The sequence below is a fragment of the Sebastes umbrosus genome, chromosome 7 (assembly GCF_015220745.1).
Source record: "Sebastes umbrosus isolate fSebUmb1 chromosome 7, fSebUmb1.pri, whole genome shotgun sequence".
Taxonomy (NCBI): domain Eukaryota; kingdom Metazoa; phylum Chordata; class Actinopteri; order Perciformes; family Sebastidae; genus Sebastes; species Sebastes umbrosus.
The window spans coordinates 34,470,605-34,580,157 of record NC_051275.1 but is presented as its reverse complement, the minus strand read 5'-3'; the positions used below and the strand labels follow the sequence as shown (position 1 = coordinate 34,580,157).

The 109,553-nt window shown below is 41.6% G+C and overlaps 1 protein-coding gene and 1 long non-coding RNA gene across 2 annotated transcripts; both read left to right on the top strand.

Moving 5' to 3' along the window:
* The first annotated feature begins 17,962 nt into the window (after nucleotides 1-17,962).
* On the top strand, nucleotides 17,963-40,329 carry LOC119491425. The gene is made up of 3 exons (XR_005207607.1): nucleotides 17,963-18,205; nucleotides 19,602-19,777; nucleotides 40,000-40,329. It is a non-coding gene; the product is annotated as an uncharacterized LOC119491425 (long non-coding RNA).
* A 3,236-nt stretch (nucleotides 40,330-43,565) lies between these two features.
* si:ch211-137a8.4 (neurofilament heavy polypeptide) lies at nucleotides 43,566-98,110 on the top strand. The gene is made up of 4 exons (XM_037775460.1): nucleotides 43,566-43,877; nucleotides 84,754-86,358; nucleotides 88,751-89,314; nucleotides 96,980-98,110. Exons 2-4 carry the CDS (start codon nucleotides 84,957-84,959, stop codon nucleotides 97,000-97,002), a joined length of 1,989 nt encoding a protein of 662 aa, XP_037631388.1. The 5' UTR covers nucleotides 43,566-43,877; nucleotides 84,754-84,956; the 3' UTR covers nucleotides 97,003-98,110.
* Nucleotides 98,111-109,553: the final 11,443 nt, after the last annotated feature.

The following is a 109,553-nucleotide window of genomic DNA, read 5'->3' as shown; positions in this document are numbered from 1 at the left end:
ATATATATATAAAACAATCAGAAAGCGTCTAATTATAATTAGCGTCGTAGAAACGCAGCATTAGCACTGTAGAGAGGTGAAAACTTTTATGATTCTCATTGTATAAAAAGATTAAATGAAGCAGAAGCTAATAGTTCTGACATTAGTATTGTCGTCCTTAGAGTACACAGATTATATCTTTAAACCGCTATGTATGTAAACGATGCAGCTTTATATATGTAATACTTAGTTTGACTGCCATTCATGTCACAATTATGAAGTATTTTATACTTAATTATTAATAACTAACTGCCTTGTTACACCGTGATAGCACTTGTATTTATAATTCATTTATGTCTGTGTTTATGTTCGTATCTGTCCGTTACTGCCGGCCGTCTTCTCAACAACCAACAGTGTGTCTCAATGGGCTTTTCATCTTCAGGCAGCTTTTAGTTTCAGTTCATTTCTATAATAACCATCATTTATAAATAGTAAATTAAACTTAGTTAATAGTTATTTTACTGGTAACAATGAAATGAGAATTAATAATGTTTACTAATGTAATGATATAATTTATTTTAATAGTTGATTGTTGCAACATTTTATATACAAAATATATAATATATATTATATATATATAATATATTTTATATATATATATATATATATATATATATATACTTATATATATATATATACTTATATATATATATATAAAATGTTGCAACAATTTTGTGAATTGTTAATAATGTTACAAACAAACAAACAAACAAACTGTTAATGTTTACTAATTATTAGTAATGATATAATTTATGTCATTTTAGCAGTTGATTGTTGCAACATTTTATATACAATATATATAAGTATTTGTTAATGATTGAGATATTATTTTTAAACTTTAAAGAACTTGTTTGTAAAACATGTATAAACATTACATAGAGAGACATTTTAACATTTAATGTTAATTGTTAAGAATTTGGTTTGTTAAAGGTCTATAAGCATTATTTGGATGTCTATTATAACATTACAACTGAGGATTATAGTACATCGTTAAATAGTTAATAAATACTTTGTAAAACATCTATAAACATTATTTATATAGCTAATACTTTGTTAATAGTTAATAATTGGTTTCTGGTCCATCTATCTATGTAATTATTAACAAATACCTAATATAGTATATAAAATGTTATAATGTGTGAAACAAATTGTTAATAGTTTAATTATTGTCTCGTATCTATTCTATATCTCTTAGCTTTTATACAATATATAATCTAAAATAAATTAGATCATTACTAATAATTAGTAAACATTCATATCATAGTTTGTTAACAGTAAAATAAATATTAACTAAAGTTTAATTAACTGTAAATTCACTATTTATAAATGATGGCTATTATAAAGTGCTACATAATCAGCTTGCAGAGAAATGATCCGTCACAGTCGACATCCCGCCTGTCTTCATGTCGTCATAGTCGTGTTGTTGTTGTGCCGTGATGCATTTTAAAGGTCTGTGCCGCATTTCCAAAGAACAATAATTCCACCGCGACCAGAATAAAAGCATGTTGGATTATTTTCGGATAGTTTCACGTCTCAAAGACGCAGTTTTTACTACGTTTTTAGATCCAGAAGTTTGTCTTTGTGTTTCTTGATGTTGAATTGTGACTTATTTGTACTTTTTTGCTTTCCAGGTGACAGAAGGTTTATAATTTTACTGAAGAGTTTCAGTTAATCTGCATCATGTCACAGCTATTTGTGGATTTAGCTTTGCTTTAGACAACCGATGCTTCCTCACACTCTCTGTGGGTTTGACCTGCTCGTCTTTTCTTTGTTTGTTGTGTTGATTCAGTAGTTTGTTGTCTCAGGGGAAGACGTCCGTCCAGGTTCCCAGAAAAGTTCATTTCAGGAGGATCAAATTGTTGCTAAACCTGCACAATGATGATGATGATGACGATGAAGACGTGTGTTTTAAGCCTTTAAAAGGTTTGACAAAATCATTGAAAAGGGAACTTTGTAAGTCAACTGCCATCTAGAACATTTCACTTTGAGGTGATTGTTGTTTAATGTTTCTAAAATTGCGTCCAATCAAATGTTCCTGCTTTTGTACACGCATTGAAGATAACAAATAAAATGATCTGTATGAAACATTTGTGTTTTCATTTTGTCAGTTTTGCATTTGTGAATGCATTTAAGGGAGATTTTTATTTCTCTCATGCATAATAACTTTCTATTTTATTTCTTCTCCTTTGCAGAAATGTGTTTCAGTTTTCTGTTTTTCCTTTTTTAAAACATCCACGATTTTTCCCAAACCTTTAACCGACTGTAGTTGCCGTGCAGAGATACTGTAGAAATAAAAAAGAGAGGTACAAACGTTGGCGTTGAATGTTAAAATATGATGTCATCAACATTTTGCAGAACTGAACTCTTGTCTGGCGATCGGGTCGGACCCAGAAACAACCGCTGAAAGTGTAAAAGTTTACATTTTCAAGCTTCATCAAGACAGAACTTTAACAGTGACGTTCCTCTGTTTGACAGAACAAATGTGGTGGAATCGAAACTCTGAATGTAAATGTATATTTTTTGCTTCTATTTTGACTGCAGTGTTTTGAGGTACTTGTACTTTACTTGTGTATTACCATTTTCTGCTACTTGCTACTTCTTGCTACTTTTTATTACACTACATTTATCTCGCAGGTTTACAAAGTCAGATTATTAAACGAAATACAAACAACAAATAAATGATGTATTATTATTATTAGGGCTGGCAAACTTCACGCGATAATAACACAAATTTGTTTTAATGCCACTAATTTCTTTAACACATTAACGCAACTTTCCAAACCTTTAAAACTATAAGTGACAGAAAGACAGAAAGTCGTATTTTGACAGAATGAACCTTTAAAACAAACATGCATTTGAATAAAGCAGCATATTTGTCCACTCATGTTGACAAATCTCCCTTTAAGGTTCATTTTGAACAGATAAAAAAATGTGCAATTAATTTGTGTTTAATAATGATTAACTACGGACAGTTGTGATGAATCGCGATTAAACATTTTAATTGATTGACAGCCCTAATTATTATAGATTAAACTACCTATCAGTATATAAAGTCATTAAAATGAGCTCCACCTTTACCAGCTGCAACATTAAAGTGATGAACATATTAATGCATCAATTATTATAGATTTATCTGCATAATGAGTACTTTTACTTTTGGTACTTTCGGTATATTTTGATGCTGATACTTTTGTACTTTTACTCTGATTAAGATTTTGAATGCAGGACTTGTAACAGTATTTGTACACTGCGGTAATGCTACTTTTACTGCAGTAAAATATGTGAATACTTCTTGAGTCTGCAGGTTGAATCCACGGAAGATGTTTATGCAACGCTCAAGAAAAATTCTTCTAAACTGGAGCTGAAGTTTAGAGCGGATGGATCCACCATGTCACTTCCTGCAGGTAAGTGTTGTGTGTGTGTGTGTGCGTATGTGTGTGTGTGTGAGTACGTGAATGTGTGTGAGTGACGGCAGGTTTTGCATCCTGTCGTTTCAGCAGATTTGCGTGCAGGATCTCGTGCCATGCTCACGTGTCTGAAGAACGTCGAGTCACTGCGATCGGTGACACACTGCTAATACACTAAGCAGGGATTACCAGCGCTGGACAATGTGTGTGTGTGTGTGTGTGTGTGTGCACATTAACCGTGCACATTAATTGGGACGTCATTCTCATTGTCTGTCAGGAGGAGCTGTGGAGATCTTAGTGTTTGAGTGTGAGCATGTTCAAACCCATAATGTTGGTGGCAGTGCTCAGAAAACGCATGTTGTTGTTTCTATCTTTGCGAGGACATTTTTGTACAGTAGGGACGAGCGAGTCAGCTGCATACCTGGTTTTTATTAGTTTTTTGAATTTGTGGATTAAAAGCTTCAGTAAAACACTAAAACAGCAACAAACTCATATGTACATATATGAATATGATATCATAATGATAATGAGATCTTACTAGATAAGAAGCAGTCTCACTGTGAAAGTTAAAGATTCAATGTGATTCCATGTCAATGTTTGTCTCTCAGTAATCAACCCAATCTCACGGGAAGGCGTATAAATGCAACATTACAAGGACAATCTGCGTGTCATGAGGACGCATTTTAGCCTTTTCCTTTTCATTTGTACACCACGCGACAAAACTACCGTAACAGCCGCAGTTACATCATGGTTGGGCTTCTAATAAGTATGTTAACTGAGTAAATACATATGGAAACAACGTCTCAAACATCACTAACATAACTTCAAAATAATTCAACAACACTTTGGGACATGAACACCAGTCTCCTGATTGAAGGTGCTGTGTTTGTTGGACCATACGCAGTCTCTCTTTTTATTCTACTGTATGTCACTAACTCTGAGTGCAGCAGATTCATGCGTTTACATCACAGTCGGTGCAGGATACATGGCGTACAAATGACACATGGAAATCAAGAATGTCGTACTTATTGCATGCTGAACGCCTTGTGCATTATCGTGTCAGTTATATGCTTTTTCGTGCGAAAATTTGTACACCATGTATCCTATAACGACTGCAATGTAAACACAGCCACGTATAAATGCTACGCTAAGAGTTAGTGACGTAGAATAAAAAGAGAGAAAGACCACTGATGGTGGGCGGGTGGATGGGTCCAACAAACACAGGACTTTCAACAAGGAGGCTGGTGTCTTGTTTTGTAAGTTATGTTAGTGAAATTTGTGACGTGTTTTCCCGACTGATGCTACGTTGTTTCCGTAAGTATTTACTTACCGTAGCTTGCATACTTATTTTAAGCCCAATCATAATGTTTTTCCTTCTCTATGTACTATTATTTTATCCCAAACCAAAAGATAATGTGAAATTTGTCACCTGACGAATGTCACTTTTGTGATTTGTTTTCCGTTGTTTTTTCCGTACGTGTTTTACTTAGTTTACGTACTTATTTTAAGCCTAACCGTGACGTTTTCCCCTTACCCTAACTAACTGTTTTTCTTGCCTAAACTTAACTGTAGACATTTGCGTGTCGTACAATTGACACACGGAAAGGCTAAAATGCGTCCTCGTGACATGTACAATGTCCGTGTCATGTCGTGATAGTTATGCGCCTTTTGTGTGTTAGAATCTACTATATGTGAAGTGCAGCTCTTCTAAAGGTGTGTGTTGTGACAGTCATTCTCAATGACAGTAGTCAGTAGTCAACAGTAGTGTGTGTGTGTGTGTGTGTGTGTGTGTGTGTGTGTGTGTGTGTGTGTGTGACTGTATTTCCTCTGCATGCTCAGACAGTTTGCATCAGTGTGTTTCTGTAGCAGCAGCAGCAGCAGCGTGGTTTCTAGTGAAGGACTCTACTGATAATATTCTTTCATTTGTGTGACTGCAGTCGTTCTCTTACTTATACATGTGTGTGTGTGTGTGTGTGTGTGTGTGTGTGCGTGTGTGTGCGTGTGTGTGTGTGTGTGTGTGTGTGTGTGTGTGTGTGTGTGTGCGTGTGTGTGTGTGTGTGTGTGTGTGTGTGTGTGTGCGTGCGTGCGTGCATGTGCGTGTGCTCTGCTGGTGATCCAGTTAATGAAAGCGCTCCATCTGTTCGGAGTGTCTGCAGGCCTGCAGCTGGGATAAAGGCCACGATGATATCTGCTCATTAAAAAGAAGAAGAAGAAGATTTAAAACTTCCTTCTCAGGAATCATGAGAAGACGGAGAACAACTGTTTCATTGATTTTTAAATTCTAAATTTGAGCCACGGGCGTTAAACCAAACTGAACGATTCCAGTCAGTCGAAACCGCGACTGTAAATAAAACTTTTAGCTTTTAGTATGACTTTATATCTGCTCTTCTTCTTCTTCTTCTTCTTCTTCTTCTGTCTCGTTGTACGTTCTGCTTCGATATGCTGGATATGCTCCCATTATAAAAGTATGTATTGTTCAATAAGATGCTCCGTGTCTGGACGGACAAGGCGTGTTTTCAGTCTGTAGAAACCGGACAGTGGTGAGGAGGGGAGGGAGGATGAATGGACCAAATTGTTTCCCAAAAACCGAGAAAAAACGCCTAAAATTCAGTTAGCAAGCAAATAATCTCGTGTTAGCCGAGGAATCTGACGGTGGACTTTTAACCCCGCCGCTGAGAGACAGCGAGAGCCGACGGAGGACTGAAAGCTTTCAAATAATATCCTGGTAGCTCCAGATTCTGTGGTGTTATTTGTTTCAAGACTCAAGGATGGACCTGTAGAGATGAATCATCTCATTTTAAAGGGAGTCATTAGAGACAAGAGACAAACGATGACAGTAAAAACACTACCGGGGACACGAGCATTACCTTTCCTTCCACCAGTGTCTGGTGCACACCGAGGAATGACTCGATTCGACCTGTACTATCCCTATGCAATGTTTAAAACAGATCCGATATCAATATGTCCATTTCTTATAGCTGCTTCACAATAAAAGCCTCATGCTGGTTCAGCGTTGACCAATCAGTTTAGAACAAGATCTGCTTCGTGTCTTTGTTGTCTTCACATGATCTATTGTACAAATGGCACAAAGTTTTTGGACAGAAAAGTTGTGCAAATTACTCAGAAAGTGTAATGAGTTACTTTTTACTCATTACTCTGGCAATGGTCTTTCGGCACTAAATTCTTTAACGCATTAACACAACTTGTGATTTTTAGATTGTAGCGGTTTTAAAGCTAAAGTGGAGATACTGACATGATATGAAACTATAAAACCTGATGAATCCATCGGTACCAACCATGTTATACTAGCTAGTCATGAAGGAGGTTAAATAACGCTCCAAAGTTACGCTAAATGTTGTAGAGGAAAAACTGTTATGTCCATTTTCAAAGGGGTCCCTTGACCTCTGACCTCCAGATCAGTGAATGTGTGAGGGGTTTTTGTCCAAAATAATGTCCGAAAAATGTCCAATAAAAATTCTGAAAATAGTCCAAAGAAAAGTCCCAAAAATGTCTGAAAAAACTCAGACAAACGTCCAATAAAAAGACAGAAACATGTCCGAAAATTGTCCAAAAAGTTTTTTTTTCGGAAAATGTCCGAAAGAAAGGCAGAAGAAAAGTCCAATACTGGTATCATATGAAACTATAAAACCTGATGAATCCATCAGCACCAACCATGTCTGACTAGCTTGTCGTGAAGGAGGATAAATAACGCTCCAAACTTACACAAAATTTTTGCGAGGAAAAACTGTCATGTCCATTTTCAAAGGGGTCCCTTGACCTCTGACCTCCAGATGTGTGAATGTAAATGGATTCTATGGGTACCCAGTCTAGTAGTCTCCCCTTTACAGACATGCCCACTTTATGATAATCACATGCAGTTTTGGGCAAGTCATAGTCAAGTCAGCACACTGACACACTGACAGCTGTTGTTGCCTGTTGGGCTGGAACCAGAGACCAGAAAGAGAACGGATGGATGGAGGGAGGACAGATTCCAGTCACATTCCAGCTGTGGAGCTGCTGTGTTCAGGAATTTAAGATATTTCAGTACGTTTTTATGAAGAGAGCACACAGAACAGACTGTGTTGTTGTATAACGGGAGCATTGAACACAAAACCTCCCTTCAGTCCTGCAGCAGATAGACACGTATGTCCCGTCTTTATCTGCTGCCGTCTACAGTTCTTCAACATCCTGACCGTCTCTGATTAAACATCTGGGCTGAACAGAATCTGTAAAAACACGCTATACTATTCTTTGTAGCTTCGCCTGAATAATGTAAAGAAGAAAAATCAGCGGCAAACTGAATTATTGCATTGATTTAATTTAAATCCGGCAGCAGCAGCGAGCGTTACGCCGCCACGGTTAATCAGATTTAGAACGTACACAGAGGTTTTAGTGAGATTTAAAGAAAATTGACGTCAGATAGAAACATGCTGTTGATTTAATTAAGATGTAATAGAGTTAGTCTATTTACTGGTAAAAACATACAGAAACAGAAAAATGTATAGGGTTGTATAACGTTATGTGTGTGTGTGTGTTTACTGTGCGTGAGTGTGTGTGTGTGTGTGTGGCTCCAGGCTAGACACACACTCCCTGATCTCTAGAACTAATGAACCGTCCAAATTGTCGGCCGTATTCTCGAGGTGTCCTCAAAAACCCTCTTTTATTTTTTTTTACTTTTATCGTCCCAAACACATTCTCTGCATTTCAGTGTCCCAAATAATAACCACACACACACACACACACACACACACACACACACACACAGATCCTGTTTCAGTTCATTAAGCAGGACATCAACTTATGGAAAAGCAATGCCAGAATAAAACAATATTTCTGTGTTGTGATAGAAAGTCTCACTGAGAGCAGAAATGTAATTGTTTGTTCCTACATCGTCTCTTTAATATATATTTCCATTACAGGGAGGAGAAGTCCACTTTATTTCTGCAGGTCAAGACGACTTTATAGGTTTTAAACCATCATGTCCATACATAATATTATACACCATAACCCTCATTACCAATATCTGGGTTGGGTGCATCCAAACACAGCAGGCTGTTCTCATACAGCGTTCGTAATCCTACGAAAAGTAATGCACTGTAATTCATGTATATCCTATAATATCAATTCGTGTGTAGTCCACATAATCGTAAACCAGGAAATATAAAGAGCGACGAACGCTTCATAGGGAGGAGGTCGGGGTGGATGGGTGGAGGAGGTCGGGGTGGATGGGTGGGTCAAAAAACATCAGACTTTAGCTTTCGAGACCGCTATTGGTGCCCCGTGTGAAGCCAGAAGTCAACGTTGATTTATTTGTCACGTAACTTACGTACTTCAAGGGACTGTTTGTAAGAATCAGAAAGTGCATGTTAACAGCGACACCTGTGTCCGTTAAGTCAACTAAAGTCAGCGTCCTGTTGCTGGCGCTTGTGCTCGCTCTACATAGACATGAAGGAGCATCACTCAACACAGTGAGGAGACACACGTCAGCTAAAAGCACAATATCACTCTATATTTCAGCTGCTTGGCAGTAATGTTAGCTGACCAGACCAAGGTCTCTCCATGAATCAATGCTGATCCTAGTGTTGGCTTTTCCTGCCTCGGCCTCCCGACTGCGGCCGGAGGGAACGGGGGAGACACCGGAGATTTGGTCGGAGACGATAACGTTTCTCTCTGCGGAGCCCCGTCACTTCACAAGACACGGGAAACCTCTGTTGGTCTGGAGGAGCTGCAGCAGTTATTTCTGCACAAACGTCCACTGTACATTCACTAGATATTCTGAGAGCTACGAAGTCTTCTGCAGTGTGGAGTATGCACATCTAGAGGTGGAGCGAGCTGAGTGAAGGCAGGCAGAGGAGCAGAGTACAGCAGAGACTCCGGTCCTGGAGACCAAAGCTACGGTCTCCCCCGCGTCCTCCCACCGCGGCCAACACTGTTTAACAGACGGGCTTCACTAGATACAACCAAGAGGTTTTGGTGCTTCACTGTAGTTTGTGTTGGAGTCTGAGTCTGAACAGCGTAGACACACGCGAGCGCGCATGAGACACCGACCAGCAATGATTTATACGTGTAAGAAGTTACAAACAGTCCCTTTAAGTTACATCACTTCTGCAGTTATTTTAACCCAAACCGCGACCCTTTCCTAAACCTAACCGAGTAGTTTTGTTGCCTAAACTTCAGGAAGTTATTTACTGTGAAGACAGAAGTTTATTTTGAAAAGGCTGTATGCATGTAACGACTGGAAACGTACTCGTGTTGCTGGACATTCGTAGGAAAACGAACGATAAAGGAGGGATACATTTTTTGTGAGATATCATAGAACCGTTGTGTGAGGATACGTTGGTTGAAGACAGCCAAACACAGCATTAAATGTAAAGCGTTGGTACCAGTAAACAACGATGCAGTGATTCACAAGTCAAGAGATGCTTTGATGTCTATGTTACAACTTGGCTAAATTCAGTTGCAATGAGAATTTAGCTCATTGAAATGCTGTGGAAACCACATGCAGGACTCGGGATGTGAACCCCGGTACTTAAGGCCTTTTTCAGAATTTTTTTTCTGATAATTTTTCGACATTTTTTCAGACTTTTTATTGGACATTCTGACATTTTTTCGGACAAAAACCCTCACACGTTCACATATCTGGAGGTCAGAGGTCAAGAGTCACTTTTTTTTTTTACATTTTTGACTTTTTTTTAATATTATTTTTTAACAATTTTCCGATTTTTTTCAGACTTTTTTCATAGTTTTTTTTTTTTTTTACTTTTTTGGACAATTTTTTGACTTTTTTATATAATTTTTTAACAATTTTCAGATTTTTTCAAACTTTTTTCGTACGTTTTTTTAGACTTTTTTTGATAATTTTTTGACTTTTTTTTTTTTAACAATTTTCAGATTTTTTCGGAATTCTTTTTTTTTTTTTTTTTTACAATTTTCGGACATTTTTCAAATTTTTTGGGACTTTTTTTCTCCCAACACCTTCAGAAGTTTTCATGCTGGACGGCGGAAGTGTTTATACCTGATCTGAGCAGCTATAAACTCGAAGGCGGGGTAAAGACCTGCTGTCATAGAGAGGTGGGAGACAAAGTAATGCTTTAACTATGGAGATAAAGGTGAACATTTTCAGTCAGTCTCGTGTAACATAATCAAGGAAGCGACATCATTTCTCCACAAAGTAATGGGGAAAATAAGTACTATAGAGATTTCACATGGTTGGTTTGGCTGTCCTGATTATACAGCTGCTGTGAGGATGGGTGTGTTCGTGGCTCGGATTAAAGCAAGTTATACCAGACCCAGTGACAAAATGGCTCTAGCTGTTCTGTTTGTCTAGACATTTATTGACCTGCAAATCACCCAATCAATACTCACTGGTGGCTGATAGCTGCTGGTGCTTCAGCGCAGTCAGACACATGTTGAACATATCAGCTAATGTGACTCACTGCATCTCCCAAATCCTGAACCTCATCAACGACTATTCAAATGTGTTATTGTAGGTATAAAATGAGGCATCTACATTAGCAACACATAATCTCTCCCAATGTCTCTCCCAATACCCAAAGTTCGGTCAAATCTATGACGCCCTAGGTTCCCCTCTAACGTCAGTTTTGGGCGTGTCAGGGATGGCGTGTCAGTTTCCGCTCGTTACATGCATAGCGTCTTTTCAAAATAAACTTCCAACGTAGGTTTCCATTGTTTTTTAGGTTTACTTACGCAACACAACTTCTTGGTTAGGTTTAGGAAAAGATCAGCTGGTTTCAGGCTGGTCTCATGCACCGTCTGTAGCTATACCTATGAAAAGTAATGCATTATAATTTGTGTACATCCCATGACATCATTTCGCTTGTACACCACGTAGTCGTAAACCAGGAAGTATAAAGAGCGACAAACACCGGGTAGGGAGGAAGTCGGGGTGGATGGGTGGATGAAAAAATGCCGTTCAAGTTACGCCACTTCCGTAGTTATTTTAAAAGAAAAAACTTGTCTCAAAAATTTCCGAAAAAAGTCAAAACAAAGTCAATAAAATGTAAATGTCAAAATGTCAAACAAAAATTTAAAAAATGTGAAAAAAAGTTCGAAAAATGTCAAAGAAAATTGTCCCACACATTAAAAAGAAAAAATCTGAAAAATGTCCAAAAAATATTTTATATATTTTTTTTTTATTCCGAAAAATGTCAAAACAAAGTTTGAAAAATATCAAGAAAAAGTCAATAAAATGTAAAAACAAAAAAAGGAAAGTCTGAAAATTTTTCAAAAAACGTCCAAAAAATGTTTAAAAATGTTTTTTAAAAAAATTCTAAAATTGTAAAGATAGAAAGTTTGAAAAATGTTAAAAATGTCAATTTTCTTTTTACAAAATGTCAAAAAAAAGTTCAAGAAATAAAAAAAAATTGTCTGACACATTAAAAAAAAAAAAAAAAAGATCTGAAAAATGTCCAAAAAAGTATAAAAAAAACTGTCTGTCGATATCAGACACTAAAGGGCCACTGACCAAGTGTCGGTATTTGACGAGTTACAAGTGAGAACGGGTTCAATATGGACACAAAACCCACAAATGTTTCAGCTTCTCAGGAAGCGTGAAGAGGAACCCCATTAAGAAGTGTGAACTAATGTAAAAGGACATCAGACTGACCTCCGCGTGTCGCTGCGGGCGGAGAGAGCGGCACTAACATCAGCCAGCTTCAGCTCCCTCATAACACCAACACGGATCACTTCTCCTGGGAGCTTTAATGCCGATAAAAGAATCCACCAACTGGCTAATAACAGTCCTCAGGCAGGCAAAGAAAACAAACTAATTAACATGGTATTACCTGCACCATCTATAGGACGGGGTATGTGTGTGTGTGTGTGTGTGTGTGTGTGTGTGTGTGTGTGCGTATGTGTGTGTTGGAGCTCGCTCTCGGCAGCGTAGTGCAGGATAAAGTCGGGATGTTCCCCCGGCTAATGGCTTTGGATCGGAGCCTGCAGTGACAGGACTGACCGACCAACTGGCTGCTGTGTGAAGGAGTCTGATTCATTGCCAAGTCAACACACACACACACACACACACACACGCACACACACACACACACACACACACACACACACAGCTGAGACAGGAAGCTGAGAGTGGCAAAAATGTGTGTGTGTGTGTGTGTGTGTGTGTGTGTGTGACAGGACGCTGATGTTGTTTTGGAAATTAAAAGTGACGTGCTGCATCCGGTGCATAAAAAGAGGAAGTTGTTGGTGTTTTTGGTGCTTAATTATTTAAAATGATGCTCTGAAGGGATCAATACAAGAGTGGACTGACTGGAATATTTAACCAGCTGATGCTGGAAGCTTAAAGTGCTCCATAGAGCCATTTAAACAACCCGTTCTCACTCCCAACTAGTGCTCTATGGAGCCGTTTAAACAACCCGTTCTCACTCCCAATTCATCAAATACCGCCGATTGGGCAGCGCCCAGGAAACCGACGCACGGAGGCACACGCATGGATGAACCGGGGTTTCAACTAACTCCAATATTGAACATTGTTAAAAAAACATCCAAAAATATGTTTGAAAAAATTTTTGAACATTTTTTGAAAAAATGTTTAAATAATGTTTTAAATTTTTTTTTTTTAAATGTCCAAAAGCTTAAAAAAAGTCAAAAAAAGTTCAAAACAATGTCAAGAAAAAGTTTTAAAAAATGTCAAGAAAAAGTTTAAAAAATGTAAAAATAAAAGTCTGAAAAATGTAAAAAAAAAAATGTAAAAAAAAAAAAAAAAAAAAATTTCAAAACATGTAAAAATAAAAGTCAAAAGAAGTTCGAAAAATGTCAAAAAGATTGTCCAACAATTTTTTTAAAAGTCTGAAAAATGACAATAAAAATAATAAAAAAAAAAATAACAAAAAAAGTCTGAAAGATTTTCGAAAAATGTAAAAAAAAAAAATGTTTTAAAAATGTCAAATTAGTTTTTAATGTTTGAAAAAATGTTTAAAAAATGTTTAAATAATGTTTTAAATTTTTTTTGAAAAATGTCCAAAAGCTTAAAATAATGTCAAAAAAAGTTCAAAAAAATGTCAAGAAAAAATTAAACAAATGTAAAAATAAAAAAGTCTGAAAAATGTTTAAAAATGTTTAAAAATGTCAAAAAAAATGAAAACAAAAATTAATTATTTTTTTTAAAAAACATGTAAAAAAAAGTCAAAAGAAGTTCAAAAAATGTCAAAAAAAAATATAAAAAAAAATTCTAAAAAAGTCTGAAAGATTTTCGAAATATGTAAAAAAAAATGTTTAAAAAATGTCAAAGATTTTTTTATGTTTAAAAAAATGTTTAAAAAATGTTTAAAAAATGTTTAAATTTTTTTTTGAAAAATGTCCAAAAGCTTAAAATAATGTAAAAAAAAAAAAAGTTTAAAAAAATCTGAAAAATGTTCAAAACATGTAAAAAAAAAAAAAAAGCCAAAAGAAGTACGAAAAATGTCAAAACAAATTGTCCAACTAATTTTTTAAAAGTCTGAAAAATGACAAAAACAAATTATAAAAAAAAATTCACAAAAAAAGTCTGAAAGATTTTCCAAAAATGTAAAAAAAAAAAAAAAGGTTTAAAAAATGTCAATTTTTTTTTTTTTTTAAATGGTTAAAAAAATATCCCATGGCGTTATTTGATGGGCAGAGTATTTGACGTCGTAGTAGTAGCGTGGAAGTCCATCCAGGGCGGGAGGGAGGGTTGGTGAATGGGTCAAACTACAAGACTTTCAACCAGGAGACCGTGTGAAACTAAAGTAATGTTGACTTATGTTGTCACATCAGTCGTTAGTCACATGACTTGTTGGTATCGTCAGTCATTAGTCAGTGAAGTTAACGTCAACCACGACCGTTTCCTAACCCTAACTAAGTGGTTGTGCTGCCTAAACCTAACTTCCTGTGAAAAAAAGTTTATTTTGAAAGGACACTATACATGTAGCAAGCGTATCTAGACACACAAGAGCGGTACCCGTGCACCGGTTTCCGACTAACTAAGCGGCGGTATTTGACGATTTGGGAGTGAGAATGTGTTGGTTTAAAAACCCTTCATTCTGACCTTAAATTTCCCCATAAGTTTCTTACACTTTGGAGAAACACTTAATCATGGTGAATGTCAGTTCTACAACGTGTATATTCTGTATCTGTAGAGCTGCAACATCAACGTTAGAGTGAGAGAAAGTGTTTTTGAGAGGCAGAGACACAGAGAGACGACCTGACCTCCCCCAAGAGTTTGAACAGAGATTAAAAAAACACCAAAGACAGAGTGTGAGAATTAAAAGGTGAAGACAGGGAGATAGATGAGGAGGCAGTGGGGATCTCATCTCTCAGTGAGGACACATCCAGAGGTGGTAGAGGACACAACTCATGACATGACATGAATGACAATTTGACCCTCAACTGCATTTAAGAACCAACTAATCAGGTTTGTTTTGTTGTTTAAAGCTTTGGACTCGGGCCAAGTTCACTCTTATTCATTTATTTTAAATCCCTTCTCTCTCTGACTGTCGCAGTAGAGGTGTAAAGTGGACGTGTTCTGCATTTCAGCAACCCAGTCTCACAGGAAAGCGTATAAATACCACGACATTACACAGACTTTCCACGTGTCATGGGTCAGGTTTAGGCAAGAAAACCACTTAGTTTGGTTAAGGGAAAACGTCATGTTTGGGCTTAAAATAAGGTGACGGTCCGTCTCTGGAATCGCACCGCCACGCTACCAAAATGCATTGCACGGCTGCTTACATAGACAAAAAGAAATCTGAAAACTGTTTAAAAATAAATGAATACATTTCCGAGAAATATAAAAAAAGTTTGAAAAATATCAAGAAAAAGTCTATAAAATGTAAAAAAAAATAAATTAAAAAAAAAACTTTAAAAAAATGTTTAAAAAATGTTTAAAAAAAAGTTTGAAGAATGTCCAAAAGCTTAAAAAATGTTAAAAAAGTTAAAAAATGTAAAAATAAAAAATGTCTGAAAAATGTTCAAATCTTATCCTGTGTCTCTGCCCTGATTTGCATAAAGTAGCCTAGACCTCAACTTTATGCAGATGAGGAGCGGGCGACATGGCGGTCTGTCTCTGGAATTGCACCACCACGCTACCAGAATGCATTGCACGGCTGCCTGCATGGACAATGAATGGGAAGCGTGGAAAGGACGGAGGCTGTGGACACGTAAGACTTTTCTTGTAGCGGAGTATTTGTACTGAGCTGTACTGCTATTTTTTACTTGCACAAAATACATGAGTACTTCTTCCACCACTGGTTAAAATACTGTAACTCCATTACTAACATGAAGAGTCCCAGTTGGCCCAACACAACATCGATAATACAGTTACCAATGGATGGTCTCACAGTGACAGTAGGAAAAGACAGGAGGGTGTTAACATCACAGAGAGAGCTCCTCATTCAGCTCCCCGGGGTGAAGTGTCAGAGCTGCCTCAGAGCCTCAGTAGATTAGGACTGACCCGACTCTGCGCTCCCTCGGGTCCAATCACTCAGTCTGAAGGAAGTCTGCGCCGCCTCGGACCTCCCCGTGGAGACGAGGACAGACTGCTACGTCAGTGGAATTGAGACTCGTCCACCTCAGCGTGTCTTTAGTGTCCACTTCTCTTCCTGATGGTGTCCGGGTCCTCTGCCAGGCTGGTCTCGTACAGCGCTCGTAGAGATACCTGCCTCAGTGTGCCGGTATTGGACGCAGAGGGATAATGTACAGTGACCCGCCTCGCATCGGCGTCCTGCTGACCCTGTCGGGGTTCATTTCACAATAACGACCGGCTCACTGTACATTATCCCGGCTACGTGCTAAAGAAATCAATAATCTGACACAAAATATTGATTTAAAGGTGCTGTATGTAACATTAAGAACATCCTTGTTTATTAATGACACCTGTGGCCGTTTAGTGAACTGTAGTCAGCATCCTGACATCCCACCACATCGTCCATCAAGTAAGGGATAATGTACAGCGAGCCGGTCATTGTTGTGAAAGAAACCCAGACAGGGCGATACCGCACCCCGATGCAGAGTTGAAGGGGCAGCGGCCTTTTATACATAGCAACGGTCTGCTATACACAGCAACGGTCTGCGATACACAGCAACGGTCTGCTATACACAGCAACGGTCTGTTATACATAGCAACGGTCTACTCTAAAGAAATAACAGACCCTCGTCGGGTATTATACGCAACAGAGAAGGTTGAGGAAGGTCTCAGTTTTTAAGTTACGTTACAATCTGTTCACACATTGTCAATATAAAGTGATTAATACACGTAAAATGTTACATATGGTACCTTTAAATAATGATTTTAATGATATAAAAATGATGTGATTGCTTCCGTTAGTAAAAAAATAGTCCGTTAGACACGGCTGGAACTGCGTAGCAACAGTTGGAACTGAGTCCATAGCAACGTAACTCTAGTTTAAGATTAGTTTACTCGTTAGTCGCTATAATTCACATTAAACTGATAATTTCCATTGATGGTGAAGTGAGAGGAGGTGAATGGGACTTCTCTGGGATTATTAATGTTCACGTTTCTGTCCTCATTCATCTGTACGTGTCCTTCTTGTTGGACTAGATGCACAGTCGGACTGCAGCATCTGATTGAGTTTTTTTAAACGCCGCCATAGCCCGTACCGCATCCCGTTTAGTGTTTATTACTTCAGGTCTGTCCTCTTCAAGTTTGAAGATTCCTCCGTCGTCCAGCTCTCGCTTTTTTCTGCACCGTTTTCTTGTTCTCTCTTTCTTTCCTTCTTCTGCCGTTAGCCATGAATCTAACGTAAAACATGTTTAACCCCGATCACTCAGCATCTCAATACTCACAACTACTAATCCATCACTCTCTCTCTCTCTCTCTCTCTCTCTCTCTCTATGGTCTCCATGTCTCTTGTCCCAAGTGTCCACTCACCAATACACCAGTCAAACCGCAATGAGCTCACTCTACCGCCATTCCCCCTGGGGCATTATGGGTAAACTCACAACATTATGCTCTCTATTGACTGGTGGAGTGCACTCCAGGGACCATGGACACCGAGCAATTACACACACATACACACACACACACACACACACACACACACGCAAATGGCTGGTCACATGAAAACATGCTCACACAAGGGATCGTCTATCTTGAACACGCACACACAGTTTACACACTGTCGGCTTGTTGACGATGACGATGATGATGAGCTGCGGTCTGCAAGAGAGGAGTAGCTGGTTGCAGCCGGGAGAGGGGGGGGGGTTATCAGAAAGCCTGACGTTGAACAGCCTCGAAGTCGGCTTGACTCAACTTGTAAAGGCGGAGGTAACTGTGGAAGTGGATCCAGTAGAAACCCCACTGTTATTGTACAGAGATGGACATGATGGACTCCGTCTGTGGCTGTATCAATATATACTGTATATGTAAAAGGATGATACCATTTCCTGACTGACAGATCACTTCACTTTGACGTTATTGAGCGGCGGTATTTGATGAGTTGGGAGTTAGAATGTGTTGGGCCTAACAAAATGAGAACACATTAATCAAATTGTTCATATACCTCTTCCTGCATGAGGCCCGGTGGCTCGTATCATCATGAATCCCTCCTGATCTTCACTCGTTCACTCTGCCTGCTTTTAAATGTCACTGTCTTGTCGTTTCAGACCCGGCCACTCCCACCTGATTACACCTTTTCCCGCCAGTTTCAACACCTGACCTGCTCCTCCCATCAACTCACCTGCTGCTCATCCCCCTGATTACCCCCCTCAGAATGTGTAGACTACCAGCTCACTGTCTGGTTCCTCGCCAGGTAAAGTTCACCTTCTCTATTTGACCTTTTGCTTGTTACTCTCAGATGAAAGATTTTTGGACTGTCTTGAGTTATGCTTTTGTATTTTTTGTCTGTTCTGTGCCAGATATTTTTTATTGCAAAATGAATCGGTGCCTCTTTTCTGTTGCATTATCAACTTGATTTGAGCCTGGCACGCCTCCAGATGGCTCGGCATGTGGTGGAATTTGGTTTGGTTAACCGTCATATGTCTCGTCTTGTGTTGGTGTCTGTAAGTGTGGTGATATAAAGATAAGATACAGCTCATGCTTTGTTCGGTTCTGTTGGTGTGAGATGTGTTGTAGCTTGGTTTCCTCTTTGTGTTGTACAGCTTGGCATGACTTGGTTGGCCAGTGAGTATTTGTTTAGTCCAGGGGTCGGCAACATTTACTATCAAAAGAGACATTTTAGGCAAAAAAAATCCCCCAAAAAATCTGTCTGGAGCCGCAAAACATGTGATCACTGTGATGAAGGTAACACAGTTTATAGTCTAAGTATATAATATATAAGTCTAATGCAGTGAGGGCCAAAGAGACAATGTACTACGGAGTATTAGGGCCACATTGAGGGAAAACACATCTGAGATTTACAGAATAAATTCATAACTTTACGAGAAAAAAAGTCGGAATATGAGAATAAAGTCATAACTTTATGAGAAAAAAGAAAATAACACGTAAAATTACTACTTTATAATATTATGACTTTATTCTCTAAATCTCTGCTTTATTATTTTTCCTCAATGTGGCCCTAATACTCAATGTGGCCCTAATACTAAATGTAAACAAAAGAACAGTTATTCATTTCCATTTTTAAACTCCACATGGAGCCACTGGAGAGGAGCTGAAGAGACGCAGGTTGCTGACCTCTGGTTTAGAGGAACCTTTCGGTGTGCTACTTTTCATTTAGTGCTTATTTTGTGGCCATTTGGTAGCTGGAGTTTTGAAAAGGCAGATCATGTTGTCCTTTTCTTCTCCTGATGGTGACCATACAGCTGTTCTACATTCCTCACTTTCCTGCAAAAAACTGTGCAATTTATCCTGTTTTACACTTTTGGATATCCATCATAAGAGTTCAGAAACTGTCTGCAGCAAAGTGACTGTATAATATAATGTTCATCCAAATCCAGCGGCTGGTCTTCGCTGGTAGTTCCTCATCCTTCCATTTCTCCCCTGAACCCGAGCTCTGCTGGGTGGTTGGATTAGAGCTGTGGAGATGGATGGTGGTGGTTGGAGGTTCTGTCACTGGTCATGTGGGAGTGTTTCTACTGTAAAGAGGCCCTATGTTTAATGGACACTATGTGAGACACTAACTTTGATATGGCCTTATTGTATTGTCTAAGACTCTTAAGGTTTTTGTTTTGACTTTGTTTTGTTTTCAGACGTCATGGTGGAGCGTTGTGAAGAGAAGAGGTGTGACGCCCCCCCCCCCCCACTGTCTCGGAGGCAGACCTGGGAGGGTCGTCATTCACCTCCAGACTGTAACAGCTGGTCCATCCTACAGCTGACATCCTCCCTGCACCGTTGGCCTGTTTCATGGAAGACATCTTGGTTCCAGGTATCATGCATGCCCACTAAAGCTTTGTTTCTTCTTGTGCGAGGCACCGTGACACAACCCTCTCCAGATGGCGTGCGCACTACGAGCACGCACAAATGCGTTTATGCTCAACGTGCTGTTTGTAGCATTATTCTCCGAAATGCCAATGCCATTAGAAAGAATGCAGGTTTAAGACACTTCAGCACTGGATTCACTTCTCAGACCTCAGAGTTACCCACTTAACCAAAGTGTCCTTACTACCATGTAATGTCCTCATCTCAACAACATTTTGCATATCCTTTTTTTATATTTTGTCAATTAATGAAATATGCTCAGATTACTTTACTAAACTAAAAATAAACTTGCACCACAGCATCTCTAAACTGCCTCCACTATAAACCCAGAGTGTTGTGACAGGAGTACAAAGACACTCGCAGACACATGATGTCCATGCACAGATGCTGTGTGTAACACACTTGGAGCTGCCTCCCGTCAGATCACACGGCTCGGCTCAGAGAGACGAGCAGAGAAAGAGAAGCAGAGAGAGAAAGAGAGAGAGAGAGAGAGAGGGAGAGAAAAACAGTGTTTTTAGGCCAGTCTAGTTAAGACCTCACTGTCCCAGTTGAACAGAATATAGAGCTCACACTGTGAGATGAAAGCTGTGTGTGTGTGTGTGTGTGTGTGTGTGTGTGTGTGTGTGTGTGCGCGCGCGCGTGTGCGTGCGTGCGTGCATGTGTGTGTGCACGCGTGTGTGTGCGCGTGTGTGTGCGTGTGCGTGTGTGGTGTACACTCAGCAGTAGGTCTGTCTCTCTGGGACAGATCTCAGTAGGAGTTGGAGCGACAGTGTAGAATGAATCTGTGTTTTTTAGTCTTTCTGAGCGGCGTAAGCAGGAATGTGACCCGTCTCTACTGAACCTGTGTCTCCATTCAGCCTGAATTCAGACGGTCAGCAGCAGCATCTTCTGACTTGATGTGCATCTATTGGCAGCAGTGTTTTTGACTCGGGGCCTGGTCACACCAGCATTTTGTAGTATTTGCCGAGCTTTTGCATTCATGCACATACTTGCTAACCCTCTCGATTTCCATCGACCTCTCCCGGTTATCCCGTTATCTCAGCCTGTTTCTGGAACTGAACAGTGTGTATAATCCCTACTTGTTTCCACCCAGACGACTATAGAGCTACACCGACTGTCGTATCCCGGCGGAAGAGAGCAGTCTATGCTCGCAACACAGCGCAGTTTGAGCTCATGTTTAAGGCTGCGCTCGCCACAGCGTGCAGCGCCCAAAGTCTGGCTTTGCTCGATGCAGCGAAAAGCCATCGTGGCGCTACGCAAGCCACTGGAAATAACGGGTTTCAGAGCACAGTGGTGGCTGTGTCTGAAAGGACCTTCAGGGAGAGACGGAGAGAGAACAAAGAGAAAGAAATACTCCAGCAGAAGCATTTTTATTATTTCTTTACATATATTGTTTATATTGTAGCGTTATGTAAAAAATGTTCATGTTACACTCTTATTTCTATTTTATTACATTTGTTTCTGTTTATACCAGAGCAACTGTAACGCCCCCGACGATCAATACAATATTTCCTTTGTGATTCTGATTATGACGACTTTCAACCAGGCGACCGATGTTTTGTTTTGTAAGTTACATTTGTGACGTGTTTCCCGTACTTCAGCTACGTTGTTTCTGTACGTATTGTACTTAGTTTATGTACTTATTTTTAGCCTCTTAATTTTGACCTAAACGTGTTTGATTCAACAGATATTTCAGTTGTGAATGTTCCTGTTTGTCGGTCACAGCTGCAGCTTTTCATTCATAGCGATGGTGATTGTTTTATCTGACAGGATCCTGTATTATGAGAGTGTGTTCAGCCTGACTTGAATTAGCCGACCGTAGAGGAGATAAGTGAGTTAAGAGCCAGATGACGGTGATATTCAGGCCGTCTTAAACGAGTTAAAGAGAGGGAGAGAGCAGCCGTCCGCATTCAGGGAGATTTCAGCACATATCTGTTAAATGTTGAAGCTTGTTTGTTTGTGAGGAGCAAAGAGAGATCATGTCTCTGTATGCTGCATCTTAACTGTAGTGAGGGGATGTTCTGGAAGTCTCTCCTGTCACAAGGTCTCTGAAATCAGACCGTTTGCACAAAAACGTGTATAAATTCCACGATAATGCACAAGGCGTTTAGTGTGCAATAAGTTCGCCTTTCGTGATTTGTACGCCATGTATCCTGTACTGACTGTGATGTAAACGCAGCCGTGTATAAATGCTACAGTAAGAGATAGGGATGCACACATGTATCAGGTATCGGGTCCGATACTGTGCTCATGTACTCGTACATGAAGTAACGGCTCCGATACCACTTTACAGCAGCGTGAAGTTAACCTCTCGTCACCATCTTTCGGGTCCTATCACACGCGCTCACTCTCCACCTCCCCGACGGTGCCGGCCCTCACTTTCATTGCGCCACGGGGTTTTGCTTGCACCCTCTGACTCGTGCGTGCGTTAGACTCCTTGGTCCGTGTTTCAAGCCGGGTCGGGTGGGTTGCAGACATCGCCGCAAACCCCTGGCGCCTTTTAAGTGGGCCGAGCCCCGCCCACCTATGATGGGCAGGCCGGACGTTTAACTAAGAGACCGGTGTTTTGTTTTCTAAGTTACGTTATTGACGTTTGTCATATCGAAACGTTTGTGACGTGTTTTCTGTAATAATTTCCGTACATATTTTGCTTAGTTTACTTACTTATTTGAAGCCCAACCATGATGTTTTCCCTTACCCTAAATAAGTGGTTTTCTTGCCTAACGCGTTGTCCACACAGCGAACGTCTGGAGCGCGTAGCGGATGCCTGGCTGAACTGCTGCGTGATTCACGTATCGGGTGTTCACACCAGCTGCGTTTCTGCTGCTGCTGTCAGCCCTTTCTTTCTACATAGTTTGCCTTTCATGATGGCTATTCTATTTCATTATAAATGTCATTTATATTAATTTTAGACAAAAAAAAGGTCAAGAAACGTGTGGTATTTTGTAAATAATAGTAATAATCCACCATTAAAACCCAGGAAAACTGCGGACATTTGTGTGGCGTACAAATGACACGCGAAAACACTAAAATGCGTACACATGACAGGCGGAATGTCGTGGTATTTATACACCTTCTCGTGAGACCGGGTTGCTGAAAGTATGTTTAAATACAGAGAGAAGTTTGTATATCTCTTTTCATCACTCCATAACATCAACATTGACTCGGCTTCACACGGGACACGAACAGTCCAATCCAACCTCCAACCTCAGACTTTCTGGCGTGTCTAATAATGACGCAGGAGGGTTTACATTGGAGTTAGTTGACTGCCTGGTGCGTCTCATACAGACGCTAAAGGGTGCCTCGGTGCGACGGTATCAGACGCTGAGGGATTTGTGACCAAACATGAATGAGTTAGGGAGAGAGGACAGGTTGCCGAGCAGCCTTTGTTTCAGTATTATAGTCAGTGTCCTGGTGTGGCTTCTAAACCCGTCCCTGCTGTCTAACCGGTGGCAGTGTACCAGGCCATGTTTACTGCCATCAGATTAGCTCGCGGTAGCCTTTGGTCTGATGTGTACAGCCGACTGCTGGCGAGCTAACAGACTTATTCCTGTTTACACCATCCAGAACAACAACAACAGTCTTCTGCCAACTGGAGTCATCCGGGGTTAGTTGGCGTGCTTAAGGACACGTGGCGGTAGATGTAGAGAGGGATGAGGAAGTGGCGCTCGTTTAGTTTCCCTGTTGAGAAGTTCTCAGCAGGTGACCTTTGATCTTTAGTTCACAAAATCTAATTTAATCCCTCCATCCACCTTTCCATCAGTCACTGCTCCTTCTTCAGGTCCAAAACACCAGACTTTAACCCAGGAGGCCGCTGTTCATGTCCCGTGTGAAACCAGAAGTTAATTTAGTTCTCACGTAACTTCCGTATTTTAGTTATGCCACTTTGTAATTATTTTAAGCCAAACCACCATCTTTTCCTAAACCTAACTAAGTAGTTCTGTTTCCTAGACCTAACCAAGTTGTTAAGGCGGAAGTTTATTTTGAAAATACTGTATGCATGTAACGACGAATGTAACGAAATGAACACGTGTTGCTGGACATTCGTTGGAAAACGCATGAAAAATTAGTATTATTATAGCCATTGTATGAGGATACGTTGGTCAGGGACAGCGTGTCAGTTTCCGCTTGTTACATGCATACCATCTATTTTCAAATTTAACTTCCAACAAAGTCGGAATATTACGAGAATGAAGTCATAAATGTAGCAGCGTGCCGCCTGTGTGAAAATGAGGAATGACTTTTTTCTCGTAATATTATGATTTTTTTTCTCTTAAAGTTATGACTTTATTCTCGTAATTTTATTAAATTTTGCTCTTAAATTATGACTTTATTCTCGTAATAATAATACTTTTTCTCATAAAGTTATGACTTTATTTTCGTAATATTACAACTCATTTCCTTGTAAAGTTATGACTTTATTCTCATTAAATTATGACTTTTTTCTCGTAATATTCTGACTTTATTCTCCAAGTCTTAGATTTTTTTTCCCTCAATGTGGCCCTAATACTCTATTAATGGGGTCACTGACCGAGAGCGGGTTGAAGCTGTGATGGGAACAGTGGAAACGTATCTGTTCTGTCATCTCCATCCTCTACTTGCTAAACTCAGCCTCAGCTTTCTGGCCAGCTTAGCACAGCCAGAGCCATTTATAGCAGACGAGGCCCCCCCCCCCCCCAGAGCCACTGAGTTTACTACAGGTTAACAGACAAAGGCACTATAGTATTGGACACTTAAAAACACAAGCTCTTTAGTGACCTGAAGAGGTGAGGAGTGAAGGTGATCCAGGATCAGAGAGTTTACAAGTGCGGAGGATAAGTCAGGATAACACACAGAAACCCTGCCTTCAGATCTTACCTTCATTTCTATGGAAATCTACGAGGCAGAGACTTGAACCATTCTGCAGATAAAAAATTAATCACTTTGAAAAATGTATTAGACTTTTTTTTTGTCAAAGTTATGTGAACGACTACATGGTGACGTAGTTGTGAGGCTGGAATTACAATTTCAACTTCTTTATTGTCTTATGTGCTACAATTAAAGAGAAGCACGTCCTTGGCAATGAAAATGTTAAATCTCAAGCTCCCTCCGACAATGCTCATTAAATATGTATAAAAAGAGAATCGCACGAGTAAAAACAACGAAAATCTAGGACATAAAATAAAGCAAAGTTAATAGTGCATAGTGAGAAGTAATGAATATATATATATATAAACAGGTGGTAAAGAGAAGTAAAAGTATTTAAAAGTATACAAATGTATATATGTATACAGAGAAAGGTGTTATGGGTAATCATATGTGTCCTTTGGAAAAGAAAGCGGTTTGTAGAAAGTTCTGATGAAAGCCGTGACAGGTGGTAAAAAGAGGTCAAACAGGAACACTGGGTCACATCAGTTGACCTTCTTCCTGAAAGAGGTCAAAGGCGACGCAAAGTAGAGGGGTTAAGTTACTAGGAGAGGTTACGCTTAAACATGCATTATGGGTAATTTGCTCCAGGTAAGCTTGCTGTGTTGGATCACTGACAAAGACGATGTTAAATGGTTCAGGTTCTTAACAAACACTTAGCATGCCCCCCCTCCTCCCTTTACTCTCTCTGCCTTCAATCCACCTTTAGAGGAAAAATCCACCTTAAGATCTCATTGATCCTTTATCCTTTATTATATGGCCCCGACCACGGCTCTGAAATACCAGTACGTTAGAATCTATGGCCTCGACCATGGCTCTGAAATATCAGTAAGTTAGAATCTATGGCCCCGACCATGGCTCTTAAATATCAGTAAGTTAGAATCTATGGCCCCGACCACGGCTCTGAAATATCAGTAAGTTAGAAACAGTGGCCCCGACCATGGCTCTGACATATCAGTAAGTTAGAAACAATGGCCCCGACCATGGCTCTGAAATATCAGTAAGTTAGAATCTATGGCCCCGACCACGGCTCTGAAATATCAGTAAGTTAGAAACAATGGCCCCGACCATGGCTCTGAAATATCAGTAAGTTAGAATCTATGGCCCCGACCATGGCTCTTAAATATCAGTAAGTTAGAATCTATGGCCCCGACCACGGCTCTGAAATATCAGTAAGTTAGAATCTATGGCCCCGACCACGGCTCTGAAATATCAGTAAGTTAGAAACAATGGCCCCGACCATGGCTCTGAAATATCAGTAAGTTAGAATCTATGGCCCCGACCATGGCTCTGAAATATCAGTAAGTTAGAATCTATGGCAACGACCACGGCTCTGAAATATCAGTAAGTTAGAATCTATGGCCCCGACCACGACTCTGAAATATCAGTAAGTTAGAATCTATTGCCCCGACCACGACTCTGAAATATCAGTAAGTTAGAATCTATGGCCCCGACCACGACTCTGAAATATCAGTAAGTCAGAATCTATGGCCCCGACCACGACTCTGAAATATCAGTAAGTTAGAATCTACACACTCAAGTCTCAGGCCCAATTCAGGACCGCCAACATGGCCGCCAGAAGGTGTCCTCCACCTGCCCATCACCCACAAACCCCTCCACCCTCCTGGCGTGGGCGGGGCTCCGCCTAACGAGATCACCGCCAGCTAATCAGTAGGGAGGATTCCCATTGGCCGAGAGCCCAGGGGCAAGCCCGTGGCGGGAGGTCGGCATGACAACAACACTGATTGACACTGACAGGTCATTGCTACACATAATGGGATTATAGAGGGAGTGGAGGGGAGGGGCGAGGGAGGCTTTGTCAGAGCAGAGAGAGACAGAGAGAGACAGAGAGAGAGAGAGAGAGAGACAGAGAGAGAGAGAGAGAGAGAGACAGAGAGAGAGAGAGAGAGAGAGACAGAGAGAGAGAGAGATAGAGAGAGAGAGAGAGAGAGAATACTGTTGGTGTCACTGTGTGTTGGTTCCAGCCGCTCCGTGTCGTGGTCGTTGTCGTACAGTGTTAGCAACATGTAGGCTACATTCACAACGCTGCTAAATAGAGACCGTGATTGTTTCTCACCACATCCTGCACACTGGATGTTACATGCATACAGTCTTTTCAAAATAAACTTCCGTCTTCACAGGAAACAACTTGATTATGTTTAGGCAACAAAACTACTTTGGGAAAAGATGGTGGTTTGGGTTTAAATAACACTGGAAGGAAATTACGTGACAAATAAATCAACTTTGAGTTCTGGTTTCACACGGGTCTCCTGGGTAAAGGTCCTGTGGTTTTTGCGCGTCATGAGTACACATTTTAGCGTTTCCGCGTGTCATTTGTACACAGTTAGGTTCAGGCAACAAAACCACTTAGTTAGGGTAAGGGAAAACATAATGGTTGGGCTTAAAATTAGTACGTACACTAAGTAAAACACGTACAGAAACGACGACGGAAATTGTTTTTGTGCATTTTCCTAGGAATGTCCAGCAACACGTGAAGTACGTGTCAATTTCCGCTCCAGTCTTTTCAAAATACAACTACTTAGGTTTAAGAATTGATCGACCTGGTTACGTTTAGGCACCAAAACTACTCACCTCATTGGCACCATTCGCGCTGTCATTCGCGTCGTGTCATTGGCACCATTTGTGTGGCATCCTTCGCACCATTTGCGTGGCGTCATTCGCACCATTCGCGCCTTGTCATTGGCACCGTTTGCATGGCATTATTCACACCATTCGTGTTGCGTCATTCGCACCATTTGCGTTGCGTCATTCGCACCATTTGCATGGCATCATTCACACCATTCGCGTCGCGTCATTCGCACCATTTGCGTTGCGTCATTCGCACCATTTGCATTGCATCATTCGCACCATTTGTGTGGCTTCATTCGCGACGCGTAATAAGTGACGCGTAATCCGCACCATTTGCGTGGCATCATTCGCACCATTCGAGACGCATCATTCACACCACTTGCATCTATTCGCCACTTTGCATTGACTTTGTATGTAATCGCACTGCACGAAAAATGTCCTTCGCTCTCGGTGTGAACACACCCTTACTCTTATTCCTGGTCTCTTTCTAACATTAATATTTAATAAACTGAGTCCTCCCAGGTTCTCTGTGTGTGAAAAAGAGAGACCGGGATTGATAGCAAAAAGACAAGGATAAAGAAAAAGAAGTGAATGGTGGAGGGAAAGAAAAGGGGATTTTGGTGCAGAGAGGATGAATGATTGAGAGACTTAAAGGAGTAAATGTGAGAAGGAGGAAAGAGAGAAGAAGAAGAGGAAGACAGAGGAGGAAAGGAGGTAGCCTCAAACCTAATTACACAGATTAATGTGGCTCGGAGAGAGCAGTTACCCAAATGGACTAAAAAAGAGAGAGAAACTATTTCACTCCACGATGCTCAAAACTCTAAATGTTCATAGATGACTCTCTCTCACTCCTTCTCGTTATGTGTCAGCACAATACTGTATCCTCTCTCTCTCTCTCTCTCTCTCTTCCTCATCCATCTCCCTCTCTGTTATTACCTCTCTCTCTCTCTCTCTCTCTCTCTCTCTCTCTCTCTCTCTCTCTCCTCAATTCAGTTCAATTCACTGAGTTTTATTGAAATAAAGTACAGTCCAGTCTATAAAGTGGCTGAACAAAATAACACCTCATGGACAAAAAAGACTGGAACGGTCCTGAGTGGGCAGATTCCCAGAGCGACAAATTAGTGGAAAAATGAAAAAGAATCTGACAGCTATATGATGATGAAACTGTGATTTATACAGTTTATTATACAAATAATTGTCATTGCCTGGAATTGGAGAGACGATAAAATGCAATCCAGGAAAGTCCTGTTTGATGGATAGACTTTGAAACTATTTAACAACTCTTGAAAGACGTCACGGCTGCAGTCATTTTATCCTCCGTCTCCGTGATTGTGAGGTAAACAGCACATTGAGGATCCTTCAGTTTCTGCTGCTGCAATTTTCACCATTCTTTTAAATCTGCCTCTCGAAAGTGCAATACGAAATCACTGCAGTGCTGTTTAGAAATGAGATTTTCTGCGTTTTTATACAAGTTGACGGTAGCTGACTGATCCTCAACCAGAATAGAAGTGTGGGTGATGCAAATACATGATAGACCACTCTTTCTCTGAAGACATAAATTCCTAGTTCTGCATCAGTGCAGCTACAAAGCATCTGCATGTAGCTGCCGCATGAAAAGGCGTATAAATGCCACGACAATGTGCAAAGCGTTTAGTTTGCAATAAGAACAACTTTCTTTTGATTTCCGCATGTCATTTGTACGGCATGTATCCTGTACTGACTGCTATGTAAAATTAATTAAATAAATGCTACGGTAAGAGTTAGTGACGTAGTATAAAAAGCGAGAAAGACCACTTATGGAGGGAGGGAGGATCCAACAAATACAGGACTTTTAACTAGGAGACCGGTGTTCGAAGCCGTTGTTTTGTAAGTTACGTTACATGTTTTTTTATTGAAGTTTGAGACATGTTTACCGTAGTTGTGTTACGTTGTTTCCGTACATGTTTTACTTAGTTTACGTACTTATTTTAAGCCAAACCATGACGTTTTTCCTAAACCTAAGTAAGTGGTTTTCTTGCCTAACGCTTTGGAGCATGGGGCGGCTGCCTCGCTAAATTGCTGCGTGATTCACGTGTTGGGTTTCCACACCATCTACGTTTCTGTCAGCCCTTTCTTTCTACATAGAGTTTGCCTTTCATAATGGCCATTTCATTTCATTATCAATGCCATTTATATACATTTTAGACAAGAAAGGTTAAGAAACGTGTGGTAATTAGTAAATAATAGTAATAATCCACCATTAAAACCCTGTACTTTATTCATTCACGGAGCCCTGCAAGTCACTGCATGTTCTACAACATTGTCCTGCAAATATTTCAGAATAAAAGCCTTGTGTTAACAAATGAAGGAATTCTGTCCACAGAAAAAAAGAATGCTTGATGGCTTTTATTTTGAAATGAAAGCAGGAAGTGTTGACTTAAAAATAAATCTTTACTTTTTTTCATCTCCGTAACATATTCCAAAGATGTCTAGATATCCAAACTGTAGTGATGTTGCTGGTATGATGTCAATATACAGTCAATAGATCATTTTCATTGTCTGTTGTGCTGCTGTGAACCGCGCGGCGGTTGCCCCAGTGCTATCATGAATGAAAATCCAACGCTAAAAACAAAACCTACGCTGTAGGACTTTATAGCGAGACTGCGTTTAACTCCTTGTGTCAAGTATAAATCCAGCTTAAGTCTTTAAAAGTGTGTCAGACATATATAGAGTTTAATTAATAAAAACAGGTGTGATTAATGTAAATATGAGAAGAAATTAAAGTCTCAGTTTGTTGTCTCTGCTGCAGCTTCAACTTTTCATTGAGTTTCCCCGCTATTACCTCACCTCCCTTTGTTTGTGTGTGTGTGTGTGTGTGTGTGTGCGTGTGTGTGTGTGTGTGTGTGTGTGTGTGTGTGGAACTAAAGGCCGCCACAAAACAAAAGTATGACTCATCACACACACACACAGAGCCTTTAATTCATGTGAATGGGGGGTTGTGGGTGTGTTGGGGGGGACGCTGACATGCATCAGAGCTCAGCCACTGAAAGGAGACCTGCTCCTCCTCTAACTCCTCCTCTAACTCCTCCCACCCTCCTCTCCTTCCCCCTCATCCCTCGTTTTTCCTCCTCTTCCTCCCTCTCTTCCTTCTGCTTCTCCTCTCGCTTCCTTCTTTTATCCTCCTCCTGTTCCTTGTCCTTACCTGCACTGTCTTTATTTCTCCTCCTTCCTCTTCCTCCCCTCTTCTTCCTCTTCTCCTCCTCCCATTCCTGTCTTTATCTACTCCCATTTCTCCTTTCTTCCTCTTCTTCTTCCTCTCCTCCCACCTCCTCTGTTCTCCTCTCCCTTCTCCTCATCTTCCTCCTCTCTTTGTCCTCCTCCTCTGCCATCCGTCCACCACTTCTCTTCCTCCTCCAACTCCTTCCTCTTCCTCCCTTCTTCTTCCTCTTCTCGTCACTCCCCCTCCATTCCTGTCTTTTACAACTCCCCTTTCTCCCTTTTTCCTCTTCCCTTCCTCCTACTGTTCCTTGTTCTTACCTGCACTCCTCCATCTCCTTCCTCTTCCTCATTTCTTCTTCCTCTTCTCGTCACTGCTCCCGTTCCTGTCTTTACCTACTCATTTCATCCTCTTCTTCCTCCTCTTCTTCCTCCTCTCTTTGTCCACCTCCTCTGCAGCTCTCCTGCCATCCGTCCACCACTTCTCTTCCTCTCATACTTCCTCTTCCTCATCTCCTCCATCTCCTTCTTCTTCCTCCTCTCATCACTCCTCCTCCCATTCCTGTCTTTTTTTACTACTCCCTTTTCTCCTTTCTTCCTCTCATACTTCCTCTTCCTCCTCCATCTCCTTCCTCTCCCTCCCTTCTTCTTCCTTTTCTCATAACTCATCCTTCCATTCCTGTCTTTTCTACTCTCATTTCTCCTTTCTCCTCATCTTCCTCCTCTCTTTGTCCACCTCCTCTTCAGCTGTCCTGCCATCCGTCCTCTTCCTCTTCCTCCCTTCTTCTTCCTTCATCTCATCACTGCTCCTCCCACTCCTGTCTTTTCTACTCTCATTTCTCCCTTCTCCCTCGTCTTCCTCCTCTCCTCCCACCTCCTCTGTTCCCCTCTCCTCATCTTCCATCTTCCTCTCCTCCTCCTCTCATACTTCCTCCTCCATCTCCCTCCTCTTCTTCCCTTCTTATCTCTCTTCCTTCTTTTCAATTCTCTTCTTGTTCTCCTCCTCTCCTTTCCTAAATGCTCCTCTTCATCCTCCTCTTCCTCCTCCTCTTCCTCCTGCTCCGTCTCTCTACTTTTACTTGTCAAGTCAGTTTTATTTATCGTCCAATATCACAAATCACAAATGTTCCTCTGGAGGCTTTACGATCACCATACGACACCCTCCATCCCTCTCTTCCTCCTTCTCTCCTCCTCTTCTTTACCCGCTCCTCTACCTCATCTCCCTGTTTTTACTCCTCATCTACCTTTAGTTCACGCTTCACTTCCTTCCTCTTCATCTTGTCTTTCTCTCCTCCTTCTCCTCTTATCTTCCTCTAATGCTTCCTCCTCCACCTCCATCTCCTTCGTCTTGTTCCTTTCATCTCTCTTCCTTCCTGCCTCTAACTCCTCGTCCTCTTTCTCCTATTTCCTCTTCTTCCTCCACCCATCCCTCCTCCTCCTCCTCCTCTCCATCTCCCGCTCTCCTTCTTCCTGCCCTCCTTTCCCCTCTTTTCACACCTTCTGCTCCATCTCTTCCCCTCTAATGCACATAGTTTTCATGCTCTTTTATTTCCCTTCAAGCCTGACTTATTCTCTCTCTCTGTCTCACACACATTTTCACCTCCTTTTCTCTTCCTTCCATCCTTTCCTTCCTTCTCCTTTTCCCCTCGCTTCCTTCCCTTCCTCCTCCTCCTCCCCCTCCTCCTCCCATCTCTCTCCCTCTGTTATTCCATCAGTCAACATTGATTAGATATCGAAGTTAATCCCGGCTAAACTCCTCCGCTTATAGCCCGCTCGCTCTCAACCAATCACAGCGTCGCTTGCTGCCAACGGGGGCTCTAAACCACGTCCCGATTGGCCGACGGCCCGCTGCACGCAGCCGCACGGGCACGCCACACGTCTGCAAATAGGCGAGCGGGGATGGGTGAGCGGGAAATGAATTTGACAGCTAGCGCTGAGAGCCTGATACGACACACACATGCACACACACAGATGCACACTTCCCCCTAACCCTTGACATATACATAAGCTTACTCACGAGTACACACACACACTCACACATGCTTACTCACCCGTGTAGTTTAGCATGAAGAGGCACACAAAGGCTGTGTTTAGTGAATGTAATCTCACAGATTGAAGGGAAACGGTGAATTCAGAGTTGACCAGTTGAAGTCACGATCGTTGTAGTAAATGCACATAAAGTGATTTAAACATTTACTGTAAAGAACTGTAGATTGAATCACACAAATCCACATAAATCTAGCTTTAGATTTGAATGTGTTGTTAGACAGTCCGTTGGGATTTCTTCCTTTGAGCTTTTGTAAAAGGCGTTCACATCAGTGGTGCTAACGACGCTAGTCTTTTTTTCCCATCTTCCACTTCCTGTCTCTTGGACATAGTAGTCTAGTTTATATTAAAAGCAAAAACATTTTGAGAGAAATGTAGAATAAACCTGCTCAAATTCAACACATTCTCACTCCCAACGCTTGTTTAGTGTCCCTACGCTTCATACTATGACGCTCTAGGTACTGCATAGCGTCGGTTTTGGACGTGTCAGGGAGCAGGCTGTTCTCTTACACTGTTGGTAGCTATACCTACGAAAAGTAACGCACTATAATTCATGTATATCCATCCATCTGCAATGGATGGATATACATGAATTATAGTGCGTAATAATAATTCATGTATATCTCACAAAATCATTTTGTATGTAATCCACGTAATTGTGAACAAGGAAGTGTAAAGAGCGGCTAACGCCGTGGGAGGAGGTCGGGGTGGATGGATGGGCCAAAACGACCTTAACATGCTCAAAAAGTTGTTAAACTTGGCACACACAAAAATTTGATATTTTGAGTGTTGCAAAATGGCTCGCTAGCGCCCCCTAGAAAATTGGAAAAATGTAGCCCCTCGCTACGGTTTGACCTACATGTATGAAATTTGGCAGACAGATGTAACATGCGGAGACGCACAAAAAAGCCTCTTGGAGGTATGCCCAAAACTCAACAGGAAGTCAGCCATTTTGAATTTATTGTGCGATTTTCGCCCATTTTTAGCGTTTTATAGGCCATATATTTTAACAAATTCCTCCTACAGATTTAATCAGATCGACTTGACATTTGGTCAGGACCATCTTAAGACCTTGAGGATGAAAAGTTATTCAAATGGGGAGTTTTCACTGAACGACCTGACCGTGGCGTCGTGGCCATTTTGAGCCATTCGCCATGAAACAGCCGCCAGTACCCCCGACGCGCTGGATGGTGCGAGGGCTCGTTCATCGCTGCTTGCAGCTTTAATCATTTTTGCATTACACACACTCTAATGTTAAGTTTTGTTAATGGAAACATTACTACCCAAAACAGACAGTCCTGTACGGTTCAAAGACTTCTGCATATAATGTGATTTTTGTAATAATATGCTATTTGGAGTGATTTTCAGTATAATAAATGCTGAATGATAAGTGCACAATACGTTTTCTATAATTTAATCTTGTGATAAAATAGAATCTGAGAGTATTTGTTTGTATCTGGGATGCCCACTAACACACACACACACATGCTCACACACATCCACGCAGAGCTCATCAGGTGTTTGCACTAATGCGTGTTGATAGCATGAGTGGGAGGGAAGTGTGTGTGTGTGTGTGTGTGTGTGTGTGTCCTGGTCATTCACAGCTGCCCGCTCAGTGCAGAGCTAAGATAACAGAGATGACTTCACCGTCAAATCCCCCTCCAATCCCCTCCAATGTCCTGCTCCATTCACATAACATCATCCTCTCTTCTCCGTCTCCCTGACTCTCCCCCCGTCTTAATGTCACAGTATTTTCTCTCTTCTATTTTACAGAGAAATCTTATTTTATATTTAAACATATCAATGAACTGAATATTCAATCACTGCAAATAAAACATTATCAATAAGGAACAGAACGGCGTTTGTGTGAAACTGAATCCAATTTCACTGGTGTTTATTCACCTAATTAGCAAAAAGACATTTTTGTCACATGAGCGCTCAGAGAAATCAGGTCAAATTCTGATGAATGAGGTTTGTCTTTTCACAAGCTACTAGTGCATAGAGAGGCTAGCAGACACACCATTTGGTATCCCCATTGCAATTTTTTCCATTTTAAAGATCTCTAAAGGCCAATTCATACTTTCCACGATTGTCCCTAAATCCCATTCCTAAAACAAACCTTACGATTTAATATCCATAACACCATTTATTATCCCCAGTGCCATTTACCTGCCCTACAAATTGCAACACCATTTACTGAGCCTAGCACAATTTATGTTTCATACAAACACCATTTACAATCCCTACTGGCACAAGACATTTCCCATTTTGTATCCCTAAAAAAATCCTCAGAATTTACTATCCATAACAGCATTTTCTATCCCCTGTGCCATTGACCCACCCATTTATAATCCCTACTCACCCAACACATTAACCATCTGCAATACTAATTTCCCTATCAACTCACTATCCCAGACACCATTTGTTATCCCCAGCTCAATTTATCTACCCTACCAATTGAACACTGTTTACTTATCCCACCACTACAGTTCTATCAACACCATATAACACAATTTACAATCCCAACTAGCACAATACATTTCCCATTTTGTATCCCTAAAGAATTTCTAACAATTTACAATCCCTAACACCATTTACTATCCCCCGTGCCACTTGCCTGCCCTACCAATTGCAACACCATTTACTTTACTTTTCCCACCACCATAGTTCTATCTACACCATTTACTGCGCATAACGCAATTCACAAGTCCTAAAAACACTATTTACATTCCCTACTGGCACAAAACATTTCCCATTTTGTATCCCTAAAACAATCCTGACAATTCACTGTCTCTAACACCATTCACTCTCCCCGTGCCATTTACCTTCCTTACCAATTACAACACCATTTACTGAGCCTAATACAATTTATGAGTGCAACCAACACCATTTAGAATCCCTACTCAAACTATTTTCCATATTATCAACTCACTCTACCTAACACCATTTATTATCCCCAGTGCCATTAACCTGCCCAAAAGTCCGGCAAACACCATTTACAATCCCTACTTGCACAACACATTTTCCTATTTTGTATCCCTAAAACAATCCTACAATTTTACAAGTTCATTTAGCAAACGCTTTTTACAATCCATAACACCATTTACTATCCCCAGCACCATTTACCGGCCCTACCACTGCAACACCATTAACATATCCCGCCACCATAGTAATAGCACCATTTACTGAGCCTAACACAAATTATAGGTCCTACAAACACTATTTACAATCCCTACTGGCACAAGACATTTCCCATTTTGTATCCCTAAAACAAACCTAACAATTCACTGTCTCTAACACCATTCACTCTCCCCGTGCCATTTACCTGCCCTACCAATTGCAACACCATTTACTGAGCCTAACACAATTTATAAGTCTTACAAACACCATTTATAATCCCTACTGGGACAACACATTTCCCATTTTGTATCCCCAACAATTTACTGTCCCCAACACCATTTCTAGTACCATTTAACAAGCCTTTTTTTTTTTTTTTTACCATTTTCTGTCCCTAACTTCCATCTGTTTTTCTCTCTCTATGTATGTCTGCCTGTCTCTCTGGTGTATCCATCTCTTTTCCTCTGTCTGTCTGACATCCCCGTGACGGTTATTTATTACCCAGAAGCCCCTGCTTTAGCCAGGCATGCCAAGGCTGGTCGCCTTGTCCTCAGGCAAACTCTCTCTCTCTCTCTCTCTCTTTCATTACCCCGTCTCTCTCTCACTCTATCGATGCCTCTCTCCCTCTCTTTTTATGCTGCTGTCTGGCACTCTCTCCGTCTCATTGCTTCCTCTTTCTTGCCGTCTTGTCTGTTGTTTTTTCCCCGTCGCTCTCTCCATCCTCTGCTTGTTTTTTTCCCCGTTGCTCTCTCCATCCTCTGCTTGTTTTTCTTCCCCTCCGTCTGTGTTGTTGCTCTGCTGTCACCAGAGGCGGAGGACTCTCCAGACATCTCTCTGTCTGGTGACATCCAGACGACATTGGACTGTGTTTGTCCTCCGTGTGTTTGTGTCTTTATTACCGACAGACCGACAGACGTTGCACATGTCAGTTCACTGTGTGTTTTCATGCAGCTTCTATAACCAGCTGTAAGATAACGGATGTTTTTGAAGAGATGTAGTGATGGAGGAATAAAAGAATGGAGGCAGCGGTCGAGTGAGGTTGAGATCGGGAGGGAGGAGAGAGTTTATGAAAGGGGGGATGGTGGAAGTAAATGCGGAGGTGTAGATAGAGGGAGGAAGAATGAGAGAGGGACTTAAAGACGAAGCCATGTTTGTCAACTTTGCCCCGAAGCTTTGCCCGTTGCTCTGTATGTGCAAATTACAGCCACGTAATTAACCTTCAACAGCACACTCATTAGTCTGGTTTAAAACTACAAGGTCAGAAAAGGGATATTCTGGTTCCCACTGCAGGGTCCATGGCTGGGTCCAGTTTCCATTAAAAGGTCAGACGTAGGATATAGTCTAATAGTGACGGACGTAGCTGGAACTGTCAGTGAGGCTCAACCAGTTATATCACAGGAACAGCAGCAGCTCAACACACCAACAGTCACAACGACCTTGAACACAAGTTTAAGAACTGATGAACAAGACATCAGTGGTGTGGCGACACTTCTTAAAGCCCCGTTTGGACAGGTAATAGTCCAAACCCCAACTAGGCAACTTAAACTCAGGTATGAAACAAGTTGGAGGTGTGTGGTGTCGTTAACTCTGCTGAGAAATCTGTGCCAATATAGTCGGGAAAACACTACAACCCTTAACCACAGAGCTGGACGTCACGCCCCTTGACGTCAGGTCCCTTGACGTCAGGTCCCTTGACGTCACGTCCCTTAACAGGCAACAAAACCACTATAGTTTAGGAAAGAACTACAAAGTTGTGAACATGAACAAACAGCTGATGGTAACGTTACACAGATGGCGTTCTGCTGGATGAAAGCCTTGTGTTTGATCAACGTATCCTCATACAACGGTCTCGTATAATATCTTACGAAAAAGTTATTCCTCCTTTTTTCGTTCGTTTTCCTACAAATGTCCAGCAAAACGTGTCAATTTCCGCCCATGACATGCACACAGTCTTTTCAAAATAAAAGTCCATCTTCACAGTAAACAACTTCCTTAGGCATAGACAACAAAACTACTTAGTCAGGTTTAGGAAAAGATCGCAGTTTGAGTTTAAATAACACCGGAAGTGGCGTAACTTAGGTACAAATTAAAATTAAACCCACCCATCCACCTCGACCTCCTCCCTACGCGGCATTCGCTGCTCCTTATACTTAGTTCACAATTACGTGAATTATACACCACATTGATTTTATAGCATACACAGTGCATTACTTCACGAACAATGTATGAGACCAGCCTGGTTTCTTGCACTTATCCACCACACTTCCGGCGCACTTTCTCAGAGCGTTTACTGTTGCCGTGGATGAGTTTACATTGTAGTTAATGGAATGCCCGGTGCGTTTCATAGCAGGGCTTAATGGTGTCGCGTGTGGTGGTACCAAACATTGGGTATTTAACGCCCTGGGAATAAGAACGGGCTGTCATATGAGAAAATTACTTTCAATCAGGAGCCGCAAGTTTCTCTCCTTGATGACCTGTTGGAGGTTCAAACTACAGTAAACCTCTTCACTGTCAATGCTTCTTCTTTTACCAGAAATCTGCAATAACCTGCAATAATTAACACAAGTCCAACCGATCGTTGCAAGTATTTGCACCAGCTTTCAAGATTTTTCCACAACAAATGGTCCCATTAGAAGAATGTTTGCAAGTTTTCTTTTTCAGTTACTCTTCCAGCCAATAAAACAAGCCCAAACCTCAACAAACCAACTTCATTACAGATATATAAACACCTCGGGGACTGTCTTTCCCCTGAAGTCATTTTCTCACAGTTTACTGCCTGCCTGTTATCTGTCCCAACCACTTCCACCAGTATCAAATCTCACCAGACCAAAACCTCCCAGTTCACACAGATTGATTGCTCTGAATATTTTGTGGGGCTTTTGGTTACAAGCACTTTCTGTTCCTCAGTGTGTGAGTGTGTCGGTGCTCCTGGTCGCAGAGCCTCATTATAGGTGAGCATATGGAGTGATCTGCAGACGGTCGAGCGGTGATGTGGAGCAGAAAGGAGTCTGACTCAGCACTCCTGCCGCTGAATTACAGCTGCAGGTTTTTCCTTTTCTCTACTTCTTAATATGATGGAGACTCAGTAGGACGCACTAAAACTCGCCTGACTTGACTTCACATATCTCAGATGGTTTCATTGGCCAGATGACGATTTTATGTCGTCTTTAGAAACTGAACGGCCAGACAGGAAGTGTCCTCTGATCACCTGTTACTGAGGGTCACTGAGCGGCTCTAGAGGAGCCATTGGGGGTTTGGTGCTTTGCTCAGAGACACATCAACAGTTGATACTAGGATTCAGGCCAACAACCCTGCACCTACTTCTCTAAGTTGTGGGATGTCACCAACCCAAGAGCCTGCAAGCTGACTAATGACGAGACAGATCTGTATACCGGCACAGTCTCACGGCAGTTTGTGAAATAGTCACTAAATTGAATCTATTTGATTCATCTACATAAACATGAATTTCCCTTTTTTTTCGTGACGCTCAGCACGACTTTCAACAACGTATTTTTGGAAGAGGCGTAACTTAAGTACGGAAGTTAAGTGACAAATAAATCAACTTTGTGTTCTGGTTTCACACGGGACATGAACGTCCGTCTCCTGGTGAAAGTCTGGTGTTTTTATACCCACCCATCCACCCCGACCTCCTGCCCACACGGCGTTCGCCACTATTTATACTTCCTGGTTAACGATTACATACAAATTGATTTTGTGCTGACCATCACGAAAGAAAATGTGGAATCAATACATACAATTTTGTGACTATTGCACGAACTGCTGGGCGACTTCGCTGGCTTACAATAATTCCTGAAACATCCATGTTTGGAGATATCAGAGTGTTTAGGAGTTTAATATCAATAAATCATTACCTCTATAATGTCAAGACAATTACTGACACTGTCAGCCTCGACTCCGACACATCAAATCAGGTTATGCTTACTTTCACAAATGCAGAATATCCTAAATATGCTACACATTTTAGAGTGCAAACATTAAAATGTCCACCATGCTTTATTAAACCAAGAGAAAGAAGGAATGATTTTTAGATTAAACACAGTGTAAGTTAGTTATTTAGTCCGATAGGAGACTAGTTAGTTAATCACTTGGTCATTGAGACTCACTCTTCACTAAAACATCTCATTTAAAAAAGAAAATCTTTCCCGTGTAAAAACGGCGTGCGTTTCCTGGTCATTTTGGTAAAATAAGACGTACAGGATGTAAAGATATAAGGCAAGCGAATGTCTTTTCAACATGTCCTTTCTCCTCCTCTCCTTTCTACGCCTCTTATTTCCTCACCTCCTTTCCTTCCCTTAGAAGACCAGAGGAGGTTAAAGAGGAAACAGGAGAAGGAGGAGAAAGGAGGCTGCTGGCTGTCATGTCGGATCATCTTCAGATTCAGACACACTGATTGACACATCTCTGTCTTCCTCTCGCGTGTTCTCATTGCAATTCAAAGTGCTTCAAACAAGAGGAGGACGCTTCTACATCTCTCTCTCTCTCTCTCTCTCTCTCTCTCTCTCTTTATGACTACATCCACACAAAGACGGCTACTTTTTAAAGAAATCCCAGTTTATATATGAGAACGGTGTGTGTCCATACTTGTTTTCACATTGTTTGGTAAAGACAACATTAAAACACCTGAACAGGTAACAGTCTCTTCTTCTTTGCCCGCTTTCGGTCTGCAAACGACAAACATGTGCATCATCCAACATGTTGTTGAGCAATGGGGCAGAGAGTGCTCTCTGTTATCACTGTGCTCTTTAATACAGCCAAACTCGTGTTTTTAGGCCGGTTTTATAGTTCTGCGTTGACGTGAACCTCCCCAGAAATACACGTTGGTGCGACGCAGACCGCAACAACTGTGATTGGTCCACTTAGGAACATCGCATTTTGTATTTCCAGCCGCTCCTTCTTTTCTGTGAACGTGGACCAAACGACTCCTCTCTTTTCTGCGTTGCAGTAATTTCAGTAAAAGTAACTGTTGTTCAACATTTATCAGCTCCAACTCCAACATGATCCGCTCAGCTTCAGTCACTATTGTTTGAAGTGCACAAAGAGAAGAACACCGCTAACTAGCATTTTGGCGGTGTAATTGCAGAGCGATGCAGACACAACAAGTATAAATGCTCACAACGGCGTCTTACATAGGCGTCTTGCGTAGGCGTCTTGCGTAGGCTCTGCTTGGATCCTATACATACAACCATAAATCAGCCTTTACTTGTTCTCGTTTGCAAATGTTTTTGTTGTCAGAGTGATCTGATTGCGGCTCTTAAAAGCCACCTGAGATATCCACCAAAATCACTATTTTATTATCTCAAAATGTAATCTATTTGATTTTGTGTACATAGACATGAATCTCCCTTTTTTTTTCATGATGCTCAGCACGACTTTCAACGACATATTTTTTGTACGTTTTCCTACAAATGTTCTTTTTGTCTTTTCAAATTAAAACTACTTAGTTAGCTTTAGGAACAGATTGTGGTTTAGCTTAAAATAACTACAGAAGTGGCGTAACTTAAGTACGGAAGTTATGTGACAAATAAATCAAAGTTGATTTCTGGCCTCACACGGGGCACCAATAATCTCCTGCAGAAGTGGCGTAACTTAAGTACAAGTTACAAAAACTACTTATTTAGGTTATGTGACAAAATCAGCGTGAATACAGGTTAACAGCTGTGTGATCATTACATTTAAGATGAGGGATCAGGGTTAGAGGTGACGTATAAAGTTGTCTTCTTAACTGACCGTGACTGGGAACCCTCATATCATCGTTTTGCAAACACTCTGTTTTCTCCATCCTCCTCTAGAGACAAAAAGCAGGCGAACCCCTAGTGTCCAAGAAAATAGTTCTGGATCTGTGGCGGCGTCCAGAGATGATTCACGGCTATGTCCACCTGTAGCTCTTCCCTCTGTTCTGCTGTGTTGTGCATCAGGTTTATTGTGCCGGTGTCTGTGAAGCGTGAACTCACCTGTGAGTGTATATGGACACTGGGACGACCTCTAACCCTGCCCTGACAATCTGTCATCTGTCATGTTTTACAGATACCTGCTGGCGGGGGATTGTTAGGGCCAACTGGGAACACCTGAGTCCAGTGTTCCCAGTGTTCCCAGTCTATAAAGATAGTCTCCCTCTATCTGCCTCTCTGCTGCAGCTTTCTCCCTTATACCTACTGGCACCCGCTAGTTTAGTTTGGTCTGCTGTCTTAGTTTGTTTTCATGCCTTGTTTTGCATCTTACAGTACAACAGACATCCATCACTCATGCACCCTTACACCACTGACTATACTGACATCCACTCCACACATCTTAATAATCCTTAGTTGGTACCTTCATTTACTTCATTTGGTTATCTTTAGTTAAAACTTGATTATCGTGTGTCTCCTGTTTGTTGTGGTCTAAGAGCCGGGTCATAACAACACCTATATTCATCATCAGTGGACATAAATTTGATATTTAAAGATGCATTTCCCTTATATTGACTTTACGACATACTGCACAGCAACAATACTTCTTCCTGTTTGTGTAACGTTGGCTTATTCTGTCACGTCAGTCCCGTGAGTCACGAGACTCGCTCGTCTGTGAAGTTAACGTCAACCACGACCGTTTCCTGACCACTAACTAAATGGTTGTGTTGCCTAAATGGAAGTTTATTTTGAAAGGATACTATGCATGTAAGGAGCATTTATTGACCCACTGAGCAAAGACACGTACAAAAGACATATATTTAACGTCTCTGTTGACGTCCGAAGACGTCCACTGAGGAGCCAGAATGAAAGTTTTTGCAATGTCTTTTTTTAAACGTCTTTTTAATGTTCAACTATTGATGTCAACCTGAGTTGCACGTCCACAGACATCCTAAAGGGGTCCTAGTCAGATGTTCAAATATTGAACCCAACTTGCACTGCAGTCTACCATACGTACAAAAGTGACGTCAAATGTTTGCTGGGGACACACCGTCCCTGGTCCGTCCAAAAGTAACAAAAGAGGGGTACTCCGTGCGCTGGTTCCCGATGCCGAGGGGCGCTGACCAAGCAGCGCTATTTGACGAGTTGGGTGTGAGAACACGAATCGATGCGTTAAAATTCATAACTGCTATAAAAGACCCACTTATACGTCCTGCATCGCTGCTGAATATTGCTTCTGGATATCAGATACCAGGCGGAGTAAAACACCAAATTATGACATCACAACCGCTCTAAACACAGTGTCTCTTCTGGAGGACAGACCGCGTGGAGACGCTCCGCTGCTGAAACACTTTCCAGCGGACGCTTGAACAGCGCTGACGGTGCAACCGGAACACAACACAACTCCGCCAACGACCAGAGAACGTTTTTAAATCTCCTCTCCGTCTTCTTCCAGTTCACTCTGAATGGTTGATGTTTGAAAGAAGAAGGGAGGAGGGCCTCCTCACCCCCCCACTACTCCTCCTCCTCCCTATTCTCCCCTCCTCTTCTTGCTCTTGATGCTTTGCCCCCATTGTTCTCCTGCCGTCACACACACACACACACACACACACACACACACACACACACACACACACACACACTAGTACAAAACAATGCCTGAACCGTGAATGGAGCAGCCACCACAGGGAGAGTTGTAAACTGTTGGCGCCCAGACTACTGCTGACTCTCTCTCTCTCTCTCTCTTTCTCTCTCTTTCTCTCTGTCTCTCTCTGTATCTCTCTCTCTCTTTCTCTCTGTCTCTCTCTCTCTCTCTTTCTTTCTTTCTCTGTTTCTCTCTCTCTCTCTCTCTCTCTCTGTCTCTCTCTCTCTCTCTCTCTGTTCTGCTAAAATGAACCCCCAGAGAAGATAATTTCTCTGTAAACCCTCTTTAACTGGGGGATGAAATTGAGGGAGGGAGGGAGGGAGGGATGGAGGGGAGGGGCTGGTGGTCTCCATGGTTGCTAGGGGCAACCATAGGGGAGTGAGCGTCCGTCCGTGCGTGTGGACTACATATAGTGTGTGTGTGCGTGCGTGCATCCCGCCAAATCCATCCCTCACAATTGGCCGAGAGAGACACACACAGAGAGAGACAGAGAGAGAGAGAGAGGTAGAGAGACATAGAGGATGGCTGGTAGGATTATTTAGCTCCAGCAGCAGCAGCGTCTTTTCGCCTCCAACACAACAAGCTTATTACCTTTCTCTCTCTCCACGCGCTTGGAAACGGATTTACGCGCAAAGGAAAAGAAGGTTTGTTTGGTTCATTTTATTCTTATCTTATTCTTCTCCTCATCATCTCCCTGCATGCATTCATGCATTCATGCATTCATCTTCATCTTATTTATTCATCAGTCTCACCATTTCTTTTATTATAACATGTTTTATTCGGTGGTGGTTCGAGGCTACAGGTTTAATGGCGATTAGCTGGATGGATGGGGGGTGATAGTGGCGGTGGAGGGGGAACCGACTGGGGGGTTGGGGCTTGTTTTTGTCGGTTACTTGGTTATTTGGAGGGTCTCTGGTTGTGGTGATGAACAATGAACACAATGAACGGGGGGTGCTGTTTGGCGACGGTTTGGCGATGGTGGTGGTGTGTGTGCACAGAAAACTGCTGCTGCTGCTGCTCGGGAATATTTCCCATAAAAATATGAGACATTTTATGATTTTGTAGTTTGGCTCCGGATCAACCCCCAGCGCAGTCTGCTGTCTGCTGCTGCTGGAGCAACAAATAATATCGATTCTATATGTTATAATATTCATGTTGGGGCTCAAACTGTGTGATTATGTTTTATAATATTCCTGCAGATGCTCTATTTGTTGCTCTCGTGCACACACACGCACGGTCAAATGTCTGTGTGCATGTGACATATGTCATCTGTTCATGTGCGTGCGTGTCTCCAACATGTGTGTTTTTTCTTATCGCGTGCACTCTGGAGAATAAACATCCAAATGTGCGTAAAGTTGCGCCTTTATTATAATAATAAGAATATCAAAAACACGTTCTAGAATATCAGGGGCAATACATTCTAGAATATTAAAGAATGCGCGCGCAGAGAGAGAGACTTAGAAGTGGGCCGGGGGGGTGGTGTGTGTGTGTGTGTGTGTGTGTGTGTGTGTGTGTGTGTGTGTGTGTGTGGAGGAGGGGGGGGTTCTCAGCCATTTTTTCGATGAAGCGCGTGTGTAAAGAGAAAAAACGCACGCACATGGGCGACAGACAGACTGAAAATCACATCCTAATCACAGTGTGCATGTGTGTGTGCATGTGTGTGTGTGTGTGTGAGATGGAAACGAGGTCAGCATGCAGCGCGCACGAAGAAGCAGCGAAAACATCGTTAAAAGCATCATTTAAATATTAATATGAATATGATTATTATTATTATTATTATTATTATTATGTTGCTGCTGCAGTTTTTTATCTGTGAGCTGGTTGAAGGGAGGATGCAGCCTCCTTCTGTCCTCTCCTCTCCTCATCTCCTCTACTCTTCTCTCCTTTTCTCTCTTCTCTTCTCTCCTCTCCTCTTTTCTCCTCTCCTCTCCTCTTCTCTCCTCTCCTCTCCTCTTCCCTCCTCTCCTCTTCTCATCTCTTTTCTCCTCTCCTCTCCTCTCCTCTCCTCTCTCCTCTCCTCTCCTCTCCTCTCCTCTCCTCTCCTCTCTCCTCTCCTCTCCTCTCCTCTCCTCTCCTCTCCTCTCCTCTTATCTCCTCTCCTCTCCTCTCCACTCCTTTCCTCTCCTCTCCTCTCCTCTTATCTCCTCTCTCGTCTCCTCTCCTCTCCTTCACAATAGACAAGGGGGCTGCTTGTTGGGAATTTGGCGCTTCACTTGTTTTGCTCAATGAGGAATTCAGTGTGAGCCCCTCTCTCTCTCTCTCTCCCTCTCTCTCTCTCTCTCTCTCTCTCTCTCTCTCTCTCCCTCTCTCTCTCCCTCTCTCTCTCTCTGTTGTTGTTGTTGTTGTTGTTGTTGTTGATGATGTCCATGAACCCCTCCACTCCATTCGCTGCTCTTTTTATCACCCTCTCTTATTATTATTGCTCCCTCTCTCTCTCTCTCCATCCATTGACTGATCATTGTCTCTCTGTGCGCGCGGTGCCTTATTATCGTGTCTCTATTGTTCTCTGTGTAAAGTCTGACACGGTTTGAACCTTTAAACTCACAACCATGACATGTTTTATATAATATCTCTAGAGGTCCACTCACTCCTTTATTTCTGCTGCTATAATATTTAAATTATTATAATTATTATTATTGCTGTAAAATAATATTCTTTAGTAATATTTTTTTTAGTTTAATTTGTGTATTTTTGTGTGGAAGGAGAGAAGGAATAAAACATGTCGCCATATTAGAAGCTTTTTTTTTTTTGCCCCCCAAAATGGAGGGGGGGGGGAGAGGGGGGGGGGGGAGGAGGGGGGGCTCCGAGCAGCTCATTAGCAATGCAAATTAGGTGTGAGGGGGGGGGGCTCGGGCACCTGCTGTCTCCTCCTCTTCCTCCTCCTCCTCCTCCTCAGCCTCGGGAACGCGCCTCCCTCTCTCCTTCTCATTAGAATTACCCTCCTTGTCCGCGGCGTTCGGAGCTTTTGACGGATATAAAAAAATATATAAAAAGAAATTGAAGAAGAGCTCGAGCGCGTCTGTGTGTGTGTGTGTGTCTCGCGCTCTCAAGCAGCGGGTGCGTTTAGCATAACAAAGGGAGGAGGAGGAGAGGAGAGAGGAGAGGAGAGGAGGGGAGAGGAGAGGAGAGGAGAGGGGAGGAGAGGGGAGAGGAGAGGAGAGGAGAGGAGAGGGGAGAGGAGAGGAGAGGAGAGAGGAGAGGAGAGAGGAGAGGAGAGGAGAGGGGAGAGGAGAGGAGAGGAGAGGAGAGGGGAGAGGAGAGGAGAGGAGAGAGGAGAGGAGAGTTTTAAAGGGAGAAATGAAATAAATGGGAGGAGGAGATGATTTAAAGGATAAAGATGGAGGATAGTGAAGGAAAAGTTTTAGCATTAATAATCCACTCCATCATCTATTTAAATGTATTTGTAATCAGATATGATGTCATTTAAATGATTTATTAATCTAGGATTTCTAGTAAGTTTGGTCGTCTTTTGTCTTTTAGTGACGTTTGTGACGTGTCTTCAGGAGTTGTGTTACGTTGTTTACGTACTTATTTTATGCCCAGCCATGATGTTTTCCCCTTACCCTAACTAAGTGGTTTTGTGCCTAAACTTAAAGCTTCAGTATATTTTTAGCATCATTGGGCAAAAATCCCATAATAACCTTTCATCATATTGTAATTCAAGTGTCCTGAGAGATAACTAGACTTCTGCTCTTCCTCATGGCTCTGTTTTCAGGCTTTAGGACATCTAGCCCGTGACGGGAGACTTTGACCAATCACAGGTCATTTCAGAGAGAGAGCGTTCCTATTGGCTGTGCTCCGGTCATGTGACCAGAACTTGGTGTTCCTTCACCAGATTTCACAATGGTGACGGCGTCACAAACTTTCTCATTTTACAGCTAAACCGTGCTACAAGATGATTCTGAGAACATCTGAGGAGAGAAATAGACATTAACGTAACAGAATATTGATTCATATTTGATCAGCGCTGTCTGGTTTGACCGTTTGGTCGGAGTTCACAGTGATTGACAGCCGGCTCTCATAGACGGCAGATGGACAGCAGACCTCAGATCAGCTCTTACTGCTTGTTTTCCTCCAGTCTGTGAAATCTTGCAGATGCCGTTAGGAGCACTGGAGGACACCGGAGGACACAGAGACACATGATGTTTTTCAGGTTACCTGTCTCATGTTCTACTGTCACGATATAGCGACTTTTTTATAAAAATATTTTTTTTTAAATCATATTTGCTCCAATCTCGCCTACTTCAGCTTTAACTGTGGACGTTACCATAGTAACGGCACGCGGAAAAGCCTCAAGACCAGGTTTCATGTCAAAATCAAACATAATCCGGGAGAAACAACCCGGCGTATAAATAGCACGATGATGACGCATTTTAGGCTTTTCACTCGTCATTTATACGCCACGGGCTTAACGTTGTGAAACGGCTTTTTGCGTGTCATTTAACACCCCGTCATTAACGTGAAATGGGCTTAAAATAAGTACATAATCTAAGTAAAATATTACTGTAAACAACGTAACATAAGTACGGAAACCACGTCACTAAAAGACACGTGAGAAGGTTGAAATGCGTCCTCATGATACGCAGAACGTCCGTGTCATGTCGTGGTATTTATACGTCTTCCCAAGAGACCGGGGTTGTAAAATAACAGAAGGGTTAAAGGTCAAAAGGATGAAGAGGAGATGAGTAGAAGACAGGAAAGATGGAAGGACAGTGGACACGAGATACAGACAAGATGAATTAAGGAAAAAGGAAGAAGAAGAAGAAGAGAGTGATGTTAGAGCAGTGAAAGGCAGATGAGAGGAGGAGAGTATAAAGAGGGACATGACAGGAGAGGAATGAAGAGGAGAAAGGATGGATGATGAAGGAAAGTATACAAAGGAAAGGAAGGACAAAGACTGAGAATGGGAAGATGACAGGACAAATTAAAGGATAGCAGAGATGAGACGTGACAAGAGACAGAAAAGAAAGTAAGGAGAAGGAAATGGAAGAGGAGGAACGGAGGCAAAGTTGAAGACATTGAAGGGAAAAGAGGAGGTGAAGAGAGAGAAGAGACATTGATGGAGAGTAAAATAAGTATTATAGAGGAGAAGAAAGAGGACGGGACAACTTCAGGACGAGAGATTTAAGACAAGAGGTTGAGAAGACAGGAAATGAAAGGATTGAGGGGAGGAGGTGAAGGAGGACACATTTAAAAGGCAGATAAAAGGAAAGGAGGAGTAGAAGAAAAGAAAGGGGACAAAGATGTAAAATGGGAAGACGGTGGACACATGGAAGGAGAGGGAAGACATTTTAAGGAAGAGATGAATGAAAGGAGGAAAGATGGAGGACAGGAGGTGGAAAGGAGGAAAAAGATGGGACAAACTAGACATGGATCTGATAAGGTGATGGTGAGGAAGAGGAGGAAGAGGAGGAGGAGGAGGAAGGGCTGCATTCAGCCACGTGTCCACGCCAGCTAACCGCGAAAAAAACCCGCTGAGCAGATGGAAGGAAAATGGTTGTTTAGACGTGGAACATGGCGTCCGCTGTGGCGAGGGACAAGGACTAAATTGTTCAGTAATGTACAGAACATTTCCCTTCGCTCTGTTCACATCACATGCACATCATGAGGGGAGTTAAACTCCACATAAAACCAGCGTGCACAAACAATCCCCCTCTTTCCCATGAAGGGTTATCAGGATGTCAAACCTTCACAGTATACGGTCACCTTTTCTACAGACGTGTGGTCGATGAAGTTGCTCCTCTGGGTTTTCATGAAGGTTAATGTTTGATTTCATAAAAGTGTTTTATGGCCGTTAGCTGAGGTGATCTTTGTTTTATACAGGAAACGCTGCACACTGGTGTTTGTAGAATGATTTCATCGTTGTGTTGTAAAGGCAGACGCGTTGTTAAAGTCTGTAATCCATTACCTCATAACCGTGATGGACTACGCAGCTCAGATGGTTTTCATACTGTAGAGAAATGAAGAAACCCCATTGGCCAACGTAATCTCATGGGAAGACGTAGAAACAGTTATTTCCTCATTTTTCATACACACTCTCGTTACATGCATACAGTCTTTTCCAAATAAACTCACAGGAAACTACTTAGTTAGGTTTAGGAAAAGATGGTGGTGTTCAGTTAAAATAATTACAGAAGCGGCGTTACTTAAGTACAGAAGATCCCTTCAAATGGGGTCGTGTTTATCGTGTTCACGAGTCCATTTGAACGCCCCATTCTTGTGGTATTCACGACCTCATTAGTGGAAAGTGTCTGAAAATATCAGAGTTCACGAGTTGTGACGTGTTTGTTGACGTTGTCAGAAATGGCGGAGGCCTTGGAAGTTCATTTTTTGGTGCATAATAAGTTAATATATTGTAATTTTAGCCGTATATTGTTTTTCTTCATCATTTTTTAATATATCTGAGGAAAATGTTGACATTCCCAACGACCTTGTCTTTTTCCTCTGTCATTATACTTGCTAAATTGTTAGTCTCTGTGGCTTCTAGACGCCGAAAGGAACGTTAATATTGCCGTTGCTTAGTAGCGGTGTTCTCACGACTTAACCACTTGAACGCCGAGCATATTGTGTACTCGACTTCCCATGTTGTAAACACGAGACAAGAGATCACAGGTTTCATTTGAAGAGACCGATGAACAGCAACCTCATGGGCGAAAGTCCAGTATTTTCCGGACCCACCCATCCACCCCGACTTCCTTCCTACGTGGTATTTGTTGCTCTTTATATTTAGGGGTTCACATTTACGTGGATTAAATACAAACTTATTTTGTGAGATATATACTGTACTCATTACAGTGCATTACTTATCGTAGGTATAAATGGTCGCGGTAATGTTCCGGCAAAAAAACTACTTAGGGTTGGAAAAAACTTCACGGTTTGGATTAAAAGAAGTATGCTTGTAACGCAAGTTAAACTACGGACGTAACGTCATGTGATGTGTTAGTAAGAATAACTCAACTTTTGGTTTCACACGGGACACTTACACCGGTCTCCTTGGTGCAAGTCCTGTGTTTGTTTGACCCTCCCACCATATTACATAATAATAATAATAATAATAATAGCTTGGATTTATATAGCGCCTTTCATGAAACCCAAGGACGCTTAACAAAGACATAAATAAACACAACAAATGTAACAGAAGCTAGGGGCCATAGGCCTTGGTGAATTACATCACTTGCTCTTCCTCACTAGCTCTGAGCGTAGCATATGCACCCGGATGTGTTTACATTGCAGTCAGTACAGACTACATGGCGTGAAATGACCCACCAAAAGCAAGAACGGAGTTGTGATTGCACGCCAAATAACTTAAGAAACTGGCGTGTCATTCATATACCAGTTTTGTGACGCAAAGCAGTTTTTAACAACGTATTTTCCGTGTGTTTTCCTACGAATGTCCAGCAACACGTGACGCACGTGTCAATTTCTGCTCCAAAATAAAGCTAGTTAGGTTTACGGAAAGATCGACTTGGTTAGGTTTAGGCGACAAACTACTTAGTTAGCTTGAGGAAAAGATCGTGGTTTGGGGTTAAAATAACACCAGAAGTGCTGTAACTTAAGTACAGAAATTACGTGACAAATAAGTCAACGTTGACTTCTGGTTTCACACGGGACACGAACGCCGGTCTCCTGGTGAAAGTCGTGTGTTTTTTGACTCCTCCCTACGTGGTGTTTGCCGCTCTCTATACTTCCCGTTTCAGTTATGTGGATTACACACATTGATTTTCGTGCTGACCATCACGAATACAATAATGTAATGTTGATGTGATTTGTAATTAATGGACTAAAAAACATGCCCTCAGACAGATTAAGAAAACCTCATTCTAGCGCTCATTGAAACCACATCTGGACTGAAACATCTAAACCCCAGACGCTGTGTTTTTATGTCAGTGTCGCTGCATTAAATTGAAAATTCCCAAAGTATTGTACATCATTTTGCACACATTTTCCTGTAATTCAGACTCTCATAAATGTGATCTCAGGAAACCTGATAACTTGACTTAAAGCTAAAAAAAGACCTAGAAGTCTGAACAAAGCTGAATAGTGAAGGTTTTGAAGGGTTGAAAAAGGTTTGGACGAGCTTAGAATCTGGAAGAATGAAGCCCCGCTGAGCTCAGTGATGTAGTGGAGGGTGAACCAGAACTTGTCTTTGGTTGACTGAAAATCTCTTTGCAGTTTTTCTGAGCTTCAATCTTTCCTGTCTTCTGTCTCTCAGAATGCACTTGATTAGTGCTGACATCATTAGTTGATTAGTTTTGTCTGAATATTGGTAATCAATTGATTGTTTAAGCCGTTTAAAAAGCAAACACCCCTCTCGTTCCAGGTCCTCAAATTTGAGGATTTGCAGCTTGACTGTTGGTCACACAAAAAAAGTGATTTGAAGACGTCACCGGGAAACTGGTGGAATTTTTCTGATGTTTTTTAGATTAAATGATGACTTGCTTATTGTGGTGCTCGTTTACAGTCCAACATCTACACGTCTCCCGGCCAGAGAGCTAGGAAAGACAACGAGCTGACACGGTGCACAGCAGATATGAAGAGATTATTTGATCAGAATATATTATATGGGGAAAAAACCCCTCTGCTGTAAAGACTTAGGAGATAACACAGACACAAATTTCCCTTCTTTTTTTTTCGTGACGCTCAGCACGACTTTCAACAACGTATTTTTTGTGCATTTTCCTACGAATGTCCAGCAACACGTGATGCACGTGTCAATTTCTGCTTCAGTCTTTTTCAAAACAAAACTAGTTAGGCTTGGGAAAAGAGCAACTTGGTTAGGTTTAGGCAACAAAATTACTTAGTTAGGTTTAGGAAAAGATTGCGGTTTGGGTTCAAATAAGTAAGTACGGAAGTTACGTGACAAAAACTTTCCAATCTAAATTGTTTCATGAGATGAAAAATTCACTTTTTTCTGAGCTTGAATCTTTCCTGTCCTCTGTCTCTTTGGATGCTCTTGATTAGTGCTGACATCATTAGTTGACTAGTTTTGTCTGAATATTAGTAATCGATTAATTGTTTAAGCCGTTTATCAAACATCCTTCTGGTTCCAGGTCCTCAAATTTGAGGATCTGCAGCTTGACTGTTGGTCACACAAAACAAGTGATTAGAAGACGTCACCGGGAAACTGTGGTGGAATGTTTCTGATGTTTTTTAGACTAAATGATGAATCACTTATTGTGGTGGTTGCTCGCCTCGTACCGATCATTGGCTGGACGTTTACGGTCCAACATCTACGCGTCTCCCGGCCGGACAACGAGATGACACGGTGCACGGTTTAGATGTTGCACAGCAGATATGAAGAGATTATTTGATCAGAATATATAATATGGAGAGAAAAAAAAAAGCCTCTGCTGGAAAGATTTAGGAGATAACATCAAATCGGTATTAAGCTACACAGACAGATAGCGTTGGCCATGGATAAAATATTTAGCTGGCTTTCCAGATCAGCCTTTTCCCCCCCTCGCTCTACGTGTGTGTGTGTGTGTGTGTGTGTGTGTGTGTTTCCCCCCCTCAAAATCCTAACCGGCATGCCTGTTCGCTGAGGAAAACAGGGTCAGGCTGGAGAAAAAAAAAAGAGAAAGAGAGAGCGAGCACATGATGGGCAGATAAAGGCTTGTCTGTGTCTGAGGGAGAAGAGAGCGAGGAGGATGAGAGGAGGAGGAGGAGGAGGAGGAGGAGGAGGAGGAGGAGGAGGGCAGCGTGATGAAGGGGCCTCTCTGTTGAAGGAGGGAGTTGCGGCTCTATAGAAGACTCCCATGGTGGACAGAAACAAGGCATTTAGTCTGTGAGTCGGCCTCTGTAACGCCATAATAGGCTCTTATAATGATGCCACTATATGGACGGGGAGGGGGGAAACACAGAACGGCCCTTTAAAACCGGGGGGCTCGTTGGGAGGAATGCCTATAGTGTGATGGAGGAGGATGAGCTGTTGGTGTGATCGGTAGGAACAAGAGAATAGAGATCTGGGTGAGAGTTTAGGGCCCCGAGCGTCTGATGAGTTCTGTAATCCTGACCTGGTGTTAACGTGAAATATGCTGTCAAGCTTCTGTTGGCTTGTTGAGGTTTAACAATGTGTAAGCTTTGGATAAAAGGTGGATGGTCTGAGATTTCAACCCTGTCCTCTAGGGATGCACCGATACTGTGCTCATGTACTCGTACTCGCAAAACGGCTCCGATACAACGACACCGATACCACTTTACGGTGGTCCCACCTCAGCCGGCGCGCACCGGCCCTCACTTTCATTGCGCCACAGGGTTTTGCTTGCACCCTCTGACTCGCGCGTGCGTTAGACTCCTTGGTCCGTGTTTCAAGACGGGTTGGGTTGGTCGCAGACATCGCCGCAGTCCCCTGGCGCCTTTTACGTGGTCCGAGCCCCGATCTGGCGGCACGACGCGGTTTGTCGACCGCGGCGCACTGAGGACAGTTCGCCGCGGTCGACAGTCGCACCGGGAGCAGGGGGCCCGTCCCTCCCCGATGTGGAGAGAGGGCGCAGCGAGCACTTTGTCCACGGTGTGGCGAGGTCCGGGCGGGGAGCGCTGTAAAGCTGCGGCCGCGAGCCACCTTCACCCCGAGCCTTTCCAAGCCGACCTAAAGCCGGTCGCGGCGCACCGCCTCGTATGCGGGACTCCCCAGCCTGCCGTGTATCACTCACACCCTCCAGCTGGCTGTTAACGAGGGTCTTTTGGCACAGAGAAGTACTCGTATCGGTACTCGATATCGGCGAGTACCCAGATGTAAGTACCTCCACTCTCGGAAAAAATGTGGTATCGGTGCATCCTTACTGTCCTCCATAAATTATGTCCAACTAATTTTTCAACAGCAAATACGTTTTGAGGAAAATGTAATGACTTCTGGATTATATTTTTTATCAACATAGAGATAACGTTCAGTAACGTATCTGCCAAAACTTCATTGACAATGAATTTAATTTGTTTTCTGACTATATCCACTCTTAGCGACTAAAGCAGAAGTAAAGGTTGGTGGTTAAGATTCAGGAAAGATCATGGTTTTCATTGAATACTGAAAAGCCCTGATCTTTCCATAAGGGTCCGGTTATGCTGGATCAGAACTACTGCACATTTTGACATGTTGTCCAACCGAGTGAAAAGTCAGAATAGAGAGGGGAGAAGCGATATGGTTTAAAATATGGGGATAACAACGCATGTTTTCAGTCATAGTTAGGGCTGGACATCGGTACTTGATACCTTTTAAGGTACTGACCGATGAAATAACCCAATACCAAGTAATAGCACAGATTCTCCAGTCAATCGATCCTTTTTGTCCAAGGATTGAACATTCAAAGCTTCATCCAAAAAACTGAATAGAAGCTTTGAATGTAAAAAAGGGCATTTGGTTGAAATACAAGACAGCTTGTTTGTTTTTTGGAGCGAGCGGTGACTGATTTGAGTGAAGCGACCTGGAGAGGCTTTGAGCTAAGAGAGTAGAGGGAATGAACACCTCCGTGAGCGAATGGGCCACACACACAGCTTCCATTCACATGATAGGCATTGAATGAAGTACTCTACTGGTATCAGTATCATTTTAAGGGTATTGGTATTTGTAGTTGTAGTGGTTCATATGAAAAGTGACAGAAATAGTTGTGTGCAGAAAGTAAAAATAGAGAAGTTCAAACCCTGGTTTCTGAAGGTATTCCACCATCCAACAAGCAGTTGTGAAGCTTTGGTTATACTCATGCGAGGCACTGTGGCGCTATGAGCACAAAGGCGTTCATGCTCAACACGTTGTTTGTTGCAGTTTTCTCTGAAACGTCGGAGGGCGTACAAACAAACTAGGAGTTACAATTAACTGCAAACTCTTATCTCATATTCATGAACATACTTTATCACAGGATCGTTATTTGCTTTTATATCATTGTGGCAGTTCATGTCTAAAAAAGCAACCCATCTTTGCGCAGCGGGCGCCAAGTTACAAGAATTCAGAGTTGCACGACCAAACGCTGCGACAGCTTCTTACGGAGCTCACACTTTATTTAAAATACGTGATGATGTGTCATTCTTGGCTCGCACACCCTCGCGCCTGGGACACTACTGCGAGTATAAACCGGGCTTTATGGAGCATACTTGCAGCTTAAACCTGACCATACGTAGGACTCAGGATGTGAACCCATCCCTATAAGATCCCAAAACATTCCCACCAAACCTGTAATCCTGGAAGCAATTCCCTGAAAACATAACTGGTGAATCAAGTTGGTAGAATATAAACGTGAGTTCCGGGAGGACGAGTTGTCTCCTTGAGTTTATGTTGGTTTGTCTTTGGATGGCAGAAATGTGATTTAAATGTTGGGCCAGAAACTATTTGGTGGAATTAATTTGGCTTTAAGGAACAAGATGGTTGGAGGAATTCTGTCTACAGTTTGAATAATGTTTTTGGATCAAACTGGATTGTAATGAAAGAAAGAAAGAAAGAGCCCAGTTGGCATTAAGGTGGATTTTTTGGTAGCAGAAAACGGCGGAGGTTCAGTCAGCTTTGGGTCCGTGATACATTTCTGCTTCCAGTCGCCCACCGTTCCAGCCAGCCGGCCAATTTCAAACTGTAAATGCTGTGTTTTGTTTTTGGTTTTGGAGGTTTTCCTGCAGCTTTAGTCAGTCAGGACGGAGCTGGAATCTGGACGAACAATTCAGAATTACTTTTGCTTTAACATTGGGAAAATAATAAAGTTGAACATTCAGGAGAAAGATGTGTATCGTTGGAGTTTAGCCTAGAAAGTAATCAACAGCTTTAATCTGTTTAAATTGCTTTAAGTTAAGTTAAATGACATTAAGGTCAGTTGTGTTTGTAATGTGGACAAACAGTTGAAGAGATGTCATCAGGATCTATTAGAAAATGTTCTTTTCTTCAAGCCTAAAGTCGGTTTGGAAGCTTCTGAAAATCCACATCACCACAACGACTAATAATAAATCCTAGCTGTCAAAATGATTGAATCAACTAGTGAAGCAATTAGACAATAAACAGACTATTAATCTAAACCAGAGTCCCCGAGGTGCTCTGCGTCTACGGCAGGACGAATAAGACGTAATTTTCCAGGCAATGATGGGTTCGTTCTCTCCGGCTACGGCACAGATATCAGATCATCGTGGAGAAAAAGACGTAAAAAACTCTATTAAAGTGTCTCTAATGTTGGACCCTGAGATAAACTCCCTCTCTTCATAACCGATATACAGTATGTTCCTTCTGCAGTTTCTCCTTAGAAAAACAAACACCTGCATGAACATCTGATTGGAGAAAATCTTTCAATAATCTGATTTGAATCCTTCGGTTCAAGGTTACCTTAATAAGTAAACTGTATTTTTATTGCATCATTCATTCCTAACTGGAAGGGGAAGATGGTTAAACTAACAGGAAGTGACAGAGTCCAACGTTACAGTATCACCCAGTGGGGCCATAAATACAGTCTTTGTTCTTTTTACTGCCATCAACGCCGCTGCCTCTTCATCTAGCGTACATATATAGTTTATATATCTCTGGAAATAAAGCGGCGAGATGCTGATGTCATTATCATAACGCCTTAAACCTTTATAGGAGGAGCTTCTGTGTTGGCATGTTTGACATTGAAGGTTTGGCCTCCCTCTTCCTGCTCCAGTTGATGTTTCTGAAGTCTTTTTACTTGTTGTAAATCATCAGTATGATGTAGTAAGCTTCTGATTGGCTGCCTGTTGTCATTAGTGGAGCTAAGAGGTGAATACTCTGTGCATCAGTGTTAGCGACGCGATAATACCGCGTTAACACAAATTCGTTTTAACGCCACTAATACCTTTAACGTATTAACGCAACTTGCGATTTTTACAGTTGTAGAGGGCTCAGTTTTAAAGCTATAGTGAAGATTTAAAAGGTTTAAAATTAGCATGTAATCTGGCGACTCTGGAGAAACAAGCCGGTCGAACACGTCGTCTCTCAACTCCAACGCCAGTCTCACATCTTCTGTAGTTTCTGCAAATCACGGGACACGTTGAATGTTTCTTAACATTTCATAAATACGTGTCACATCAGCCTCGTTTTACGCTTGCAGAAACGTACAGTGACACAAGGTTAACGTTGTGAAACGATCGGTTAGGTTTTGGAAAACGGATCATGGTTTGAGTTCAAATTAGGGCTGTCAAAGTTAACGCAATAATAACGCGTTAACGCACATTTTATTTAACGCCACTGATTTCTTTAATGGATTCACGCAACTTACGATTTTTAGGTTTTAGCAGCTCAGTTTTAAAGCTAGAGTAAAAAGGTTTTTGTCCAAAATAATGTCCGAAAAATGTCCAATAAAAATTCTGAAAATAGTCCAAAAAAGTCCCCAAAATGTAAAAAAAGTCCCAAAAATTTAAAATAAAGTCAGACAAATGTCTGAAAATTGTCCAAGAAAAAGTCCAGAAAATGTCTGCAAGAAAAGCAGAAGAAAAGTCAGATCCTGGTATCATAAAAAACTAGAAAACCCGATGAATCCATCGGTACCAACCATGTCATACTAGCTGGTCATGAAAGAGGTTAAATAACGCTCCAAACATTGCTCGGTTTCAGAAAAGTTTCCGATTGGCTTTCTGTTGTCATTAGTGGAGCGAAGAGGTGAATATTCTGTGCAGGAGTTGCTCCAACTTTTGACAAGTTTAAGAGGAGACAGAAGTCTTTTTTTCATCTGCACAACATCATCTAGAGTCCAGGAGGTAAATTGGCGATATTTAAAATACATAGGCAATAATAACTTATTGTAGATATGTCCCTGTTGGCATTAACCCATTTGTGCCCAAAGACTATATTTAGTAGGATTGTTCTGATTGGTCAAAAATCTTGGTACGGACATACTTTGGGCGAGTATCTAACAGTACAAACTTTGACATTTTTAGATTGCATGAAAAATCACACTTTTATTAATGCTGCCAAACATCAGCATGTTACCACGATGACATTTAGCTCAAAGCACCACTATGACTAAATGTAGTCTCAAAGAGCCTTAGTCCTGTTATAAACAGAGCAACTAATCAACATATCGATCCACATAAACGTCTGCTAAATGTGCAGTTATGCCACGGATACGATCGGTGACACGACGGCTCGCCGTTGTTCCAGATGCACAGCAGTCAGAAACAGTGAGTGTCAGATGTGTGACTGTAAATAGAGCTGAAGGCGATGAAGTCTCAGCGCTCAACACAGTCTGAGATGAATAAACCTGAACCAGCCAAAATAAACTACACGCAGAGTAAACAGTGTCCTCGGCGGGGAAAACAAAAACCTATACAATAAAGGAGTTTATCTTTTGTTCCTTTATTTAGCCAGGAGAGTCCCGTTGAGATAGAACATCTCGTCGTCCAGGGAGTCCTGTAGAGCTCCGTGACCGTCGGTTCCTGTCAGGTGTTTTGGCGGAGCGTCACCTTTTTGTTTTATTTAAATCACAGATTGTGTCTTTAGCTCCGCTGGCTGGGCCGCAGGATGATGTAACTCTAAACTAACTGTCCTTCAGCCGCCAAACACCTGCCGACACGTCCTTGAGCAAAAACCCCCTAAACCTGCAGTCCTCCTGCTCGCTCTGCGGCTGACCTCCACCTCCGACCTCTGACCTCTGAGACCGGGAGGGGGGTCAAGAGAAAAGAGGATTTCCTCTGCAGGGAGCAATAAAGTTTCAAATTACATGGCACTTGATTTAAGCCTGTTAAATCCATCAGAGGGATCAGGAGAGGCTGCACGCAAAGCTCTCACACAGGTTTACATATGAAGAAGAATCTAGAGAGAGCAGCGGCTCGGAGCCGGACAACACATCAACCGCACACCTTCAGAGCATGAAGACACCGGCAGGATCAGCTTTCAACGCCGTCAGTCCGGCTCTAGCTGCAGTCAGAACCAGGGAATGATGCTTTAGTCAACAGGTTGGATGTCATCCTCCAAATGAAGACTGATAAACTGTGGGTGAAAAGCATCGGACCTTCACTAAGGAGACCGCCGTTCGCACCCCGTGTACGGTGACTTATTTGTCACTTTAAGTTACACCGCTTCCGTAGTTATTTCAACCCAAACTGCCATCTCGTCCTAAACCTGATCAGGTTGTTTCCTGTGAAGACGGAAGTTTATTTTGAAAAGAGTGCATGCATGTAACGAGCGTGGACATTCGTAGGAAAACGCTCGTAACATTTTGTAAGATATCATGTGAATCATTGTATGAGGATACGTTGTTAGGATAGTTAGCATCCATGAAGCTGCAGCCGGGGATGTAACCACGACATTCGGACAAATTTCGACTGAACTAGAAGTTTCTAGAAGTTACAAGAAGTTCAAAATGAACCTTAAAGGGAAATTTGTCAAGTATTTAATCCTCTTATCAACATGGGAGTGGGCAAATATGCTGCTTTATGCAAAATGTATGTATATATTTATTATTGTAAATCAATTAACAACACAAAACAATGACAGATATTGATCCAGAAACCCTCACAGGTACTGCATTTAGCATAAAACAATATGCTCACATCATAACATGGCAAACTGCAGCCCAACAGGCAACAACAGCTGTCAGTGTGTCAGTGTGCTGACTTGACTATGACTTGCCCCAAACTGCATGTGATCATCATAAAGTGGGCATGTCTGTAAAGGGGAGACTCGTGGGTACCCATAGAACCCATTTACATTCACACATCTGGAGGTCAGAGGTCAAGGGACCCCTTTGAAAATGGACATGACAGTTTTTCCTCGCCAAAATTTAGCGCAAGTTTGGAGCGTTATTTAACCTCCTTCATGACCAGCTAATATGACATGGTTGGTACCGATGGATTCATCAGGTTTTATAGTTTCATCTGATACCAGGGTCTGACTTTTCTTCTGCCTTTCTTGCGGACATTTTCTGGACTTTTTTTTTTGAGAATTTTCAGACATTTTTCTGACTTTTTTTGGGACATTTTTCGGACATTATTTTGGACAAAAACTCTCACACATTCACATATCTAGAGGTCAGAGGTCAAGGGAGTCCTTTGAAAATGGACATGACAGTTTTTCTTTGCCAAAAATTAGCGTAACTTTGGAGCGTTAGAGCGTTGGAGCATGGTTGGTACCGATGGATTCATCAGGTTTTTCTAGTTTCATATGATACCAGATCTTCACTCTAGCTTTTAAACCTAATAGCCTAATATATCCTGAAAATAAATAAGAGACTTTTTGGGCATGTTATGTTAAATAACATTGTGACTTTTATAAACTGCATGGCCAACATGTCTCTCTCTGAGCTGGATGCCTGCAGGATTATATGTCTAGTTGTATTTTATTTTAAGTTTGATGGATTATTTAGGTTTTCTAGTTTCATATGAAACCATATCGTCACTCCAGACCACAATAGATTCCTAAATCTTTGCTGTTTCCTGTGAAGACTGAAGTTTATTTTGAAATGACTGAATGCATTTAACGAGCAGGAAATTGAAATTGAAAGTGTGACACGTGTTGCTGATATCATACGAACCGTTGTACGAGGATACGTTGAGATACATTGACCTTTTAATATCTGCAGCACATTTCATGGCAATCCGTTTGTTAGATGTGGAGATATTTCAGTGTGGAGCAACGTGACGGACCGACAAGGCGACATTTCCATCCCCAGAGCGGCGCCGCTAGCATGTCTGAAAGTGTCATTAATGTAAATGTCATCTCGTCTTTTATGCGGTGAAATGTTATCAAAACTATCGGGAACCACCGCGGTAGATAAAACTGTTTCTCCCGTATGAGTGAATGTAGCTGTAACTTAAAGGGTCAAAAACATACTGAGTGGGCCTTTTAAAGAATGATTCATCAGTCTGTGTCCCCTTCGGCCTCCAGATCCACGATAGTTTTATGCATTATTATATATGCTTCTTCTTTAATAATCCTCCCAAAAAATTCAAAGCTGCGTCTTTCTTCCCCTCCCAGAGTAATCATGAACTCTCTGCACACAAATCTGGCTCAACATCTTTTTTTTTTTTTTTTAATTTCGTGGACGAACTGATTTGAAACTAAATGGACCCTAACAGCGTTGCACATGAAAGCCTTTTTAGAGCACCCCCCCCCCCCTCCCTCGCTTCTTCTGATGCAAAACTACGACAGCAGGGATAATTAGGGAATTGTATTTTTGAAAATATAGGTCTGAATGGTAATGAGGGCACACAAAACCTTCAATTCAGCTCAAACTGCTCGAGAGCTGCGAAGAAGAAGAAGAAGAGGAAGAAGAAGAAGAAGAAGAGGAAGAATGGCTTCAAGGCAGAAATATATATATATATATATATACAGAGAGAGAGAGAGAGAGAGAGATACTACTGTGGATTAAAAACAGATCACACACACACACACATTAAATCTCCACAGGGCCGTGACATCTGCAGGAATAACAGCAACTTATTTAACTACTAAAGGAAGATCACAGAGAACAACAATGTGTAGAGCTGCGACGAAGCACTTCCACTGATTAACCTCCTGATAGTGTTCACATACAAGGTCTTTAAATCTGCTGTTATGTTGCTCTCAATGCACAGACCAAGGCATTACGGCTAAAAAACAGCAACATCAAAGCTAAACAAAGGTAAACACAAACAGTTGACTACTATGACACAGAGGACAACAGATGATATTCACAGTCCATAAGCTGGCAGTCAGTTTTGAACATTTGTGCCTTAAAGGTGACTAAAGAAATGAACCAGTCGTCAAAATTGATTCTTATTTCTAACAAACCAACAACATGTTAGTCCGTCTGTCAACACTTTGGTAACACTTTATAATAAACCATCATTTATAAATGATAGATTGATAGTCAATTAAACTTAATTAAAGCTGAAGTAGGCAAGATTAGAGCAAATATGATTCAAAATTTTTTTATTTTTATAAAACGGTAGCTATATCGTGACAGTAGTTCAAAATGATGTTCCTCTGTGTCCTCCGGTGTCCTCCGGTGCGCCTAACGGTATCTGCAAGATTTCACAGACCGGAGGAAAACAAGCAGTAAGAGCTGATCTGAGGTCTGCTGTCCAGCTGCTGTCAATGAGAGCTGGCTGTCAATCACTGTGAACTCCGACCAAACGGTCAAACTAGGCAGCGCTGATCAAATATGAATCAATATTCTGTTACGTTAATGCCTATTTCTCTCCTCACATGTTTCAGAATCATCTTGTAGTGCACGGTTTAGCTGTAAAATGAAAAAGTTTGTGACGCCGCTGCCATTGTAGAAATCCGTTGAAGGAACGCCAAGCACCGGTCACATGACCGGAGCACAGCCAATAGGAACGCTCTCTCTCTGAAATGACCTGTGATTGGTTAAAGTCTCCCGTCACGGGCTAGATGTTCTAAAGCCTGAAAACAGAGCCATGAGGAGGAGCAGAAGTCTAGTTTTCTCTCAGAACACTTGAATTACAATATGCTGAAAGGTTATTATGGGATTTTTACCCGATGATGCCAAAACCATTCTGCCTACTGAAGCTTTAATGATACCAGATGATTTGTAAACCTTTAAGAAATTGTTTGTAAAACATTTATATCCAATCCAAATTTATTTATAAAGCACATTTAAAAACAATAAAAGTTGACCAAAGTGATGCACAATTAAACATAAAAAACACAATAAAACACAATTAAACACTCCGATTTAAAACCAACAGGACATTAAAATAATAAAAGCTTTAAGACCAAAAGGAAAGGAAAAAAGGATTAAAAAAAGGCAACTCTCATGCCGAGCCAAAAGCCGTTTTGAGGTTTGATTTAAAAACAGGCAGTGTGTGGGACAGCCCAACATGTGCGTCCTTGATAAAAGATTGGAGCTCGCCCATTTAACGATTTATATGGTAATAATAAAATCTTAAAATCAATCCTAAAACGCACTGAAGAGAAGCCAGGATAGGGGAGATGTGCTCACGTTTACGCGTACCGGTTGAAAGACGAGCTGCAGGCGAAGAGACAAAGAGGCTCGGCTAACACCAACGTAAAGTGCATCACAATAATCAAGACGTGTGGTGATGAAGGCATGCAGTACCTTTTCAAAAGGACTTAACTCTGGATAAAAGCTGCAGTTTGAAAAAGCTTGATTTCACAACTGAGTTTATCTCTAGATTCTTCACAGAAGGTTTAAGAAAAGGTTCCAGCGGGTGAAAAGGACCATGTTGGGGTCGTTGCTGCCTCCATTGGGTCCAAAAAGAATGACTTGTGTTTTGTTCTCATTGAGCTTGAGACAGTTTAAAGCCATCCAATTGTTGATGTCTTTGAGACAGTCTAGCAATGAGCCCAAAGAGTTCCATATGCATATATAAATGCATATAAATGCAGGAGCATGTGACACAGTGAGGCTCATTGATGTGTTTTTAATGGAGCTCTGTGGCGCAGAGGAAGAAATCAGTATACAGTTGATTTTAATTATCTCACAGGACAATAAGAGAAACTTAGATTATCACCAGACTTGTTCTTTAAGTCACTGAATATGTAAAATGAAGGGAAGTGGTTGAGTGACAAAGACATAATGGAGGGATAATCTCAGATAGCAACAGCGAGACCAGAACATCGTCCTATAGAGACTAGAGAGGGACAGATGAGTGATGTGTCGTCCTGCGAGCTGAATCCAGTTTAAATTGGCTGCTCTCCTAGCTCTGGATTAGACCTGGGCTTAATACCTTTACACTAAAAGGCCTGTCCATTCCCTCCGAGGGCAATCTGCTGCAGGAACACACCAGGCTTTAATCCACAGCAACAACAACAACAACAACAACAGTTTATCTGGCTGAAGCTCGCCTCCGGGGCAGATCGCAACCACGCCATGGCTCGCTCATCCGCGCTCCAGAGTCAGCAGTTTGGACGCCTCAGATCTGATTAAATCAGAAAATACAAAAACAAATGTGTGCAAAAAAGACGAGTGACCAGACGAATGGAGGCAGCTTCCAGTTCTGGCAGCTATCTTTGTTTGGGCCAAAGACGAAGCAGCTTGTGAAATGGTCTCAAGGTCTGTAAACAGCAGTAGGACAGAAGGGGACCGCCAATAAGATGAGTTAATTGACAGATTGAACAACCTTTTTGATAGCCGGTTTAATGGTTTACCAATATCTCCAGCTTCGTGTGAGGATTTTCTGTTTTTCTCTGTTTGTAAACTCAATATCTTTGGGTTTTGGATTGTTGGGCGGACAAAACCAGACATCTAAAGACGTCACCTTGGGCTCTGGGAACTCATAATGGACGTGTTTTTATGATATCCTGAATGATAGGGCTGCAACACACAATTGAGAGCCCAAGGAGACGTCCTCAAACGTCATGCTTTGTCCGACCAACAGTCCAAAACCCCAAAAAATATTCAGTTTGTAAAGATATAAAACAGAGAAAAGCAGCAAATCCTCATATTGTGGAAGCTGCAGTAAGATAATGTTTTGGCATTTTTGCTGGATAAATGACTTAAACGATTATCAAAATAATATATATGTTGTTCTGTTGAGCGCCTGTTGATCATTTCAGTACTAATATTAGAGACTGAATGATTAGTTGTTGTTGAGGATCACACATCTTCAACTAAAGCCTCCAACAATGCAGGTTCAACTCATGACGACATGTTTTCATTTCATCAAACCGTGATGAAAACGGGAAGTTAATCACAGTCAAACTTATATTTAATGGGAGCAACAGATGCAGATTTAAAGTTGACTTGGTCGGGTGTTTGTGCTAAATGCCAACGCCAGACTACAGGAAGTGATCAACCTCTTGGCTAGTCGTGTCTAGATGGTACTCGACAATTTGCGGAACTCTCGCGAGACGGTTGGGGTTAGGATAGGTCGTCGGGCAGCGAGTCTCACAAGAGTTTTTGCAAGTTTTTCGCAATTTGTGGGTTTCCATTTAGACACGATCCTCTCTGCTCAATCATTTCCAAGAAAAAAACCTTCTACAGTGAATGAAAGCACCTTTTTCTTTCTTTTTACCGGTGATCCATGAACCGGACGCAGTGACATTAACGTGTTTGATAGTTTTTCACCAAAAGTTTAGGGAAAAGAAAAATAAATCGGAACGTTAACTTAACGTTAATCCCTTGAATATAAAACCATTCATTGAAATTGGTTGAGAAATGTAGACGTCATAGTGCTTTTTATCCAGAAAAACGGCAGCGCCCCCGTTCACTTGTTTGTGTTTACAGGTCAGTCTTGCCCTGTCCAATATGGCGCCTACGTTGACGTACTATCCAGGAGTCAATGTGGCTCCTTTATTAGGTACACCTTGCTAGTACCGGGTGGTCTTCATCTGCTTCAAGGTTGGACGTGTTGTGCGTTCAGAGATGGTATTCTGCATACCTTGGTTGTAACGAGTGGTTATTTGAGTTACTGTTGCCTTTCTATCATCTCCAACCACTCTGCCCATTCTCCTCTGACCTCTGACATCAACAAGGCATTTCCGTCCACACAACTGCCGCTCACTGGATCTGTTCTCTTGTTCGGACCATTCTCTGTAAACCCTAGAGATGGTTGTGCGTGAAAATCCCAGTAGATCAGCAGTTTAATACTCAGACCAGCCCGTCTGGCACCAACAACCATGCCACGTTCAAAGTCACTTAAATCCCCTTTCTTCCCCATTCTGATGCTCGGTTTGACCTTCAGCAAGTCGTCTTCACTACGTCTAGATGACGTAATGCATTGAGTTGCTGCCATGTGATTGGCTGATTAGCTATTTGTGTTAACAAGCAATTGAACAGGTGTGCCTAATAAAGTGGCCGGTGAGTGTATATATTGGTGCCTTCGAATGGGGTCATGTTTACGGTGTTTATGAGATGGGAGGTCGTGTACACGATATGCTTAACGTTCAAGTAGTTAAGTTGTGAGAACAACGTCAATCAACGGCAATCTTAACGTTACTGTTGCGCGCCTAGAAGCCACAGAGGCTAACAATTTAGCAAACTAGCAACTGGGTGACATAATGCAGGAAATGTAAAGGTATAACGACATATACAATATCAACATTTTCTTCAGACATATTATAGAATTACCCAAGAAAAACAATATATGACGAAAATTACAATGTATTAACGTATTATGCACCAAAAAATTAACTTCCATGAGGTCCGCCATTTCTGACAACGTCAACAAACACGTCACAAGTCGTGACCTCGGAGCTTTCAGAAACTTATGAGGTCATAAATACCACAAGAGAGGGGGGGGGGGCATTCATATGGACTCTTCTCGTAAACATGACCCCATTTGAAGGCACTATATGTCTATGAGAGATACAGTTATCATGTTTGTGTGAATCTGGATGTGTTTGTCCAGAACAGTTTGCATTTGTTAAAGCATCTACAGCAGAGATGAGATGTTGCTGCTGCTGCTTTAAAGCAGAGAGGTGCAACAGTGCAGAACGTATTTCTGGAGATATCACTACACAGGCAGCTGCTGCATGCGAAACGTTCAATCCTCCAAATAAATGAAACCGTGCAGCCGGTGGAGAATCTCTGATGTTGAAATGTATGTCAGCGGGAGCTGCTGCAGGATCAGTTTGTCTGTCTGAGAACAGGATTTCTCTCTTAAAACCTTTTTGAACAGATCTCCATGAAATGTGGCAGCTGGAGCCTCGAGCCAAGGAACAATTGATTTGATTTTTTATAGTGATTTGGATCTGGGATTTAGTGTTGTGTAGCTCTCTGAAAGTAAAAGGAGGCTTTGGTTTAATTTTCTTCAGGGATGTTTTCAGCATCAATAGACTCCATTTATCCTAAATAGAGGAAATAAGTGTTACGGATGCAGCAGGATCTTTGCTCAGTGATAGCAGAGGCTGTTGAGTGATACCTCTGCTGCTCTTGAACCAAAATGAACCGACCACATGTTATATTCCTCCAATCTGGATTAAATCAACCACAGCAGCTGACTATAGTTTTATAAAACATTTTAGGCAACAAAAAAAAATAAATAATCTGTCTGGAGCCGCAAAACATCTGAGAATTGTGATGAAGGTAACACAGTTTATAGTCTAAGTATATAGTATATAAGTCTAATGCACTGAGGGACAAAGAGACAATGTACTACGGAGTATTAGGGCCACATTGAGGGAAAACACATCTGAGATTTACAGAATAAAGTCAGAATATTACGAGAATAAAGTCATAACTTTACGAGAAAAAAAAGTTATAATATTACAAGAATAAAGTCATAACTTTACGGGAAAAAAAGAAAATAACACGTACAATTACTACTCTATAATATTATGTCTTTATTCTCAAAATCTCAGATTTTTTTTTTTCCTCAATGTGGCCCTAATACTCCGTCGTACCGTCGTACCATAGACCTACAACAATGATAAATAAAAATGAAAATGAAAACAAAAAACAGTTATTCATTTCCATGTTTAATAATCCACAGGGAGCCGCTGGAGAGGAGCTGAAGAGCTGCAGGTTGCTGACCGCTGGTCTACTGCAGTAAAATATGATCACGTTGCAACAGAATGCACGTGATTATTAGCCACACGATGTGTATTATTTAAAGTTACAAGGTTTCATGGGTCGGACGATGCCAAAAATATTAGCGATACGGAGAAACCCACTGGATTTAAAAAGGAAAGAAACGTTTCCGAGTCTAAAAGACCTTCAGACCTTTCACAGGCTTCATTTTGATATTTGTAGAATATATTTTGTGATGTTGGATTTCCAAAAATACAACTACTCCTGCCGGCATCCAGCTACTGTAGATCAGAGAGATGTTGGCCATGCAGGTTATAAAACTCACAATGTCATTTTACATAACATGCCTCAAAAAGTCTGATTTCTTTTCTTCTGGTGATGATACTCTCAAAATCTACGAATCATCAAAACAGAATCGACAAAATCTAGTTGACGTAATATAATATATATATATATATATATTAGGGCTGTCAAAGTTAACACGATAATAATGCAATAATAACGTGACTTGTGATTAGGTTATAGCGGGCTCAGTTTTAAAGCTAGAGTAAAGATACTGGTATCATTTGACAAATGTCCGATAAAAAGTCATAAAAATGTCCGAAAATTGCGCAAAAATTTCCCCAAAAAAAGTCTGGAAAATATCCGCAAGAAAAGCAGAAGAAAAGTCAGATACTGGTCTCATATGAAACTAGAATACCTGATGAATCCATCGGTACCAACCATGTCTGACTAGCTGGTCATGAAGGAGGTTAAATAATGCTCTGAATTTACGCAAAGTTTTGGCGAGGAAAAACTGCCATGTCCATTTTCAAAGGGGTCCCTTGACCTCTGACCTCCAGATGTGTGAATGTAAATGGGTTCTATGGGTACCCACGAGTCTCCCCTTTACAGACATGCCCACTTTATGATAATCACATGCAGTTTGGGGCAAGTCATAGTCAAGTCAGCACACTGACAGCTGTTGTTGTCTGTTGGGCTGCAGTTTGCCATGTTATGATTGGAGCATATTGTTTTATGCTAAATGCAGTACCTGTGAGGGTTTCTGGACAATATCTGTCATTGTTTTGTGTTGTTAATTGATTTACAATAATAAATATATACATACATTTTGCATAAAGCAGCATATTTGCCCACTCCCATGTTGATAAGAGTATTAAATACTTGACTGATCTCCCTTTAAGGTTCATTTTGAGGATGTAATTAATCGCGATTAATCGATTGACAGCGCTAGTTATGACCTACGCTTCAGATCTGCTGTACAAATTGTTTCTACCTGTTCTGGAGGACGAGGTGAGCGGCCTGCAGTCGTTTCCTCCTCCCAATCTCTCCGCAGGAATTCTGTCTTTTGTCCGTCTTTGTAGTCTCGACACAATGGATGGTATAAATAGAGATAATGGCGCACGCTTCCCGACAGTCTCTACTGGAAGTCGTAGAATGAAGAAAGAGAGATTGAGATTGATTTTTTTAACACCTCCGCACACTCGGCCATTCACTGTGCGAAGTGACTGTTGGGCGACTTATTTGATTGTCTATTTCAGAAAGTTACAAACATGTTTTACATACAAGACCTCGGATGCTGTTGAGGTTTGAAATGAAGTGCTTGTCATCACAATTTTTTTCCAATACTGGAGTCTGCAACCAACAAATGTTTTAACTGTCTGAAAACCGACAACCACTTCAAGTAGTGATCGATCAGGTCAAAGCGGTGACTTTGTCATTCTGAGGCATTTTAAGATGGGGTTACATTTATGTACAAAAACATCGGTTATCAAGTTTTTAACTGAGTTTAAATGCATTTTGTGTTTTCGTCTTATTTTCTGTACAAATGAAGCACATTGAATGAACATTTCCCTCCATATTTAGTGCATCATTCTGATTAAACGCTGTAGTCCTGGGAAACATTTCCATCTCTCTGCAATGCGCGATCTTTCATCAGGTCACAGGAACGCTGTCGGCGTGCTGTGAACGACCCGATTAAAGCCCTTTAAAGCGCTTTATAAACCGCACAAAATGAAATGCGACTCGCTCTCGTCTCGGTCCGGACACGGTTTCCCCGCTCCGCTTATCCTTGCGTCTGCGAGGTCACAGGTTCATCTCCCTCACAGCAGCTACTACTGTGTCCTGGAGCGAGCGAGAGGCTGGATGTCTAGCAGCTCTTTATCACTGTAACTCTCCGACAGCTCCATGAAGTGTGAACGCTCTGACTGGACCAGAGCAGTTTCCCCTGCAGGCCTGATTTCGTTTAATGTGACTGATAGTTTTTTATTACAAAACTCTGCCATGTTCCTGGCTCCATATTTCACAAGTACAACTCCATACATCACCTGGAATGTCACCTTCAGTGGTCTTTTTCATACATTGAGGCTTTTTCAGCGTCATTATTACTACCATATGCAAAATCATTTTTAAAATTCATCCAGTGCCCTTTGCATATATAGTTTTTGTCTTTCGGACCAAAACTTTAATCGAAATGTTTCTGGGTTCACATTTTGTGATGTTGAATGAAAACATGAAGACGACCTCGACATTAAAACACTTCACGGAGATCAGTTGTAGACTCAGTTACATCAAAGATCATCTGAATGTTGTACATCAGGGTAAAAACCTAAAATATAGTTGATATCGCAACCCGGTCTCACAGGAAGGCGTATAAATAGTCCACCTGTCATTTGTACGCCACGCAACTAAACTACTGTAACGACCGCAGTTATGTTCAGGCAACAAAACCACTTAGTTAGTTTTAGGAAAAACGTCATAGTTGGGCTTAAAGTAAGTACATAAACTAAGTAAAATACATACGGAAACAACGTAACACAACTACAGAAAACACGTCACAAACGTCTCAAAAAGACAGACGTCATTAATGGTATTTATAAAACAAAATGCCAGTCGTGATCTCTGGTCTCCTGCTTAAAAGTCCGGTGTTTGTTGGACCCACCCGCCCACCATAAGTGTTTGTTTTCCCCTCACTTTTTATTCTACTTATCATTTATACATCACAGTCAGTACAGGATACACGGCGTACAAATGGAATACACGTAAATCAAGAAAGGCGTACTTATTGCACGCTCAACGCCTCGTGCGTTATCGTGGCATTCGTACACCTTTCCGTGCTGAACAGGCTGCATGTTGATAATTGATTAATTGATTATGCTCTGTGCTCTTGTGCATTTCAAATTCAAACTCATTGCATCATTTGATCCATCCAGTATTGCAGAGTTTGTGTCATATATACGTAAAGTTTGTATAATGATAACGCATTTAACTCAACAACACTTTCGGACTCAAACACAGGTCTCCTGGTTAAAAGTCCTGTGTTTGTTGGACCCACCCGCCTACCATCGGCAGTCTCTCTCACTTTTTATACTACGTCACTAACTGAGCGTAGCATATTTACGCAGATACATTTACATTGCAGTCAGGTACAGGATACGTGGCTTACAAATTACGGTGTCATTCCAGCCCATTTTGCGCAAAAAGGCGTATGAATAACGCACAAGGGATTCAGCGTGCAAGAAGTACGCCTTTCTTGATTTCTGCGTGTCATTTGTACGCCATGTATCCTGTACTGACTGCGATGTAAATGCATCCGTGTATAAATGCTACGCTCAGAGTTAGTGACGTAGAATAAAAAGAGAGAAAGACCACTGATGGTGGGAGGGTCCAACAAACACAGGACTTTTAACCAGGAGACCCGTTTTCAAGACCGTCGTTGAGTTCCGTTTGTGACGATTGTCACGTATTTTATAGTCATTTGTGACGTGTTTTCCAGAGTTGTTTCCGTACGTGTTTTACTTAGTTTACGTGCTTATTTTCAGCCCGACCATGACGTTTTCCCTTACCCTAACTAAATGGTTTTCTTGCCTGAACCTGAACTGCGGACGTTTGCGTGGCGTACAAATGACATGAAAAGGCTAAAATGTGTCCTCATGACATGCAGAATGTCCGAGTAATGTCGTGCTATTTATACGCCCTCCTGTGAGACGAGGTTGTTTCTTCTTCAGTTTGTAAAACATATATTTTACTTTCAATTTGCACAGCAGAGATATATCTTTAATCCTATTTTACTGTATTTCTTATTTCATTTATCTAGTTTAAAGCAGTAGTTGGTATGTACATGTATATAGAGGTTTGTAAATACGGTGTTTTTTTCGTACTTAGCTTCTGTAGTTTGTGTGAGTGATCTATGTAAATTGCTGCTGCAACACCTCAATTTCAATCAATCATTCATAAGCCATTTGGTGAGACCTGGCTGGATAGGTACTGCTCAGTACTTCAGTATATTGTGATTGCTTTGATTACTTCTTGTGACACAATTTAGCATTATGTGTGTGTGCTAACTGTGGAAGCTCCATGAGTCACTTTCACACTAACACTAACTGGGGATTGTCAGTTTGGACTGAAATGAGTGAAACTGTTTGTGAGCAGCAGTTTTGTTTTTTCCTGGAAATGTGACATGTGGTTGTTGTTGGTGTGTCAGACATTTTGATTCACATCCAGCAGTTCAATTCAAAACTTATTCAACAGTAGCTTGCAGTGAAAAGAAATGTTGCATAAGCTAAGGTGAGAAAAATAAGGACAAGTAGAAAACATCTATTACATCTGGTCTTCCTTTTGCATGATTGTGGCTCCAAAATGTGTCCTCTCTTCAACCAAAACTTCTTCTTAAGCATTTATTTGGAAACATACGGAGCCGAGCAGGCATCGCTGGGAAAAATAAAACTTTACAAACGTTGCCCTATGTTCGAATGTCGTGTGCTCGCTATACTTGTTTTGTTCATTTCATTCACATTCCCCGATACTGAGAGTTTACATGTGATGTGTTGTGATATATTTGACATTTTGTCGGCAAGAGAGAAGGGATGGGCCACCACAATTTTTTCAAGGGTATAACTTATTAAACTAAGCAACAACCTTCGGTGCATGAAATAGTCTAACTGTAGCTGTTGGTATAATGTCTGATTACTGCAGTGGAAATTGGGTTGTGTGGATTCTGTTTATTGATATTTTATATTTGCACTCTTTCCTACTCTGTAGGCTACTGAAACAGCTGCACAACAATTTCCCTCAGGAATCTTATTTCTTATCTTTAAAACACACACATTCTGCTTTTTAACGTCCTCAAACAGCCCTCGTCTCACCTTCACACGAGGTCATTTCCATATGCGGGCTCTGAAAGGGTCGCACATCTGCACCACAAAGGGTTAAACTGAGGAAACCGAAGCGGTGTGTTGTTTTGTGTGTGTGTGTGTGTGAGTGAATGCAGTTGGAGTTGAGGACATGTTGATAGCAGGAAGGTGTGAAGAGGAGGGCTATTATCACAGTGTGAAGAGGGAAACTGTGATTGGCCACTCTGCAGCTGCCTCCCCATTGACCCCCATTATAGTTGCATTAACTGGGGGATTAGATTGTCATCAGAGAGTGGGAACGCATGCAGCTGGAAATGCACCCAATAGACTCTGAAAGACCTCGCGTAATGACAAAGTTATCTGCTGCAGAAGCTGTTTGCCTCCAGGACTTTGAAACTTTCTAATAAAAACACAGTGAATCTGTGAAGACGAGTGGCTGACGAGATATTATTACCTGTTTAATGTCGTGAAATATTAAGATTGTAGAGGAACTATTGGTCCTGATTCTGAGATTTAAAGTATACAGATGTACGCTTGTATATGTAACTGCTTTGCACCACCTGCAGAAGCCCAGTCGCCAGGAAAAAACTGTTGGTATTGTACGTTTCTGCAAACCACGAATATGTTGAATGTGGACGTTTTTGCATTTAGTCAGAGCAAATGATATAGTACAACGAGCGACCGTTAGTGAAAGTTACGTGATATAATAGCGGCTGTTCGTGTCCCGTGTGAAACTAAAAGTAAACGTTGACTGTACTGGTTCTTAAGTGCAACTCAGTCGGCAGAAAATGTTTTGGCATTAGACGTTTCTGCAAACCACGGATACGTTGAATGCCGACGTTTCTGAACCAAAAATACGTTTCATATCAGCCTTGCATCACGCCTGCAGAGTGCACAATGCCACGTGGTTAACGTTGTGAAGCGGTTGGTTAGGTTTAGGCAACAAAACTGGTGGTTAAGGTTAGAAAAAAGATCATGGCTTGTGTTTGTAATAACTTATCAATGCAACGTAACAACGCAACGTAACAACGCAACAAAACCTCTATAGTTAGGTTTAAGAAAGAACTACATGGGCTTAAAACTACAATGTTTGTAAGGTGAAAATGAAACTGATTGTTGTGAACACGGGACATGAACAAATAGCTGATTGTAACGTGACACACGGGACACGAACAACGGGTTCCTGGATGAAAGCCCTGTGTTTGTTGGACCCATCCACCTCCCCTCCTTTCCGCTCTTTAAACTACATCACTTGCTCTGACTGAATGCAAAAACATCGCTATTCAACGTATCCCTGGTTTGCAGAAACATCCAATGGCAACATTTTTTCCTGGCGACTGGGCTGGTACGTAACGTTGCGTAAGAAAGTCCGCTATCAGGGCGGTTATTTATTTACGGTTGTAATGTTATTATCTGAGCACATTTTTTCAGTTTTGTTGCCTAAACCTAACCAACCGTTTCACAATGTTAACCACGTGGCGTTGTGCGTTTCTCCAAGCGTGATACGAGGCTGATAGGAAACATATTTTTGGTTCACAAACGTCCACATTCAAGGTATCTCATGGTTTGCGTAACATGCCAACATTTTTTTATGGCGACTAAGTTGCCTGCAGACAATTTCTTACTTAGGTAGGTGCTGTTATTGAAGTTTTGCATTTACGACGATGTGTGCCATATGTAAGCTAAAATATTGTAACCAAATGGTGTTGCATGGTCAGGATGGAAGCTCGGGGATTTGACACCAGAGACGTGTTGTCTTCCCAGAACGTTAACCACACTGAGAGCTGCCTAAACAAGGCTACAAAAAAATATTAATCAAGTCACTACAGGTGGATGTTGTTGGAAAACAAATGAAGTCTATTGTCAGTGGACATTTTGTGGCTTTGCAGATACATCCATTATAAATGTTTCCTCATTATGTTGATAAAAAAAAAACTCCTTAATGATTAAAATTTTCTCAAAATGTATTTGCGGTTGCAAATTAGTAGATAAACTTGAGTTGAAAATTGTGTCTCAATCCAGAAATAGAAATCAGTTTGTGGCTGTGATGGTGCAGTCACACATATAAATACAAAGAGGCAGAAAGTCTCTCATTCAGTCTGTATTGAATTTACATATTTAGCTCTGATTGGACAGTCGCAGTGCTTTTGCATCTGCCTCTTTGTGTAGCAGTCCTCCATAGAGAGTGACTTGTCCCTTTTTAATTGCATGTGTGAACACACCATCAATAAACATCAATGAAACAAGTTAATGTAACGCAGCAGCAGGTTGGAAGAGGGTTCATTATATTATTTGGGGTGGTATCTGGTTGAATCTTCACGTGACCTTGACAAACTACGTCACACTATTTCGTCTGTGTAAACCATTTTAAGATCCCAATGATCACTACAGCAACCACCAAGCTTATTTTATAAAGTAAGCATACAAGAAGAAAAAGTAGATTGGATAGATAGATTTGGTTCTGTAACCGTAAGACTAACTCTACATTTTTGTTGGTAAGCAGAGAGGCTGGTATTACGACGGTTCGAAGATTGAAAAACTGTAACAGTTTTATTTTGGCAGGTCATTTTGCTAAAGGTTTCCTAAAAATTACATTCACATACAACCAGCCCCCTTCTCACCAGATGGCACATGCATGAAAGTGTTTTGTAAGTTATTTTGCGTGCAATAACAACGCACTTGTTGCATTTTGGTGTGTCATTTGTATGCCATGTAGTCTGTGCTGACTGCAATGCAACCGCATTCATGTAAATATGCTACGCTCAGAGTTAGTGACGTAGAATAAAACGGGGAGGCGGAGGGGTCCAACAAACACAGGCCTTTCAACCATGAGACCGGTGTTCGTGTCCCAAAGTGTTGTTGAGTTATTTTGAAGTGATGTTTTTGACGTGTTTTCCGTACTTATGTTATGTTGTTTACGTACATATTTTACTTGGATTATGTACTTATTTTAATCCCAACCATGATGTTTTTCTAAACCTAACTAAGTGGTTTTAATGCCTAGACATAACCACGACCATTTCACGTTAACGCCGTGGTGTTAAATGACCTGTAAAAAGCCTAAAATCCGTTATCATGACACACGGAAATGTCGTTCTATTTATACGCCTTCCCATGAGATCGGGTTGGTTCTCCCGGATTACGTTTGTTTTTTCTAATCATAGTAAGTGGAAGTCAACGCATAGGGAGGAGGTCGGGTTGGACGGTTGGGTCCAAAAACACCGAACTTCCACCTATAGGAGACTGGCGAAACCAGAAGTCAATGTTGATTCATTTGTCACGTAACTTACAAACTTAAGTAACGCCACTTCCGGAGTTATTTCTAACCCAAAACACCATCTTTTCCTAAACCTAAGGAAGTTGTTTCCTGTGAAGACAGAAGTTTATTTTGAAAAGACTGTATGCATGTAACAAGTGGAAATTGACACGTGTTGCTGGACATTTGTTGGAAAATGAATGATAAAGGAGGAATAACTGTTTTGTAAGATATCATACGAACCGTTACGTTGGTTTGTTACGTGTAGTAAGAAAGATTTTTCAAGTGTAGAACCAAAGACAAATCTTTGGACAAATAAAATCTGGGTATCCCAGAGGACAGATTGTCTTTACTGCAGCAAAAGGTATTTTCCAGTTAACCAACCAACCTGATGTTTCACAGGTTTAACTAGGAAACTATAAATCCTCAACTGCTGCAGCTGTTGCTCTCCCAGCCTGTAGGCGCTGCAGGTAGGTGGATGATTTTCCCTGAAACCTGGTTTCAACCTGTTTAACATCAACGACACACCGTGTCCTTGCTTTTTTAAAATTTGACTTTATAATGAGGTTACGGGAACATTTGCACGGTCTATGCTCTCTGTTATAATCATTAAAAAAAGATGAATTTGGGACTGAAGACAGAAAGGTCATGAAAGGAAAGACTGATGGACAAAAAGAGTGATAAAGACTGACAGGAGGGAAAAGATCGAGAGAGAGAGAGAGAGATACAGAAACAGATAGAGGAGGAAGGTAAAGACAAAAAAGATGGCGAAAGACACCGATAGAGATAACGAAAAGAGAGAAAGAGTGAGCGATAGGGGGACAGAAAACGAGACAGAGAGAGGGAATGAATGAAAGACAAAAAGGCAAAGAGAAAAGAAAAAGTAAAAGAGAGATGGATGAGAAGGAGACAGAATAAAATGAGGCAGAGGTGGAGACAGACAGAGGTAAACGAGAGAGACAAGAGCAACAGCAAGACAAGCAAAAAAAAAAAGAGATGGAGACAGAAAGAGACAGACTGAAAGAAAGGAGGGAAAAACCAGACGGTGACACAGACAGACGGAGGTGAAGAATGAAAGTGAAACAGAGAGAGAGACGATTCGCAATCAGCCCATGTCTGCACCGCTCCTCCTCCTCCTCCTCTTCCTCCCATCCTGCACCCCCTCCTCCTCCTCTTCTTCTTCCTCCCATCCTGCACCCCTCCTCCTTCTCCTCTTCTTCCTCCCATCCCTCCCTCCATTTTGTCGTCCTCCTCTGTCTGATGCCGTTCCAACACCTCGGGGCTTCAGCCTCACATCCACCATCCGACACGCCAATGCTCCTCTCTGCTGCAGCGGCGGCGTAATCAGCCACCAAGACAAACCCCGAAATAATAGAGAAACAAAGACGACTCGTCTCGTGCGGCTTTAACGTGCCTCAAACCGCTGGATAGAATCCAGTAGAAACTCACATTTATTAATACTACATCGTCTGTTTAAAGCAGACGTGTTGGGGATCCTCAGCGTATCGCTGTTGGATTAATCCTTAAATCCTGTTTAATGACTGTAAACCAGTGAATCCACGGTGGAGACGATCAGTCGCCTCTTTGTCTGAGATACATTTTTTTTCTGAATTCAGACTACGTTTCCCATCAGCCCCGTTGCTTCTCGTGACAAATGTCCACTTGTAGGATCGTGGATTTGAAGGCGGGGTGTGTTCGATAGTTCATTCAACGTGTCGTCTTTATACGGCCACACTCAAAGGTGTTGTGAAAAGTCAGCCATCATTGAGAGAGACGAGCAAATAACGCCGTTTGGTCAGCGCCTCTCGGCATCGGAAACCGACGCACGGGGGCGCCCTGTAGCGACAGTAAGTGACGAACAACTTTCAACTAACTCCAATGTAAACCCATCTGCGGTGTTATTCGGAGCAATTAGTGTGGTATAATAGCGTGAGAGTCTGTTCAGGGCGGGAGGGACGGGAGGTTGATGGGTCAAACAAACACACTTTCAACCAGGAGGCCGCCGTTCGTGTCCCATGTGAAACTAAAAGTAACGTTGACTTATTTTGTCACCATTGCTAAGTGGTTGTGTTGCCTGAACCTAACTTCCTGTGAAGTTTATTTTGAAAGGACACTATGCATGTAACGAGCATTTATTGACACGCCGAACCTGGTCCGTCCAAAATTAACGCAAGAGGAGAACCCCGTGCGTCGGTTTCCGATGACGAGCGGCGGTATTTGACGAGTTGGGGGTGAGAATGTCCCACTGAGCAAAGACACGTCCAACAGACGTCAATTTAATGTCTCTGTTGACGTCCAAAAGACGTCCACTGAGGAGCCAGAATGAAAGTTTTCGCGACGTCTTTTTTTAAACATCTTTTCAACGTTCAACTATTGATGTCAATCTGAGTTGAACGTCTAAAAGGGGTCCTAGTCAGACGTCTAGATTTTGAACCCACCTTGCACTACAGTCCACCAGACGTGCAAAAGTGGGTCTGGACTGATGGAGGTTATACAGACATGATCTGAATGTCTTCCTGACGTCACATGTTTGCTGGGGTGTTGGGACGAGACTCAACAATCGTTCACTTAAGAGGAAGTCACAGAAATTGTCGAGCTGTCCCCACCCAATTCTGACCTCGGAGAGGTTCGAGTGGAGGGGGTTTCAGATTTTGTCCGGTGCCTTAACCAGCCCAGTTGCCAGGGGAAAAATGTTGGCTTTGTACGTTTTTGCAAACCGTCGGATACGTTGAATGTTGATGTTTTTAAATACAGTCGGAGCAGGTGACGTAGTATATCTAGCGACCGTTATTGAGAGTTGCGTCGTCAGCGAGACAGTCCACTAAGGGCTGGCGGAAGGGCGTTGAATGGGTCAAACAAACAGGACGTAAACTTTGACTTTACGCTAGATACGTAACGTTATGTAAGAAAGTCCACCAAGGGCGGTCGTTATTTATTTGCACTAACTACGTTGTTACGTTATTATTTGATCACAAACTATGATCTTTTTTTCCAACCTAGAACCCGAGAGCCTCCGGTACCGGGGGGGCAAACCGTGACGTAGTACGAAAACACCGCTATTTATAGAACACATATGGAAGTCTTCAGCTTTCACAGTCCGTAAACCAACTGTCCAAAACGTATTGCAAAGTATTTTTTGACAATAATTTCGTACAGAAATAAACTTTGTAAATATAAGAACAAGTTGTGATTAAAAGATCTGCGATAATTTACTCAAAAAGCAACGATATCATGCTCGATATCGTTGGAAACTCAACTCGGATCGCACACAGGTAACTGCGAAACAACAGTAAAACCTAAAATCTTACAGTCACACTGACATAAATCCATGTTCTTGTCAAAGTATTTCACCAAAGCATTTGGTATTTTGACCCAAAACGGCAGATTTTAGTTGCTTACATGTCTGCAGCGTTCATCAAACACCATAGAACAAGTATATGCATATAGACTTTATGGTTGAGGAGCTAGTCCCGATTCATTTTGGGTTGTTATTTTAGGTGTTTTTACCGAGGACAAGAGGTCAACCAAGTAGTTAACCTCCTGTCATTGTGTGTTTCTACAAGCTAAACGTATTTATGAAAAGTATTTTGTGGTTTGTAGAACGTAATGCCAACAGGTGCGTTCCCAGGAGGACTGTGATTGACTAGCTACAGAGTTGGCTTGTATGGGTTAAGAACTCGTCTTCATATTCATGGAGACAAGTATAGTTTGGAGCCCTCGCTCATTGCTCATTTTATCCCCTCAAGACTTGAAGTGATGACAGAAAAAGCACTTCAGACTCGGCACAGTACTGAAGTGTGTGACGCCTCAGTCTGAGTCGAGAAGATGGATATCTGGATTCAACCTCTGGCTCGGTTTTCTCCATCAGTTTGGTTCGTGCTATAAAGCCATATTCTAGAGATTTACCTCCACATGCGACCTGCTAGCTGAATGTAAAATACAGAATGTAAAGTCATTATATAGAGGCTCACAGTCTAATTTATATTCTTCATATTTAAAGATTCTGTGAATTACTTTTACTGCCAAAGAGCACCCTTAAATCTCACTATTCCAATGAGCTCACTTCTTTGGAATCAACTGTGAAATGTATTGAGTCTCATAACATAATTCAGCCTTCAATACAGTAGTTTATCGAGATTAACATGATCCACAGTCTTAATACTTATACCGTGGAGAAAAAAACCTGCAGAAATTAGAGCCAAAAGTTGAGAAACAAGAATAGCGATTGAACAATGTAAGGTAATATTTTAAAATTCTTCATCCTGCAGACACTTTGAATGAGAAAGAAAGAAACTACAGAAGGTCAAAGAGGCGAGGAGATATTACTGTTGCATTGGAAGTATTTTGACGAATCCAGCCACCAATAGCTGAATTATTGATCAGCAGAACATTAGATCAACAGCTTCATAATCTCTGACCAAATTCAGCTGCTAATGGGACTTTCCAAACAGCCGGAGCAAACGTGTCGCTGAATGAAGGAATGCTGTTCATCGTCTAACCCACGAGTCAGCAACCTTTACGATTAAAAGAGACATTAGTCAAAAAAATCTCCCTGGAGCCGCAAAACATTTGATCATTGTGATGAAGGTAATTCAGTTTATAGTCTAAGTATATAGTATATAAGTCTAATGCAGTGAGGGCCAAAGAGACAATGTACTACGGAGCACTAGGGCCACATTGAGGGAAAACACATCTGAGATTTACAGAATAAAGTCAAAATATTATGAGAATAAAGTCATAACTTAACGAGAAAAAAGACGTAATATTACGAGAATAAAGTCATAACTTAACGAGAACAAAAGTCATAATATTACGAGATTAAATTCATAACTTAACGAGAAAAAAAGTCGTAATATTACGAGAATAAAGTCATAACTTTACGAGAAAAAAAGTCGTAATATTACGAGAATAAAGTCATAACTTTACGAGAAAAAAAGTCGTAATATTACGAGAATAAAGTCATAACTTTACGAGAAAAAAAGTCGTAATATTACGAGAATAAAGTCATAACTTTACGAGAAAAAAAGTCGTAATATTACGAGAATAAAGTCATAACTTCATGAGAAATAAAAATGAAAATTTCCATTTCTAAAAATCCTCAGAGAGCCACTGGAGAAGGGCTGAAGAGCCGCAGGTTGCTGACCCCCGGTCTAACCGCAAACACAAACTGAAGAGCTGAAATGCCCGGCGTTGAGCAGCTCTGACGGCGCCCTCGTCCGTAACGGATGTGGGATATATTTCTCTCTGCTGACGTACCAATGAGCTCTGAGAGATAAATCATTCACTTCCAGGAATAGCTGAGCGTATATGTTGTTCTTGGTGTTGCCGTTAGTTTCTGCGTCGCTGTCTTTTTGAGCCTGCTGAATAACTTTGATTCTAATACTGCCTGATAGTACGAGTGTGTAGCTGTTTGTGTGTGTGCAGAGGTGTAGGTGTCTATGTCTATCTTTAGGCGATACTAGCAGGCGGAGTAATGAGCTGTGTACACCAGAGCTAACAGGCTAACAGCTCAGAGTAGTAAACAAGAGACAGGAGGAGGCCACTCACGCAACAGGATATAGTTGGAGAGCTCGTCAGGTCATGTTTACTTGCAGGATCCCTGCACCTGTAGCATTAGCGAGACTCCCTCCTTGAACAACGCAAAGGTGCATTTAAACCTGGAAATGAACTTGTAAAACGTGTGGAAACAATAAGAAACAGTAATCACATGCTCCATATAGTCTGTTTGCCATAAAGTTAACCTTTTAATCCCTGGAAGGTGTGGTTCACCTAGACAGACATAACCACAATAAATCAAATATAGCTCCACAACTAGCAGGTCTATCTGCATGATCTTGATCTCTATGGATAGGTAAGACCTCAGAGAATTCATCCCTAGTGTCAGTAACATTGTTACCGGGTTCTTCGGGTAAAAGAGGTTAATAAAACATGCTCTGTTTATAGTGGTGAGTCTGACGCTGCCTCAAGTCAACAAGTTGACCAATCAACCAGCCAGTTGACCCTTTGAACAGCATGAGAGAGCACAAGTCCATCATCCAGATAGTCCATTTTACCGCATGTTTAGACGCGTTGGTGTGGATGTGTTGTTTCAGGTGAGACCATGAAATATGGATTCAGGAAGGCTAATAGATGAACACATTCTCACCCCCAACTCGTCAAATATCCTAGCGCCGCTTGGTCAGTGCCCCTCGGCATCAGAGACCGACACACAGGGTTACCCTTCTAGCGTTACATTTGGACGGACCAGGGACGGCGTGTCAATATATGCTCGTTACATGCATACCGTCCTTTCAAAATGAACTTCCGTTTTCACAGGAAGTTAGGTTAATACTACATCACTGCTCCGACCGTCGAATAACGCCGCTGGTGGGTTTACATTGGAGTTAGTTGAAAGCCTGGTTTGTCACATATACGGTTGCCAAAGGGTACCTCCGTGCGTCGGTTTCCGATGCCGAGGGACACGTACCGGGAACGCGTGCTCGCATTTATTGGATTGGCCAATGCAGCACTGGATGATGTTTTATTTGTGGCAAAAGATGAGCTATATATTCAACATTTTTTCCTTCCTCTAACTGATTAAACTGTTAAAACTGAGTAAACTTTCCAGCCAGCCGGTCAGTGAATCAATCAGTAAATCTCCCAGTGTAGCCAGCGAGCCAATATGGCAGCCAGTCAGCCAGTAAGCCATCCAGTTGGTCAGTCAGTCCAGACAGTTGTGGCAACAACATGGTGAGATTATCTGGAGCATGTGATGTATGTGTTTACACCCCTCTTTCCCTCCCTCCATCTGTCTGACTGTGTTTTCCTCCCCTCCATCTCCCTGTGTGATTGTTTCTCCACCTGAGTGCCTCTCTGTCTGCGTCTCTTCAGTCTGACTCACTCGTTCACCTTCTCCTCTGAGACCGTGTTCACTAAACGTCTGGACTCTCTACGCTTTCACACAGCTGAGCAGCCGGTGCTCCACATCAGAGTGTGTGACTCACAGATTCATTGATCTGCTGATTCATTCATTCATTCATTAAATTCTCCTGAAAGGTGTTACAACCAAGCAGCAGAAAAACCCAGCAATGAATGATCCTACTAACAAGTATCGTGTGTGTATCAAATATAGCTTAAGTTACATGATTGGCTGGCCGAGTGTTGGAACAGTCCTTTATGCAACTGAGCTCGTCCAGCGCGATGCGTCCGGCGCGATGCGTCCGGCTCACGCAACGTGGACCAAGCTGTCAAACTAGGCGATCTAATTCTAAAATGAAACCAGATTCAGCAGTGGCACCATCGCCTATTTCTCTATTTAAAATGTTTTCAGAAGTAGATTTCGGTGGATTGTTTACACGGAATAACAGAAAGTTTACGAGCAGGCCGCCATGTCGTTTCCTGTTTGAGAACCAGGGACCAATAAGGTGCATTCAACGATCGGGTACGTCAGCGCTTGAACGCTGGACATGACATTCTATTCCTGAACCTAACTATGTAGTTTTATTTTGAAAAGACTGGAAGGGAAATGAACACGTGCATCACGTGTTGCTGGACAGTCGAAAGTCGTGCTGAGCATCACCAAAATAAATTGTGTCCGTGTACTTGAATCAAATAGATTATATTTTGTGACTGTTTCACGAAATGCTGTAAGACTGTGTTGTCCTTTCAGTAAAGTTAACGTCAACCTCGACCTTTTCCTAAATTTAGTAGTTTTGTTGCCTAAACCTAACTTCCTGTGTTTGTGAAGGTTCTCAGTCATCCAGGTCATGGTATCCGAGTAAGGATTAAATCAGCTGCAACTTGACTTGGTTTGGGTTCTTGAAGACGTTTCACTTCTCATCCAAGAAGCTCCTTCAGCTCTCACAGTCCTCTCGCAGAACTGAAGAAGCTTCTTGGATGAGAAGTGAGACTTCTTCAAGAACCCAAACCAAGTCCAGTTGCTGCTGATTTAACCCTTACTCGGCTAACTTCCTGTGAAAACGGAAGTTTATTTTGAAAGGACACCATGCATGTAACGAGTGCATATTGACACGCCGTCCCTGGTCACGAGGGGTACCCCGTGCGTCGTTCTCCGATGCCAAAGGGCGTTGACCAAGCGGCGGTATTTGAGGAGTTGGGAGTGAGAACGTGTTGGATGATGTGATGTGAAAGGTGCTAGTCTTTATTGGAAATATAGGATCCAATATTTTTTAGAGCTTGACCCATACTAGTAACTAAAGGTCAGGATATCTCAAGTTTGACTTTCGTTTTTAATTTTGTTCCTTGTAATTCAACTTTAAGGCTGTGCAATGCTAAATCTCTTTAGATAAGTTCTCAACATGCATCACCATGTCCCATCTGAGCTGGATGAGACTGTCAAACACAAAACCATTTTAAATATCTGGACAACTACCAGCTCTGGTTTTGAAACACCAGCTGATGAAAATCAAGCAGCCAACTCCTAACTGAATAAAAACACAGCTTTTAAGAACTCAGGCCTTTTTTATTGCTTCATCCATTTAATTTAAAAAGAGAAAGGAGGAGTGTGTGTGAGTGTGTGTGTGTGTGTGTGTGTGTGTGTGTGTGTGTCCCACATCAGATCACACGGGGTGTGAGTTTTGGAAGTGTGACTGATTAGGAAACATCATAATTGCATTGCATTTCCCGCTGAGATTCTCTATTTTGTTACACTTCATTCCCCATTCAATGCACAGTCTAGACCAGACTAATTGAGTGTCTATGGTGTTGATTCAGACTATTAACCATCTGCGCCTCTTCCTCTCTCTGCCCCTCTTCCCCACATCCTCTCCTCTTCTCTCTGCAGGAGTTTTGGAGGACAAGTAGGATGCTGAGTATCTTTCCTCCTCGCCACTGTTCTCCACCGTGCTCTCCATGACCTGAGAGCGCCACCACAGCGGGAGGAACGAAACACCAGAACGAGAGAGGAAGAGGAGGGCAGAAGGCCAGGGAAGGAAAAGGAAGGAACACACTTTTTCTTTTGTTGTTGTTTTGTTTTCCCTTTCCGAAATGGCGGCGACGGAGGCCAGCGCGGCGCCGGTGGTCCAGGAAGACGGGAAAACCCCCGAGAGCAAGCCGACGGAGGCTGAGCAGCCGGCTAAAAACGCCAACGCAAACTCAGAGACTGTCAACAGCGAAGTTGTCGATAAAGATGGCACCGCTGTCAACAACGAGGTTGTCGATAACAAAGAGACAGTGAATAACGACACAGCGGCGGCGACGGCGGCGGCAGGAGCCGAGGAGGGAGAAGCAGCAGCTAGCGGGGAGGCGGCACCTCCTCAGAGCTCGGAAAACACCTCCTCTGCCGAGCCCAAGACCTCGTTCCTGGACTCCTTCCTCAACAAGAGCGGCCTGGGGAAGGTGATGGCAGGAAGGAAGAAGAAAGAGCAGAGCACAGCCGCCGGAGGAGGAGGAGAGGAGAGCGCTGCCGAAGGAGGCGAGAAAGAGGGAGAGAAAGGAGGCGAGGAGGCCGCAGCAGCTGAGGGAGGAGCAGAGGGAGGTGCAGAAGGAGATGGAGCGATAGAGAAAGCTCCAGAAAACGTAGAGAAGGAGGAGGAGAAGAAAGCAGAGAAGGGCAAAGCGGCGGAGGCTAAATCCACAGTTCGAGATATGATCAGGAAGCCGGTGGCGAGGATCTTCTCCCATCGCAGCACCGAGAAGAAGGACGGCGCCGCCGCAGAACCCCAGAAACAAGTCAAGGTTCGATCCAAGTCCCTGGACCGGCTGGAAGACCCTGAAGCACTTAACACCACCGACTCCACCATAGAGGAGGGAGGAGCAGCAGCAGGAGCAGAGGGAGGAGCAGAGGGAGCTGCAGAGGGAGGCGCAGAGGGCGAACAGAAAGCGTCGTCCTCCTCAGCAACCACCAAGCACATGAAGCGCTGGCACTCCTTCAAGAAGCTCATGGCTCAGAAGGCGCACAAGAAGAGCGGAGGAGGAGGAGGAGTAGAGGAAGTCAAGGAGGATGGAGAAGGAGGAGAAGGAGGCGGAGACTCCTCCACGCTGGACTCCAAGGAGTCGGGGCAGAAGAGGTGGAAGCTGAAACGCTCCTGGACCTTCCAGGGTATGAAGAGGGACCCGTCCATGGTCGGCATCAGCGGCAAGGCTAAGGGCTCCGACAAAGACTCTGCTGACAACGACAAGCCAGAGGAGGCGGCGGCGGGAGGAGCTGAGGGAGGAGAGGAGGCTAAGGCGGAGGGAGGAGAAGAGGAGGCCAAGACGGAGGGAGGGGAGGAGAAGGAGAAGGCTGAGGGAGCGGAGGAGGAGAAGGCGGCGACGGCGGGAGGTGGGACGGTGACGCAACACGCCAACGAGATCTGGACCTCCTTCAAGAAGCGCGTCATCCCAAAGTCCAAACGCGCCAACACGGAGTGCGCCCCCAGCGGGGAGGAGGATGCAACTGCAGCTGCAGGTGAGCAGCAGCCAATATTATCCAATATTTCTAAAATGCACCAATCAGAGGAAGGTGTTAGAGAACTTTAACTTAACACCATTAATCATCTAATGGACCCATCCAGACTTATCATGTGACCCTTTAGAGAGGGCTCGACCCTATGTTGGGAACCATTGCTGTACAGGTTCTTTCAATCCGAGTAACAATCATTTTGAGTCTATGTGGATGTAGATGGAAGTTACCGCTTTTATTGTGGTAGTCTGAGTAACGTGACGTCATATCCGTTCCGTATCCGTCAACCAAAACAAACCGTACCGAGCCGAGATGAGGAAGTAGAAAACGTCAGAGGGTCGTCGTGGATACGACCTGCACCCTCACATGTTAAATCCAGCGTGGTAAACACTACACATCCAGTAAAGTATGGAAACACTTTGGGTTTCACACATTGACAGGAAAAGCAGAGCTAGATAGAGCAGAGCTAAAGCTGCATGCTAACTTCTAAAAAAGGCCAACATATGTCTAAAAAATGTCTGAAATATGTCTGAAAAAAGGCCGAAAAAATTCTAAAGTATGTCCGAAATATGGTCCAAAAATATCCTAAATAAATATCTAAATAAAAATCTGAAAAACGTCTGAAATATTTCCGAAAAAAAACTGGATTCATTTAGAGTTTTTCCAAAGTAAAAGTCCCTAGAAGTGTATTATTCAACTTGTTCCCTTCATGGTCTAGTGTTAAAATAGTGAATACAAATCACAATAGAGTGGTTTCTTTGGCACCACGGTTCAACATGGACTCCATTAAAACATTTAGACCCTGACATCATGTTCACACCGTCCCCGTCCGGGGAGGACAGACAGGAGGTAGTGGCTTGCTAACTCTGGAGGAGGTAATGTAATTGAACATTCTCCCCAAATAAAATATTCAACATCTGATGTGAAATTCAAATCCCACTGTGGCTTCAGTCAACAGCAAAGACTAAATATAGCTGTTTCTGCTCTGCTTCCGCTGCAGAAAGAAAAACATGGTACAAAAATACAGAATCAGGAGAATACCCAAATGTAGGAGGAGGTTTAAACAGAAATGTGAGTAGTTGCTTCAAAGTAGATTAAAAAACACAGTTTAGAGTTGTTGTATTGCAAATGGTTTTATTTTATTATTTTTCTCTTGAGTTGCTACATGGAGACCCAAATGGAGCTAAAAGTAGAGTAATAGTGAATATAATCCAATCAATCTTATTTCCATAGATGTATTTTGTATATGCAGTTCTCTTTGTTAACACCTTATTTTGAAAAGCGTACGTAGTCCCACGTGTCTACTTCCTCTAACTTCTCCAAGGAGGTCTCTAGCTCTCCCGTCAGCTCCGTTCTCTTAATCCATCCATGGTCAGCTCCATCGGGGCTGTTGGAATGCAGAGAACATAAATGTCAGTATCTGGGTGCTCTACAGTTGTAGCGTCGGCCCATTTGACCACGGAGACGAGAGCGACGGCCGGCTCGAATGCAACGTTACCGCGATACGATGACGTTTCCTGCTATCTGCTAACTTTTTCGGATATTTTGCAGACATTTTTCGGGCATTTTTCTGACGTTTTTTTCAGAAAATATTTCAGACATTTTTCAGACTTTGATTCAGACATATATTTCTGCCTTTTTCGGACTTTTGTTTGAACAAATTTCTGCCTTTTTTGGAAATTTTTGGGCCATATTTCGGACATACTTTGGCCTTTTTTAGAAGTTAGCATGCAGCTTTAGCTCTGCTCTGTCTAGCTCTGCTTTTCCTGTCAATGTGTGAAACCCAAAGTGTTTCCATCCTTTACTGGATGTGTAGTGTTTACCACGCTGGATTTAACATGTGAGGGTGCTGGTCGTTTCCACGACGACCCTCCAACGTTTGTTTTGGTTGACGGATACGGAACGGATATGACGTCACGTTACTCAGACTACCACAATAAAAGCGGTAACTTCCTTTTACCTCCACATAGACTCAGATGAAGCACATATATCGATTCTGACATAAAAAAAAAAACAATTTAAAAATCGTAAAAATAAAATTGTATTACATAAGTGAAGCGATTTCTTTTTCCCACCCATGATAAATATTGGACTTACATTCATCAGATGGCCACACATACCTGTGACAGATACACATAAGCCAATGATATGGTGGATGTATGTTTCATTATATGAAATTTTTTCGTCCCCTCTAGTGGCACAAAATTAATTAAGGCAGCTTTAAATATAGTTCTCTTAATCATTATTCTTGTGAAAACCATAAACTCACCTATTAGTGAATTTATTTAAATCCTTTGTGATTAATCATTCTGCAGGAGGAAGTTCTGTTTCTCTTAAACGGCAAAATGTCATCATTCATAAAGAAACTTTAACCCTGAACTCCTCTTCTTCGCTGCAGGTGAGGATGGAGCGGCAGAAGAAAGCAAAGACGGCAAGTCAGCCAAGGCCAAGCGCACACATTTTGGCCGTGCAGTTTCCCTGAAGAACTTCATCCTGCGAAAGGGCAAGTCCACCAGCGTGGACATGGGCGAGGGCGCCAAGGAGGAGGAGGAGGAGGAGGAGGAAGCCGCGGAGGCAGGAGAAGCAGTGGAGGAAGCAGCTGCTGACGGTGAAGTCGCCACAGCGACCGAGGAGTCCAATGACAAAGACGCAGCGGAGGCCGAGAAGACACCGGTGCCGGTGGCGGCAGCGGCCGAGAAGAAGACGCCGGTGGAGGAGGTGACCGGAGGGGAGGCGCCGAAGGAGGTGGAGAAGACGCCGGCCGAAGCTCCGGTGACCAACGGGGAGAACGGCTGCTCCAACGGCACGGGGGAGGAGAACGCCACACACAATCACCAGGAGGAGGAGGAGGAGGAGAAGAAGACGACGGGGGGCAGCCCCGTGAAGAAGAGCAAGGAGGCAGGGGGAGCGAAAGAGGAGGCCAACGCCAAGATCATCAACGCCACGGCGGCTGTGAACAGCGGTGAGTTAGAGCACGCCGACCGGGACTCTAATGAGCCACAAAACAGCTGCAGCAGCAAAGATGGAGATACTAACAACAGACAACAACAACAAGTACCAACAATAACCATAACCATAACTAACGATAGCAGTAAACAACCTGAGCTAGCGTTAGCCGTTAGCGAGGAGGAGGAAGAGGAGGGAAGGGAGGCAGAGTCTCCACAAAACGGAGGAGAGAGGGAGGAGGAGGAGGAGGAGGAAGATGAGGAGGAGGAGATGAGGAAGAGGGATCTCCGAGAGGCGGCGGTGGCCATCGTTCAGAACGTGATGTCAGCAGCAACCGACCAATTAGAGAGGGAGCTGTGCGTCGACAACGGTCTGAACGGGTGTTACGACGCCGACATTCCATACTAAGAAAACACACATTTATGCACACAGGTGAACACATGTATGAGGAAATGCACCGTTCATGTAAGTTAATACTTGCATGAAATACACTTTAAATGTGCCAAATGTAAAGTTACACATATCCGCATGCAAACACACGTTAAAGGAATAGTTCAACACATTTTGGGAAATACGCTTACTCACTTTTTTTTTTTTCCAAGAGATAGATGAGGAGATCGATATCAATTACTCAGGATGTGGGTAGCCTAGCTTAGCACAAAGACTGGAAGCACAGCCCAGTCGTCAGGAAAACATGTTGGCATTGGACGTTTCTGCAAACCACGGATACGTTGGCGATGTTTTTGCATTCGGTTCACGACATTTAGCGACATTTTTACCGTACAAACGTAGTACTTTTAAGCCCAACCATGGAGTTATTTCCTAAACCTACCTATAGGTGTTTCGTTACGGTTGTTACGTTACGTTGTTATAAGGGCTGTTAACGCAATAAGAAACCGTTAACGCAAATTCATTTTAACTCCACTACATTCTTTAACGCATTAATGCAACTTGCAATTTTTGGGTTGTATAGTAAAGATACTGACATCATATAAAACTAGAAAACCTAAAGAATCCATCGGTACCAACCATGTCATACTAGCTTGTTGCAAAAGAGGTTAAATTACGCTCACAACTTAAGCTAATAATAAGTATCAATCACTCAGGATCAATTTAACGTCTCTGTCGGTGTCCGAAGACGTCCACTGAGGAGCCAGAATGAAAGGTTTTGCGCGACTTCTGTAGACGTCTTTTAACGTTCAACTATTGATGTCAACCTGAAGTGCACGTCCACAGACGTCCAAAAAGTGGGTCTGGACTGATGATCTAAACGTCTTCCTGATGTCATGTTTGCTGGATAGCCTAGCTTAGCACAAAGACTTGATGCACAACCCAGTCGTCAGGAATTTTTTTTTGGTATTGGACGTTTCTGCAAACCACGGATACGTTGAATGGCGACGTTTTTGCATTCAGTCAGAGCGAGTGATGTAGTTTAAATAGCGTAAAGAGACACACGTGGCGGGCGGGATGGGAGGGGGATGGGAGGTGGATGGGTCCAACAAACACAAGGCTTTCATCCTGAAGACCGCTGTTCGTGTCCCGTGCGTCACGTTGCAGTCAGCAGTTCGTTCGTGTCCCATGTTCACGACGTTTAGCGTCACTGTCACTGTACAAACGTAGTAGTTTTAAGCCCGACCATGTAGTTCTTTCCTAAACTGTAGTGGTTCTGTTGCTTTGTTACGGTTATGTTACGTTTTTATTAGGGCTGTTAACGCGATAATAAAGCGTTAATGCAAATTAGTTTTAACGCCACTAAATTCTTTAATGCATTGGCGCAACTTTTTGGGTTGTAGAGTGAAAAAATACTGGTATCATATGAAACTATACAAACCTGATGAATCCATCGGTACTGAAGGAGATGTGATATAATGTTAAGTCTCTTTCATTCATTCATTCAAGTGACAGAAATAGTTGTGTCAAGTTGTTGTTGACCAATCACAGCCTGAAGTAGGTATGAATGTCTAAAGTTACAGAAATTGTCTGTCACAATATATATCACGATATCACATGTTTTCTGGTAATCAATAAATAAATAGTTTATATGAAATAACCACATGGTAAAGCCTATTCTTCTATACTCCTGTGTGAATTAAATACTTGACAAATGAAAATTAGTATTTTCTCATTTTAAGAACTTGAGTGCAAAATGGACATTTTAAGCAGTTTTAAGTAAAATTATTGAAAAAAAAATAAAAATAAAAATATAGCAAGCCTATATCGCGATAGAAACGATATAGAAAAAAAATACACGATGGACATTTTTATATAATTTTGACTAGGGCTGTCAAAGTTGACGCGATAATAACGCGTTAATGCAAATTCGTCGTTACTAATTTATTTGCCAACTTGTGATTTTTAGGTTGTGTCGGGCTCAGTTTTAAAGCCAGAGTGAAGATAATGATATCATATGAAAGTAGAAAACCGGATGAGTCCATCGGTACCAACCATGTCATACTAGCTTGTCGCAAAGGAGGTTAAATATACGCTCATCTATATAACTGTCCCTTGACCTTTGACCTCCAGATATGTGAATGTGTGAGGGTTTTTGTCCAAGTTAATGTCAGAAAAAATTTCAATAAAAAGTTTGAAAAATGTCCGAAAAAAGCCCGAAAAATGTTTGATATGAAGTTATGAAGAGTGTCCGAAAAAAGTCTGAAAAAATTCGGAGAAAATTGTCCAATTTTTTTTTTTTTAAGTCCCAAAAATGTCAGAAAAAACGTCAAAATAAAGTTTGGAAAATGTCTGAAAGAAAGGCAGAAGAAAAGTCCGATCCTGGTATAATAGTAAACTATAAAACCGATAAACAGATAAAAAAAGCGTGTGATTAGTTTACGATTGACTATTTTAATCCATCGACAGCCCTGGTTGTTATGTTGTTTAATTATTTGAACACATCCATGATGTTTTTTCGTGGTATTGCATTTCTGCAAGTGTGATACGAGGCTGATATGAAACATATTCAAAAACGTCGTCATCCAACGTATCCGGGGTTTTGCAGAAACGTCCAATGCCAACATTTCTTTCTGGCGACAGAGCCAGGCTAACTGATTCCCCCTGCTTCCAGTCTAAACTAGGCTAACCACATCCTGATACGACAAGATTAAAACTGAAAAAGTGTGTTTCCCAAAATTCTGATTTTAAAGTTGCACACACATACAGTAAATAAAGCCTACGCAGAACCACGCATACATAGGCATGCCAACTCTCCTGAGTGAATGCATGATTAAAACGATTCCTGAATCCCTTTAAATAAGTTGTTGTTAAATAAGTGTTTGTTCACCTGTAAATATCCAGCGAGTGTTCGATAGAAGAGAGGTGGAGAGAGAGAGACAAGCATTTCATTTAGTGACTGCTAATTTCATTCTAAAGTTCATGAACAGCCAGACAACTAAACCATTTAACAATAACAAGGACTCAGGTGGTGAGCGTGGATTCCCAGGGCAGCTATGGTTGGATGCTGACTGCTCATGAACTCAGATAAAAAACATAATGAACTGCTGCGCGGCGGCAGTCTGTCACGGCGCGAGATATAACGACATGAAACAGGCCTTTTAAGAGCTTTTATTTGGTTCAGTCTGTCATGACCTGCAGACATGACAATGGATGATGTAAAGACATTTTTACGTCTCCTAAGCTTCTTTTTCCAGCAAAGCTTCACCTCTCGTTCGTACCGTTTTTACACGCTCCCCACCTGGGAGCCGAAGAAGCTGCTGGACGCCGAGCACGAGGAGGTGAAAGTGCGCGTGAACCAGAAGGTGCTCTTGTTCCCTCGTCCAATATTTATCAGCCCCCAGCCTCCCTCTCCATTCAAGAGCAGCGTGAGGCTCGCTGTCCGGCAACCCGCCTCGTTTTGATCTCATACAGCCCCGGCAGATGTTTGTGGGGGAGCGCTCCTGCTGCTGCCGCCGCCGTGCGATTCACTGGACGCCTCTTTGAAGCTCAAACTCTTTTCCTAAGATTGAACTCACCTCAGGCTACATCCACACTTATACGTTTAAAAAAACGATCTCCGTCCAGACGAGCGCTTTAGAGACGTTTCAGGATTAATCTCCGTCCATACTACCACGCCTGAAAACGCATATCACATGACCATTCACGTACACTGAGCATGCACGTGCAGGTGTAAACAGGAAGCAGCACTGGACACAGCAATTAATGTGCCCTTGAATAATAGCTGTGCATGTAGTCAGCAGTAGCATTACAAAATACAGAATTTAACTGCACAACAGCTGCTAGCAGAGACAACAAGGTCAACAACACTTGTAACTCGTTATCAATGTTGAAATTAACCGCTGGTGGTCGAGGCTGATGACCAGACGTCCCGGTCTGTCCGGGACTGTCCCGGTTTAAAGCTGACGTGTTCCGAGTCTCGACAAATATCTGTAAAACACTCAAATGTCCCCGTTTTCAACAGTCACTAACAAATTGTCCCGGTTTTCACCACAATTAAAATAATGATAACAATATCATACTTAGATGTTTATCATGTTCTGTCCCAGACGAGATAAGTCTATATACAGAGAGCCAGCTCAGCGCACCGCTGCAGTCTTTAACTATAGTGATGTTGTCAAGCCACAATTACGCACAGACGCGGAAGATCCGCTGGTTACATTTTATGCAACTAGCATCAGACTGTTAAACCACAGAACCCTCCGTGCTTATGTGCACATCAAACGTGTCGTTTTGATTAATTATTCTACACAGTTCCTTCTGCGCATCAACGGGCATTTCGCTCCTCTTATAACTCGCTTAGGACCGTCCGTTCCTGTCAGTCTTTCACCCGGAGGGTGTCTCCGTCTTGGCCAAAATGTGATCTGAGCTCCACATTTTTAATTATAACAGCCTGAGGCTGTCGCGAGCAACATGATGTGACAGAGATAGTTCGGGTTCAAAACTAAAGTTGAAAATAATGTTCGTAGTCCCAGACAACAATACGGTTCCTCTGAGGGAAACTCTCTACGGGACTCCCAAACTGTCATGAGGGGATAGCCCTGTGGTTAAAGGAGGAGAAAGCCACAGGTGCGCCAAGTTAGCCTTCCTGATGCACGCACACACACGGGAAAAACTCAGATGAAATGAAGATGAAAAATGAGAAGAGTCTTCTGTGTTTGTCCTCTTGACTTTACTCGTCCGCTTGCTCTCCTCACGTCCGTTTCTCTTCTCGTGCACTGATTGGTTTAAGCTGAACAGCCAATCAGAGTGATTACGTCCGTTGCTCTGAGTGTTTATAATGACACGGATAGGTTTACATTGGAGTTTGTTGAAAGCCCGGCGCGTCTCATACAGATGTTAAAGGTCGTCTTGAGCATCTATCAAGATGGCGAGGGGCACTGCCCAAGTCCTTCGCCCATCGTTACGCCTGTAAAACAAAAGAAATAGACTTAAAAAACCTAAAAAGATGCTTCAGGTCACGGTTACCTGAGTGAAATGTGAGCTGTTGCGCCACTGTATTGATTAAAATAGTGTATTTCTTCCATCAGATCTACACGAGTCAGTTACGTTAAGTTAAATTTGTATTACTTTCTTTACTTTTCTCCCCCAGCATGTCAGAAACTATTGCTAACAGGCTCATGAACCCTCCATTTAATATGGAAATGATTTATTGATTTTTGCAGATTTGATTCTCCTTTCAATCAAAGTCTTCCAGCCAACACCGAAAGTCCTTACAGATCAGTTCAGTTACTATAAGAGGTTAAAATTAGACTGGTTAAGTCTTCTTTCCGTCCTGTCGTCTTCCATACTAACGCTGAATAAGCCCAAGCTGCAGACACATCAAAATGATAATTATCTCAGGAAGTTTTTTTTGCAAGATTAACTTGTTATCTGCTGACAATTTTACAAGAAATGCTCAAAGTGAGCTTGTGGTGATGTTTTCAAAGGGAAGTAAAGTACACAGTATCCTTAAAGGGACAGTGTGTAGGATTTGGCGGCATTGAGTGGTGTGGTTGCAGATTGGAACCAACCGAATCTTCCCTTTGGAAGACCGCGGTAAACATGAGCCGCAGAGTGCAAAACCGCGGTAACGCTGTTCGCCTCGCTTGAAAGATCATCCTTACCGTAACGCCAAATTCACGCTAGAGCAGCGGAGAAGTGCCATGCAATGTCTATGAAAAGCTCAGCGAGCTGCGGCGGTTTGATTCTGCGGCAAAGTGCGCCCAAACAAAAGTTGGGAAAAGTTGAACTTTTAGCGTCTTCTGTTAATTGTTGGTGTGAATTCGGTGTAATAACACCACTTTAGGAGTAACACGATTTAGCACTCTGCGGCTCACGCTACCGCAGTTTCTCAAGCGTGTCGGAGAACTACGGGTAAAGTCTCTCTCTAGAGCCGGTGTTTGGTTTGTCCATTCTGGGCTACTGTAGAAACATGGAGGAGCACCATGGCGGACTCCGTGAAGAGGACCTGCTCCCTACGTAGATATGCTCATTCTAAGCTAACGAATTCTTAGTAGTTGTGAATATTATGTTCCATTTCTGCTAATAGAACCCCCGAAATCCTACACACTGTTCCTTTAAACTAGTGCGATCACCAACTTAACAAACTGCTGCAAAATGCTGCAAGACTCCTCGTTGCTCTGTTTACAAAAATGATGAGCAATTTTTGTTTTGTTTTTTCGGTTCAATGCACAGTCAGGGGACCGATTTTATTGTTGATCGTATGTCCCTCCACCATTTGTGTAACCAAAGCGTAAGTGCACTAATACAAGAAGGGTTAAAACTAGGGCTGTCAAAGTTTACGCGATAATAACGCATTAACGCAAATTCGTTTCTGGACAATATCTGTCATTGATTTGTGTTGTTAATTGATTTACAATAATAAATATATACATACATTTTGCATAAAGCAGCATAAGAGTTTATTAATACTTGATAAATCTCCCTTTAAGGTTAACGGATAAGAATCGATCGACTGACAGCCCTATAGCTAAAACCCGCCAAGGCTTTCGCTGCAGACCGTCGAGCTCCGCGTTTCGGCCTCCCTCCTTCGATCCTCCAGCTGACGGGCAGCTGGCTGCTCTAGCGCTAACTAGCCGTAGCTTAGATAGTTAGCTCTCTGTTTCGCCGCGGAAGAGAAAAGCTGGTTTAGCAGACATCAATAGAGTTGAGTCCATCAACGGATTAGCGGGCAAAATCAAAGTGTCACGGAGCCTCTTCAACAAGCCAGATTAACTAGCCTGCTCTCTCTCTCTCTCTCTCTCTCTCTGCTGCCGCCTCTCTCTCTCTCTCTGGAGGGGTGGGGGGGCAAACAGACAGATACATAGACAGACGACATACCGGTTGACGGTCAGGTTATCTGATTTCAGGGAAAAACCTCTTCAAGGTCAAGAGTCTGTGACCTCTGAGCACAAAGGACAGACTACACAGATGTAGGACAATGAGAGACAGACAGGCAGAAAGACGTCTTCCTGTTCATGTGATGATGATGATGATGATGATGATGATGATGATGATCCTCCATTATAATGTGACGTGTTGTTGTTGTTTGCTTTGTGTACGTCCAAAGATAACGTAAAGTAACCCAACACTAAAGACCAACATCTGTACTTAAACCACTAAACACAACACCTTTTTATATGACTGTTTATTATTATTATTATTATTATTATTATTATTATTATTCTTTTTCCAAGATTCCTATTTTTTAATACATTTTTTCAATCTCTTCTGTTCATCATTTTACCAGACAAAAAGGCGGGAAACGTGTGAGGCCACACAAAGAGGATTAGAACTGCCCGGGATTCGCTGAGCAAGGATTCGCTCTGAGCCCCGCCCACCCCCTAACTCCTTCCCCTCCTCCTCCTCTTCCTCCTCTTCCTCCTCCTCTCCCTTCATCCCTCCTTCCTCCCGAATAAACGGAGTAATCACGTGTTAACAGAACACCATGGTGAGAAAAAGAGAGCGAAAGAGAGAGAGATTTGAGAGAATGAGAAAAGATGCAATTCATGTTAGATGAGATAAAATAATAATTACTCAGAAAGCAATAATAATTCAAGCCCTTCTTTTCGTCCCTCCATCCCTCCATCCGTCTCCCTCCGTCCGACGCATACATACAAAAACATCACGTGTTTTTACTTTTTGTTTTCTTTGCTTGTCTGTGAGATTTTATATTTGTCTACGAGAGAAAAAGAAAAATGTAAAAAATGAAAATCGAGACATTCCACCCCCCCACTCCCCCCGTTTCCCTCGCCGCCCTATTTTCCTCGTCAAGCTACTTAACTCTGCTCTCCGTCTCTACCGACTCCTGATTGGTGGATATAAAGACAAAAAAAAAAAAAAAAAAAGACTGTTAGTTTTATATTGACGGCCATTTTGGTTTGTAGTCCCCCCCCCCCCCAACCTCCCCCCTCCCTCCCCCTCCCCTCCGTCTCCGTCCCCAGTAGATATTTGACAGTATACAGCAGGACCATGCTACAGTATATAAACTGCCCTGAGGACTGCCACTTCCCAACCAACACTGCAATGTCTTCAGCTCTGTGTGTTTAATGTTTTTAGACTGTTATATTGTGTACATGAATTTAAAAAAGAAAAAAAAAAAAAAAAAAAAACCATCAAATATTAAAGTCAATTTTTTTTTTTTTTTTTTTTCCCCGTTTGGTTTGAATTCTACTTTCTTGTTTTAATTTTTTTTAAAAACACATCTTCTTCACTGTTACCTACCGCGCAGTCTGGCGAAATGCTGTAATTAAAAAAAAAAAAAAAAAAAAAATGATAATAATAATGATGATGTTTTTGTTGGTCCAAGTTTTCACATGTCCGCTAGCAAATTGTCAAGAAAAAAAAATAGTACAATAAAGACTAAAATCTAACAACTAAACTTGCAAGTCATTGTGGGGTTTTCTATTTTTATATGTGGATGATTGAAGTGCTGTGTGCAGACGGGCGGGTGGCGGGGTGGCGGGGTGGTGGAGGGGGCGGGGCGTTACGCCATTGGATGTTCATTAATCTGTGTATCGATAATCTCATCCCTTTACGTAATGGGCGGAATAATACGAGATTTCTTTGTATTAAAGTAGATCTGTATGTATTATCTGGCAGCAGGCTGCTGCTGTTTCATGAAGACAGGCGGGGGGGGGGGACGTCCATATGCCAGCCGCTGTCTCTTCACACCACCAACGCTGTTAACACTGTATTTATTACACACCATGTTTTCATTCAGTGAAAAATTACCATCCAGATTTTGATTTATTATAACTCATAAATTATTTAATTCACATTTAGAAAGGAAGGTATGGAATCTGCCAAAATAAAAAAAATAAGTCCATCAATAAATAGATGACTCGATAAACAAAATAAATGTCATTAAAAGTAGTAACAAAATATAACAAAATATATGTAGCCATTAATTAATTGATAAAATGTGACATACATTTCTGTTTTAATTTGCTTCTTTATTTATTTATCTTTGTATTAATTCCCTTATTTATTTACTTTTCTGTTTAAGTCTCCCTTTTATTCATTTATTTATTTATTTTTATTACATTTTTGAATAATCTTTGCATTTATTTTTTATTTATTTTTAAATGTATGTATTTGTATGCTGTGACCCAGAGAATTGCATAAATAAATGTGTAGCGAAATGTATAAAGAAAAGAATACATAAATTAATAAGTTTGGGGGAACAAATAAGGGAAAATTGTGCAGAAATAAATAAATGCATGGATACATAAATAAATAAATACATACATTTGAAAATTAATACAAAATAAATGCAACAATAAATAAATGTATTTAAAAATAAATTAATTAAAATAAATACGTAAATAAATAAAAGGGAAAATTAAAAAAAAATTAAAATAAAGATAAATAAATAAATAAATAAAGAAGCAAATTAAAACAGAATTATCGTAATTAGTAACATTTTATCAATTAATGACTACATTTATTTTTATTATTATTGTTTTATTTGGGACGCTTCTTCTCTCTAAAGGTGTCAAAGAGCCAGTTTCATCTGTAGCCGTGCAGCGCTTTCATGAACGGCTTCATTTCTGTTTCCTGTGTTGTAATAAGTACAGTCATTTTAACATTAATAGCACCTTACAAGCTTAAAAAATAACCACTTTTGACATTTGTTGAACCAGAAGTATTAAAGATATTTCCTTCACTGAAAAGGAAATCCGTCATTTTCTGTTGAGGATGTCTGATATCCAGCTATCTGCTGCTCAGACTCACAGATCCTGAGAGCAAAGAGCTTCATTATTGAGATCCTGTCAAAGCGTCCTTGAACCTGCTCGCTCAGTGAAGAGCAGATGTGATTATATATGAATACAAGCTGCTGACACACACCTTTAAAATGAACAAAGGAAACTGCGGGACAAGTCAGGCAAACTGTTAGATGTTCAATCACAATGTGGGAACGTCGGGAGGACGAGGAGAGATCACGCACAGGTCAGGTTTCAGGTTTTTTTTGTGTACAAACAGCGCTCCTGTTGAGATTGGAATTAAATTAGATGTTTACAACTTCTATCTAACTCCTATAAAAAAGAGTGTAAGTGTGCAGAGACAACACGTTCTCATCCCAAATGACGCGTCGTCAGACCCCTCTGCGTCACTTTCCGGTCACACTAAACGCACGCTTGATGTTGTGAATTAAACAAAAACACTTGCTTGGGATTAGGCAATAAAACCACTCTAGTTAGGTTTAGGAAAAAACAACATTGTTGGGCTTAAAATTACTATGTTTGTACAGTGAAAATGACGCTGAACGCTGTGAACACGGGACACAAACAGCGGTCTCCTGGATGAACGCCTTGTGTTTGTTGGACCCGTCCACCTCCTGCGTTTGAGTCTCTGACAACCAAAGGCGTCGCCAGGAGGCTGCATGTTCAGTGTATGAAATTAGCATATTTTCTGTCCTGTAAAATGAAAAAGGAACTTAAATTTTAAGCTGCATTTTTTCATTTGTGCAACAGTAACACATATATTTATTGTCATTCTCTCCATATACAATATTCAGTATGCAGGGGAATGGTTTATATAATAAGAAAAATAAAAAAAAGACATGAAATGACCATAAATGCATGAATACATAAATAGATACATACATTTAAAACAAATATAATAAATAATAAATAAATAATAAAAAAGATAAACAATAAATAAATGAAAATAAATAAATATTAAATAAATAATACAAAATGTGGATAAAACCATTAAAAAAAATTAAATGCATAAATTCATTTAAAAATAAATATAAATAACAAAAAAATTGGGCATAAAACAAGTACAAAGACAGTAAGCTGCAAGTAGCATTACGTTGAGTAAAGTGCAATGAATTAAAAGTAAAACTGTTGATGAAACAAATACTAATTAAAGTAAACTAATATTCATATATTTAATAACATGAAATGGCCCTGATGGTTTCCTCGTCCTAACTTCCAATACTTTATTTAGAAAGTTCAATATAGTAGTTACATAAAGTACATATTCAAATTTGTTTCGTTACAAAAAAAATCAGTAAATATATTTTACAGTATAAAAATAATATAAAAATAAAATTAATTATACAACAAATAAAATGCAAGGAAAGGAAGATGAATAAAAACAAAAAAACTACCGGGGGCTGTCAAACAACTAGAAACAATTTGAAATATCTAAATAATAAATAAATAAATAATATATAATAATAAAAAAATAAATATCCAATCCAAATTTATTCATAAAGTACATTTTAAAACAACAAAAGTTGACCAAAGAGCTGTACAGTTAAACATAAAAAAAAACATTAAAACAACACAATAAAACACTGAGACCAACTTAAAACCAACAGGACATTAAAATAATAAAAGCGTTAAGACCAATAGGAAAGGAAAACGGATTAAAGTAGTCAACTCTCATGCGAGCCAAAAAAAAATAAATAAATAAAAAAATAAAAAAATAAAGAAATAAATACTTTTTGCCGACTTCGATTTTTTCGACCTAACTTCCAAATCGCTTCACTCTTCGTTAAACTGCTGCCGTCAGCGTCCCTCGGAGGGCCAACGGGCCACATGTTGAGCCTCACAGCAGCAATAATAACACATGTCTAGCCGTCTGTGAAGTGCGTGGTGATGATAATTCCCTACTGTCAGTTGAAATCGGCAGCATACTGTCTTGCTGTCAGGCCAAATCTCTGGGATTATGTTATTACAGCCGTAATGCCAGAGTACAGTAGCACACACACACACACACACACACACACACACACACACACACACACACACACACACACACGCACTGAAACAGGAAAACTGATGCTTTGTGGTTTAAAGACCTTTTAATGGACAAAGTGGGGTAATAATCACGTCAGTTTTGACGAGGTGTCGGAGTGTAAATGAGCAGCGATGAACGCGGAGCAGCTTTGAATAGCAGATGGAGAACAATGATAACGTCTGAGTGTCTTCAGATTTGTCTTTTCATCGGGTTACAGTTGAGGTCAAAGACGTGGAAACAGGCAGAACAGATGGATTACATGTCAGGATTATAAGACACCAGCTGCTAAATATACACCTACATGTACTGGGCTGACATATATGGAGGACGGAACCTGCCAAAATAAAAAAAATGTCATTAAATGTAGCAAAAATGATATTAAAAATAAATGTAGCCATTAATTAATGGAGAATGTGACATAAATGGATATTTTTGTTTTTATTTGCTTCTTTATTTATTTATCTTTGTATTAGTTCAATTATTCATTTACTTTTCTGTTTAATTTTCCCTTTTATTTATTCATGTATTTTTTTATTAAGTTTTAAATCAATTCATTTATTTATTTATTCATTCATTCTTTTTTATTTTTGCATTTATAGTTTATTTATTTTATATTTATTTAAAATGAATTTTAATTATTTATATATTTATGCATTTATTTATTATTTACACAAAAGAAATGTGTAAATAAAAGAATCCATAAATAAATACAATAAAATGAATAAAGGGTGAAATGCAAAGGGAAAATCATGCATCAATAAATAAATATATAGAAATAAATACATACATTTAAAAATGAATATAAAATAAATAAAAAATGTATGCAAAATTAAATACATTTATTTAAAAAAATAAATTAAATAAATACATAATTAAATAAAAGGGACAATTAAACAGAAGAATAAATAAATAATGGAATTAATACAAAGATTAATAAATAAAGAAGCAAATTAAAGCAGAAATATCAATTTATTTCACATTTCATCAATTAATTAATGGCTACATTTATTTTTTAATATTATTTTTTACTACATTTAGTGACATATTTATTTATTTATGGAGTCATTTATTTATTTATTTTGACAGATGATTTTGGCAGGTTCTGTCCTCCATAGACATACCAGATGTCTGTCTTTATATCTAGATTAAAATACATGAGTAGATTTAAATATGTTAGTAACGTACTGACATTTAGGCTACAGCTGCTATCATTACATCGAATTAGAGTGTGCAGATGGAGGATTTGAGGTCAAGTTTAAAGATGTAAGGATTCAGATAGAGAACAGAATTATCTCTACATGCTGCATGTGTAATATTAATACAGTGGAAGTGGGCACATGACACTTAATACGTAATGTCCCCACTATACACTGCTAGCGTCCCCTAGAGGATGCAACATGCATTACATTAAAGTGGACAGGAGGCACAACATACTGATGATTTAGCTCTTCTTCTCTGCAACACACATCGGCCGTGTCACAGTCACAGTCGTTGCGCTACGAGTGACTTTCAATCAACGCACAGAGCGTTAACAACAGATTTTCCAACAGGCTGTGAAGCCCAAATTGAATAAATTGACCCCAAATATGCAGAACACGGCGACAAGAAGCGTAAATCTAATCCAAACTGCAGTAGAAAAAACATGTTTTCATGCCAATTCGTCACATACTGATGCTTTGTCAGACCCCTTGGTGTCACTTCCTAATGCAATGGGTGGCACCAGCACATTAAACTCAGCCCGTTCTCATTCCCATGGGCGCCGGTATGAGACGCACCAAGCTTTCCATCCGTGGGACACGCTCTTTAAACCATGTCACCACACTCGCCGACCACTTTCTACGAGCGTTTAATAATAATGAAATGTGTAAAGAAAAGAATACAAAAATAAACAAGTGTTAAATAAAAAAAGGGGTGAAATGCAAAGGGAAAATTGTGCAGAAATAAATAAATGCATAATAAATAAATAAATACATACATACATTTAAAAATAAAAACAAAATAAATGCAAAAATAAATAAATTAATACAAAGACAAATAAATAAAGAAGCAAATAAAACAGAAATATCAATTTATGTCTCATTATATCAAGTAATTAATGGCTACATTTATATTATTTTTGCTACATTTAATGACACATTTATTTGTTTATTTATAGAGTCATTTATTTATTGATTTATTTTATGTTTCCATACATGGAATTGGATTTGGAACACAGACATGGCTTTTTCTATGGTGTTCCTCAAGGTCTTGGTGTCTTAATGTGGTATTTTTGAGGGATTATTGATCATTTTTATTAATTCTCCAGTGGTAAAATTTAAATTTGGTTCAATTTATCACCAAATCTCTGTAACAAATGATATCAACCCAAAAATTGCTGCAACAACTTGAAGGAATGGCCATCATAAATACACAATTTAATTTAATTATTTAATTTGTTCATGTTTATTTCTGATTTATGACTAGAACAATGTGACACACAGTGCCGAGCAGCATCTCAAATTAATCTCCAGGTTCTCAGCTTTCAGATGATGTACACCACTTCTATGTGACATCTACTGTTGACCTGCTATCTCCCCCTAAAGACCCCCTGAACCCCCTAAAAAGACAAAACGGGTCTATTGTGGGTCTCAGAGGGTTAATTATAGGTCTACTATTTTGTAGCCTGGTCTTCCTTGCTGCTAGAGTCCTCACTAAGATCATATCAGTCCAGTTCTGAGGTCTCTCAGGTTTTTAAGGTCCCAGAACTGTTGTTTTATTTTTCATAAATCCCCCCACAAAAAAAGAAAAAACATCAGACGAGAAAAATAAAGCTAATAATTTACTTCAGAAGTTTTTATTATGATTTATTTACAAACCAAACAGAACGGTGCTTTACAAGACAAGATGCTGCTGTGTGATATGAAACATCAAAGTGAAGTTTCTCCATCCGTCATTGATACAAAACCCACACTTCAGTCTTTCAGATCGATGACAAAGGCTTTTAAATAAGTGTAATTAAGCGACGCCTGTCTCCACATCAAACCGTTTTCATTCCTCTTCCCTTTCATAGAAACAGAAATGCTCCGTGCTCTCACACTGTGGCAGGATGAGTTTTAGATGTGGGTCAAAATAACCTCATTCTCAAATCCTGACACTTACATTACATTGATTTTATCCCACCAGTCTGTGAGTACGTATAGACGGTGACACACATTCCTGTGGTGATGGCTCTGTACGCCTGCACATTGGGTTTAAAATGGAGAAAGTCAAACATGTGTTATCTAAATCTGCTTTATGAGTGCAGCTGTTCAGAGTCAGTGCTGCAGGAATGAGTCCTAAAACTCATGAATGAGTCAGCATTTTTCATGCACTTCCGGTTCCCTGGTCTGGAAGTCAGTGGGTTTTTAGTTAGATGTAGTGATACACCGATACCAGTATCGGGTCCGATACTGTGCTCATGTACTCGTACTCGCAAAACGGCTCCGATACAACGGCACCGATACCACTTTACAGCAGCGTGACGTTAACCTCTCGTCACCATCTTTCGGGTCCTATCACACGCTCACGCTCCACCTCCTCGACGGTGCGGGCGAGACGGGCCGGTGGTGCGCCCGACCTTGCGGGGCCGGGATCGCACCTCAGCCGGTGCGCGTCTGCCCTCACTTTCATTGCGCCACGGGGTTTTGCTTGCACCCTCTGACTCATGCGTGCGTTAGACTCCTTGGTCCGTGTTTCAAGACGGGTCGAGTGGGTTGCAGACATCGCCGCAGAACCCTGGCGCCTTTTACGTGGGCCGAGCCCCGCCCTGGGGACATGACGGCGTGGTTGGTGTGCACTGAGGACAGCCCGCCCTGGTGACACTTTGTCCACGGCCCCGGGGAGCACCTTCACCCCGAGCCTTTCCAAGCCGACCTAGAGACGGTGGCGGTGCACCGCCTCGTATGCGGCGCGTAAGCCTGCCGTGTGTCGCTCACACCCTCCAGCTGGCTGTTAACGAGGGTCTTTTGGCACAGAGAAGTACTCGTATCGGCGAGTACCCAAATGTAAGTACTTGTACTCGGTCTGAAAAAAAGTGGTATCGGTGCATCCCTAGTTAGATGCTTGAAATAATGTCTGTGGTTAAAACAAGCTGAAGACATTTAAGCATTGTTTTACATCATAAAATACACAAATACTATTAAAAATAGCAACAAAGACTAAGTTAATTGTCATTTTTAATCTTTATTTAAAGGACCAGTGTGTAACCTTTAGGGGAATCTATTGGCAGAAATGGAATAAAGGACTGTAGCAGCTGCCAATTCTCTGGTGCTTGCTGTTGTTTCCCTTTTCCCTGGTGTTTTTTTTGGTTGAGTTGCTGAGTGATTAGAGGGTTATTCAGTTCACCTGTTGCGCAGGGTGTGGGGACTGGCTCTTAAATGATAGTTGAGAGCAGCTTGGTGCATTCCCCTCTTGGCCAATCAGGGTGTAACGACGCCCTTTCTGTAGGGCTTAAAAGAGGAGGGAAACTGCACACCCAGTGTCATTCTGATCTCTCCTTCACTCAATGCAACATGTGTTATCAGCTTTACCAGAAACTCTGGTCTGTTTGGGCCCTTTTGGGATTCTGTGATCTTTGTGTTTTGTTTGTTGAGAGTGTTGACTCCTAGTTGGGGAAACAAGTTAAGTGCCAACCAATTGGGTTACCTGCACTGGGACGTTTAGGTACTATTTGTGCAACGATCTGGCTTGCCTTACAATAGCCTAACGCCTGCAGGCTGTATTTTTGTATTCTATTCATTTGTTGATTTTCAATGAAACCCTTTATACCCATTTCTTTTAGTGTATTTTATTTGGGAAAACTTTAAAGGAGGGTAAAAGGAAAAGCAAAACCAATATTTCAGTTTCCTTAATTGTTTGTTATTATAGAGGCATTTGTTCATTATTATTATTAAGAAGGCATTTTATTTTATATTATTATGTGGATGGGAACAGTTTTTCAGTCTTCTGACTGAACAACTAAAGTCTGGGGAACTCAGTACCGCCACATAATTGGCAACCACGAAGGGAAACGTAACACAAAGCATAATCTTTCAATAAAGAGATTTAGTTTTGTGTCCCATCTTCTGATATCTATTTAGCAAGTGTATTTGAGTGTATATTTCTTAAATGTGTATTTGGAGTGTGGCTTGACTATTAGTCCAAATAATTACTAGTGACCATCCATCATGTCTTGGGAAGATCCAGACATTACAATGACCGCATTTGAACCGTCGCTTGCGGAATTGGAATCCGAGCTTTCTCTAAATGTTAGCTTGGATATGCCTGTAGTTGGGCAGGAGGTGCACTTACTGGATGATGATGATGATGATGAAGAGGGATGGGTAGATGCTCCAGTAGAACCACAATTGTCTGTGGACACTCATCCTCTTTTGGCTTTAGAGGGCTTATTACTTCCGCCTTCATCCCCAGTTCCTGTAGCTCCTCCCACCCAGGAACACTCAGATTCGGATTTAGTCATTTTTGCTAATGCTGTAGAGTTGATGAAACTTGTGTTTAAAAATACAGTGGATTGGCAGCGTGAGTGGCTGTCAAACATTTCAAAGGGCATACCCATCGATAAAGCTCTAAAAATGTGTACTACTCTCATAACAAATGTGGTGGAGAAAGCAAGTAACCATTTGCTCGCAGAAGTAAGGGATTTTGGTTCAAAGTGCATAAATGCCATTCAGTGGAATGCACAACAAACACAGTCTGAGTTCCAAGAGTCCCTGATTACTGACCGTCAAAACTTGATGACCTCCATTACATCCGTGGTCACTGAAAACAAGGATGTACAACTTCTGGTGACCGAGGTGCGTACATTGCAACAGCAGATGGGTTCAGTGCAGGCTACCCTTGAGTCTCTTGTGCGTCAACAGTGTGCACTCAATTCTCAGGTCAATTCAATAAATAAGCGAGAGGAATGGGTCCTTAAAGAAGCAGTCACACCTGTTGCAGTTTCGTCTCAAGCACACACATATCCTGTTTCTCCAGTTATTAAAAATGTGGTTTTGTTGCCTACCTCCGCACCTGTGGGAGTTCCTTCAGATTGCTCAGGAGCTGCTGCTCCTAAGGGTGAAATTTTCCAGGATGATGGTTGTAGAGTGACTGATGGCAAACTTCCAATTAAGATGTTTTTCCCTTGCTATGGCGGGCCTCAGGATGAGAAAGATCCTTTGGTGTATTTGCAAAGATGCAGTGACTTCCTGTCTCTGAAACCACTTACTCATGGTGAGATCCTAGCGACCATGAGAAGTGTATTGCATGGTTCTGCACGTGATTGGTGGGAGACTGTTAGGGAGAAAATCCATTCATGGGAGGAATTTCAGAGAGCTTTCCTATCATCTTTTCTTCCCGAGGACTATGTTGATGTTCTGGAAGAACAGATTCGAACCAGGGTGCAAGGAAGAAATGAGTCACTACGAGACTTTGTTTTCTCCTTTCAAGCACTTATCAAACGTTGGCACTCTTCGGCCACAGATGATGAGATTTTAAAAAGAATATTGAAGGCTATGAATCCCTTTCTGGCATGTCAGCTCCGTGGTCGGGTTACCTCCATAGATGAGATGATCCGCACTGGGAGTCAAATAGAAGTAGATTATGAAAACCAGAAAAGGTACAGGAGAACTCTGAACGAATCTCACAAAGCTAATGGTACAACTGAAAAGAAGGTTATAAAGAGACCTGAAATGGTTTTGTGTTGGCGTTGCCATGGTGAGCATGCACCAGGGTTCTGCCCTCAGTTTCATGTCTTCCCAGGTAGCTTAAAATACAGTGGACAGCAAAAGTCAGAGTCAAAACAAACTTCAGAGTCCAGTAAAAAAGGTTCCATGGCTACTGTTGCTAGTCAGCCTGCAGCCAAGAACTGCCAGAAGCAAAAGTTTACTAGTGTGGTGGGATCTCCATCTCACCCGCCCACTAGTCTAAAACAGTTGGTTGTGCCCATCACGGTACATCGGCGTCATGGGAATGCGCTTGTGGACACAGGTGCCCCAATGAGTCCCTTGTATCATGGCAGGGTGGACCAATGTATCTTGCGAATGGCCAGCAAGCAAATCCTATTGGATGTAAAGTGCTGGAGTTCAGCATGCATGGTAACAGTTGGTTCGTACCTACCGCAGTACTGGATGCAGATGTGTTGGTGTATCCATTAGTTCTTGGTTTAGATTTTATGAGCATGAGTGGGCTCCAGGTCAATGTCCGGGACAAGGTATATTCTTTTGCTGGTGATGACACCACCAGGGTTTTCCCTTTCCAGCCTGTCCTGTGCCCTAGCGATGGTTGGGGTGTTCTGAGTGTGAGCAGTGTTGCTTTGTATACTACCTTACCACCTACATTACCGCTCTTGCCTGCCGTTAGTGATGACTGGTGTAACCTAGCTTGTATTCCTAAAGGTGATGACTTACCCAGTCTGCTCCATACTGCTGTTGCAGACAGTGGTTTAACAGGGAGGGAGGCTGAGAAATTGTACCAACTCTTGCTAAACAACCCGCGGGTCTGCACCACCACTTTAGGCCGTACCTCTGTGCTGAAACATAAAATCAAATTAAACAGTGATGTTGTGGTTACCCAGCGCCCCTATCGATTACCCCTACAAAAGCGGAAGATGGTTAAGGAGCAGATCGAAGAGATGCTTCAACAGGGTATCATTGTACCTTCCCATTCACCATGGGCATCCCCGATTGTAGTGGTGCCTAGAAAAGATGGTGGAACACCCCGATTTTGTGTTGATCTCCGCCGTGTTAATGAACGTAGCGAGGGAGATGCCTATCCTCTACCAACGATTTCTGAGATACTTGAATCTCTGGCAAGTTCAGCTGTGTTCACCACCTTAGATCTCAACAGTGGTTATTGGCAGGTAGAAATGGACCCGGAAAGCCAGCACCTCACGGCATTTGTCACATGTTTTGGATTATTCCATTTTCGGGTTATGCCTTTCGGCTTGAAGGGAGCTCCAGCTACCTTCCAAAGGCTAATGACTCAAGTGCTGAGGAGCTGCCTAGGAGAGTGCTGTATGGTGTACTTGGATGACATCATAATCTATTCCAAAGACGTCCAGAATCACTTTCATG

Bases quoted from the DNA above. Each gene is read 5' to 3' on its own strand.
- si:ch211-137a8.4 (XM_037775460.1), top strand. From the start codon at position 84,957: ATGGCGGCGACGGAGGCCAGCGCGGCGCCGGTGGTCCAGGAAGACGGG. The intron at 86,359-88,750 runs GTGAGCAGCAGC...TCTTCGCTGCAG, and splicing joins GGATGCAACTGCAGCTGCAG to GTGAGGATGGAGCGGCAGAA. The intron at 89,315-96,979 runs GTGAGTTAGAGC...TCATTTTACCAG, and splicing joins CACGGCGGCTGTGAACAGCG to ACAAAAAGGCGGGAAACGTG.